The 139,157-nt window shown below is 42.3% G+C and overlaps 4 protein-coding genes, 1 long non-coding RNA gene, 20 other non-coding genes and 1 pseudogene across 26 annotated transcripts; 25 read left to right on the top strand and 1 right to left on the bottom strand.

Annotated features, from left to right (window-relative positions):
• Positions 1-17,080: 17,080 nt before the first annotated feature.
• rcor2 (REST corepressor 2) lies at positions 17,081-36,632 on the bottom strand. 2 transcript variants are annotated; one of them, XM_034105549.2, is made up of 15 exons: positions 36,376-36,632; positions 34,748-34,829; positions 27,697-27,822; positions 24,896-24,952; positions 23,803-23,883; positions 23,430-23,482; positions 23,151-23,312; positions 22,912-23,036; positions 22,593-22,659; positions 22,169-22,408; positions 21,384-21,461; positions 21,092-21,149; positions 19,911-19,978; positions 19,511-19,669; positions 17,081-18,984 (listed from the first exon to the last, which is right to left on the bottom strand). In XM_034105549.2, the coding sequence occupies exons 3-15, from the start codon at positions 27,818-27,820 to the stop codon at positions 18,628-18,630; spliced, it is 1,629 nt and encodes a 542-aa protein (XP_033961440.1). In that variant the 5' UTR covers positions 27,821-27,822; positions 34,748-34,829; positions 36,376-36,632; the 3' UTR covers positions 17,081-18,627. The 2 variants fall into 2 exon arrangements, with proteins under 2 accessions (XP_033961440.1, XP_033961441.1); XM_034105550.2 differs by lacking the exon at positions 34,748-34,829.
• A 5,365-nt stretch (positions 36,633-41,997) lies between these two features.
• Positions 41,998-42,079, top strand: trnal-aag (transfer RNA leucine (anticodon AAG)). Its single transcript has one exon. It is a non-coding gene; the product is annotated as a tRNA-Leu (tRNA).
• A 1,193-nt stretch (positions 42,080-43,272) lies between these two features.
• naa40 (N-alpha-acetyltransferase 40, NatD catalytic subunit) lies at positions 43,273-52,480 on the top strand. Its single transcript, XM_034106079.1, has 8 exons — positions 43,273-43,628; positions 45,375-45,470; positions 47,285-47,337; positions 47,512-47,607; positions 48,238-48,396; positions 48,490-48,573; positions 48,916-48,993; positions 49,377-52,480. Exons 1-8 carry the CDS (start codon positions 43,623-43,625, stop codon positions 49,522-49,524), a joined length of 720 nt encoding a protein of 239 aa, XP_033961970.1. The 5' UTR covers positions 43,273-43,622; the 3' UTR covers positions 49,525-52,480.
• Positions 52,481-53,047: 567 nt separating this feature from the next.
• b3gat3 (beta-1,3-glucuronyltransferase 3 (glucuronosyltransferase I)) lies at positions 53,048-58,225 on the top strand. The gene is made up of 8 exons (XM_034106300.1): positions 53,048-53,196; positions 53,726-53,833; positions 54,290-54,461; positions 54,572-54,755; positions 54,872-55,033; positions 55,379-55,465; positions 55,636-55,839; positions 56,308-58,225. Exons 2-8 carry the CDS (start codon positions 53,740-53,742, stop codon positions 56,404-56,406), a joined length of 1,002 nt encoding a protein of 333 aa, XP_033962191.1. The 5' UTR covers positions 53,048-53,196; positions 53,726-53,739; the 3' UTR covers positions 56,407-58,225.
• Positions 58,226-64,303: 6,078 nt separating this feature from the next.
• Positions 64,304-69,727, top strand: LOC117463395 (cilia- and flagella-associated protein 251). Its single transcript, XM_034105627.2, has 3 exons — positions 64,304-64,650; positions 66,226-66,867; positions 68,382-69,727. Exons 2-3 carry the CDS (start codon positions 66,271-66,273, stop codon positions 68,538-68,540), a joined length of 756 nt encoding a protein of 251 aa, XP_033961518.1. The 5' UTR covers positions 64,304-64,650; positions 66,226-66,270; the 3' UTR covers positions 68,541-69,727.
• A 2,569-nt stretch (positions 69,728-72,296) lies between these two features.
• On the top strand, positions 72,297-72,360 carry LOC117464157 (small nucleolar RNA SNORD29). The gene has a single exon (XR_004554047.1). It is a non-coding gene; the product is annotated as a small nucleolar RNA SNORD29 (small nucleolar RNA).
• Positions 72,361-72,786: 426 nt separating this feature from the next.
• LOC117464120 (small nucleolar RNA SNORD22) lies at positions 72,787-72,914 on the top strand. Its single transcript, XR_004554015.1, has one exon. It is a non-coding gene; the product is annotated as a small nucleolar RNA SNORD22 (small nucleolar RNA).
• A 455-nt stretch (positions 72,915-73,369) lies between these two features.
• Positions 73,370-73,444, top strand: LOC117464174 (small nucleolar RNA SNORD31). Its single transcript, XR_004554064.1, has one exon. It is a non-coding gene; the product is annotated as a small nucleolar RNA SNORD31 (small nucleolar RNA).
• Positions 73,445-73,608: 164 nt separating this feature from the next.
• LOC117464107 (small nucleolar RNA SNORD31) lies at positions 73,609-73,676 on the top strand (annotated as a pseudogene).
• A 164-nt stretch (positions 73,677-73,840) lies between these two features.
• On the top strand, positions 73,841-73,910 carry LOC117464116 (small nucleolar RNA SNORD31). Its single transcript, XR_004554011.1, has one exon. It is a non-coding gene; the product is annotated as a small nucleolar RNA SNORD31 (small nucleolar RNA).
• A 168-nt stretch (positions 73,911-74,078) lies between these two features.
• Positions 74,079-74,148, top strand: LOC117464108 (small nucleolar RNA SNORD31). Its single transcript, XR_004554004.1, has one exon. It is a non-coding gene; the product is annotated as a small nucleolar RNA SNORD31 (small nucleolar RNA).
• A 15,150-nt stretch (positions 74,149-89,298) lies between these two features.
• Positions 89,299-89,370, top strand: LOC117464169 (small nucleolar RNA SNORD26). The gene has a single exon (XR_004554059.1). It is a non-coding gene; the product is annotated as a small nucleolar RNA SNORD26 (small nucleolar RNA).
• A 748-nt stretch (positions 89,371-90,118) lies between these two features.
• LOC117464158 (small nucleolar RNA SNORD29) lies at positions 90,119-90,182 on the top strand. Its single transcript, XR_004554048.1, has one exon. It is a non-coding gene; the product is annotated as a small nucleolar RNA SNORD29 (small nucleolar RNA).
• A 640-nt stretch (positions 90,183-90,822) lies between these two features.
• LOC117464175 (small nucleolar RNA SNORD31) lies at positions 90,823-90,897 on the top strand. Its single transcript, XR_004554065.1, has one exon. It is a non-coding gene; the product is annotated as a small nucleolar RNA SNORD31 (small nucleolar RNA).
• Positions 90,898-91,075: 178 nt separating this feature from the next.
• On the top strand, positions 91,076-91,145 carry LOC117464110 (small nucleolar RNA SNORD31). The gene has a single exon (XR_004554006.1). It is a non-coding gene; the product is annotated as a small nucleolar RNA SNORD31 (small nucleolar RNA).
• Positions 91,146-91,314: 169 nt separating this feature from the next.
• Positions 91,315-91,387, top strand: LOC117464118 (small nucleolar RNA SNORD31). Its single transcript, XR_004554013.1, has one exon. It is a non-coding gene; the product is annotated as a small nucleolar RNA SNORD31 (small nucleolar RNA).
• Positions 91,388-92,163: 776 nt separating this feature from the next.
• LOC117464170 (small nucleolar RNA SNORD26) lies at positions 92,164-92,235 on the top strand. Its single transcript, XR_004554060.1, has one exon. It is a non-coding gene; the product is annotated as a small nucleolar RNA SNORD26 (small nucleolar RNA).
• A 761-nt stretch (positions 92,236-92,996) lies between these two features.
• Positions 92,997-93,060, top strand: LOC117464163 (small nucleolar RNA SNORD29). Its single transcript, XR_004554053.1, has one exon. It is a non-coding gene; the product is annotated as a small nucleolar RNA SNORD29 (small nucleolar RNA).
• Positions 93,061-93,259: 199 nt separating this feature from the next.
• Positions 93,260-93,323, top strand: LOC117464164 (small nucleolar RNA SNORD29). The gene has a single exon (XR_004554054.1). It is a non-coding gene; the product is annotated as a small nucleolar RNA SNORD29 (small nucleolar RNA).
• Positions 93,324-93,783: 460 nt separating this feature from the next.
• Positions 93,784-93,911, top strand: LOC117464121 (small nucleolar RNA SNORD22). The gene has a single exon (XR_004554016.1). It is a non-coding gene; the product is annotated as a small nucleolar RNA SNORD22 (small nucleolar RNA).
• Positions 93,912-94,314: 403 nt separating this feature from the next.
• Positions 94,315-94,389, top strand: LOC117464176 (small nucleolar RNA SNORD31). Its single transcript, XR_004554066.1, has one exon. It is a non-coding gene; the product is annotated as a small nucleolar RNA SNORD31 (small nucleolar RNA).
• Positions 94,390-94,553: 164 nt separating this feature from the next.
• On the top strand, positions 94,554-94,623 carry LOC117464111 (small nucleolar RNA SNORD31). The gene has a single exon (XR_004554007.1). It is a non-coding gene; the product is annotated as a small nucleolar RNA SNORD31 (small nucleolar RNA).
• Positions 94,624-94,793: 170 nt separating this feature from the next.
• LOC117464109 (small nucleolar RNA SNORD31) lies at positions 94,794-94,863 on the top strand. The gene has a single exon (XR_004554005.1). It is a non-coding gene; the product is annotated as a small nucleolar RNA SNORD31 (small nucleolar RNA).
• Positions 94,864-130,596: 35,733 nt separating this feature from the next.
• On the top strand, positions 130,597-131,592 carry LOC139435698 (uncharacterized). Its single transcript, XR_011644911.1, has 2 exons — positions 130,597-131,277; positions 131,498-131,592. It is a non-coding gene; the product is annotated as an uncharacterized lncRNA (long non-coding RNA).
• A 5,755-nt stretch (positions 131,593-137,347) lies between these two features.
• Positions 137,348-137,411, top strand: LOC117464159 (small nucleolar RNA SNORD29). The gene has a single exon (XR_004554049.1). It is a non-coding gene; the product is annotated as a small nucleolar RNA SNORD29 (small nucleolar RNA).
• Positions 137,412-137,615: 204 nt separating this feature from the next.
• Positions 137,616-137,679, top strand: LOC117464165 (small nucleolar RNA SNORD29). The gene has a single exon (XR_004554055.1). It is a non-coding gene; the product is annotated as a small nucleolar RNA SNORD29 (small nucleolar RNA).
• Positions 137,680-139,157: the final 1,478 nt, after the last annotated feature.

Here is a 139,157-nt window from a genome sequence, read left to right on the forward strand (position 1 = left end):
TTCCACTGAGGCCGCGTCCTTGGTTTGGGGAAAATTTCGAGGCTGCACATGGGTAGACTTCGCGTCCTTAAAATCCCCACAATGCTTTGCGCACGGACCAATTTCAAAAACCCTTGCAGAGAATTGCTGAACCGACGCAGCACACATTTAAATGTGTGTATGTATGGAGTCAGATTTGGGTCAATATTCTAGCGCGTAAAACAAGCTACTCACGAGCTGAAAATGTGCTTTTACACGCGCATAAAATGACCCTCGCGCGCAGATTAAACCCCCGCGAGCGGCTCTTCTATGGAACGCCCTTTGCGCCACAATTCGCGCGTAGTTTCGCGCGGATTTATGGAACGCCCTTTGCGTCACAATTCGCGCGTTTATTCGCGCGGATTACTACTAAGTTCATTAAAATATAAATTTCAAGTGGAATGTTTCTCCCCTCTCTTTCTATTTAACTATGTTACACCCACACAATGAAAGTACACTATTACTGTAATATTTACCTATCATCAAATGGATCCTTGTTGTTGTTGCTGTATTCTCCAGGTTCTGATGCTCCACCTCCACTGCTGCTAGTGCTACAAGTCCGCTGTGCAGAGCTGCATATTGCATTCCATGACTTTTCCAGGTTTTTAATGACCGTACGAACCCTGACAATATCAGAACTTTCTCAACCAACTATTCATTATAAATGTAAAGACAGGGTCTTTGTCTGTCTTCCAAGACAGTGGGTCTGGCTGCTGTGTAGGTGGGGGTGATGGTGCATGGCAGGGCTCGAGCATAAGGACGTCCCGTCGTAGAAAAATAGTGTCTGGGAGGATACAAAAATAATTTTGGGACGAGTTAAAATAAAAATACCCTGCTAACTCTATTACAAACGGCGATGAAAATGAAACCGACTGCACGTTTTGTGTAGCACAGTTATTAAACCTCCTTGTCAACATAAACACCATGATAAACACACACGCACAAAACATTCAGAAACCCTCGAAATACACATGTAGCTACAGCTGGCTGTGCCCGCAAATGTGTGGGTCTAGCTATGTTCTGTTCGCGGGTTGAGTGATGTACAATGGCATCCCGTGGAGGAATTCTGAAATGTTTTACCGTTAGATCACAAAAACGCACAGCAGAACCAGACCCTGGAGCGCCGGCCTCTTTATTTACTTACTCCTCTTCATCCCCTATGGGTGATAAGGCCGAGAAGAGAACCCTCCATTGTATTCAGTCCTGAGCAATATGCTGCCTCTCCCCATGTAGGGATGGGTACCGAGCCCCGGTGTTAAATGGGCCCCGGGCCAGAATTATTAAAGACAGGGCTGTGCAATTTAATCGATCTTGCGATATATATCGATATTTAATTTTCCGAGAAAGTATCGATATTTCAGCCGCGGGTATCGATACATTAAGTCTGATAACTGTGTTCGTTATCCTCGCGTCCAGGAGAGAAGCTTTAAAAAGGAGACTAATTGAGTCTCTGAGAATGTTCAAATGTATACTTTAATTAATAAAAAGCGCGGTAATGTTACAAGCAGAAGATGGTTCAGTCAGAAAACAGCTGTGTTCTGGCTCTCGTGAGCGAAGGGAAGAGAGCGAGCTCCACCTTTCCAGCTGTTAAATATCCTCTGCTGAATCCTCCCTGTGGGCCGGTTGGCGCTGCTGGGGGCTGGCCCTCCACATCTCCAATGTTCGTTGTTGCGCATTACAGAGGATTCAGACATTGCACATTACATATATAACTAAACACGCCTTTTCTCCTCCTTATCTCTTTCATGACTTTTCATTTAATACATTTTAAACGCTGTAATCAATACTCCAAAAATACCTTACGGCTGGTATCATTTCCGGTAGTTCCGAATGTTGTCTCATGCTACCCACGTCTGTAAACAAACTTATTCAAATAAACTGTACCTTCATTTAATATTCAGCAATAATAATATCTCGACGTCTATACAGTAGTTGTAGTGTTGAAATCAGTAGGTTTCGGTGTGCAACACTCCGTGTCATATCGCTACTAAATTCACCTCTATAGGAAATTGTGTATTAGCCACATGCTAAATGCTAACCGGAGATGAAGGATTTTCAGAATAAAAGCTCAACAACTGGTTGTGCACAACAACTTCTGGTTTTTCAGTATAAAACAGCATTTAAACTGACGGTATGTTTATGGTACTTTATGCCATCAAAACATTGATTTTAATTTCTAACAAGTCCCATTCAAATCCCCCGTGTTCCGCCACCTGCTGCACCTTTTCATTCTCCATTGTGATACTGCACCTTACAGCTAGAGTTTGCACTGTTTCAATAAATGAAACTAATTTTCTCACCACATCTTTTGATTCATTTTGTCCAGCATTTGCAAGCTGGAGACTCTCTGTCAGAGCCATATATTGTATAATGGATGCTTTCAGTTTTCAGTTGAATTAATTCAATCCAAGTCAATGGAACACTCACAAGATGTCACCAAAATCCCACTGTCCCTTTAAAATCTTTCAGAAAATGATATAAGTGTATCGAATCGTATCGTTGGCTGAATATCATGATATATATCGTATCGTTGGCTGAATATCGTGTATCGTATCGTATCGTGAGATTAGTGTATCGCCACAGCCCTAGGGGGGTGGGTGAGTGAGAGCAAGATGATTGACATTCATGAATGAAGATAGAAGATCAATTTATATTCCTATAGTACTACTATAACTGTAACTAGAACTGAAAACTGATACGTTTATTAAACTGTATTATGGAACTTCTGTTTTTTTATTGTCATTCATACCACTTGTATTGCCATATAGAGGGTTCCGATCATAAAACAGAGACCATACAGCCATACCATATTGAATTGAAAAATACAAAATCAGAATTCTTCAATGTTGACATGACAATGATACATTAGTCTGGATATTGAGAAACAATAGAAAAATATGTCTTAAAACAACTCTCTTCCCTTCTACTCTAGGAGAGGCAACAGATCAGTCTAATATTCATGTTTAAAAGAATAAGTATTTTAAACTTACATGGTGGACCAGAGTCTATGGTGTGATGATTAAGTGACAAAAAAGTATCAAATTATATGTATTCTGCATAATTGGGGGGGCGACGATACAAATTTAAATTTGGGACACTGCTGGTTATATCCGGGACAATACAAAGTAGAATTCGGGACAGTTGTGGGACACTGAGGAAAAAAGTTAATTTTGAGCCCTGATGGGGAGGTGGGACAGGAGTCTCTCTCTCTTTCTTACAAACTATTTAACTAAACCCACACAATGAAAGTACACTATTACTGTAATATTTACATTTACCTATCTTCAAATGGATCCTTGTTGTTGTTGCTGTATTCTCCAGGTTCTGATGCTCCATCTCCACTGCTGCTAGTGTTACAAGTCTGCTGTGCAGAGCTGGTAATCAGATAATAAGCCTGTTGAACAGGAGAAAAGAATGAAGCAGAGGGAAAGTTGCTGCCGTTTGTGTGGTTGTCCTAGCCAGAATTTATTAAACCCATTAATAAATACACTTACAAATTATATCCGTTTTCTCTATTTATGTATCTCTGCGTTGTGTTGTGTGGTCGAATGAATATGGCTTCCTTCTTGCCAACCAGCTTTATTATCTGTGCAAACAGAATATAAGGAAATGGCATCACCAGCGTATTACCTCAATACTTCTCCTCAGTGAGGCCTGAAGCTAACAGAATGTAAAAATACATTTAGCCAATCAAAATAACTGTGACATATTTCGTTTTCTATTAAAAAATGGACATAAATACACATGCCATATTATGACTTTCATGAGGGATTAAAGCCTTTTTCATTTACAGTATATAATACAGTGATAACAGATAACACACACAACCCGACTGTACTCACTTTAACATGGCTGTTGTACAGGCACAATATTAGCATAGCATTAGCGCTTTAAATAATATGAACAATTATGACCTTAGACCAACATTTCACATATTTATACAAACAGAATAAACTTGAAATGTAAGCCAGACTAGTGCACGGGACTCATACACATAGTAGAGCTACATTATCCAGGGAGCCTGTGTTAAAGAAGCTAGCGGACGCTATTAGCCATTAGCCACACGCTAGTGGCGTAGCTCACAGAATGACATTAAAGTTAACTACACATAAAACAGTTTCAAAGACACTTCTTAGATCGAAATATGACATAATCTGTGTACACACTACTAACCTGTTGAACAGGAGAAATGAATGAAGCAGAGGGAAAGTTGCTGCCATGTGTCTGTTGTCTGTGGTCTTCTTCTTCTTCTCTCAGACCGGAAGTGAGGCTAAGAACGGCGAACTTAAAGATAACAATACCATTATCACTCCTAGGGGTGACTTTATGAACTGCAAACAAATTATAACATTATAAAATGCCTTTAAGGCAGCACACTGTTTGAAGCGCTGCACATTATATAAACTAACGTTACACACGGCAACGACATTAACTGCAAACAGTCGTGACTTGTGTGAAGTGTAACATTAAACAATATATTAACATATTAAATACAACATTTATGACACCACTCGTTCCACTCTCAACCCTCTTTCCAGCGCTGAGATAGGCTACAGCCATACCAAGAAATGGCTTAGCCCCCACCATGAAAAATGATGTTAAAGTAAGCAAAATAAAGTCCGCCAACTCGCGGAGTAAATTGCACAGACAGCGGTTAGTCAGATTGGGTTCAGCAGCCACTTGTCTGGAAATACCGAAAACTAGAAACGGTTTTGAAAACTTTTAAAAATTGTAATCGTTTGACAGCCCTAATATATATATATGAAAACAAGAGGGACATAATATCACAAAACAATTAATGATGATGATTATTTCAGCCATATGTATAATAGTGTTAATATCTATGAGATTTAAAGTAATAATAATAATAATAATTACCTGCAAAAGCACTAATAACAATACAATAATGGCAAAAATAACAATTCGATATATAGTACAAATCAATCATTGTCATGTGAAGCAAGGAGTGGTTGGACCCAAATGCAGAGACTGGAGACAGCAGAAAACTTAACAAAAATGTATATTTAACAGGCAGAACAGGAACTCAAGTAACAACAATCAACATGGAAAAAACAGAACTTCATGACATAGACAAATAAGGAACCGACAAGAACAGGACAGAAAACCAGGACTTATATACAAACAGGGTGACGAGGGGATGAAGTGCAAGTGGACACACAACACAGTGTAGTTCCCAGTGTATGCCATGGCACACGTGTATGACATACATGGTCTTAGAACACCAAATGTATAACTTTATCAGTTTTAAAAAATAAATAAACGAACCTGAAAACGTGATCAATTCCCAATTATGCCCAGGTACTCACAAGAACATATCCTGGATGTCTGAGAACATCCAGAGATTACATTATAAACTTAATTTTAGCCTCTTCTCCTCATTGGAGTCAAGAATTACTGTCAAGCTCACCAAGAAACAGCATCGCGTATGAAAGCTGAATGAAAATGGATAGATACATGTTGAAAAGCATTGTAATTAGTAAAAGAAACAAGACCATTTTTTAAACTTCATGCAGATATTAATAGCATTTCAAGCTGTGCATGTTCTCAGGCAGCAATGCACTTTGTTGCTTTCCTACAGTATGTGCTTATGTTCCGTGGCACTAATGAACAATGTTAAACTCAGGGATATGTTTTGTAATATATCAATGTCAACACATTATGTTTTCTTTAAAAACACATTTCGTGGCTATTATTGAATGTCCCCATGAGGTCTGGACTGTTATTTGTCGAAAACACATCCCAATGGATGACTATATAAAGCCCAGTCACCGTGGCAACGTGCAGGCCACGAGCGGGGCTAGTAACTGCACACCATCAATGACAGAGACCATTGTTTAAACAAAGTAATTTATTTAAGGAAAATTCACTCGAATACTACAACATAAAAACTACACACATATATACACGGCACACTAGACAAATGTGCAAAGTAGTAGTTTTAAAAAAGGCAATTAGTGTGAGTTCAAAGGCCAAAGAACAGCCTGCGGGGAGCCGCTGGGAGATATGTGTCCGTGACAAAATCAGACAACATTCAATGTTGCCATGAATGACGGTATATTTTGGATGACGTCCAAGATCTCCTCTACGACCAGCAAGAGGTCAACCTGCGGTGAGTTGCTCCATGTCCTCATCGCTGAGCAGGTGCTGGTTTCAAGGTACGGTGACCCTCTCTGGCTCCTCCTGAGCATCCTCTCCTGCATCAGCTCTACCCTCTCTCTCTGGCTCCTCCTGAGCATCCTCTCCTGCATCAGCTCTACCCTCTCTCTCTGGCTCCTCCTGAGCATCCTCTCCTGCATCAACTCTACTCTCTCTCTCTGGCTCCTCCTGAGCATCCTCTCCTGCATCAGCTCTACCCTCTCTCTCTGGCTCCTCCTGAGCATCCTCTCCTGCATCAGCTCTACCCTCTCTCTCTGGCTCCTCCTGAGCATCCTCTCCTGCATCAGCTCTACCCTCTCTCTCTGGCTCCTCCTGAGCATCCTCTCCTGCATCAGCTCTACCCTCTCTCTCTGGCTCCTCCTGAGCAACATCTCCTGCATCAGCTCTACCCTCTCTCTCTGGCTCCTCCTGAGCATCCTCTCCTGCATCAGCTCTACCCTCTCTCTCTGGCTCCTCCTGAGCATCCTCTCCTGCATCAGCTCTACCCTCTCTCTCTGGCTCCTCCTGAGCATCCTCTCCTGCATCAGCTCTACCCTCTCTCTCTGGCTCCTCCTGAGCATCCTCTCCTGCATCAGCTCTACCCTCCCTCTCTGGCTCCTCCTGAGCATCCTCTCCTGCATCAGCTCTACCCTCTCTCTCTGGCTCCTCCTGAGCAACATCTCCTGCATCAGCTCTACCCTCTCTCTCTGGCTCCTCCTGAGCATCCTCTCCTGCATCAGCTCTACCCTCTCTCTCTGGCTCCTCCTGAGCATCCTCTCCTGCATCAGCTCTACCCTCTCTCTCTCTCTGTCTGGCTCCTCCTGAGAATCCTCTACTCTGCATCAGCTCTACTCTCTCTCTCTGGCTCCTCCTGAGCATCCTCTCCTCCATCAGCTCTACCCTCTCTCTCTGGCTCCTCCTGAGCATCCTCTCCTGCATCAGCTCTACCCTCTCTCTCTGGTTCCTCCTGAGCATCCTCTCCTGCATCAGCTCTACCCTCTCTCTCTGGCTCCTCCTGAGCATCCTCTCCTGCATCAGCTCTACCCTCTCTCTCTGGGTCCTCCTGAGCAACATCTCCTGCATCAGCTCTACCCTCTCTCTCTGGCTCCTCCTGAGCATCCTCTCCTGCATCAGCTCTACCCTCTCTCTCTGGCTCCTCCTGAGCAACATCTCCTGCATCAGCTCTACCCTCTCTCTCTGGCTCCTCCTGAGCATCCTCTCCTGCATCAGCTCTACCCTCTCTCTCTGGCTCCTCCTGAGCATCCTCTCCTGCATCAGCTCTACCCTCTCTCTCTCTGGCTCCTCCTGAGCATCATCTCCTGCATCAGCTCTACCCTCTCTCTCTGGCTCCTCCTGAGCATCCTCTCCTGCATCAGCTCTACCCTCTCTCTCTGGCTCCTCCTGAGCATCATCTCCTGCATCAGCTCTACCCTCTCTCTCTGGCTCCTCCTGAGCATCCTCTCCTGCATCAGCTCTACCCTCTCTCTCTCTCTGTCTGGCTCCTCCTGAGCATCCTCTACTCTGCATCAGCTCTACTCTCTCTCTCTGGCTCCTCCTGAGCATCCTCTCCTGCATCAGCTTTACCCTCTCTGTCTGGCTCCTCCTGAGCATCCTCTCCTGCATCAGCTCTACCCTCTCTGTCTGGCTCCTCCTGAGCATCCTCTCCTGCATCAGCTCTACTCTCTCTCTCTCTCTCTGGCTCCTCCTGAGCATCCTCTTCTGCATCAGCTCTACCCTCTCTGTCTGGCTCCTCCTGAGCATCTCCTTGTCCTCCACCAACGAGGCTCTGCATGGCAGAAGTGGTCTGGCCCTGCCGTTCCAGGCAACCTTGGACAAAAAGTTGTATGGGACTCTGGTATCTTTCGGTCCTCAACCCATGATTGTTCCACTGCTCCAAAAACCCTGTAGGTCATGGTTTATGCGCGGGAGATAGACATAATGCAGGGCCCACATGTGCATTTCATTGTCTATGTCTATTATGCCTTCACTCTCCAGGAAGTTGAAGAGGTCGTAATAGACATTGCTCACACCTCGCCACAGGTCACCCCAGAGCCGTTATATTCTCTGGTTGTGGGTGCTTCTTCCACGGAGAGCACTGCCTCTGTGAGAGCATCTGCAGATGCTCATCAATAGGCAGACAGAGTTGTTTTCGTCCCCATGGTCGGTTCTGACCCTCGAGGGCATGTTTATTCAATTAAATGTCAAACTGTATCACAAAATCCTCTCATAAGCTAAGGGTCTGACAGGCTTGTGGTGGGGGAGGGGTAGAACATGAACAAAATTGAAAAAAGGTGTGTGGCGCTCCGAGACTTTGAGAGTGTGTTGCTTAACTTGTGTGGAACCCGCGTGCAAAATGTGATGACCCTGCGACCTTCAACAAGGTCAAAATCGAGGTCAGAGGTCAAATTTGCATGTCGACAGTATCCTCAACGATGCAAAGGAATGTCCGACGGCTTTGAGCTTGGTCTTGTTGGATCCGGCTCGGAAAGTACATGCAGATTGATGCCTCTGGTCCAACTAAATGTCAAAGGTTACGCCTTAAAATGTAACAAAACCTTCCCTTAAGGCCTTTTGAGATGCAACTGCTGCATGAGTTTTTAAAGGACTTTGGAAAGGGCTAAAGAGATACTTTTTCACAGGGCATTGTTTTTGCCTTAATGATGGACAAAAAACAAGAATAGACCTGAATAGGGGGACACAATCATGTTTGGACCTCATACTTGTGACGGATAGTTTAGTTAAATCGTGTGAATGGTATGTAAAAAGTGACTGTCCCATAGGAAGTGATCATTACCCAGTAACATCACACTTGTGTAAATGGATGGAGAAGATGATAGTGTATAGACTATCACATGTCTTAGAACAAAGAGGGTTACTGAGTGGAACGAGTGGTGTCATAAATGTTGTATTTAATATGTTAATATATTGTTTAATGTTACACTTCACACACGTTTGCAGTTAATGTCGTTGCCGTGTGTAACGTTAGTTTATATAATGTGCAGCGCTTCAAACAGTGTGCTGCCTTAAAGGCATTTTATAATGTTATAATTTGTTTGCAGTTCATAAAGTCACCACTAGGAGTGATAATGGTATTGTTATCTTTAAATTCGCCGTTCTTAGCCTCACTTCCGGTTTAGCGTTAGAGAAACGGAATGGAGAAGAAGAAGAAGAAGAAGAAGAAGACCACAGACGACAGACACATGGCAGCAACTTTCCCTCTGCTTCATTCATTTCTCCTGTTCAACAGGTTAGTAGTGTGTACACAGATTATGTCATATTTCGATCTAAGAAGTGTCTTTGAAACTGTGTTATGTGTAGTTAACTTTAATGTCATGCTGTGAGCTACGCCACTAGCGTGTGGCTAATGGATAATAGCGTCCGCTAGCTTCTTTAACACATAAAACCTGGATAATGTAGCTCTACTATGTGTATGAGTCCCGTGCACTAGTCTGGCTTATATTTCAAGTGTTACAATTCTGTTTGTATAAATATGTGAAATGCTGGTCTAAGGTCATAATTGTTCATATTATTTAAAAGCTAAAGTGCTAAAGCTATGCTAATATTGTGCCTGTACAACAGCCATGTTAAAGTGAGTACAGTCGGGTTGTGTGTGTTATCTGTTATCACTGTATTATATACTGTAAATGAAAAAGGCTTTAATCCCTCATGAAAGTCATAATATGGCATGTGGATTTATGTCCATTTTTTAATAGAAAACGAAATATGTCAGACATAGTTATTTTGATTGGCTAAATGTATTTTTACATTCTCAGTTAGCTTCAGGCCTCACTGAGGAGAAGTATTGAGGTAGAACGCTGGTGAAGCCATTTCCTTATATTCTGTTTGCACAGATAATAAAGCTGGTTGGCAAGAAGGAAGTCATATTCATTCGACCACACAACACAACGCAGAGATACATAAATAGAGAAAACGGATATAATTTGTAAGTGTATTTATTAATGGGTTTAATAAATTCTGGCTAGGACAACCACACAAACGGCAGCAACTTTCCCTCTGCTTCATTCTTTTCTCCTGTTCAACAGGCTTATTATCTGATTACCAGCTCTGCACAGCAGACTTGTAGCACTAGCAGCAGTGGAGATGGAGCATCAGAACCTGGAGAATACAGCAACAACAACAAGGATCCATTTGAAGATAGGTAAATGTAAATATTTCAGTAATAGTGTACTTTCATTGTGTGGGTTTAGTTAAATAGTTTGTAAGAGAGAGAGAGAGACTCCTGTCCCACCTCCCCACCAGGGCTCAAAATTAACTTTTTTCCTCAGTGTCCCACAACTGTCCCGAATTCTACTTTGTATTGTCCCGGATATAACCAGCAGTGTCCCAAATTTAAATTTGTATCGTCGCCCCCCCAATTATGCAGAATACATATAATTTGATACTTTTTTGTCACTTAATCATCACACCATAGACTCTGGTCCACCATGTAAGTTTAAAATACTTATTCTTTTAAACATGAATATTAGTCTGATCTGTTGCCTCTCCTAGAGTAGAAGGGAAGAGAGTTGTTTTAAGACATGTTTTTCTATTGTTTCTCAATATCCAGACTAATTTATCATTGTCATGTCAACATTGAAGAATTCTGATTTGTATTTTTCAATTCAATATGGTATGGCTGTATGGTCTCTGTGTTTTATGATCGGAACCCTCTATCTGGCAATCAAAGTGGTATGAATGATAATAAAAAAACAGAAGTTCCATAATACAGTTTAATAAATGTATCTGTTTTCAGTTCTAATTACAAGTTATCCTCACAAGTCGTCAGTAGTACTATAGGAATATAAATTGATCTTCTACTAAAATTACCTTGCGACCCCCTTTCTAATCGTCACCCAATCTGACTGACGTTCTTGACCAAAAAAAAGTAAAACGCTAAATGATTAGCTAAATGCCTTACGTTTTTGCAGCTAAAGATTCTAGCCTGGTCACTGACTGGCTGACAAAGAAAATACAAAAATGATTATTATTATTATTCTGATCAACTGTATTTCATTACATTACATTGCATTTAGCTGACGCTTTTATCCAAAGCGACTTACAATAAGTACATTCGACCAGGAAGACACAACTTTGAAGAAAACAGAATCATATAAGTACATCAGGTTTCATAGAGCCAAACATTTCAAGTGCTACTCAACTGGCTATAGATAAGCCAGTCCTTTATTAGTATATAAGTGCTCTGTTAGCAGTTCTTTGTTAGTCATTCTATCGCTCGAAGTGGAGTCGAAAGAGATGAGTTTTCAGTCTGCGCCGGAAGGTGTGTAAGCTTTCTGCCGTCCTGATTTCAATGGGGAGCTCATTCCACCATTTGGGAGCCATTTCACATCATTTTCACAAACTTCAAAAGAACATGACACCGCGTTTTAGGACGTTTGTATGCATTGTAAGGCACACTTCAGTTGCTAGCATTAGTTAGCACTAACATTGGCACTTAAGACAACTAATTTACCACAATGGAAGATGGTGCATCATGACCAGGACTTGGGATATTTTCGTTTCGGGAGTCGGCAGAATTGGGGCTTGCAACAGGGGGCTGTTTATTCAACCACCTCAGAATTTCTTTCTTCTGTTTATAACTGTCGTGAGCGTTGCATTAGTGTGAGTCTAGCAGCAGTCAGCAGCAGAGTGGATGACGTAGAATTCATTCTATGATTTGACAGCCCAATGACTTTGCAAATAACACCCATTTTGAAGTTTACTTTAAAAAAAAAATGTCACTGTCCCGAAATAGTCCCAGACAAAATAGATTTGTGTCCCAGTAGGAATTTGTATGGGCATCGGGACATCGTTAATTGCGAGCCCTGCTCCCCATTTTATTTTGTGTTGTGCATTGTTATTTGTGCTTGAGAAACATTCCACTTGAACTTTATATTTTAATGAACTTAGTAATTATTGTCCTATATTTCTTTCCGATTTCACAGCTGCCTGGGCCTAGCAGCAAGAACCTCTACCTGTGCCTGCACCCAGGTCAAGATCTACCGTGGCTCAACGGCCTTCACCAGAGCCACCACCACCAAGGACCAGCAGCCTCCATCTGTGCCTGCCACAAGATTAAGATACACTTCGGTACAAAGGCCTCCACCACAGCCATCACGATCAATCCAGCCAGCAAAGAAGTCTCGTCTAGCACACTTCCCTCCCGCCGACACAGCCACCAGCAGCCACCAGCAGCCCATGCACCAGGGCTCTCGACTAACTTTTTTCCCCATCCTCCCGGAACCGTCCCGAAATACAATATAAGCCGTCCCGAAATTAATGTGGACCGTCCCGAATTTAAAATGTTAGTTTTTCTACATTATCATGAGTTAAAATCATTCAAAGTGACCTTTTAATATGAATAAAACATCATACAAATCATTAGATGATAATTCATCAACCTTTTTATTTGAGTAAATCATTCAATCACATAAACAAAGGCCAAATATATTTAAACAAACACACAAATGAGAAAATTCCGCATCCAATTAACAAAAAAATTCAACACTGTCCTGAAGACAGAACCCAGAGTAACCACTAACCAGGATGACAGTCTGTAACACAGTCAGGAGACCTTTACAAACGGCCCCGCCCCCTCGCACCCAGACGGGAGAGAGATCTCGTCTGGATTGGAAAGCTCAAAAATACATCATAGACGCATGTTGTAGTCTTATTGCATATTAGAAACGGAGTCGGTGAAACTAAAACTGCGATATAATGTGTATGTAGCAATAATACATATGACATATATTTTTTAAATGTCTCCAGTACCGATAAAAAGTCAGATAACGTCGGAGCTTAATGTTACCACTGTCTTTAATAATTCTGGCCCGGGGCCCGTTTAATACCGGGGCTCGGTACCCATCCCTACATGGGGAGAGGCAGCATATTGCTAAGGACTAAATACGATGGAGAGTTCTCTTCTCGGCCTTATTACCCATAGGGGATGAAGAGGAGTAAGTAAATAAAGAGGCCGGCGCTCCAGGGTCTGGTTCTGCTGTGCGTTTTTGTGATGTAACGGTAAAACATTTCAGAATTCCTCCACGGGATGCCATTGTACATCACTCAACCCGCGAACAGAACATAGCTAGACCCGCAAATTTGCGGGCACAGCCAGCTGTAGCTACATGTGTATTTCGAGGGTTTCTGAATGTTTTGTGCGTGTGTGTTTATCATGGTGTTTATGTTGACAAGGAGGTTTAATAACTGTGTGCTACACAAAACGTGCAGTCGGTTTCATTTTCATCGCCGTTTGTAGTAGAGTTAGCAGGGTATTTTTATTTTTATTTTAATTTTGTATCCTCCCCGACACTATTTTTCTACGACGGGACGTCCTTATGCTCGAGCCCTGCCATGCACCATCACCCCCACCTACACAGCAGCCAGACCCACTGTCTTGGAAGACAGACAAAGACCATGGCACTGCTCCCCGTGTCTTTACATTTATAATGAATAGTTGGTTGAGAAAGTTCTGATATTGTCAGGGTTCGTACAGTCATTAAAAACCTGGAAAAGTCATGGAATGCAATATGCAGCTCTGCACAGCGGACTTGTAGCACTAGCAGCAGTGGAGATGGAGCATCAGAACCTGGAGAATACAGCAACAACAACAAGGATCCATTTGAAGATAGGTAAATATTACAGTAATAGTGTACTTTCATTGTGTGGGTGTAACATAGTTAAATAGAGAGAGAGGGGAGAAACATTCCACTTGAACTTTATATTTTAATGAACTTAGTAATTATTGTCCTATATTTCTTTCCCATTTCACAGCTGCCTGGGCCTAGCAGCAAGAACCTCCATCTGTGCCTGCACCCAGGTCAAGATCTACCGTGGCTCAAGGGCCTTCACTAGAGCCATCACAACCGAGGACCAGCATCACTACAGCAGCCTCCACCTCCATCTGTGCCTGCCACAAGATTAAGATACACCTCGGTACAAAGGCCTCCACCACAGCCATCACGATCAACCCAGCCAGCAAAGAAGTCTCGCCTAGCACACTTCCCTCCCTCCGACACAGCCACCAGCAGCACATGCACCATCACCTACACAGTAGCCAGACCCACTGTCTTGGAAGACAGACAAAGACCATGGCACTGCTCCCCCTGTCTTTACATTTAGAATGAATAGTTGGTTGAGAAAGTTCCGATATTGTCAGGGTTCGTACGGTCATTAAAAACCTGGAAAAGTCATGGAATGTAATATTTTTCCCAATGTTTTGGAAAAGTCATGGAAATATAACTAAAGTTGCATCAAATATAATTGATATGTTATCTAATCGCCGAAATAGTAATACTATAATGATAATAAATACTGTATCGTATAATGAAATGTAAAATGGCAACTGTGGCAGTATTTCGCTGGTGAGAGATGTTTACAATCACGCCCTCTAGTCTATAGGAGCTACTATTTGATATAAAGATGCCAGGGAAGTGCAGTTTCAACAATGTATGGCTTCTAAAGAATAAGTACCAATTGTGGTTATCAAAAGACATTGACCCAAGACGTGCTAAATGCAAACTGTGTAGTAACATAACATATTCAATATTTAGAATATGGGCGAGGCAGCGCATGCTAGCCACATGAAAGAGTCATTTTTTTGGTCGTGGAAAAGTCATTTAAAATCATTGGTGAAAAAGTATGAACCCTGTATTGTAAATATTGAGATGTTACTGTTTCTTATGTTAACATAAATAGTTGGTTAAAAAAAAAAGTTGTAATGCTCAATTTGTATTTGTACACATCACATGAACCTCAGTATGGAGTATGAAGTCATGAATCAGTCCTGATGTAACTTTTCTGTGGTGAAAGTAGAGTGATGGAACTATTTTACTCCAAATTCTAATTTACACATTTTCATTTTAGACATGAACAACACATTTATATAGGCCTATAGTGTAATTCATATATTTCACTACTTTTGTGAACCAAAAACGTTGGTAAACCAAATCTGAAACACCAAAATAAAATGGATGACATGAGTACATCTGTGTTTTCACAAGTTTTTAAGTTTTCCAAAAATCTGATTTCTAAGCTAAGTATCTCATAAGACAGTGCTCTAAGGTGAGTGACATTGCATTTCTAGCAAGACCAGAGACTGAACATTTTGATATGTTACACCATGCCATGCTATAAGAAGTACATTTAAAAGGTGATTTAAGGAGACAAATACCCTTCACTTCAGTAAAATAAGGTAAGGCGATTTTATTTTAAAAGACAATGAAGGCAGGTTATAGATTGATTGATATATTTATTATATTGAAAGCCAAATTAATACATAGTCCCCTGAAGCTGGAATAACGTACAATTTCCAGCCTCACAATGTCAGGAACTTTTCATCTACAGATTGCTTTGGTCTGGTTTTGCTCTTCACTGATTGGTTACTGAGACTTTGAACTTAAACGGACCTCCCCGTTAATCCGCGCGAAACTACGCGCGAATAAACGCGTGAATTGTGACGCAAAGGGCGTTCCATATATCTCACGAGCGAGCGCAGAGCCGCTCGCGGGGGTTTAATCTGCGCGCGAGGGTCATTTTATGCGCGTGTAAAAGCACATTTTCCGCTCGTGAGTAGCTTGTTTTACGCGCTAGAATATTGACCCAAATCTAACTCCATAGTATGTAGTGGCGTAGAACATGTGTTGGTAAATATGTTACTTTGTTACATTTGTTATCACCAAAAATTGGTCACCTGTTCTGTTCCATTCTTCTTCGTTTTCCGAAGCCATGGCTTGGAAGCATACCAAGCCAGCATCCTCGCGATTGAGAAACACCCCAAGGGTCCTTCTCAGGTCGATTAAATGGAATCCTTGCGTCGTTTCCCTGTGTCTAGTCCCTCCCACCAGGGAAGCATGCAGGGAAATGAGTTTTAAGAGCAATGGGACGTCCTTTCCTCCGGAGCGTCATGTGAAGCGACGTCCGTTTGTGATGACGCCGCACAGCTGATCGTCTGACAGCAGCTCTCTCCCCGTTATTTTCACAAACACCCCTGCCACACATTTACTGACACAAACATTTGTATCATCTGTTGTAGACCCAAATAAATAAAATAAAATAAGAACTCATTCTCAAAAAAGAAATAAAATAATTGAGAGAAGAAATCTATCAAAACCCAGTTAGATTAACATTCATTGGATTGCACACTTTGTTTGTGTGGATATGTAGCACATCAACATTTTAAATAGCACTTAATGACTGACTGAATGGAAATGACAATAAATTAAAATGTAAAACGAAAAAAGCGATCATGAAAATGTTTCCAATAAATGAATAAAATGATTTTTGACCACTTTGTTTTTCAGATACATCACATATTTGTAACTAAATGATACATTAATTGAAACAAAACACAGTATAGACTGAGGAGGTTCATGTATTTTCTTCACTCCGCTGAGAAACTGCTCATGTCAAGAAGCATCAGATCAGTTCATGCGCTGCATCGTCCAATCAGTGAGCGATACACAGCAAGGGGGCGGGGCGAGTACCTGAGATTTCATCGGAGGATGGTCTGGTGGTTCCTCGATTATCGCTCCTCCGGCAGAAATAAGCGCCATGGGACGGTACTCAAGATGGCGCAGACAAATCCACTTCCGGTGATACAGAGGAGCGAGAAAATGAAAATAATCGATCTGAGAAGGACCCCAAGTGGTCATTTGTGCCACATTTAAAAGGAATGACCACCAGGTGTCACTGTAGCAGAGGTAGAATATTTTAAACTATTGTATGTCCAGAAGCCATGTAGTCAGTTATCTGCCTTCAGACTGGCCCCACAGAGCTGGCCCTGCTCAGGAATGTGAAGCCGCTGCAGGTGGCCCAACCTGTTGGAGCCACAGAGGTTTGACAACAGCTGATGAGAACACCAGGCTCTGACAGTTTCAGAGATGACATTAAGCTTTACTATTTGGTCATTTCTTTATTCTAAAAAAAGACATTTCTCAAACACAAACAGTTCATTTTCCACAATGTAAACAACTTCTCACATAGTTCATTCACGAGCAGTTTTTCGAGGAAGGGACGATTAAGAAAGTCAAAAGGCGAGCCACTTTAAAGCCAAACGACGAGATCCTTGTGATGGCCGCTATGATCCTGCTCAGTGCCGCGGGAAACCAAACGCTGAGTGGAGAAGCACTAAACGCAGTTTAAACCCAAACTCCACTGAGCCCAGATCTGTGTGGAGAGCACGGGAGAGCAGCATGAACATGCATACGTAGAAATACGTTTGTTTTGCATTTTGAGAATCAAACTTTCAGTATCATTGCCAGCAAAAAAAAGTGAATGCTTGTTTCCCAAAATTCCCGATGAACTCATTACCATCTTTCGTTTTGCTCCTTTACCGCGTTGAACATGCAGGAAGCAATAAGCTTTTAAAGCATTAGCAGACTTTGGCAGAACATTTTATATTTCAGGGTTTGATTATCTGTCAGAGGTCAGGCGTCCCCTTGACATTTGTAAACCTGCTTTAAAATCCTGTCCTCTACACATATTTACCTCAGAGGCTAATGTTTCTCTGCAGTGACCAGAGTTAGCGGTTAACTACTGGAACAATTCCTCCAGACAGAAAGCAGTGTGGCTTTAACACTGAGCATCGTGTTTCTCTTTAGTGCTCAGTCAATAATCATCATCATAATCTAGACTACTTACAATAACTAACTGCCTACCTAGAGCTCACTTTAAAAGTATAGTCAAAAAACATAAAACATCACTCCAGTTAATACTAGTAAGAGAGAGAGGAGGGAGATCTGCTGCTCCTTGAAATCGGTGACGGTAAAGTCACGGCCTCGAGTACAAAGCCGTTTCTTTGCAAAGTACCTTTTCCTCTCCTCTGAGGGTCCCGAGTTTTAAAGCACAGCTCGTTAGGGAAAGGCGTGTTTCTTCACATCCTCTCAATCACTTTCTTACCGAACATTTATTCATTATTTAAATTTCCTGAAGGTTGTTCTCGGAGGATCTAAAACCTGCCTAGTGGAACCTACAGTATAGATAGATATACATTACATATGTATGTGTGTGTCCGTGTTTGTGTTCAACCACACTCGTCCAGATGTTCAGCTGTTGCCATGGAAACGAGCAGGTGGGTTTCCTTCAGAAGCTCGATGATCCAGTGTCTCTTTTTTGTTTGTTTAGTGAGGTGTGTGTGCAGGTAGGTTTCAGTTCCTAGCTTGTGTGTGTGTGTATGCGCTAGTGAACGATGATCTGGAGGTAGGTGTTTGTTGGTACAGTAAAGGGGCTGCGGGGGGGGGGGGCACACACACACACTCTTCCTGCTTTTTAAGAGCTGTGATGTCGCCCGAGTGTGTTTGATGGATCCTGTGGCCATGTGATGGAGTTAAAGGGTGGAGGAAGTGTGTGTGTGTGTGTGTGTGTGTGTGTGTGTGTGTGTGTGTGTGTGTGTGTGTGTGTGTGTGTGTGTGTGTGTGTGTGTGTGTGTGTGTGTGTGTGTGTGTGTGTGTGTGTGTGTCAGTGCGAGTTGGGCTGCTCCACTTTGAGCCCGACGAGTGACGGGGGCATCTGGCCTGCAGCGGAGGACGAGGAGGAGCTGGGGGGTGAGGCCCTGTGGCTGGAGCTCCCGGTGGGGGGGGTGGAGGAGGAGGTCACCGCGGGCCGGATAAGGGGAGGGGGGGGGTGGTTGTGGGGTGCTCGGTTCTGGAGTGGGCGCGTCTGCAGGGGAGGGGGCTGGCGGAGGAGGCTGGGGGGGGCCGAGGGAGGAGCGGGGCGCAGCAGGGGGGGAGGCTGGGAGAGGGAGGAGGGGGTCTGGGTGGAGGAGGGCGGAGAGGAGCCGCCGGCCGAGTCAGAGGGAGAGTCCTCCATTTTCACCTGAGGGGGGGGAGCAGAAGATGATGTGAGGAAGAGGAGGCTCATTCAGATCTCAGGAGGAAACTCCATATTACACCACTTGCTCCTTCTGTTCACTTCATCCACTTCAGCACCGTCACTTTGAACTCAGATAAACGTGTGACTCAGCATTAAGTCCAGGCTCCTGATAGGAACGCACATTTTTTATCTTGCAAGTTTTTCTCCCTCTGTTTCTCTTTCTGTATTGAAAGTGAGTGAGAACTAAACAGCCATTGGGTATTTCTAGTATTCATTACCCGTCTTCCATTGTTTGGGACGCCACGCTTCGACTTTAACTTGTGACTGATTTATTGTGTGGTATAATAAGAACGATATGGATGACTTGGTAACGTAGACCGGATGATCACTGAGGCGATGATCAACTCGGATTCAAATCATTCAGAATTTCAAAATAGTTTGACATTTTGAGACATCTCTTCTTGATTATCTGAATGCTCTAAATAACTAACAGTGTTCTTTATATCATGTCTCTCCGGTCAGTGCTCACCTCGTCCTCCTCTGCCCCCCCCTCTGCTGGGGTCCCCTCCTCGCTGCTCCTGCGGGGGTCTCTCTGCTCTCGGTTGGTGGCCAACTGCTCGGCCGCCCACTCCCTCAGAACCTCGTCCAGGTTGAAGCGGCGCCGGTAGCTCACGAAGAACGAACTCACCTGAGGAGGGAAGGAGAAGAAAATGAAGGAAAGTTGTTCAAGGACACAGAGGAGGAGATTAAAGGTCAGCGGACAAATGAAAGGAGGGGTAATGGAGATCAAAGTGATCTATAAACACAAATGCTGATCTGTCAGAGGGGTGAGGAAGAAATGGGAGAGGAGATGAAAAGCTCGGTAAACTGCGGTATAGATGAAGGGTTACGCTGGGGTCACAATAAGAGGGGGGGGGCAAGAGGCTCACCTGAGCTGGAGTCTTGGTCCCGATCACCTCGGCGATGGCTGTGAAGTCTTTACCATAGCGACGGATAGCTGGAAAGGAGACGAGGAAGAAGGACTGGTTCATGTTGTGTCTGTAAATCGCTCACAACCAACGCCTCGCCATCAAAAGACTACAGAACAGTCTCTGCAGAGGGATGTGTGTGTGTGTGTGTGTGTGTGTGTGTGTGTGTGTGTGTGTGTGTGTGTGCGTGTGTTGAGGTGTGTTAACCATCATCGGATGCTGGCTGGCTGAGTGCACCTGCTTTAATATATCCACAGATTGACTCCGTTTACATGCACTAAATATTGCCCTTATGTGAAAGACAATCTTCCCACTAAGCTCTTAACCTGGCAGATGAAAGTTAATTTTCAAAATGACACGTAGCCGTGCATACGTTAATCAGCCTCGCTCTTCTGTTCCTTCAACCACCTCTCCTTGTGCGCACATCCAAAACCCTGTTAATGTCCAAGGCTTTCATAACGTTTTAGAGAAGGCTTTGTCCTCCTTCTGAACAGAAATGTTGACTGTGTTGCAATCGGCCGTAAAGAAATTAGAATATTCCAAATGCGCTGAATACATGTCCAACAAAAGCTCTTAAAACCTGAATAATAACCACATATCCCACATCTTATCATAAAAATGCTACATCTGGATTATCCCAACAGAAATAGGTTTTAAGCGCTTTGAGAGTCATTGATAAAGCGCTATAATAAATATAAGGATTATTATTATTATTATTATTAACATGAGCCACATTGGATGTAAACGAGTCACTGAAGGCTTCTGCTTTCTCTGCACAGCTGCAGTTTAACGCTTTGCTCAAAGGCACACTGGCTGACTGCAGCTGCTCAGCTAGTAATCCGTTTTTCTGACTAAATGCATCTCATTCAATCATTCAGAACTTTCCCCACGATTGATGCAGAGGGACGCCCCGGCGTGCACAGCTATGTGTCCGAGACAAACAATAATAAATGCCTCATCAGCTCCTCTGCTCATGAATGAGCCACTTTGAAGGCTCCTCTATGAGACAACTGTGTCTTTAATTGACTAAAAGCAATGAACACTGATTTGGAACAGTAGCTGCTTTACTTCTCCTTCAATTCACTTAAAGTACAGCTGGAATCTGAATGTCAGTATGGGGGGGTGCTGCAGCCTCTACTCACCCTGCACAGCCAGGAGCTGCTCCTCTGTGGTCCAACGGGAGTTCATCTTTGGGGCAGTCTGAGGGTGAGAGGAGAAGGGGGAGACATTAGAGAGTGAGGTGGTAAGACAAGAGAGGAGTGAAAGTGAGAGGAGAGGGCAGATTAGACTAATCTCAGTCCCACCAGGGGGGAAATCATATCTGGAGGGAGTCGAGGAAGGGCAGAGTGAATACATGAGAGAGAAGGAAGAGGCGATGGATGGATGTAAAGGAGGGACATGTAGAGAAAGAAAACTGTTCAAAAAGAAACTTACCTCAGACGGTTTTAAATTCGCCACACCTTCATTTAAACCCTGTTTCAAACAACTGTTGTTCTGTTTGATGGACTGGACCTATGGAGGAAAGAGAAGGGACGGGGTTTATTCATCAACGCTAAAAGGCTACTTTAAAACATGCAGTTGTACTTTAGGAATAGTCTACTGTCACGAGCAAATCAAAGTGACCCCTCACTGAGACTGAATTCATGATCATTTGACACAGAAAAAAGAGCTTATTAATAAACTGTTGCCCCATAAAGCCTTGGAGGAGGGGTTACATTTTCCTCTTTGCATGCAGGTGTGAGTTCCCTAAAACTTCCTCCACATGTACACAAATCTATTTGAGGTTTGAAGCTAAATGGCTGCACCAAGTGTTTGTTTTCACACACATTAATTTAGAGGCTTTCAAATGAAGCTTTGAAGTTGTGTCCTCACGTTTTAGGATGTCATCAATCTAATGGGAACATGTTTGATTTGCTGGTATTTCGGTATTATCATTTCATTTATGGTGCAGTTACATTTCTGCTAGACCGCCGTGTCAATACAGATACGTGCTCTGGACGCAAACTCATTTTGCGAACAAACTCCACAATTAGTATAAAACGTATAATATTTGTGTGTCATAATCTTTATCTGCAACTGTACAGAAATGCAATGAAGATTCACTTAAAAAAAGGGCTGTGCGACTGTTGATGAAGAATTTGAATGTTGCTTTAAAACATTCATACACACTGATGACATTAGATGCAACAGAAGGCAGGTTACTCAGACTCGGTGTATACCTGTCTCTTGAGCGACACCAGCTGTGTGTCCAGCTGCCGTATGGTCAGCACCCCGGCGTTGTGTGAGGCGGACACCGACATGATGTCCTCCTGCTCCAGGTACATGCCTTTGGGGGGCCGGCGGCGGGCTCTGAGCGGGTGGTAGCGGTACTGAGCCCCCAGGTTCTCCTTCTTCAGCGGCCCCGATCGGCTGGCGGCCGCCTTGTCTGCGTGGCTGTTGTTGGGGTTTGGTTTCACCGCCTGTGGAATCACACATGTTAAGAATCAGGCAATGCAGGAAGGCTGCTTTAGATTTATGTTTAATAAATGAAGTTGAAATTGCTGACAAGAGGCATTGATTTGCCTCAGGCAAGTCATGACTAATAAAAACAGAGAGATTGTTGACACACAGTCAATAACCTCTGTTAAGTTTTATATTGCTCACCTCTTTCTTGGTGTCAATCTCAAAGTCACTGTCACTGCCGGGGTCTGCCTCCTCAACCTCATCGTTACTACAAGAAGAAAGACAAACAACCAGCGGTTAAACCACATTTTAACTATGTCTGGTTTCATCACAAGTATTTCTAAAATGCTTGAGAATGTCGACCGAAAATGACAAGAAATAATATCAAAATCAGCATGTGATTAATATTCATGAGACTCTTGTTTTTCAGGACGCTCATTGTGTGTCTTTGTAAATGTCACTCCTCAGAGGACTTTCTGAACTTCTGTTTTCTCCATGCTTCGTGCATGGTGTGTCTCACCTGTCTTCTTTCTCTCTCTTGGTGACCAGCCTCCTGGCCGCTCGGTCCATGACGGAGGTCCTGGTCCTGGTCTTCTTCCAGCTGTAGTAGTATTTCACCAGGCTGGAGATCAGCTTGTCTGGAAGCTGCACACAAACACAGTAATCAAGATAATAAATAGAGAGCACAGTCTGTTTATTTTTTACATTCATTGAAGGAAAAAAAAAGACCTCTGAATAAAGTATGTTTCTGTCTCTCACCATCTGCTGGATGCGGTGGAAGCTCTTGCCGTGGAAGCTGAAGGCCTGCTCAAACAGAACTTTGTCCTCCACTGTCCACTCATCGGGGAACGGGGTGAAGTTGGCCAGGTCCGCAAGCGAGCGCTCCACATCGTGTTTGTGCCATAGCAACATGCCCAGAGCCTGAGGGGAGAGGCAAGACCGAGACAGGGTGAGGCAAGCAGAGACAGGAACAACAAGAGAGAGACACAAGCAGTGAGAGCAGAAAGAGACTTGCTGATGTTCCTCTGCCGTGCATACCTGCTCCATGTTGTATCCATGTTTCTCTTTAGCCATTAGGATGTACTCGTCCACTGGATTAAGATGAGAAAGAAACATAGGTTTAATAGAGAAAAAGAAGGACATGAGGAGATATAGTGCTAGGAAAAGAGATGGGGTAGAATGAAAATAAACCACAGTAGTATGGTGTCATTGCTAGATAAAAATATGAAATTAATGAAAGAGAGAAAGAAAGGGGAAGACAAAGAATTTGAAAGAAAAGAGCGCAAGAGACGGAGAAAACACAGAATGAGATTTGTAATTGCTATTCTTTGGTGAGCGAATAGCCATTCAAGTGAAGGTCACAGGCTTGCACTAGAGAAGGAGGTAAGGTGAGGGTGTGTCTGTAGCTTACACATTGCATCAGACAGCATGACACTGGGACACCAGACCAACATGCTCCTATGATCCTTCTCATTGAAGCGGTTGGGACTGTCTGTTAGAGAAACAACAAACAAGGACATTTTGTGGTTTTACAAAAAGTAGATCACATTTCGCATTTAAAGACGTGCATCTCTTTCCCTCCCTTCTCCATGCTTAAAGGAGAGGTTTGTTTTTTGAAGTTGACACCAACAGCGGTTTGAAGAAACTGCCATTTTAGAATGGTTTTACCAATCTACCTTGCCAACCTGGAATGACTTTCGTTCGTTTGGATTTTAAAATATACACCAACTGATAGTAGACCAACAACCAGAAAGATCATTTGTTACATGACTAAGACAAGTTTCTATCTGCTGTCTGCTTGTGTCAGTCCTAACCTTGTGGTTTGGGTCGGGTTCTGGTGGCTGATTATTTTTTCATGGTGGTTGGTGAGGATTGGCTCTTATAACAGGTGCACATCACTAATGAACACAGTCCACTTGACTCAAGAGTTGCAAAGACACGATGCACACTACTGATTGTCTACTAATCAACCCTTATATTAACTTTCTTTCTCCCTCTGCTTTGCATGCTTTCTCCTGTTTAGGCTCCATCTTCGTCAGGAAGAAAGAAGAGCACAAGACGGTGGCATGTCAGCCGCTTTGGGAATTCAACACCTGTGTCTTCCAAAAAGACTGGTTTGCTGCTTCTCCCTCGTCTGCTCTACTAATCATACAATGAATCAGGATGTGATAATAAGCCACATTTCCCTAGAGTTAATATCACTACAATGTTATATAAGTAAATCAAATAAAGGGTTTGAACACTGCAAAGCACACCCCTTCAAAGACGTTTGCATTATTGGGTTCAACCCTTCCTTACCCACCTTCTATGTTAACCTGTCAATCCACATTGAATTGCCATTACTGAGCAAGGGCAAACACATGCAAAAGGGGGACACTAACTGGTCATCTGACCTTCATTTCTCTCATCATCAGCATTCCCTTCATTCTTCACCTCTATGTCTCTTACTACTCAGCCCTGATTTCCTCCCTCCCTTTCTCTCATGCTTCCCTCTTTCAGCTTACCTGGTTTGAACTCTGGTATCTGAGCCTGGTAGTCTCCTCCCACTCGGATCATACTGTCTGCAGAGAGAGACACAAGAAGAATATAGTAGCAGATGGGGACAATTATTCCTGTAGATTTGTTAAGAAGTTGCAGAGCTAGATATACTCCATCATAAGAAAAACATTAACAGTATTAGTAATAGGAATGTCCTAACCATCGTTTTTGGCCCTGATCCCAGTCTGATGCCATTAATAATATGTACTCTAAACATTTGTGTTTCGATCAGTTTGGTTCAACCAGGATAGCAGTAACATTTTAAAGAGATCATATAATCTGTCTCTTTGAACAAGAAGTTCATATGGAAATAGTGCTAGCATATGTCTTGATAAATAGTTTAATGCATGATAATGTTCAATTTAAAGCAGGGGTATTCAACTAAAATTCAACGAGGTCCAGTTAAGAGAAAATGTCCCCATGCAAAGGTCCGGAACATCAAAGTGTATAACTTGCTTTATGAATTAGTGTGATATTGAAGTAGCTGCAGCTTTATCAACATCTGCATGTAATCAACAACTGACTGCCAATCAAATAAAGAAAGTACAATTCATAAACAACAATATTTATTGTCTATTAACATTGAACTATACAGATATACAGTACATACTGTGGATATGTGTAATGTTCCTCTCTCATTTACAAATAAAAGAGAAAATAAATAATAGCTTTTGAAAAAGTGCTTAATTTTAGATTTTAGATAAAAATAGAAAATAAAGTGTAGCAGCAGCTTGAGTTTCCCTTTTTCTTTGTTAACCGTTTCACATCATGACTTAACAGTTTCAGACGATTATAGAACAACATCAGTCTTTACATCATAACAATTGAACAGTTTTAAAGTTTCTCTTTCTTTCCCTCTTATATTGCAGTCCCTCACTCAGTTTTTTTATTCAGTGCGAGAATTGAGCTGGAGCTTGTCCTGTCAGTTTAGATCTGGGCTGAAATTGTGTCAGGGCCATTCTCATACACATGCAGGTGCTCATTGGTTAGCCTCGGTTAGCCTCGGTTAGCCTGCGCTGGAACGATATTTAGTTTTAATTTTGATCCTGGTGGACTGATCATATTGGGCTCTGAGACTGCTTCGTTTTTGTGACCTCAGTTCTGACTTGAGAGGGAATGTTTGGTCAAACACTTTGTGTTTTGTCTCATAGTGGCGTTTTGGCCCTTTTAATGAGCGCCACGGTCTCTGAACAAATGAGACACACTGGCTCTGTGCTCCCAGTGGGCAGGATGAACATGAAGGAGTCCACTCGGGGTTAAAAGCTCTGTTCTTCTCACTGTCCACTTTCCTCTTCTTGGAGAGCGCCATGTGTAATTATGTGTCTCTCCCCGTCTGCCGCTAACACGCCTGTTCACTCTCCTCTCCTCTCCCTGTATCGCTAATTATTCTCTTCACTCACTTTCCTCTTCGCTTCTCTCTGCCGCTGTCTCGTCTCTTCTTCTGTGTTTCTCTCCCTGTATTGCTCGCTCTTCTCTTTCGCGGCAGCGGTTAAAATAAAATCGCCCCGTCAAAATTTAAATCCCCTATTAATGTATTGATTATAGTTCGTATAGGTCGGCGTCTGGGTCCGGATCCGGACCACCTGTTGCCGACCCCTGATTTAAAGCATATTTACCAGTAAGTGACAGATAGGGGGGAAGAGAGAGGGATGAACGACAGCGGATGGCAGATATTAAGTCATTAGTGCTGTGGTAAAGAGGGTAAAGGCGAGGAGTGAAGAGAGACTATGAGAGAGGCAGGCTAGCAGCTGAGGAGGAGGAGGACAGATTACTGTTTCCTCAGGGAGAGAGGACAGGAAGGGAGGAGTGAGGGAAGATAGAAACTGGAGTACATGGTGAGGAGACGGGAAGGGCAAGAGTAAAGCAGATTGGATGGAAGGAAAGGAAGAAGGGGCATAAAAGGAGGCAAGAAATTAGGAAACATGTTATTAAGGATGGTGGCTTTTGATGCAAAGTCTCAGACCTACATCAACAGCAGAAAACTGGGAGCCTTTTAATCGCTCCCCAACTGCTCCAGTTTAACGGTTTGATCTATAAAGATATCTCGAGTACATGTCTCTAGTGAGATAACTGAACATGTAAAGAACATGAGCAGTCATTGTGTGAAGGAGGAATGAAAGATGGATGTGGGTAGATGATAGAAAAGTGTGGGAAGGGGTGGAGGAGAGGAGGACAGAGGAGAGCAGTGTGCAGGCACTGAAGAAGCTCTGCAGCAGTGCAACCCAACAGCTGACTTTATGTATCTGCACAATGGAAATGTCAACTGTTATACATATTACACAATAAACTTAATCGCAGTAATGGATGGGATAGCTCGGATTGGGGGTTGTATTCAGTACTTATCAGCCGTCAGTGTTTTAATTAAAGGAGATGGTGGTCGGCATTCGCCCAGTTTGGAAAGACACACAGAACTACCAGCACAAAAGCTAAGCTATGGAATCTGGCAGCACCCAAATGTAAATGTAAATCATTGTATGCTTTGTTTAAAATATTTTCTCCACTCTTCAGGTCTTGCCTGAAAGGGCTGTCTGACGGTAAATGAAAGTTCGGCTGCAGCACTTATCCACTACAGTTCATTGCTTCATATCTGCTCTAGTATTCTCGTCTGCTCTCTGAAAAAGGGGTGTCATCCACTAGGTAATACACTCACTATGGATACCTAATACAACAACATTTCATTTCAAACAATATGAAGTAACCCCCCCCCCATTAAATTCAGCTTAAAACAGTAGATTATAATTCTGTTTAGTGTTTCTGTGTGTTGTACCATGAGCATGCTCTTCGTCACTGCTCTCCTCTTCAGAGTGTGGTAGGCTGTTGCCATTGGTGACGGTCTTGGCTCTGCTCCTGGACAGGACCCCGGACCCCGAGCGCTCCATCACTGAGGGCATGGCTGCAACAAACACACACACACACCCTGAATATGGAATGACGGCACGTACAGAACACCGTTCATCAAACAAAACCCATTTCTGTCTTACATGTGATGCAATCTTATGGAAGCAAACAAGAGACAGATGTATTTGAATTTTATTAGACACCGAATTTATAGCATTGAAAATAATAATTACTTTGAAAATCATGTATCTGAATGTTTTTGCTCCGAATTTACCTATGTGAAATAAAAATGTAAAAATTCAAGTGAAAAAAATTCGAATGTTCAAATTCAGATCCCAAAAATTCAAGTGAAAAAAATTCGGTGTATAAAATTCGATGTCCAAAATTGCGATGCAGCATCATCCGGGCTACTCAGACAGGATAAGCAATCGAGCCCTAATGCAATCAAACCGACTTCTGGCCTATCAGAGCATGGCTTTGTCATGTGATCACAACAACCCGGGAGAAAAATGACGGAGAACAGCGGGGCTCGCCGCTCGGGTAAGTAGTCAGTTTGTGGTCTTTATTTTACAAGCAGTGAGGGCTCGACAGCATTTGTATCTTACATTAGCTAGCTAAATTAGTGAAGTAGCCTTGTGCCTTGCTGTTAGCAAGCTCCGTAGTTATCATTAATTGAAATACTCTCTTACAAAAGCCCTGCATTTAAACATGTTAATGTTACTTTAGTAAAAGTATGCTAGTATAATTAGGAAAGTGTTGTTAAAGTATTTAAAGTAGACACAAGTTATACTATTATATTATATCATTTGATTTATTGTTATTACCGATGCACGAATTGACTTAACTGTTGTAGTTGGAGCTCATTTTGAACAATGAGCTAACTAATTATTACTTTCATAATGGTTTAATGTGCTGACTATTTTCTACATTAATAGATCAAGGTCTGGTTTGTTCAAACTCTCAAAATAGTAGGACATGCTGTCATAATTACCCAGAGTCCGAAGTGACACCTTTACAATGTTAAAGCTGTTAGATAAATGTAGTGACGTAAAAACTAAAGTATTCAAGATAGTGTAGAGGAAAAGAGATAATGTTTTGTTTTTTTAAATGTTACCAAAACAAAATCTCTTGTTTTGGACTGACAGTAATGATTCAAGAAATAGTAGATAAATAAATACACACATCAATCTGTGTGCATTTGTTGTGGATGGAACACAACAAATGGTGCTCTTACCTGTGATGCCTCCTCCAAACATTATAACCAGACTGTATCATTCAAACTATAAGTAACAGTTCTAGCTACTTGACTTTAGACAAAGAATTAAAAAAGACAAAATCAACACAATTTATTGAAAGACCAATCTTTATTTTACGGTGCCTCTCCTTTTGTTTGCATTATTAAACCCTTTCAATCTAAAAAACTGAGCAACTCAACAGTTAACTTTATATTTCTTATTGTCCAAAGCATCCATTACACTATTTTTCCCCTCTCATATTCACAGGATGGATGATTAGAGACTTTGGGGGAAACCTCAGCTTTATGAACGTCCTGTCTGTTGGTTTGGCCAGAGAGGGCTGAGGGTCTTTCCCTGCGAGGAGTCCTCCTCGCAGGGAAAGACCCTGCAGGCCTGAGGGAGGAGGACCAGACCTGATGGAGGAGGACCTGCACTAGCTGCACCTACAGAACTTAGCCCATGCTGGGCATAGCTGCACAGGCCTAGCCTGTCAATTAACAGATTAACATTTAGTGTAACTTATGTATATTATTTCGTTTTTATTTAAAAAAAAATGGTGATGGTTCATGCTTGATAACTTTTAGTTCACATTTCAATACATTGTATTTGCACTCCTTTTGTCTGTTATTCTTACTGAAAATTTTAAATTACACATTCACATCTGACTGAAGATTGGCACCATTTATTTATGACGTTGCAAACTCGGCGGTATAAGGCACAAGTGATGTGAAGCTCATAAAGTGAGGCAAATGCATTTGATCAGCTGACTTTTTTTTTTGCCACACTTTATAGGCCTGACAATAATCACACTGTCTCTGAGGTGCAACGTAAAACACAAAACAACACACAAATGAAGTTCCTGTTAGACTACAAAACTAGTCAGTGTGCAGGTCTTTGTGTTACAATATAAGTGTCTCTTATGCGGCTTTCACACCAGCGCTTTTCAGTTTCTAGCTCCGAGCGGGAGCTTTTCTGCTTCAGCTCCGGTTTCCCTTTTCAGCTCCCGCTCTGTGCACACCGCCCACTGTCGCCCCAGAGCTGCCCTTGCTGCATCATGACGTCACCGTTTACATCGCTGATTTGCCATCCAACGGCAGCCATTACGGCAGCTCACAACAACTGCGTCGGGTCGATGATCGTGTTGCTTTTAATCACACGAAGCCAGAATAAATTGAATAACGACTTCTCCAACCTTATACTTTTCTCCAGAGTGCCGTGGTTCATTGTTTATTAATGTGTTTCTGCAGCATTTACCGACCGCTGCAGTGCTGCTCTTCCACGGAGTGTATTCTCCCGTTAGCTCCCGGTTAGCTCGCACTGCAGCGGCCGCTCTAAAGTATTCACTGTCCGACTCACACAAGCAGCTGATGCATATCCCCAGTTCCCTTAGCCTAAGTGAATGTGTGTCAGTCTGAATTGACGCTGTTTGGTATCACAACGCTGTTATGAAAGTTTCTCTGGTATAAAACGGGTGATGTTAGCATAGCAACCGAAGCTAAACTGACTACTTGCATCCGATAGCTGCAATAATACAAAACAACACGTCTGCCTCTCTCCACAATGATCGATAACTGTGAGCGGATGGTCAAAGTAAGGCACAAATAAACAGAATCACACGAAGCCTGGTTAGTGTTGCCTGACTTTATAAAGTGTGTTTATAGGCACTACTGCTTGTAGGCAGGCATGACAGTCGACCCATGGGAGGTGGGTTTAGTTTCCTGCACGCCTCGACGTAAGAGAGACGTAAGCGACGTCACCTCTTAGCTCCAAAGCTCTTGCCTCTGGACCGACAATTTTTTGGAGCTGGAAATGAAGCGGATTCCGGAGCTAAGAGCCGGCGCAGCTCCAGTGTGAACTGGAAAACCCGGCGCTTTTCAGGCTCTAGCTCCGAGCCGGAGCTGAAAAGGCGCTGGTGTGAAAGGGGCATGTGTGAATGTCCTGTACTGCTCTTAAATCTCATATCAGCTTTTCCTTTCCTTCTTGGATGTTCTTCTGGACCCTCAGAGAAAGAGAACATGGTGAAGCAGTCCTGTCTCTCAGGCCTGTCCTTTCCTAACAGAAATATCAAAAAACATATTATTGCAGAGCAAGTGTGTTATTTAAGATAGGTAGGTGTGTTTGTTTGTTTGTTTGTTTGTTCAGGGGCTATAAATATAATGATTGATTTTTTTATTTGAATGTGTTTTTTAAATCCAACAGTGTACTACAAAGATAATCAGATTATGAATAAACCGTTCTAAATTCATCAACATTGAAATAAATGTATTATTAAAATAATATTTAACTGTTATCAAAACTTAGTGCAACTGTAGAAGCTTGCTCTGTTCGGTTGTCTCACTGAAAGAATAACTTTTAACATGTTTTTTTACAGTCAATATGCAGAGACAAAGGGTCACAGTTCTCACTATGTTCAATCATATTTACATTGAAATGTGAAAGTTGAACAAAAAAGTGATGTTGCTTGGTAAAATGTAAATGTAACCTTTTGCTAAGAAAGTGCACTCAACATCACTGTGTAGGTGATCTAGTATTCAGTCATGTTTAATGGCATGTATATCTGTGTATTAGAGTCATTACTTTGTGCATTCTTTGTAAAGCATGAAAAAGGTGTACCTTGGAATCCGTGCTGAAGTTCTCTGCTGCTAGGAGTCCAGATCTGTCTCTCCTCCTCTGGTCCAGCCTGTCTGGATCACCTTAAGGACACTTTGAACAAACAGATGTAAAGTTACATGCGTGGCTTACAGACTTCTTTACATGCAAACAACTTTTTATCTTCTTTTAAAAACAGGTCATAATCTTATTGTTATACTTCAGAAATTGCTGGATATCACAGTCCTTATACTGTATCAGTTTGATTGAGTATTATTGTGTAGGTCCTTTTTATTTCACTGTTACTTTGGATGATGTTTTCATGAGTCAGTCAAATTAATTTGTTTTCATATGCCATATTCATATGCATCACACACGTAAGGGTAAGACACAAACCTATTTAACAAATGCAATGCAATGGATAAGCTTCATTCTGACTGAAGTCACAGATAACGTCATACTGTATCTAATATTTAAACAAATAATTTCCTTGTCACTAAAGCATTGACTACGCTATTCATCGTCCTTAAATGCAGGCATTAAGTTACATGTTCCGTTCTACAGCCACGATAAGGCTGTTTCTCAAGTGTGAGGATAATACAATTAAAAGAGGCATTGGTAATAATATTAAAAACAACAATGTTTGAGTCGGACTCGTTCGTCGGATAGCTGCAAAAAATAACTCCAGTTCAACAAACCATATTACAATATCTAAGGGAGCGTTATTTCTGGACCATCTTGAAATGTGACGTTCATATTTTAAAGATACACACATTTCATTGTGAGGTTGATTTAATATACACTAATCAACAATACGTTGACGTTAGCTAGTCTATTTTATGCTATAGTAGAGCATAGCGAATTTATATGAACCTTAACAATGCATACAGTAACCTAACTAGCAAACTAACTATCCAACGTACAAGGATGACCTTATTTTAGCAACCTCGCACAGAAGCCTTTTGGTATACAGTAGCATCCCACTTAATGTTTTACACTCTTGGATGCTACGCATAGCATCGTTAGCACAGATGGAGCTACGATTGCTCAAATGCTAACCCAACTCTAAACATTCATTAACGTTAGCTTAATAAAAACACCAGTAACATAAAGTACGCAGGGTTGACTTACCGAAGAAACTGCATTCATGGACGGTCTGTTTCAACCGCAGATAAATCCTATATTTGCATGACGAATAGTCCACCAGGAACCAACACAACAAACACGGCCGAGTTCAAGTAGTGTTCTCCTCATGAGCTGAGCCGCTGTAGCATCATGGAGCTAACGGAGCTAGCAGAGAGGAGCTAGGAGCAGCAGTCCCGTTGTCATGAAGGGGGAATCTAACTATATACAGAATATGTTTTTGTGGATCCAGGCTAGAAACATGTTCATTTTCTGATGTTAAGTTGGACATTTTAACATAGGGTCTACGGGAATTGCTCCCATCTGCATCCATCGCCTACAGTTTGCAGCATTGGGCTTCACCGCACTGTCCCGGGGTTTGCCGCTTGGCTCTGATTGGCCAGAAGTCGGGTTTGATTGCATTCGGACTCGATTGCTTATCCTGTGAGTAGCCCGGATGATGCTGCATCGCAATTTTTTACGTCAAATTGTATACACCTTATTTTTTTACATCGAATTTTAAACACCGAAATATTTGACCTCGAATTGTTTTCACTTGAATTTTTGGGATCTGAATTTGAACATTCGAATTTTTTTAACTTGAATCTTTACATTTTTATTTCACATCTAGTAAATTCGGAGCAAAATAAATTCAGATACATGATTTTCAAAGTAATTATTTTCAATGCTATACATTCGGTGTCTGATAAAATACTTCTGTCTCTTGTTTGCTTCCATACAATCTCCCATACAAATATCACTTGGCAGATATTTGGCTGTGATAGGATTTCACTTGAAACCCTGTAAAGCCTTAATCACTCTTGAAACGTAGATCAGCACCTTATGTTGCTACATTGGAAGCAATGCCATTATTTCCCCTTCAGCAGAGTTTATTTCCCAACATAACTTTACTGTATGAGAACATTCACACTCAACAACTCTCCCAGAAACCCTTGTTTTCATCAGTAGATAGAACTTGGTTGCCTGAAAACTAGGGCTGAACATTTCAAGTAATGCTCATTGGAAATAAAAAAATTAACAGAGAGGTTCCAGACTAATTAACATTTGTGGTTTGATCAGGCTCTTATCTTGGTGTCACACTAATCAAAAATGAGCTTACAGTGTGATTAGTTATATGGGACGTAAGGTGATGAATGGGCCATTGGTTTGTTGGCTACATTTCTGCTCTAATTCTGATCTTCTCTCACCATATTGACCTTCAAGGAACCTCAACACACAATCCAGAGGCCCTTGTTCTTGTTCAACACAGGACTCAAACTGATTAACTCACGTCCTCCTTTATTACTCCAGTTAATTAAGAAGATGTTGCTGCACCAGCCACTAACAGAACACAGGGCCATTTAGTGCCCCAGACCATTAAGAAACACTTGAGCTCACATTCCAGTGCTCTCTTTTACCAATGTAATGTCTGTATACCTGACCATGTGGAATCATTTTTATACAAGGTAACAGGATGTTAGGGTTTAGTGTGGCAATAAAATATGAGCAGGCAGACCACCGTAACCAAGTAAATAAAAACAGACTTGCCGAGAAGCTTTATTTAATGAGAATCAGTCCAGTATGGCCATTATCCAATCCACTTAAAAAGTCTGTGAGTAAGTACCAGTGATATTGATTTGGCAGATCTGTAGGGTGCATTACTGTAACCATCTGATGAACCAAATGATTAATTGAGAAAATAGTTAGTTGCAAATATTGTTAGTTTCAGCACTAACAAACACTGTTTTGACACATCACAAACCATGGTGATGCTCATATGTAGAGTTGCATCCAACAGTTATCTTCTTATACAACTGCAGAAATACAGTGGGAAATGTCCATCTCATGTCCCAGCTTCTCATAGTCGAGGAGTTACATTTCTTGTTTAAAAAAAAAATCCTATTCAGCTATATATAAGCAGAGAACATAAGAAAATGTATATATACAAGAGGCTTATTATAACAGAATGTTCCGATTATGTCTTGTATTAAGAATTAGTTGAACAATAAGTCCATTAACAAAATAGTTACATACTTTTTGCTGTTTATTTATCAACTACTTGATGGAGCTCCTCCTCATAGGCTGAGCAAACAGCACAACAGACAAGTAGAAGCATCTGCAAAACAAAGTGAAAGAGAAAACGAGCCATAAATAACATGAGCCCTCCAGTGTGGAGGGGACTCTTATTTTGAGTGTCACCCACAGTCAGTGCTATATTATTACGTGGCCAAGCCTCGTTTTTCTATGTATCTCCGGGCAGTGAGACTCACAGCAGCACAAAGACTAGACGGTCAACTCGGGACACAGAAAGTAACCCAACTAAACTCCCTCCCTCCTGGTACACAACACAGTGGTTACAAAACAATGAGCGTTATCACTCACAGATCGCAGCATAACGAGTCTTATGCTTGCTGTCCTCTATCCCATCAGCAACTCCTGTTTACCTAACTTCAACTAGAACAAAGCATGGGCATGCCATATGGGCGACATCATGAACTTATTCCCCCATTCTCCAGATAAAACATGAGTAGTTATGGCTCCTCTGCAGAGGGTGAGGGGCAGATTCATTCACATCTAGCAAACTCCGCTAGACAATACAAGTGTCTGAGGCTCTCTGGGAGTCTTTGTCTGTCGCGGCTGCCGGTGGCCCCCCGACACTACAACAGCTGTCCCCTTAACTTCACTGCAAACTCACGGCATCAAACATAAACATAGCCCTGTTTATTTACATCTAACTCGATGGATTTAAATTTGACGCATCGATTAAACTAAAGCAACAGAGGGTTCGAAGAGGAAGCTATAATCCCGCCTCTGTTCACTTTCAAAGAGTTACTTTCGGGGGGGGGGGGGGGCGGCGGCTGGTGGTAGCCTCGAACACTGCTACTATAGCCTCGACCTCTGACAACTGTTATGCGATATACATCTATAATACATAACAGTCAACCCCATCAGACAGGGTGTAGTCAATTATTGCTCAACCACCTGCTTATACTTAGTAAATAAAAAAACAAATGTTTTTATATACATCATAAATGTGTAAATGTTTAGTTCAACTATCTTATTGATGTATCATTTTGGACTCGTATTGACAATCTTGGCGCTTCTAACGTGACAATTAATATGCTCGTAGATATAATTAGTACGTCATCTAGTGTTGTTATTTGTTTTAAAGTGGGTAACACCAACATAATAGTATGGGGACTCCTTTATTAAGTATACATGTTGGTTAACTATAAATTAGTTAATGTGTTACTAAACCAAACATATGAGGTGGTGGGTTAGCACCTGGTGCTCTAATGGAGCCAGGTGTGCTAGCTGAAGACATTTCCCCATCTTAACAGAGCAGTCATGTGAAGTCCTTTTGTTTTCCGCACGCTTACGTTGCTGTTACTACTCCTGACGCTACTGTCTGCTGGAGTGAAAACTCGCTCTCCGTATTAGTCTCTTTCGGGACGTTTAGTAGTTTGAACGGTCCCGAGTCATTTTTGGAGGTCAAACAATAAAAACCAGGCGATATTTGCCTCCCTCTCTCTCTAAAGTGCAACCTGAAGTCTAGTTGGTCGTCGGGATGCTAACGTTAGCCGGTTAGCTTGCGGCTAGTACCCTCGCGTTACATTAGTAACGATAATAGTTGGAAGTCGAGATAGCAGTCGCTCTCCTACCTGTGTTTCGTTTCTCTCCGCTCTCCTCGCACTCAAAACTTATCTTCGCCTCTGTTCACAGTTTATATTCCTCTTCGACGCACTTAAAGACAATTATCGCATCTAAAAAGGCTTAATTCTCGCCTAATTGATGAGCGGAGCCAGTACAATGAAGTGAACTGCATGGATAGATGGAAGCAGCCGTGAGTGTGCGTCGGGGAGACGGACAACACCCGGGGAAAAGTAAGGTGGACATCCGCCTTGATGCGTTCGCCTCTCCCAACCACAACCAGCCGTTTGGATTGACAAAAAGTAGTCCTCCAAAACTATCAAATGTAGCCTATTCTCAATTTTAGATTGTGTTGCCATACATGTGTAAATTGACACGAAATATTAACCAACATGTCGTGCTGATAACAAATATCCTTTAAAACGGCATACAGTCCAACCCGTTTATATGATAATGATGCACAGTTTTAATTGTAGAACACATTTTATAATGCGTTATAAATCATCAGAAGTAGTTTTTGAACGATTCTTAATCTGCAATCTTTCAAAATCCCATAAATTAAGGACTACTTGCCAGTGTGTCGGCGGAGGGATTCGTCAGCTGTGCATCCGTGTGCTGAGGCAGGCTGTCCAGACTTGTACTGATGTATGCATGGTGGAGAGAAAAGGGGCAGGAGACCGGGGCACGATTGAACCTTGTGTGTTTAAGTATGTGAGAGACAGAGTCCTGACTATTACTCAGATGAATACACCTTAATACACAAATTCTTTATTTATATTGAAAATGTCGAACAATTCAAAATATTTCTTCATAGTGCTTCCCGTACGTGTGTGTACGTGCACAGGTGGATGTGCGTGTGTGAGTGAAATAGGGATTGTTTTACTGATATCTGTGCAGGATCTTTCACACCTGATGCTGCCAATCAAACACACACACACACACACACACACACACACACACACACACACACACACACATCCTGCTGCTGACATGTAACAGCCTGTTACACACTCCTCCAGCTTTCTCTATGCTCTCTCTTTGGCATCACCACCTCCTCCTCCACATCTCCCTCTTCTCTTTGTTTGCCTCCCCTGTCCCTGCTCCTTTCTTCACCTCCTCTATCTGTCTTCTTCTTCTCCCTTTACTTACTTATTCATTTCCCTCTGTCATCTCCTTCTTCAATACTTCCTCTCCTCTTCCTCCCTGAATATCTGCCCTCCTCCTCCTCCTCCTCCTCCTCCTCCTCCTCCTCCTCCTCCTCCTCGTGTTTCCTCTCTCTCACCCCATGCCCCTCTTCCTCTTCTCTTCCTCTCCCCTTGCCTCCCTGCTTTCTCCCCTTCCATTTAACTCCTGTGCTTTCTTCCCCCTCCCACCTCTGCTTTCCCTTATACTTTACTCTCCACATTGATGACTCCTCTCGTTCCCTCCCTCCCTCCTCTTCCTCTCCTTCCTCACCCCTCCTCCTCCTCCTCTTCCTCCTTCCTGCCTCCCTCTCTTGGAGTCTTCCTCTCATGTCGCTTTAGATTTCCACAGTGTGTGTGTGTGTGTGTGCGTACGTGCAGATCCTTCCCCTCCCCCATCCTCACCCAACAGTGGTAAAGCAGTTTCCCTCCGCTCACCTCCAGGCCCCCCCCTCTTCTCTCCTCTTACTCCCCCTTCCTCTTCTAGTCTCATTTTCACCCCTACCACCTCCTCTCCTCCTCCCCTCCTCTCCTCTCGCCTCCTTCCTTCCTTTCCTCTCATTAGCAGTGTCCATGAAACTCACCCTCACAGTCTCTCCTCTCTCTCAGTCCTCCCGTCCCTAACACATCCTCTCTAATTAACAACTGCTCTCCTTCTCTCCCCCTCCCCCTCCCTGCCTCCCTCCACCCCCCTCCTCTCCTCCTCTCTGTCCTCACCTCCTCCTCTGTCCTCCTTCTCCATTCGTCACTCTGTGTCCCTTTCCCTCCTCTCCTCGCTCGGTTTCTCTTCGATCGTCCCTCCCACTCTCCCTTAAGCTCACTCTTGTTTCCACTTCTTTCCTCCCCCCCTTCTCCACCTCCTTCCTCTCTCCACCTGTCTCATTCCTTCTTCTTGCCTGTCTATCCATCCTCTTCTCACTTTTTTCTGTCTTCCCTATTTCTCTCCACATGTCCACAGTTCTCTCCCTCCTTCCCTTACACCTCCCCCTGACTCCGATCCTCTGACTTTCTCTGTTATCTCAGGAGATGTAGAATCGGATGTGATAGAATCTTCCTGCTGCCGTCTCACAGTAGGACCACCACCATGTCTAAATGTTTAATACTCACCTGCACAGTGGATGATGCACTATGTCATTGCAGACTCATTATTACATGATGTCCATGCACTGACTGCCAAATCACAGCCTGCTGCACTATGACACACTCAATGACTCATTATAGTCTGACACAAGCATTTATGACATAACAGATCATATGTTGAGTCAAAATGAATTTATATAAGGATGTAAAACACAGTGTGGAACAGATTAGAAACTCCTCTTATCTCAAGGCCTACAAATGATCTTTAATATACACTGAAAACATTTAAACGTTCACTTTGTATTATGTCAACAGATTACACATAATGCAAGCTTAGTTGAAAGCAATAATATTAAATAAACATAAATAAATAGTTTCAAGTTAATATTATTGCTTCCAACTAACCTAATATGATACATTTAATTAAAGTCAATGTTTCATTTCTTTTTCAGTGTTCTACTTTAATTATTCTCTACCTTTTCAGCAGTATTACCCTTTGGTTTGGAGAGATCTAATGCCAGTCTTGTGTGTCATCTTTATGTTTTCACACTAAGAAATTGCAGTATAAATATCATTATGCATTCTGCATGAATGTACTTAGCAAATTCCATGACAATCTGCCAGTTAGCGTGTGAGCTATCTTGTCTGCAAAGCTGACATGATGCTTAAAGGGACAGTCCTAAAATCATGAATACAATTGTTTCTATAACTTGTATTTCTGTTTGTCTATACAGATTTGTTTTGTCCCTAATAAGGATATGGGCCGTAATGACATTCTCGATTATCCAACATTTACATTAAATTATAAAATGAGGCCAAAATGGTCAATCCAGAACAGCTGACTGTGGTTTTTAATAGGGTTGAAGCAGACTTGTCACTTGACTCATGTGCTGCTTCATAGCCGGACATAGATTAGTACAGCCCCCGCCCCCCCCCCCCCCCCCGCCATGAAACATACATCATGAGTAGAAAAGAGTGCACGACCCTTTCATCTCAGAAGAATAGCGGCCGCTTGTCCAGTCTATGTGTTGTAATTCTGTGCTGCAGGGCTCGCTGCTTTGAGAGAGGCCTCCTCATCCTCATCATCCTCATTCTCCCTCCTGTCCTTTCACACTATCCATCTATCCATCTATCTAGCCAATCCATCTATCCATCTATCTATGGTCTGCAATCCAACACACACTTTGCTGAGCTGATGAGAGGGATCTATTTGTGTGTGTGTATGTGTCATGTGAGTGTGTTATGTGTGTGTGCCATATATTTAGGTGGAGATGGGAGAGGGGCAGTTTGAATTTCATTATCCAGTCCTCCGTGCAAGCACACACCACAGAGAAGTATGAAATACTTATAAACTAATCTAAACTGCAGGATGAGTTGGTGTGTTTGTGTGTCAGTGATTCACCTCTGTATGCAAACACAGAGTCCTACAGCAGTCCTAGACTCTCAGAGCCTCATAGCGCCCCCTACTGTCAGGAAGAAGACAGTTTGTTTGCCGACAGCAGAGAGACAGATTCCATGAAGACAAAAGACTGTAGGCGGGGCTTAGACACTGCCATCTGCGAGCTGTGTGTGTGTGTGTGTGTGTGTGTGTGTGTGTGTGTGTGTGTGTGTGTGTGTGTGTGTGTGTGTGTGTGTGCGTGCGTGTGTGTGTGTGTGTGTGCGTGCGTGTGTGTGTGTGCGCGCGCGCGTGCGTACCCCTTTATTTGCATTATGGAAAAAGTGGGTAGGCTTTTGAGGGTGGCCATCTCATATCCCACCACACCAAGAACACACAGTCATAATCTGAGAAATATTTAACCCTTTTTTTGGGTTGTTTTACGAAAGAGGAATAACAACAACAATTGAAGAGCTATTGTTAAGAAACCCATAATCGTACAAAGAGAAACACAGTAAACAAATACACGAAGGAGCCAGTTTGAAATACATACGTGAAAATGGAAACTAATGGACGAGTTATTTAGCATTTTGTATCCTTATAAAAACTAAGATAATTAATTTGAGAGAATACTAATACTAGATGCTTGTTGGTTGCAGAAGTAATACAAGTCTCTTTGTTTCACTCTGATGGTCTTTGAACAGATTGTAATCCTGCTCAGCCTTTTTGTTTTCATCTGACCTTATTACAGTAAACCCCAAACTGTAAACGTACTAAGAAATAGGCCTACTGCACAATAGTGTTGCAGACAGCTGATCAAAGTGTACATAACATTCCAACTATACTCAAAGTGCCAATTAAAGATCATTATTATTAAGATTTAGGCTAATTTCCACCCCTCAGGAAAAATGTGCTGAATGTGTTTCTGTACTTAATGAGTTTAATTGAGTCTCTTCTGAAGTCCTTTAATAAGGGTCTTAGGGGTGACTTATGGTTCCTTACATTTTTGTGGTTGCTTCTTAGGCTTCACCAGCCAATAAGGCCTACAGTTGGAAAATGGAAACAGAGGTAGCTTAGTATTTATTTACTATTCTCTAGTCTTTTGTCTTGTCTGGAGCTTAGTTAATGAACCAAGTGATTTCCTACTAAACATCCCCACCTAGTGGCCAATGTGATACTCTGCATCTCAGAAGAATCTACTGGGGGTAAAATTCACCCTCTGGGTTTATTTATTCGTTAATTAAATACAAATGGGCAAAAGTCCAAGCAGCCCCTAGACCCTCTTCATATATATTGTTGCTTTATTCATGCATTTCTGAAAATGTACAGTGTATCAAACATTAGATTGCATTGCCTTGAAACTGAGAACACACACTTTGAAAGCTTCTAAATATGTCTCCACCAGGTGTCCCACCATAAATAGTGAGTCCATCTCATTGCCAACATCTGAGGACATGATCTCTGTCATTCATCCCTGAAAAATATCTATGGTATTTAAAAAACACAACTCAGTATTGGCAGACAAAGGATATATGACCATTATGCAAAACATAGTCTAAACAAAAGTAGTACATCTAAACAAATCATATCTCACAGCTTTAACATTTGCCCAGTGATAAGAAGCTGGCACATTCGTTTTACAAAAGGTAGAACCCTTGAAATAAATTATGATACAAAAATATGATAAAGACAATTGTGATTATAAAAATACCAGGGTGTACTGTAAGTGGTTTAAAAATCTGTACCTAAAATCACTTTTGTATGCCTAATTGTGTTACTTATAATGTGTAATTCCCTACATTTATGTGTGTCATTATGATGGGTTATTGTTACAATTAAAACATCTTGTTAAAATGTAAAACACAGGCTGGTTTATAAAGACCCTCTCTGTCCCTCTGAGGGTCTGTCGTCACTTTCTAAGAAACCATGTTCGCGCTAAAGCAGTGGTGCGTTCAAATGCGGTGGGATTTATTAGGCACAGAGAAATTTCCCTGCATGGTAGCGTGGCCGAGCGGTCTAAGGCGCTGGATTAAGGCTCCAGTCTCTTCGGAGGCGTGGGTTCAAATCCCACCGCTGCCAAGTTTTTCCTGTGTGTGTACTCTGTAGTAAAAATAAGTATTGTGTGCTCGTACATATCTTGAGAAAGGCATGGCCATGCTGATAATATACCAAAGCAAAGTATCTAATGTGAGGTGCAAGGTTAAAAAGGTTAAAGGTCATGCCCACATATAGGCTGAGATTGTAGCTACATTTCAGTATTCTTAATCTATTAACTTGGTTAAAAAAGTATATTTCTTCAGTTTTCAGGCTGTATTTGTTTAAAGATGGATGCATTTAATCAATCAGAGCATTTACTCAACTACACTCATTTTTTAAGGTAGGCCTACTTCTACCGACATTTTCGGCTCCTTTAAACTTTCACGTTTCTTCACAGTTTAATCATTTTGATACAAAATCTATAATTAACTGATCAAATAGGAATCATGATATGGGAAAAACTAGCCAAAACAGTTTCAACTATCTTTAATTGGACCAACATACACTAAAGTGCCTCTTGGACATTAATACAATTTGTTTTATTGTAAACAATGATCCAAAATAATATAATAATGAACTCACAGGGATTCGTTCTGCTGAATATAGAGAACTGTCACATGGGTCACACTGTGGATCTGTTTACCTTATTAAAGCAGCATGAATTACAAATATAAATAAAGAAACAGTAAATACATACATATTAACAATAGATATACATAGAGTATCTGACATAACAATACACAATATTTGCAGATATACAACATTTGCACATATATGCAGTGTAAGAATGTTTTTCGACTGTGGATGTGATCTGAAAATGTCAAAGCTGTTCTATAATGTTGTGAATGTTTCCTTATACTAAATGGTGTTTGGCAAGCTTAAATGATTAATTAATGTGTTTGTCGAAGATGCAGCAGGGTAGCTTGTGAATGTTATTCAAGGTTTAACTAAAGTCCTTTTTAAGTGTTGTTTATATTTTTACATTATTATTAATCAAAATCTGCAAATCAATATATATTCAATACATGTGGTGGAGTAAAATTACTCTGTTTAACCTTGAATTGTAGTGGGGTATAAATACAAAGTAGCACACATTGAAATACTTAAGTAAAGTACAAGTCTCTCAAAACTCTACTTAAGTAAATGTACTTAGTTCATTCACACCACTGCAAGCAATACATATCCAGTTCATATAGATAGATATCAGAAGGACTCAGAAGTAGGAGTTTGTGGTGAGCACGTGAACGCACCACCATTGGAGGCGACAGAAAGGAGAGGAAAGAAAAGGGCAAGGAAGGGACCTGTAATAAATTCTGCCTCGCACTATTGGCGCCAATCCGATTTAAAGAGAACAAAAATAGCAAATTTTTCATTGACGTTTTAATCAAATTTGCGCTTTGCCGCCGCCTCTCCCAAAGCCGCCGCTCGGTGCTAATAGCCAGCTAGCCTCGTTAGCACACTATCTATCATTGTCATATTAATCTGGCCCCTTCTCTGTGTCTGGCGATACTAATAACTCAGCAGCAGTGAACCACGGGGATAATATAGGTGTGTTTCTCCAGGGGATCGCACACACAGCTGCAAAATGGGGGTGAGTGTGTCGGTGTTGTGCTTCATTTGAGTTGCTACAATGAAAGGTGGATGTTTTGTGCTCGTAAATGCGTGATGGTGAGGAGAGAAAGAAAGGAGGGAGACCATGGTGGATGTGTGTAGCTGAAGGTGTTGGTTGGCAGCGGGGCTGCTTATATTGCTCTGTTAGCATGCTAGCTGCCTCAAGATAGCAACATTAGCCCAAGCCTAGACATAGCTTAATGTAGCATTTCAGAGTTATTACTGCATTGTCCTGGGCCTGGCAGCCATGCTCTGTTAACTTCTCCTAATGTGTTGCCATTGTTGGCGTGCTAGCTGTGTTAGCCACTTAGGAATGCCATGTTAATGACGAGGGCTTTGCTAGCTATTACTGCTAATAGCTTGAGTGTATGTGTTTTACACACAAGCCACAGTTTGCTGTCTTTAGCCCACCTGGGTATAATACATTCAGACATGTTGGGTGTGAATTATGTACTCCTCAGACCCAGCAAGGCCTGCACTCATGCCATACAGCTTAGTTGTATTAACTTGAGCTAGTCTCCTGAGTTTATCCTCTACTTTCTCTCCAGATAAACCAATCCACGTGTTTCATCAGTCTGCAGCCTGTCTGTGCTTGGTACAGAGACAGAGTTATGCTGTGAGCTAGAGTTGGCCATTCAGTGCATTCCTTCCCATAATTGTAACATTTTCTGTTCAAGTCTGCATCTAATGAAGGCTTTTAGTTTATTCCTACTGGTTTGTCAATTGCCATTGTTTGTCCATGATGTATCAATTAGACTTTATTGCACTGTAAACATGTCCCTGAAATGTTGATTATCACTGTGATGTTTCCCAAATCCATTTTAACATATAATACTGTGTAATTATTGAAGGGAAATAAAGTTTATTACAGATTTCAGCGTTTAAAATATGAATATCTGTCTTTGATTTGAAAGCATAGTTCTTGGCTTTGGGAAACACTGATCAACATTTCTCACCATTTATTGACTTTTAAAGACCAAACAACAAATCAATGAATTGCAGACTATTGACAATGAAAATGATTGTCAGTTGCATCCCTAATGTCTAGTAAAACGTATGTTGTTAGTGTGCCCTTTCTCTATAAAAAGCATGTGTCAATAACTGAAGAAGGCTAATAATCAGTATTTATGGTGATGCACCTGGTGGAGACATGTTTATAGCAGCTTTCAAAGCGTGTGTTCTCAGTTGCCAGGCATGGATGCAGTAATGTGTGTGAATTATGGCTGCACCATTGCTGATTCTAGCACTGGACATCAAGCCAAGAAGAGACGCTTAATTAAAGTATCAGAGAATTTCTCCAATACTATCATCCACATATACACTGGAATATGCAACCTCAGCAATATTTACACTCTACTGTTTCACACAGCTTTGACAACACTGTTCATACAAGCTACTGATACCAATGTGACTGAATAATGCTGTTTTTATAGACAGGAGGATCAATATAACAGTTATACATTTCAAACTAGAGTCCTATATAAGTGCTATAAAATACTGCTGCAAATGAGGTTTGCACACAAGGAATATAACATAACATCTGATCATAGGAGATGCAGAAGAAAAATGCAAAAAAAAGAATTTCATTCCCTTTTTTTTGTATATTCTCCTTTCAATCCTCCTCTCTTCCATATTATCTAACGTTCCTCTGTTGGTGCTTTTCTCTTCTACATGTCTGCCTACCACTTCAAAACAATTTATACCTTTTCCTTATTTCTGATTCCAGAGAAAGTCCAACAGAGCAAAGGAGAAGAAAGCCCGGCGCCAAGAAGAGAGGGCAGCTATGGATGCCGTGTGTGCCAAGGTGGAAGCAGCCAATAAGGTAAGTGTGGATGCAGATTAACCAGCGATTGTTGCCTCGGGAGTGGAACACAAGGAGGAGGGCTTTTAGGAAACCTTCGGGGTCGTCTAGTTAAAAAACAGAGGTTAAGCTGCTCACTGACTCACTAATGGCTTTGCGTGCTGCACTTTTTCAGCTAACTGCTTCACATAAAAGCGTCCACCATGTGGCACTGATTTTCTAACACACAGATTTCATCGAGCACCACACTTAAAGCTTGCGTTGTGATTTTGTTCATGTTTCGTTGAGTTTCAGCAACAGACACGGTTCCACGTAATGACAGCAAAAGATAAGAAGGCCCTTGTGCTCTGAATTCACCCCTAATTGATGTAAACCACAGGAAAAGCCAAACGCAGTGCCATATGTTTCTTAATGCATAATTAATCTGCATTATTAAATCCTGGCCTTGAAGTAGAACACTCAGCAGAGGAGGTGGCCTCGAGATAAACCTTATTGCAGCCCGGAGGGGAACAAAGCTCACACACTCCCCTCGAGCTGTGCTTCCTCAACAGGCTCTGTACAGGCGGGACAGCGCTTATTACTTTTTCTATGTCACTTTGTCCCAAAATGGGGCACGCTGTGTCGCATGCTGTTCTCTCGCCCGCCCCCTTTCCACTGTTGATGTGCCAACAGAGGAGGAATGCAACAAATTCTCCCAAAGTAACTTTTATTCTTGTTAGTTCTCCTGCCAACAGTGATGCATCTTAACTGTGTACTAAAAGAACAATTGGTGTATTCACTGTTTTACAAAACACATTTCTGGTGGGTTCAGATTCTGCTCAGTTTCTTTAGTCTTAAAAGTTCTCCACCATATGTAATACTTTCAACAATCCAAATGACACCAATCCAGGTAAAGTTAAATCCAATTATAAGTTAACTGATAATTAAACACAATACAGCGAACAAAGCTGTTCCAATTAAAAGTAAACTGATTTAACATTTCGAAAGTCCTTACTTATAAACCCTGTTGAACTCCTACTGTGGATACTACATTGCTTGCTAGTATAACCAATAGTTATAACTTTTTAATACACACTTGTATATTAGTGTGGCCTTAACACTCCTCTGAACCTCCTGTTACATTCCTGACTGCTGAGGTCAAGCGTTATATCTGGATGTCCGAGTTACAAAAATGTCATTGAAACGTACTGTTTTCTTAGAATGCTTTCATGATTATCATTAGCAAAATTAAAATAAACCGACTCTCCTTGGCATTAAACCAGATAAAAGGTATGACTGCATACTAAACGGGTTTTGTTTTCAATATTTAATCTCAATTAGCGCTTCTGTTGCAACCATTTCTCATTAGGAGAAATTAAATGGCTTATTCAACAGTAAGAATGTTCTAAATATAGCGATCTCAGTATCTTCTGATACTGAGCCTGAACAGATGTATTGTATGTTTTTATTTGTTTGCAAATGCAGCTGCATATTTCACATGTCTGCCCAGGGGCCAAATGTCTCATCATCTGTACAAGAAGAGGGGCATTATTAATGTAATACTATGTATACTCTCAGGGCTAAGAATAGATGACTTTGTGGACGGTTATTATTAGGGACCAACGCCATTTCATCGACATCGTTTTCGTTTTTGGATATCACAATAATTCTTGACTTTTTCTGGTTTTAAAGTAAAAAAAATGTAAAACACAAAAATCATTAAATATGTTCTGAAGGCACCAATAGTCATCCCTTACCGTATTGTCCTAAACTCAAAAAAGAGGGTGGTATTTAATTGTCTCCATATTTGTGTTTTTGAAAGTCTCTGAAGCTAATTCATCCTCCTCTTCTCACAGCTTGATGATCCACTGGCTGCCTTCCCAGCCTTCAAAAAATACGACAGAAACGGGTACGTAATACTTTGTACGCTACAAAGGACTTATTCAGTATTCCATGAAATATACATACTTGTTCCATTTGGTTGGTCTGCGGGTGGAATTTCTGTCTGTTCTTCGTCTCTCACACACACACACACACACACTTCTTGGTGTTATTGACTCTGTTTTCCTGTGCTCCTCAACAGGCTGAACCTGCAGATAGAGTGTAAGAGAGTGACCACCCTGAACCCGCTGTCTGTGGAGTGGGCCTTCGAACTCACCCGAGCCAACATGCAGACACTGTAAGAAGTCTGTTCTCGTAGTTCAAGGTGTAGCTCAGGAACAGAGGGACCCTCTTAAACATGGAGCACCATGCTTGTGTAGATGTTAGCTGTAGATTGCTGAAACTAGAAGAAGTGGAAACTACAGACTTTTTTCAATGTTGATTTCAAATTCTCTTGCACACAAATGCTTTGAAGTGGGGTTGTATGAGTGCTTGTTCATATTAAGTGTTTTATTAACAGTAGTTGGTGGTCAAAACACCCCCAGGATGGAGAAACTGACTTTGACTTTGGATAAGTACCTCATACAAGCCCACTTTTAAAACATCCAAACTGATGAGTGGTACATTACGGCTGAAAATAGATAGACATTTTAAAAAGTGTTCAGATTAAATGGAGGGTGACTTGTAACAACGAGAGCAGATGTAATGCCGACACATTTAAGATGGAGGCAGAGAAATGTAATTAATCTCTCTGTGCCAGAGCAGTATTCAATTTAGCAAATGGCACTCTGTAAGTCGAAACTAAATGTATTCCTTTTCGAAATCGTGTCCTTTCAGGGCAGCCTAATGATGGGGGGGAAATGCCAAATTACCGTTCCAGGTTACTTCATTTTGAGCTGACCCATTTTCTTTTGCTATACTTCTGCAGGTACGAGCAAAGCGAGTGGGGCTGGAAGGAGCGAGAAAAGAGGGATGAGATGAACGACGAGAGGGCGTGGTACCTCCTGGCCCGCGACGGAGACTCCGCCCCCGTGGCCTTCTCTCACTTCCGATTCGACGTGGAGTGTGGGGAGGAGGTTTTATATTGGTACGTTTCAAAGTGGATTTATTTTAACTTCTGGACTCTCACCTTTTTTACCATATGCTCACTGTGGTCTAACTTTTTGTGCCTCCTCTCCAGCTACGAGGTGCAGTTAGAGAGCAGAGTGCGGAGGAAAGGACTCGGAAAGTTCCTCATCCAGATACTACAGCTCATCGCTAACAGGTAAAATCAACTGCCGCCATTATAGTTAAAGTCATGATGTGTGAAATGCAGATGTTTTGTGTATTAAATCTGTATTAAATTAAGCATCTTTGAGTTTCCAGAAAAGCGCTATATAAGTCCCATGTATTATTATTATTAATAAATCTGTCTTAGTAGTTGTATTTTTAGCATTTTCAGTCAGGAGCTTTGCCAATGTTGTATGAGGAAGGAAATGCTTTAAAACATGTCGTTATACCTCTTAGTCATAGACGATGTGCGTTTGTGAGCAAAACTGAATGCAAACACAGCTTTAGTTAAGTTACACCAAAGGTAAATATGTTTCCTCTTTCTCTCTCCCTCCAGTACACAGATGAAGAAAGTGATGTTGACAGTTTTCAAACACAACCATGGAGCATACCAGTTCTTCAGAGAAGCTTTACAGTGAGTACACGGGCTTGTTTTTTAAAAGATGGAAATAATAGAAAGACCTGAATTGTTCTCCTTATTTAAAACATATTTGCCAACAGGGTAGGAGTGTTACTCAACAGCTCATTATTCTACAGGCTTCTTTAATCCCACTGTTAAAAGTTCAACATGAAGTCAGTCAATGTTATTTGTAGGTAGTAAGTGAGAATTAGTTGTAGTTAAAGGTATAATATCTCACTAATACCTAAATGTTTTAAAACTCGGGGAAATCTCTTATTTAAATGTATTTTGTTTGCAGATAATGGCGTTGTGTCCCCATTGTGTATGCTTCAGCTTTTTCTGCCATATGTGTTCATAAATGGACTTTTATGACCCCCTCTGTCACTCCACCCATTTAGGTTTGATATGGACGAGACTTCGCCGAGCATGTCCGGTTGCTGCGGCGACGACTGCTCTTACGAGATCCTCAGCCGGCGGACCAAACACGGCGAGGCCGTGGCGGGACACACCCACGGGGGAGGGCACTGCGGGGGCTGCTGCCACTGATCCCGCATCAGCTCCATCCTTCTCTCCGATTGGTTAAAAGCCAGCAACTTTCATTGGCTGTGTGTGAAAGCTCGAGCTGCTACTCTGCGAGCGTTTTCAGTTTGTTAAAAAGGAACCGATGGTGCAATGTCTGGCTTCAGATATTGTTGTCGCATTATGGATTGAGATGTTGTTGTTGTTGTTGTGTCTTCCTGCTACTAAAGGAGTATGCAGTGTGAGCTTTCACACATAGCTCCTTTCTCTCCTCCTTATTCTTGGTTTAAAGTCCAAGCTTTTCTCATTCTCTCCCAGTTAATGACAACTAGTAGTTCCAAATCACAAACAAATCTATGAATCCCATCCTCACCTCCTCACGTGCTGTACTGTCTTCAATCATTTTGCAGTGTTACTTAAACTCTGGCCTAAGTCTGTATTACAGAAACCGATCTTACAGTACATTTTTCTAAACAAATCATGTCCACACGCAAACAAACTTGAATTTCAAGCAGATACAGAGTTGGTCAGTTTCTGTTATACAGCCCAGGATTTATTTGGGACCCCGACAAGCGTCTTTCACTGAACCAGGGTCCAAGGATTAGGCTGGATGTGCTCTCATTTGAGTCCCAGAAAAACCGTCTGATCTAGAATGCTTTACTGTAAACCATCTGTTTAGGTAACAAAGCACTGCAGCTAGCAGCAACTGCCCACTATTACACCAGATACAAATACACTTTTAGCACCACTCAGCTTCTCCATTCAGTTAATGCTTTTAATGATTTTTTTAATTTATGCCACAATATCTCAGATTGCCCTTTCCTTCATTTTCATTCCATTCTACCCAATAATCCCAAATATCATCCCAGTATGCTCATTCAGATGTTCAACTTGCTTTGCTCAAGACATCGCTCTCATTTTGTTTTCTTTCTTTTATGTCCTGTGCTTCACTTCTGTAAATTCCATCCTTCTTTACGATGTTTCCGCCTCCGTTCTCGTTGCTTTAATCTCCACTTTGCATCACTCCAGCTCGCCCCTTCGTTCACTCTGTTTCCTAGAGGTGTTGATGATAAACAAGTTGATGTTGACGCTACCTTTTTAGCCGTATTAAAAAAATAATACTAAAACCGTCCTCCATCCCTTCTCTTAAATATTTTGTTAGCATGAGCAAATCATATTGATTTACATGGATGAGGATTGGTAGAAGTCACCGTTTCCTAACGTGGCCTCTGAAGCTGTTAGGGTCAAAGATTGGCTCATAGAATTCATTTCAGAACACTGAAAGAGTTTTTAACGGCCATTATTCCTCTTCTTCTCCTCAGTCATCACCGGTTTCCCAGCCCGCTGTCATCAGTATGTATGACGGCATTTAAAATAGTTAGTAATCATGATAAATCAACAGCCATGCTGCTTCTGTGTGTGTCGTTAGCATTTCTTTAATATTTCCTACAAATCTTCCATTCACATCAGTGCATGTTGGAAGAATGAGATTGGAGCAATTGTGTGAAATGTATAAAGTTAAGGCGTGGAATTGTTTCCATTATCGATCAATCTGACCATTACTTTCTAGATTCAACTCTAAAAATGTCCATGCTGGATTTGCAAATGAATGCTTTTGCTCAGATTCTTTATTGATTTCAGATATCAAATAGGCAGTTCATCGAGAAAGGCTTCTATCTGTTTGATTTCATATCTGTTTACAAAGCAGTCAGGGTATTTTTGGACAGTACTAGTCGGCTGAGTTTTAAGCCCCATCTAGAAACCATCACTAAACTATTTAATTCCATGACTAGTTAGATTTGACTTGTGGGCTGGAGGTGTACAAATGTACATCTTAACACTACTGTGGGTATAAAGATCTATCTAGTCCGGCTGTGAAGGGCTTCAAATGATATGTTTTTGAGAAGTTTTTTTAAAACGAGTCATATCAAGGCTCAACTTGAGATTTCTTATCGATTAATGCCTGGTGAAAGTTTGAAGCAGGGGAGACTGAAATGTGAAGTTAACGGACACTTTCTTAAATTTTAGATACTGAAATATTTTCCGTGACATGAACAAACGTGTTATTTATCACCAAAAAGTCCTGGGGTGAGAGTTTCGAGTTGTTCCCAGACTACGACATATTGGTGTGTCATGCTTGTTTTTATCATGAACAACAAAAATGATTAAACATCATATTGCTTGTTTTAGACTACCTTTTGCTTGTTTTAGACTACCTTCTGATAAAGTCATTTTTTTTACTGCATAGGTTACATAAAAGAGGATGGTGTACATAGTGCTAGTGAATCAACCGACTGACAGTCTCTCTCAGGTTAATCAAACGTAATGGAACCTCATCTGTTTTATTTAACAGCCGCAGATTCGCTGGATGTGATTTGCCACAGCTCTGATCTAGAGTCAGTTTTTCTTTGTGTTTCATGCCATAGTATTTAAAGAAACTGATCCGAAGAATGTGATAACACAATTTTAAGGAGTTTAATGATGTGTTACAGTGAAAGGAAAAAGCTGAAATGCCTTGGAAATGTGAAAGTGAATGACAAATAGTTTGACTGACTGTCGATCAGTGCTCAGGAACATTAAATCCAGATAGGCGGGCTGTCTTAAAAAAAAAAAAAGGCTCAACTAAAGTCAAAATATCTTAAGTAGGAAAATGAGCCTGAACTTAACCAGTTTATTTTAAGTCAGTGAGTATTTTTATTTTAGAAAATGATTACATACCCTCAAAATCTACAAAATCCCAGGTCCATGTCCGTTTTTTCTCTGTGTCTGTGTGTATATAAGCTGTTGTGGATCCATCTTCATATTCATTTCTTGCCTTTTACACGTAAAACACTTTTTAAACATGTTAAAAAGTAAGACTCCATGTTTGAGAGTGAGCGTTACAGTCCTGTCCATAAACGACAATGAAAGGGAAAACTAAGTCATTCTGCCTTGTCAGTGTTTTATTTGTATGTTACAAATAAAGGAAAGTTGTTTGACTTTTTACGAGATGCCCCTTTTGTTTTTTCGTTTTCTGTACACTTTCATCTTTATTCAAAACAAATGTATTTTCAGAAATATACTAACACAGTAACAACTTTTATTGTTTTCATGCATTATCCTAAGGAATTAGTAGCTTATTTTTACAAGAGACATGCTATTGGCTCCATGGACAACTTTTGCTCATTAAACAGGAGAAGAGCTATTAGAGTTAATTATTAACCGAAATGCAGAATATATCTGAAGGAGACATACAAAGCCATACTTTATGGATTACCCAAGATGTAATATGGTATCTGGTAAATTGAGCAACATGTAAATAGGGTCTGGAACATTAAGACTGGCAGCCATGACAAAACATGTTCGGGGCCTAGGGGTAAAAGCTTTCAGATTCTGGGCTATTGATTCAATATGTGTAGTCTTTATTAAACTATTTTTGTTTCGGAATAATTGGCAGCCACATAAAATAATAATTTAAGTCAAAATACATTTTTTTATTGCTATTTTGCAGGCTAAATGTGGAACTACTTGTGATTTTATGGGGGGACTCCTTACTGTGTTGCACTGAAACCGGAAGTTGTTGGTACATTGCTGATTGCTGCAATAGAAATGTCCGAGCTAATGTAGCTGTAGCCAAATGAGTGGATGCTCACCTCTCCAAGATGACATAAACTTTTAATCTCATAACTCAACTCTGTCTTCCACGTTTTCCCGCCTCTGGTAAGTGCGTAAACATGACAGTCGAGCTGTTTTCTGTCAAAGCAAAATGACAGGCTAACACTGGTTCACCATCAAGCATATTTTCGACCTTCTTAGAAACAGCGTATAAAAACCTCCTCAGCTTTTACATTTTAGAGCTGGACATTTTATATTTAAGGCTAATCATGGAGGGGAATGCTATCTGAAATTTGGAACGTTTTAAAACACCTGAACACCTTAAAATATTCAGTTACAATCTCCACTGCCTCGACGTAGTAATGTTTTTAATGTCTCATATACTTTATTTTGTATTTACTGTTTTTGTATTTCCATCTTTTGTTGTCTATTACATTTCAGCGTTTTCTCAATTCATATTTTTTTAATTGTATCTTATTCTTTTACTATCATAAAGTCTGTTTTATTTTCCATCACTGTTTTTAAGTTCATTCTATCTATGCCTATTTTCAGTTATTGTGAATTCTGCTGCTATAATTGTATGAAAGGTGCTTTACCAATAAAGTTGAGTATTATTGTATTGTCATCCTTTCAGCTGATCAGGGCACCATGGCAACAAGGATGAAGCTGAAGCTGAAGACAGTGTTTGTGCTCTACTTCATGGTCTCGCTGCTTGGCCTTGTCTATGCTCTGATGCAGCTTGGTAAGTGTTCAAAAGAAGTCTGACCTTTTTTTAACTTCATTTTTGAGATTGTCAAAACAGGAAATCACATGTAAAAAATGTTATGACATTAATGATGGATCACTACTATAAAGTGCCCTATAGCAGTATTCAAGCCAGTATGCACAACACCAGGGCATTAATTTGTATTAAAAACAGTAAAACACATTTGCTTTTCTTACAATAACATGTAAAAATGTCTGCTGTGAAATCAAGACTTTTAAAGGCTATGTCCAGGATTGATTTATAGATTTATTCCACATTAATAAAGGTTAAGAAGACTGTACCTTAATCATCACAAGTAACATATTTAGTAAAAAGGACCAAACAACTAAAATATAATGCAGCTAATCCATTACCAAGATGACAACGCAAAAACAAATCCTGTTTTACTTTTGTTCTTTAACTTTCTTTTCTGTTGTGACTGACTCTTTGCAGGTCAGCGCTGCGACTGCTCAGAGCACGACTTGCCTAAAGACCGTACCATATCACGGCTGCGGGGAGAGCTGCACCGTCTTCAGGAACAAATGAGGAACTCGGAGGCTACCAAGAAACCACAGAAACCTATAACTAATCCCACCATCTTTGTCATCACCCCAACATACGCAAGGTAGCCCGGGTGTCCTTACCTCCTCACCATTAAGGTCCTCGCCACCGTCTTCTATTACTGTCTGTTTCTCTTTTCCACACTAACACTCCTCTTCTCTGATTTCTGTGCAGGCTGGTGCAGAAGGCCGAGCTGACGCGCCTGTCGCAGACCTTCCTCCATGTTCCTCAGCTGCACTGGATCGTGGTGGAGGACTCGCCGCACAAGACGCCGCTGGTGTCCGACCTCCTGGTGAAGAGTGGCTTGACCTACACACACCTCCACATGCCCACCGCCAAGGACCGCAAACTGCAGGAGGTGGGTGGAGACGAAATCGCAACAGTGTGAATTAAAACACACATATTGGCAATTTGGTATTTTTTCCTGATTTAGGCATGATGAACAAACAAGTGTTTTGAATCCGTCCCTCTCAGAATGACCCCAGCTGGCTGAAGCCTCGTGGAGTGGAGCAGAGGAACGAGGGGCTACGGTGGCTCAGAGAGGACAGAAGGGCTCAACCGGGAGGAGACAACCAGCAGGGAGTGGTCTACTTCGCCGACGACGATAACACATACAGCCTGCAGATATTTGAAGAGGTGGGTGCTGGACCATGTTTAATTTGATGATCCTCAACTGATTTGGTTTGTTGCCAATGTTTAAAGAATCTGCTGGAGGGAGCGTCTGGTTTTTCAATATTTTTCATGTTGGCCATGAGGGGTAGTGCAATAGGTCGCCATTGTATGTGCGTCTGTGTATTGTGTTTGTTCAAACGGTGTATGACTGATGATATGTGTATGTCTCTTAATGTCCACTATGTTTGTATATGTACATGTATGCTGAACTGCAGGACGGAGTCCAGAACAAATTTCCTTACGGGGACAATAAAGTATATCGTATCGTATCAATGTGCCAGTATTAAAGTTCCTCTTGTGTTTCTTCAGATGAGGAGTACCGAGCGAGTGTCTGTGTGGCCGGTGGGGCTGGTTGGAGGGATGAAATATGAGAGGCCCGTGATCGAGGGAGGAAAGGTCGGTGCTTTTCATGTTGTGGATTCACACTAAGATAAATAATGATCACAATGTGTTCTGCTTCTTTAAAGAAAACCATGAATTTACTGGCAAATGTACAAAAAACAGTTTGTGTGAAAATGTCTACCTTCACAGAATATTATATTTGTGCTCTTGATGATTCTCTGAAGGTGGTGCGCTTCCACACCGGCTGGCGTCCCAGTCGTCCCTTCCCGATGGACATGGCGGGCTTCGCCGTGTCCCTCAAACTGGTCCTGGCCAATCCCGAGTCCTGTTTCGATGGAGAAGCACCTATGGGCTTCCTGGAGAGCAGCTTCCTGCAGGGACTGGTCACCATGGACGAGCTGGAGCCCAAAGCAGACAACTGCTCTAAAGTACGAGTGTGTTATGTGTGTGTTGGAGAGATAAGGATAGAGAGGGAGGAATAGAGAGCATCCGTGATGATGTGTGTGTGAATGCAAGGACTCTGATTGTTCACTTGTTCTTCTTCAATGTGTTTATGAGCTCAAGTCAGAATATAGAAACAACATGGACACGACAAAGAGGATGACATTTATTTCAATTGTATGTCCATCCGTATGTGCTGTAGCAGTTTGAGGCTTTATATTAGTGATCCGAGTACATCCCCTATAGCCACAAATATATTACTTTATCAGACTTTTGATCTAAAAAATAAAAATGTGTAGTGATCTAAATCACACTTCAAGGACAGCCACTAATGTTACCCTAACATTGACACAACTCAAGAAAATGCACGATTTTCCAATTATTCCTATATCAAATGAATGCACACATTTGAGTTATAAGTAGGATTTTGTATGAATTTCTTGTGTGTTTTGCAGGTGTTGGTGTGGCACACTCGGACAGAGAAGCCCAAGATGAAGAGGGAGGAGGCTCTGCAGGCTCAGGGTCTGGGCTCTGACCGTGCAGTGGAGGTCTGAGGAACACAAATAAACACACAAAAACACTCACACACACACTGTACTCCGCTGTATAATGCTGCATATGTAACTGCGTTGTAAATACTGTAAAACAGGAACAACTATCTGTTAGAGGTGTATTATCTGTTATCTTTTTTATGTCAGATAGTAAATGTATGTGTGTGAATATATTGAGTGGGTGTATGTGTGTTTTCACAACAGTGTATGTTACTGTATGTGTCAGGTTTTATTTTATTACAGTGAGTTAGTGTCTTTGTCTAGCAGTCCAGTGGAGGACGATTCTGGAGGTTGCCTGATGGGGGCGCCATTTTTAAATATTGCAAAGCCATGCTGTTACACCACCAGGACATTTGTCCTCTGAGCTCATTACAGAGAGCCATGCTTGCATCATTCACTTACTTGTGTTCAATGTAAATCCTGCAGTGTGACTCACTCCTGATGGTTGTTAGGTATTTAAATGGCTCTCTTTCCATTAGTGCAGCCTCACATCTTCACTGATTTCTGACCGGGGCACAGTTGCAAGTTTGCAACGGAGCACTTTATTCATGCATGGCTTCTATTACTCGTGATAGGTGTCTGTAAGTCTGTACTCAACCATATAGATGTGTAGTTACATCCACCAAGGAGGTCATTTTCTCAGTTGAGTTTGTTTTTTATACCAATGTTATGGATTAATTACTGGCCTGACTTCCATGAAACCTGTGGAAAGGGATATAGCGTGGGCAAAGGAAGAACCTATTCATTTTAGAGCAGATTATTTATCACTTGTAAACAGACCACATGAGCAGTCGGAAAGCACAGACCTCTGCTTATGTTGTTTCCATTGGAAACAATTATATGTGTTGTATCCATTTCAGGGTTTGTATCTACCTCTAAAATGTTACGGAATTACCTTTTTCCTTTGCTAATGTTTTCACCCTTCTATCAAGTTTCGCAAAAGTTTCCCTGACCCAGAAAAACAAACAAAACTGAAATCATAACCTCTTTGGCAGCAGTAAAAACCATCACCATCATAGGCATGATAATAATCTTTTATGCAACCTGCCTAATCAAAATGCATTTGCAATCAAAGTACAGTAATCGTATTGTGGATCAGTGGTGCATTTCTTTACAGATAAATATGCTATAATAATAGAAACATAGTTGTATTAATGATGTTCACACATGAGTGGTGCAACTTAGCAACAGTGTGGTGCAACAACAACACCACCACATAGTAGAATGATACGGTTCCACACCCGCTGTGGCTTCAGTGTTAATGCTGGTTTTCACAACAGCTTGTTCTAGCCTGCATTTTTATATGTATATTTTTAGTGATGCTTTTTAAAAACGTAGGGCTTGCGGAATCCATTTAAGAGCCCTGAATTAAGGGATCAACACTACTGAAACTCATATAAATTCCAATACAGTATCAATAAGCAGATAGAAAACATGTCGTCTGTGTTATATAATCGCTGATGACAAAAAAAATACTTGCATTTGCCTTTTCTAGGCAGGGAATCCCTGGTAATTTACACTAGCTGTGTAAACGCTCTAAATATACATTGAACTTCTCTATTTTGCTTGATTGTCTTCCATTACACCTTCAGAATTTAGAAGATAAAGATCAAAGAACATCCCAGCTCAAAGGAGTGCTGCTCAGCTACTGTTGTATGATAGTGTAAAAACAGCTAGTGCCTGCTTTAATGTAATTAGTGCCTGTATGTCATTTCTCTACTGGTGTATTATGTATTTATTATTGTAAGAATATTGTTCTACACATGGTACAATGTGATGATGTCTGTCATTGACGTTGAAAATAAACATTAATAATGTAAAATATGTTTTGTCATTGTTTTCTTTAAGGTTAAATGATTTATGCTCATGTTTAAATGTTGCTCTTTGGTGTTTGCAGGCAAAATGGATGGAAGAAATGTGAGTTCACCTGCTGATATGTGATTATTTTTTCGGAAAAAGTACGTCTGAAGGCTGACGACCTCTAATACAATGATTGTTCTCTTCAATGCAGATAAACATGGCAGACATTGCTTAGCTTCTGTTCCTCCAAACTAGAGGTCCATGACCCACCATAGTTTATACACTCACTCTAGCAACCCCACTTCCACACAGCCCTTTAAGTCTTTTTATTATGCAACACATTTTGGATTCTGACCCCAACTATTATAAGAAATGCTGACTTGAGCAAAGAATTCTAGAGCGCTTACTTAATGTGTTCTGATTTGCAGCCAAGAGCACATCTGTTGTGTGCCCCCCCCCCCTCCTACACATGAGCAAGACACAGACTGAAAGTTGTTTACCGCTTTTTAGTTGTTTTGGTCTTATTTGTAGTTCATTTTTGACTATTGTAGTTTTACCTCTGCCTTTTCTGTAGTCATTTTGTGTCACTCTACTCGTTTTGTCTCTTTTTGTCACCTTGAGGTTGTTTTGTGTTTCTGTCGTTGTTTGATGTCTTTTTATGCTCATTTTGTTTCTCTTTATATTTCTCTTTTCATTGTGTGTTTTTATGTTAATTTTGAGTATTTTTGTACATTACATTGCATTTAGCTGACGCTTTTATCCAAAGCGACTTACAATAAGTACATTCGATCAACAAGATACAACCTTGAAGAAAACAGAATCATATAAGTACATCAGGTTTCAAAAACAGCAAAAACATTTCAAGTACTCAACTGGCTTTAGATAAGCCAGCCCTTTATTACTATATAAGTGCTTTGTTGGCAATTCTTTGTTAGTAATTCTATCGCTCGAAGTGGAGTCGAAAGAGATGAGTTTTCAGTCTGCGCCGGAAGGTGTGTAGGCTATCTGCTGTCCTGATGTCAATGGGGAGCTCATTCCACCATTTTGGAGCCAGGATAGCAAACCCACGTGTTTTTGCAACACATCCTCACTCCCAGGTCGGCCTATGTTGACGTTATGTCAAGTCCCCTGCCGGCTTTTTCCAACGCAAGGGGGGGGGGGCCTTAGCGTCCATTTTCAGCTTTCCGGGATGTCCATGTGCTTCTATGGACGCTCATGGAAGCACGGCATTCGTTTGTGTCGACTGCCCTTAAAGGCAATGTGAGCGTCCATTCTCATTGGATAGCGGAGAATTGTACACCCGGAAGTAAATATTCCCCTTACTGACGATTGATTTTACAGTGATATCTGCACTACTCATCGACTAAAAAACACCAGATTATCCTTGTTAATTACACAACATTGATTGGTTTAAATTGTGTGCAATGCTTTTGTATTTTTCCCCTTCGATTCGGAGAAACAAATCTTTTTTCGGAGTAAAGGATGGCAGAAGACACTACACTACCCAGAATCCCCAGCTATCATTTCTCCCTGCAGAAAAAGAAAACATGGCCGAACTTCGTTTTATTCTGGGTGTAAAATGCCTATTTTAAAGTTAGTTTGGCCATTAAAATGCGTTTTGATGTCATTTGATGCGAGAAATATGAGTTGTTATTTCAGATTATGTGTGCAGTGGATGTACATGATCTTTAGTTTGCTAGTTATTACGAAGATTACTTCAGGAAATTGCGTCCAACGTTTGCATTGTTACCAAGGTGGTTGCTAGGGACGCTGCTATCGATATTATTTCTGTTATGTTGTGTAACTGTTTAATGGTGTTATCTTTATTGCTACCCCCTTCCCCGTCAATGTATAGTGTTGGTCCACAGCGCAAACATATTAGTTTAACAAAATCCGCATCTAAAGATACGTTATTTCCCCCTCTGCAATTCCAGTCTCACATCTCATTAACAAATACCGGAAACAGACCGAAAACATTTTAAAATAAAATAATACCTTATTCCGAGTGTGCTTGCTTTTCTCTTTGAAAGTCATCACATAACGGCATTGTAATACACGGTTCGGCTGCATTAAATATTACATATCTGCCGTAGTTCTGTATTTATAGCCCTGATGAGAAGACAAACATGAGGAACTGAAAACGTGACGTGGATCATAAATATATCAGCCATTAAACAACATCTTACATTTCTTTTCACACAATACGTCTCCTTGCCGTATCAACACTAATTCGGCTCACTTTTATATTTGATCCAATTGGTAGATAGGCTGTATTTACACCATAAAGGTGCACAGATGATATAAAGAGACACCTGGTGGTTAAAGCATGTTATTGAATTTCATTATTTTTATTATTAGATATTAATAGGATCCCTATAAAGTATATTCATTACTCGTTATTCTCTACTAATAGTTAATTAAAGACTGTATATAATGACTATTTTGCACATCCCGTTCAAGATTTCAAGATGTTCTAAGGTTTATTGACATATCATATAGGCCTACACAACTATGGTGTAGTTCTGCACTGAATGAAAAACTTGGGTCGCAGGTTCCTCAACAGTGCATTACAAGACATCTATCAATATGTGTGCATACCTCCAGCAATGTTAACTATGTTGAAGCACTTATTTTAACTGATATTATACATAATGTATTATACTCTTATGATGTATGCAGATATTTCATCTCCGGCCTTGTCAGGTATTGAACAATCAATAAATAAAGAACACAGAATTGTTAAATATAAAACACAGAATTTGTGTGATTATACTAAATGATTTTCAAATAAACACCACTGCATATTTAACTGTTACACATGCTGATGTAACGCAAATGTGACGCGGTGGACCCGTTCAAATCCAGTTTTGAACAGTCTGCCGTGGTTCCATTCCATTTCAAGTGCTGTTCGAGGCTCGGTAACCCTCGGAGCACACTCTCCAATCACAGAGCTTGAGGACTATCACGGGGTTTGTCAAACAGAGCACATGGTGTAGTCCAAACGATAGCTGGGGATTCTGGGTAGTGTAGTGTCTTCATTGCCTTTAAGGGCAGTTGACACAAACGAATGCCGTGCTTCCATGAGCGTCCATAGAAGCACATGGACATCCCGGAAAGCTGAAAATGGACGCTAAGGGCCCCCCCCTTGCGTTGAAAATGGACGCTAAGGCCCCCCCCCTTGCGTTGAAAATGGACGCTAAGGCCCCCCCCCCTTGCGTTGGAAAAAGCCGGCAGGGGACTTGACATAACGTCAACATAGGCCGACCTGGGAGTGAGGATGTGTTGGTTTTTGGGTCCCCTTCGCAGTGCGGGTGCAGCGAGCTGTTTGGCCGCTTCACCAGCACTGCGTTTGTACTTGTTATGTTTCGTAGTTTTTTGTGTCTGTTTGTATTGTCTTTTGAGTACCGTACTTTTCGGACTATAAGCCGCGACTTTTTTCCCCATTTTTTTTGTACAGCTAACGGCCACTAGGGATCCTCCTAAATCTATGGATTTTACAGGTAAAATTAACCACCTTTAACGCTATGGGCTCTATGACCGGTCCGCGGCCGCCACCTTTAAGCGGCGGGCTCCAGCAGGAAAAGCTGGAGGCCGGAAAAGAGCGAGACAGGTAGCGCGCCAAAGTAAAAGTGGAACCGAGAGACAGAACGAGAGCAAGACAGACGGACAATTTAGCTGCTGCGGCTTATATGCAGGTGCGCTTTATAGTCCGAAAAGTACGGTAATGTTAGGTCTTTGTAGATATTGTGGTAATTTAGTTTTAGTTTTGACATTTTGTGTCTCTTTGTATTTCATTTGTATGATAGATATGTGTGTCTCTTTGTGGTTTCTTTTTCATATCTGTTGTGTGTGTCTTTGTCGTCTATTTGCAGATGTTGTTCATCCCTCTATACATTTTATGGTCTCTTTGATTCTCTTACTCATTGGTACATGTCATCTTCTTCAGTGATCCATCCATGACTATGCTTGTGTCTTTTATCACTTTTGTCTGCCTCTTTATGTTCTAACATCTCTGTTTTAGGTCTTCCTGAACTGTCATCAAATACTGTGATTACAGTACCAAACCCTGACTTGTCCCTGCTTGACAGACGGTAACCATGGCAACCTGCTTCCAGCGTCCGCTCACCGTCAGCGATGACTCCGGTGGGCGAGGATACACAGCTGAGACTTTTAAAGGCCACTGTGATTGACAGCTGTTACACCCCCTGTGCCCACAAGCTGACCATATATGGAGGTGAGAGTCTACCTGAGTGCCACACACACACGCACACACGCACTCGATGAGGGTGAAGTTCCACAGTGATTCCCTCACACAGACTGCCTGTGACAGTAGAAAGTAGTTTCGTTACTGTAGACCTTCAACTATCATCATATACTCTGTCATGCTTTCACCCTTAAATAACACACATCTCATTTAATGTGTGTGCATCACTGCCGGTGTGTGTTTTCCCTCTGTTGGTGTGTCACGGTATGCATGTGTGTGCATGTTCAAGTAGGCGTGTGGGAGCTTTACATCCTCAAACTGACCTTAGAACAACATGTGGATAATTACTCAACACACACACACCCTGACACAGTGTTACCACACAAACAGTGAGATAACATTCAAGCTAATCTTACAAACACATACCTTTTATAAACAAATACCACCTTATCAGGAAAGAGAACCTTATAACATCATGTAAATGAAAGGAAGGCAAATAATGTCCTGTTAGAGGCAGCCATTTTGAACGTAGGTCACACGCCTCAAAACCAACATACGTTTTTTGATGTGAAGACATTTAAAAAGAAGCGCTGCTGGGTCTTTGAGGTGAAGCTATTGAATCCTTCATGTTCTGTGATTGTTCTATTTTGTGAAGGGATAATCGCATTGGTGGGAAATTGTCTTATCAAATTAATCACACTGTAGAGTTTGTGAAGAATAATAATGGCTTAATTTCCATGGGCAATATGGATTTTAAATTGATGTTGCAACCAATTTAGATCTCCATTTTTATTTATTTTTTAAATCAAGATTCAAAGGCTCGATTGTGATAAATCAATAGTTGGCTCTGAAATTCTTAATTACCAGGCTCCTCAAACTGTGCAACATATGAAATACAAGACATAAAGGAAATAAGTAAGAAAGAAAGTGCTATAAAATGGTGCAAGTTACACTATAGTGCAGGTAAAAGGGAATTAGACAAACAATGTGCATAGAATGAGATAAAACTAAATGTAATACTGTACAGTGAAATAAAATACTGCTTATTGTAAAATGATATTTAAACTATGGTCAGCTATAGCCTGCCCCTTTCACTTTATGTCATCCTTGTTATCAGATGTGTCACTTAATGATGATTCATCGTTCATGACTAAAGAATGAAGGATTAGAGAAAGTATCCATGGAAGGAGACGTAATAACAAAGACTTTATGTACTACTTATATTAGAAGAAGGTCTTGAAATTCATACAAAACCTACCTCAGTGAGATAAATAAACTTCAGGTCGAGATAAAACTGCCACCTGTTGTTTATACGAAAGGCTGGGCTCCTCACTAGAGGTGAGGTGTATTGCCTCATTAAGTTATACGTTTGCAAAATCAATCAAATGTAGGTCAAATATGCTTGATACTTCAATATGCTTATATCATAGCTCTCCATGGCAGCTCATTCCTTAAAACAGAAGCCTCAGATTGCTCATAATAAGGGGAAATAGGAAGGGTCTATTTCAAGATGGTTATGCAAATAAGTTATTTTTATCAACTAAGATTTGTTATAAAATGTACTTGAATTGAGTGAATTTATTTGAAATGTTGGTTTTATTAACAGATAAATACTACTGTGTAATATGAGTTTACATATACATTTTAATGTACAATATGGGGAAAGTACACATTTGAGGTGTGGGCCATATTCCATTATACAATATGGACAACGGGCTGCAGTTGGCCCCCGGGCCGTAGTTTGGACACCCCTGCTCCAATGAGTAATGTGCTGTATATTTGTATGAAAACCTTTAGAAGGTCACATCTCTGCTCTGCTTATCCGTAACGGCAGAGGACGTTCTGGTTAATGATTGATATGAGAGTAGGATGTTTTCTTCAGGTGTTAGGATGTTTTGTCAGTTGGAATATGTCATCAGTCGCTCACGAGGCCCGTATGTGAGTGAAGGTAGCTGAAGCTTTGAATCAGAACTTTATCTCCAAGTTAGCATGTGTTTAAGGACGTGAAGAGAAGGTGTGTGTGTGTGGTTACAGAAAGAGAGTGCTTTTCTGCATGTGTGTGTGTGTGCTCTTTGTGTGTGTGCGTTTGCTCTGCTGACGACAGAGCTGCAGGTCGGGGGGGTGTGTGACGCTGTGTGTTAGGGGAGTATCCTGAGTGAAACACACAGGACATTTAACTCTCACACACACACACACACACACACACACACAGAGGCAGAGACGAGACGACAGAGAGAGATCAGGTAAGACTTATTATATTATACTTGCATTGTGCTTATTGCTACACTATGACAACCTTCAAGATTAATGATCATGTGTCTATAAGTTAGTTTATGTAACATGTCACTTGTTGTTTTCATATCTGTACCCTCTTAGAAATTATTCTCGCAAAAGTCACTGAACTGACTTTAGCATTTGCTCTCCTGCTGAGAGACAGAAGGGGAGATTTAAATCGCTCTCGAACATGATTAATATTGATGTAACACTCGGCAAGAAACGTAATAAGAGTACTTCCCAAAACATCAAACTTTTTGTTGAACTGTCTTAGTGCTTTTGTTTACAATAGCTGCTGTTTAGAAATAGTCAGCATAAGGGCAAACTGTAACTACAAATATGTTTTCTTTAACCATCTTTTTGTGAAATGTAGATACTGGCAGGCACTGGTGTAATGCAATGAAGTACATTTACTAAAGTACTGTATACTTAAGTACGATTTTGGGGTACTTTTTTATGTTATGCTACTTTACATATTTAGATTCTAAGGTAATACAATATATAAATACATAAACTATGATATATAATTATAGGTTAAGATATCCAGCAGCAGTATATGAAGTAATTCATTCAGCTCCACCTTAAACAGCAGTGATGAACACTGAATAATAATCCAGTCATTTGATATATATGATTCTCAACTGGGACTTTACACACAATTCGTACTTTTACTTTTGGTACTTTAAGTTTATTTTGATGCTGATACTTTTGTACTTTTACTTGAGTAGGATTTTGTGTGCAGGACAGGAAATACTCTGTTACAGGACTACTTGTAACAGATAAACAAATATATATAACTGAAATAGAGCTTGTGACAATGTAGGGTTGGATTGTGAAACATTTAAAGGCAAGCTAATATTGAATCAAGATAAACAGTTTTCTATGCACAGAGATGGCCGACGCAAAATAACCTCTGTAGCGCTGAACTTTCTCATATTTCTCATTTTTTGTGGATTTGATCCTACATTCTTCTAACTCTAACTAAAAACAAGCCGCAGTCGGGCTGTCTTTGCCCGTCTTTAGACAGAGTCAATATGGAGTCATTGATTTGTACAGAATCCATCTGGTTAAATCAGTGACAAAGTCCGAATCTGTGTGTTTGTCTCTAGTTGATTACACTGACTGTGATCTACACACACACACACACACACACACACACACACACACACACACACACACACACACACACACACACACACACACACACACACACACACACACACACACACACACACACACACACACACACACACACACACACACACACACACACACACACACACACACACAGCACTGCTAGTACAACAGATTATAAGGCAGATACTACAGTATGTTATGTAGTTCAATGCATACCATTCATAGCATGCCAACAGCTACGCATACCCTAAGATTATTTTACGTCCTGGTCTCATTTCATGGCAATTTCTCGTATGAGATTCTCTGGCAGCTACTATGGAGTGATTGTGTGTAAAAAGACACCCAAAGAATGAGGTGAGGGTTATGTAACGGTGTTAATGTCTCATCTATTCCAAATGATCTTTCAGGTGACGAGAAAGGAGCTGTAAAGCAAGAAAACTAAAGACGCAAAGATGACAATTGGGAAGAACTCGAGGAAAAACTCTGCCCGGAGCTCCATCCGGGCCCCAAAGTTTCTGGACAAATCCAGTGGCTTCTACGGCCGCCTCGATGAGCCAGAGACCCCTGGAGAAGGGGAGGAGGTGAGGGGACAAGAAGTGGAGGAGACAAGGGACAGCAACAGAGAGGCAAGCAGCCCAAGTGTGGTGCATGTTTCTGAGAAAGAGGAAGTGGAGGCGTTTGACCACAACGAAGGGATGATGGAAGACGATGCGGAGACTCTCCTCCAGAGGAAACCCAGCCGCCGCAGCGGCAGGTGGAGCAGAAGCTCCAGGAGGAAGCAGAAGGAGGGGAGGGTGGAGCAGGACGCAGCCCAGGAGGAGAGGCCGAGCGCGGGCACAGAGAGTACAGACACCAGGGTGATGATCCAGGTGGAGACAGGAAAGGGGAAGGAGTCCACGATGGTTCACTTCCCTGTTCGAGAGGATGAGGACGACCAGGTCCTGATCAGAGACAAGAAGAGGGGGAGGGAGGAGCAGAGGAGGGTGAAGAAGGAGCAAGAGGAGGGGCTGAAGGAGGTGAAGAGGAGTACGGTGAAGAATTATCGCAAGGTGAGACATTTGAAAAAGAGCCTGATGATGTGTGAGAATGTATTTACTTTTATAAAGGATAGACACTACAGTTGAATATGATAAACTAATAGATATACCCCCAGTGTCTTGCTTACATTAACACAACTATCTAGCGCTTAGGAGGTGAAGGGAAAGATGTAATTCAGGAAGTTGGCCTTTGATAAAAACATATTGTAACTCCACCGACACAAGTTACAACATTAGTCAAATAAAGACCTACATTTATATTTGTTATGTTTTCTTTCCATTAGTCTGGAGGAAGACATGTTCTGGATGCTTAATAGCCCAGCGTCACCCCCCTGGTTAAATGTTAAGCCCCTCAGGGTTTGTCGAACAGAGGGGTAAAGTTCTCCCTCCACATGCTGGGCTATTAATCACCATGGTAACTATCACCCTTAAAAACCACCGGCGGGGTCAAGGTCCAGCAGCCATCGGTGCATGTCACAATCTCACTCCCTTCCTCTGGTAGGATTCTGTCCTTTACGTCACGTTTAATTACCAGCAGAAATGGAGCTGGAACAGGGGGGCGCTCACTAAAAGCCACGGAGCTGCGCGTCCCTCACCTGATTCACATGTTCCCAACCATGTTCTGCTTTCTTAGACACACACAGCGCAGAGGTGACATTCCTGTGGCTCCAGTATCGTGTTCTTTGATCAGTGGAACCAAGTCTGGCAGTGTTGACCCGCCTGCTAGGCTCACACCATAAAAACATTCCTCTGTTAACCAATCAGAGCCACCCTCACAGCCTGACCTCTGCACAATATTAGTTTTATAAAATGATAAAAAAAACACAATTATATAAAGTGTTCGACATTGACCAATCGATTATTAGATAAGGACAATAAATGTTAAGTTTAGCCCTAAACAACCCATGGAGACGAGACAGTCCATTTGTTTACTTTGACATGTTTTCTATTGCTTGTCTTAGTAAGTTCACAGCATGGCAGTTGACAAATAAAAATGTGAGTTTTATGAGATCCAGAAATCTTGAATTCGTCCCAAAGCAGTGCAATGTCAAAATAAAAAAATTCAAAAATAGGAATAAAGTAAAATAATACAATTTCAAAAAATATATGTCATACAATAAATGAGGTGGCAGCCAGTCATTGCAGTAGTAACTTGTAAAACATGTATATTCCACTGTGTTCTTTCACAACCGTGTGGTTACAGTATTAAGTAGTGCAACAAAGGAGCAGCGAGAGGGAGGAATGCAAACAATTCAAAACATGTATGCAGAATAACGTTTGCATCATAAATAAAGAGGAATTAACTGGGTTTAAACATTTGTAGGAAGGTACAGAATCACAAAGTCAAGGGAAAGACAGAAAGGTCAAAATGACAACAGCAAAGACACCACATCACTACGTCCACGTCACCCTAACAACCACATAATGAGTTATATTACCAACATTATTATCATGTAGTCATTTCCAGGTTGTTATTTTGGATTATTTGATTGCATTGCTAACCTTTACCCTCCTCTTTCCATCAGGCTTTGGACCGAGCGTTTCGCCGCGGCTGGGAGGCCTTCATCACCAACCTGTACAGCGTCACCCTCACTCCTGTGACATCATCCTCACCAACATCTGAATCCTCACCTTCATCCAAGAAGAAACATCAACACAACTCTGTGCTGGCCGAGTTTCAGTAGAACTTGGGAGAGACATGGACAATAAAACTTAATATTTAGTTATTGAAATTGTGATTATGCAGTTTATGATGGACAATCCTGCCTGTGACATTCACTTTATAGTCTCATGAGTCATACCAAACATGAATAAGTTATTATCAAGTTTTAATCACTTTAGTTTACTGCGGATCATTTTTTTTATGTCAATTTGAGGCCATTTTGAAGTGTCTCTTAGAGGGACATTTTCGAGATGAAGGCCCCTGATTGAGTTTTACTTCATGATGTGAGGAAGCCATACTGTTAATTTTACATTGAAGTCTATGGGACTGGCTTAAATGTAAAAAGCCTGTTTTTATGTGACTGAGTTAAGGTGGTTTTCCTCTTTGTTGCAAATTCAAATCACATCTTAGCCCCTTCATTTCGATCCACTATTAAGAGCTTGGAGCACTAATGACCCCTCCTTCATTTTGGTTTTGCACAATGAAACTACTAAAGTGTTGACGTGTAACCAAAGGGAAGGACATTTCCAACCGTGTAGCAATGACTGATAAGTGGAGATATTTACATTTCTGTTTGTTAATCATTGCCATTCAAGGCTGTTTGAGAGCTAATCATTAATGAAAGGAGAGACGAACACACACAGCTGATGATTATTTAGACATTTTGGTCGTGATTAACGCACATTTATGTTATTACTTTTGTAGAAATAGATTTTTTTCTCAAGGACTCACTGTTAAAATATCTAAACATAGGTTATTGAATTTCACAAATGAAATGCACATGTGTTTGACTTCCTCACTGTTTGTTCTGGTGAAGGTTATTAACCTGAAGGAGCAGGGCAGGGGAGTGTTTCAAAGAAAAGCGTATATAATTTATAGCCTGGTTATAAATCACCATAGCTTTTATTGTTAACATTGCACATACAGTTCGTTATACGTGTTTTAGTACCACTCATTTTTAATGTATTAATGATTTCCATTGTCACAATGAAATATAAAATGTGTACAATAGGCCCGTGTCAATTTCCTGTTGTCCAGTATGTGTCTGGATGTTATGTGTACTCTTGCAGACTAGACTGAAAAATACTTCTAAAAATGTTGTTAATTTTTTTATTTAAAAATCCTTTTGTATCCTAATCATTGCTTCTGCAGTCCGGAACCAGCAACAAGAAGCACTTTTCTGAGTAAATAAAGATTTAATTTATTATACTGGGTGTGTTTTCATGTTTAAATGAACAAGTTGTAAAACACAGCATCATGTAGCATCAAATAGTGACCAATGAAAATGCTCAAATCCATAAGCAGATCCATCTCGAACCTGCTGAACTTCGATAAGGAAGGTGAATATGTAGTTATCTAATCTTAAATATAACCTTTACAAGGGAACATATAACCCTTTAAACACCAATATGTTTCAGCTTGGCCTTCAAACCATGAGAGTTGCTAGAGTTTTGAGCGTTAAAAAACTTTAAATGATGAAATGTAATATGTCGTTTGAATTCTAACAGATATTCCTACAGGAAGAGAAAAATACATTAAACAAATATATATATATATTTCTAGTAAATATTGGAATAAAATAAAACAATAACATTTTATTAGTAATGTTAAAATAGTTCACATTAACTAATTAAATTCTCTTTTTCATCTTTCTTATTGAGCCGTTGTATCTAACATATATTTCATTTGAGCATTCAAGACTAATTTCCATGTTTATAGAAATTGTGCACGTAGCGTTTGAGTCTCAAGGCATAGAGGTGATATCCAAATAATTAAAACCTATTTGAAGAGATGTTTTTATGCAAACTTTTATCTTAAACTGGTTTACAGGAAATAATTTGTTGTTCAGCTGCAGAATTGTAGTAGTTTTGGTGTTTTGGTGTCTTTTCCGCCACCTTGTGGATGTAAAACATATTACTATCTATTAACGGAAATGACGCAGTCAATAAACTCTACTAGTGTTTAAATTATTGTTTAGCTTTATATACTAATGTCTACTACCTTAACCCGAAAGCAATCTTAAATACAAACATTGTGTATTTTTCTAAAGTTAAATTAGCTTGTGGAAAGACTTTAGCCGGTTTGGCGGGAAAGGGTTCCCGGTGGGCGGAGTCATGGCAGGACATAAATAGCGGACGGACCATCTCCTCGTTCACTTCCTCCTCTCTCCTGTTCAAGGTAAGATATCTTCATTGAGCAGTAATACTGGTTGAATTTATAACGTCGTAATTATAATATGTTAGTGTAGTGAGCTATTACTTTGACATTATACTTGATATGCAATTGAGCTTTTAAGCTTTCCTACCAATTTACCATCGACAGTGGGCTGTTAGCTTTTATCTCATCTGCAGCATTGAGCTCAGCTGTTCACAATCCTTCACCATCCTACACTATAACTCTTTCTGTTCATCTTGTGTTGGTGTCAACATGCATGAGACCATTTTTCCCAAATGCTGCATTTATTATTTAGTGAAAAACACAAGATGAACTCGTGTTTTAGACTCACATTATAAAAATGTCTGCCACTCGTTTGCTGTGGCCTCAGTGTCTCTCAATGATGATAATTACACAGACCTGTACTGAATGACTGTGACTGGACTTAATTATTCTGATGCGAGACACATAAAATATTTGCAAACTCGTGCAGTCCTGCACACGTGGAGTCGTCACGTGTTGACCTTTCAGAGGAAATTACATGCTAGCTACACCCTGCTAAAGTCATGAATGTATAAGGCTAAAGCATTTCTTTTTTTGTTTCTAGATGGGGAAGAAATATCCACAGACTGGTTGGTTGCTGCAAAGGTAATTTATCCACACCACGTGACTCGTCAACATCTATATCAGAGTTTCGTGCTACAGTGATGTTTCAATTGAACTCTCTCACTGAAATCTATTGTGGAAAACATTACTCAAACGCTGAGTAGCATGACTCTTTTACTGTCAGAGAGCACATGTGAAGTGGACTTTAAACCCATTACTTTTTTTTTCTACAGGTGTGAGAAGACTGGCGAGTCTTTCCTCATCAGGTAAATATAATGTTTAACCTTTGGGGGTAGATTAGCTATAACTTTGCTCAGTGCTGCAATGATGATGACTATAAGAACTCTCTCTTGCCGAATCAACTTTGAAGAATTTTCTTTACCAGATTCTGAGCAGCACATGGGCTCCACTTAATGAATTATATATGCAATACTTACATCTAACTGGCTTATGGTTTGTTAGCAAATACCATCCCGTTAAACTTCATGCAGTCTTTTCAGCCCAAAATTCAAATAATCTAATAAGAGGCTGAAATGTTAAGCTATGAACTTGCTTTTAATTATAAAACTGTCCATGTGATATAAAATGAATATGGAAACTGCTAGTTCAAAGGGTCATGTGCTAAAAGAAACCATTTTGTCCTTTTTAGAGTTTCAAGGCCATACAAGATTGAAGGCTCTTTCTTTTAAGTTCGCCTGAGCATTTCAAATCGGCTGCAAGTGCACTGAGGTAAGTGAAATGTGGCTTTTTAAGAGTTTATTCTGTCTTGTGGTATAAATATGATGATAATTAGACAAGCATATGTCTGATTTCAATGAAGTAAACCTTTTAATCTGATTACCTCTAAATTAACTGATAAAGAGTATTAATTTCCAAGCAGGTGGTTTAAACTTTTTGTTTCTCTGCTAGGTCCGAGTTTCTCAAGATGCTTTGTGCAAGGACTACGCATAAACATCTCGACATGTAAGTCTCAATGAATGAAGAAATCAAACATCTGGACTATTATTTCATAATGCAGTTCCAATGATGATGAACTTAGCTCACTTTGAACCGATGTGAAACGACATGAACGACTGAGAAACGGCATTATTTAAATTGTATAACTTGTGTTTGAAATGTAGATGCATAGTTAAAATGTACCTGTATTCTGCCAACAGATGAATTGACTGAAGGCCTAAAGCTGTGCTGCTGAGTTCAAAGGTAAGCTGTCCTGACTCTAAACACAGAACCAACAGCCATTATTCCAGGCTTGCTGAAAATGATGAGATATATCTATGGAATCTCGTTCGTCTGAACTCCTGTTGAGAAAATCTATATCTGACATCAGTACACGTCAACTTAAACTGTTCAAGACTGTTAACATTTTGTGCTGACACGTGACGTTTACCTCTTGCAGATGCCTCTCTCACATGCTGCTCACATGCTGCTCAACAACTAAAGTGTTTGCCCAGGTGAGTCTTCATGTATAAAGAAATGTCTGACTCAACATCTAGACACATTGCATAGTTTCCTTGTGATGACACCCGCACAAGTCTTACGCCTTGGTTCAATGCCAGAACCTGCAAAGGTGGACCCACTGGTGTTACCTTGGCAATAAGGTGAAGACCTGTTGGGGTTACCAACAGTCTGAATGGAAACGCTAAGATAAAATATAATTTTGTAATGGGGGCAATTTTAGTTTCTAGTGAGACTTGGTGTCAAATTGAAGAGAAATTATATTCTGATTGGCTCTTAGACAGATCTGTGCACCAGTATGCAGCTTGACTTTCTTTTCTTTCCCTTAAGGTTAACATCAATGCTGAACTGGGAACCCAAGTCATGAGGATGGCCAACGCTGATGTAAGTATCTTGTGATACTTAGTCAAATACTTATCAGCTACTCACCCTGACCTGGGAGATGCTTTGTGAACAGATGTGCTGTTAAGGTCCTAAAATGTATTCACTGTGGAGGAATGGAACTTTTATTATTTATTGCAGGTCACCCTTGAAAAAGAGATCTTTTGATCTCAAGGGGCTTTCACCTGGTTAAATAAAGGCTACAAACATTAACAGGGTGAATAATTGATATTAATAAATGATTAGTATTCCTTGCATCAAAGTGATGAGTTTCTAATTACCGCCCCAGTCTGATAATTCATGACTGATTGGTTACCCCTCTGATAAAACAAGATTTAAAGTACTTATGACTTCAGGAGAGTTCACTGGGATTGCTAACTCAGCCTTTTTATTTACCTGTTGCAGGTGTGACGCCATCTGATGCAATCTGACTCGTGGATCAGCGCCGCTGCAGGTAAATGGTAAACATGTTTGCTTTCAGAGCTGCTGCACATGTCTAAAGTGATGATCCTTATTACCGCCCCAGTCTGAAAATTCATGACTGATTGGTTACCGAACTGATTAAAGGAGAATTCAAATGGCCCTGATTCATGTGAGGTGGCTTTGAATAACTCGTCCTTCACTTGTTTCAGGTGTGGCGCCGTCTGACTGTAGTCGTGAGGGGAACAGGTGCAGGACTGCTGCAGGTAAATGATAAACATGTTTGCTTTCAGAGCTGCTGCACATGTCTAAAGTGATGATTTCCTTATTACCGCCCCAGTCTGAAAATTCATGACTGATTGGTTACCGAACTGATTAAAAAAGAAATCAAATGGCCCTGATTCATGTGAGGTGGCTTTGAATAACTCGTCCTTTACTTGTTGCAGGTGTGACGCCGTCTGACTGTAGTCGTGTGGGGAACCGGTGCAGGACTGCTGCAGGTACATTATAAAATAATGTCTTTCAGAGCTGCTGCAGTCTTAATTTCTAAAGTGATGATTTCCTTATTACCGCCCCAGTCTGAAAATTCATGACTGATTGGTTACCGAACTGATTTAAGATAGAGATTTAATTTAGTGTCTTGCTTTTCTTTACACGTTTTAATTTTGTATTTGTTATTTCAGACTCCAGCTGGATCTGCTGCTTCAGGTTTAAGGTAAGAATTTAACATCAAAATGTTAAAAGAGCATGTAGAAGTGATGTTTCTTATTACCTGCATATGCATGACTGATTGGTCAGATTGGCTCTGATCAGAACATAAACAAATGGTTGTTGAAACATTTTTTTTTTTGTGCTACCCGTCTAAAACGTGTTCTTCCTTTGCAGGAACCGGTTGTCATGAAGAGAGGTCCAAAGCCATCTTGTTCTGTAACTCAATCGTGCAGTTGGCCAAGCTGTGGTACAGCCTTTCCTGGACATGTTTGGTGGCCACAGTTGACTGCCTCCTGAATTAATGTGTATTTCCAGATCGCAATTTATTATCAAATAAAAAAAGTTGTACGACAACTCAATTTTGTGTGAAATACTTTGGGACGGCACCATGCAAGATAATTAACTGGGGAGCTAAAACTGCATGGTGTAAAAGTTTGCAACTGACTAAAGATTTAAAAACAATTAGCCTTTTTTCTAACCACAACAGGAAAGTATGGCTTGATATTAATATGAAATGCTTTTTCTTTGGAAGTTGGACACTGGTCATTTAAAAAATATGGAGATTTACTGTCAAAGGTACATTAAATAGTCATAACTCTTTTTCTAAATAGTTCAGAGGTCGAATGGAAGTGTGCCATGTGGCCTCACGCAAATCTGATCACAAGTTGCAGTGTAACAACCCGCATGCTTACACTTGGTTCATTAACTGACACTTGCTAGGCTAGTCTGGCCTTCAGATTCAAGTAACCTTGGAGTTGGTGCTCCCAAAGTTGTGGAAACAATTTTTCAGTCAAAACATCATGGGATATGTTAACCTTAACATTTGAGAAATTACTTGAGAAACTGCTTCTAACTGCTAATTGGGTTCTCTCCCAAATGTTCACCCCTTGATCTCGTTATTGTGCATGGTATCTACAACTGTCCAAAACAAATAGGTGTTATGCATACAGATTAATGCACAGTGCAATAATGACACTGAAGTCATGTTGCACCTTAAACATGAGGCAGCTGTGTATACATTCATATACATACAACATTCTTTCTTGTTACTGCAACCAATGATGCACCAGTGATGGCTTTTGATGTCATCCAGGGCCAGAGCCTGCAGGGAAACACAGCAACAACAGGCATCAGACAGGAGGAATTTGATGCAGCAACAATGAAAATACATGTATCAGTTATCAGGGTATATGCAGGAATCCTGAAGTCAAATGTAATACATTTTAAGACCTTTTTTTAAATGAAAATACATTTATCAGTTATTACTTAAAGTGAAAGCATTCATCTGGAATAAGTCTCACCTCTTGTATTGCCTCTTTTGACAGGGCTCCTGGTAAGTCCTGTTTGTTGGCAAACACTAGCAGCGTTGCACCAGCTAACCTCTGCATGGATAGGACACACAATTAATAGATTAATATAATATTGATACAGAAGTTAAACAGCAACGTAGTTTTCAGCTACAAACTGCAAGAATAAAAAGACAGCTATTTACTGTCATGCCTCATAGTTTGGGGCTGTGCTTGCCAAAATGCTGACTCATTTCCAGGTTTTAGGACTCTTGCCGTTTCTTTTGAAACTGAAACACACTATATACAGTATTGATTGTCCTTCCTCCTTATCTTCCAACCATTTGGACGCAAACTTGCATTTCCCCATAACGATGTTGTTTAACAACCGGTGTAAACTGTCCTTTGCGCGCTATCAAGCAGTGAGCGTGCGATGTCCTGTTCAGATGATGTCAAATCCAATGGGATGCCATAAATAAACTACACAGAATCACACTACACACCTACGCAATGATTACATTCAGGCACACTGTAGAATACAACCTCTTTGGACAATTTATATACTTATTGAAAACAAGCTACAAAATGTAATACCTTGGAAAATGCCATTTAATAGCCTTAATTTTCGCTATTTTCTACTTTTTAAGACCCCGCGGACACCCTGGTTATTACTTGAAGTGAAAACATTCATCTGGAATAAGTCTCACCTCTTGCATTGCCTCTTTTGACAGGGCTCCTGGTAAGTCCTGTTTGTTGGCAAACACTAGCAGCATTGCACCAGCTAACCTCTGCATGGATAGGAGTCACACAATTAAACAGATTCATATAATATTGATACAGAAATTCAACAGCATCATGGTTTTTTAGCTGCAAACTGTGAAATAATAATAATGTATTATCTGTCATTCCTCAGAATGTGTGGCTGCAATAATAATCACTAATTTCCAAGTTTTTGGACTTCTGCAGCTATTTATAAAAAAATTAAGAAAACACTAACATTGTTTCTCATCAAATGTCTTCTATATTAATGTTTTTTTACACTGCCCTGTGCTATTTGCGATTCTCAACTGACTTGATATGAGTTCATAGATAACCCGAAGTTTTATTAGTGCTCCTTGTAGTTTCTGAGATACAGACATTTGTTATCATAATGTATTTTCCCAGCGTTTCAATACCAACACTACCATACTAGTTTTAGTATGCCTGAAACCCTTATAGTATAGCATGGTCCTAGCAGGTCGAATGCAATAGCCCAGTGGTTCTCAAACTTTTTCTGTCAGGCCCCCCCTTTGGAGAAAAAAATAAGTCGGGGCCCCCCCAACACAAATAGTCAGGCTCAGTGGCGGCGCCAGATATTTATTTTGGGGTACTGTGGGGTAGATAATTCAGGGCTGGACTCGGACAATAAGTCAGGCCGGGAATTATACACCCAGCCAGGCCACTACCAGTTTTCTTTTGTGCCATTTTTCTGGATTTACATTGAAACTTGTTTATTTATTTGTTTTTGGTTCATTTACAGTTGTGAGTGTGTGCTCCTGAACCAGCCAACATTTTCAGAGTGGCCTTTTATTGTGGCCAGCCTAAGGCACACCTGTGCAATAATCATGCTGTCTAATCAGCATCTTGATATGCCACACCTGTGAGGTGGGATGGATTATCTCGGCAAAGCAGAAGTGCTCACTATCACAGATTTTTTCAGATTTGTGAACAATATTTGAGAGAAATGGTTATTTTGTGTATATAGAAAATGTTTTAGATCTTTGAGTTCATCTCATGAAAAATGGGAGCAAAAACAAACTCGCCTCAAACAATATTTCTTTCTGTTTTTTCTCGTTAGAATTAACTAAATATTATTTGTTTTATCCAAACAAAAATGTATACATTTTGTTAAACTATAATTTTCTCATTTAAACTAATCCAAAAAATATAGATTACATCAATAATTCTCATTACACATTGTGATATTTAATAACGGGTTTATTACTTATAAAACAAACATATTTACAGGGTATCTGCATTGTTCAAATAAAATGTAACAATTTAAAATAATACATAGAAAAATGCACCGCGGTTGTATGCCTAAGGGCATAAAAATGAAAAATAATTCTTGCCAGAAAACAGTCAAGTTTCTCAAGGGTAAGATTGGAACTTTGAAGAGCTGGCAGCCAAACATATTATTGACCTTTGAAACCAAATGCGTACGCAAAACAGTTGCATACTCTACCAGCCAGAGTAGCCAGAGACTGCCCATCAGTGCCACAGGGTAATTGCTATGACAGTTTTTATATTTTCAAACAGTTGAACTTCAGAATGACGAACCATGACTAGTCACACAACAGGTGTGTAACCTTTTCATTCTCCAGGACAGTCACATACGTTTTCTGTGACTTGTTATTGTCTTTATCATTTTCCATGACTGGAAAACTTGGACGTGTAGGAAACCTGAACTAAGCTCTATTGTAGAGCTGTTCATAGAGCTTCATAGAAAGGCCATGCCTTTCGGGTCCAGCTCCATGAAGACTTTCTGGATATATTCAAATGTCAATTTTAATGTCTTGGGATATTCCAGATTGAGAGCATAAAGGAAGCCCAGGAGAATGGCGACAGCATTTGCAACAGACGCCAACTTATTCACAACCTCTTGTCCCTCAAGAATGATGCCAATGTCTTCGGTTGCGGCTTGTGCATCTCTGATGATGAAGATTGCGATAGTTTCCCGCTGAAGAATTTGTCCAGCCTCATCCTTCTCCGACACCTGGAAAATAATTTAGGAAAAAAGAATCTGAAATCAATATAGCTCGGGTTTCCCCCCAGATTAATAGCTGTTAAGACATATCGTGGACGTCCTGGAAGGCCATAATTGGCTGTAAGAAGGAATTGTATCGTGATGCATAGCTTTGGCTCTTGTCTGTAGCTATTGTCTGAGCACGTCTTTAAACACTACTAGGACTGCCTATTGGTTACTCGCTGTGTTGGTGACATTTGAATTTGACTTGTACTCCTATTACACTTGTTGTTAGTGACTCTGGATAAGAGCACCTGCTAAATAACTAAAATGTAACACACATTATATAAAGTGGACAGCCATAGCTAGAATTGTAACACCTCAACAGTAATCTTGCCTTACCAGGAATTCTTTGATCAGGTCCTCCACCGATTCTCCCATGTTGAGGATGAGACATTTGAGAGCAATCTCCCTCTTTGTCGTGGTGTCAGTATCCTGCATGAAGACAGTCACAATAATTAATGTTAATTGTTCAGTTCGTCCATTCAATCAGTGTGAGTGTGCCACAGTTTGTTAATGTGGGATTGAGAGCTAGTGTATGTAGGAATGAATGCATGGGAATGGTCATATATGCAGATGAGCTTTGGGTGATAAATGAGTAAGGATGCATTTTAGACAGTAGAGACATGAAAAAAGAGCATAGTTTGGCGTGAAGGTAGGGCTGGACACTTTTTCATATCAGTCGATAAAATAATGATTACAATATCAGTCAATTAGTGTGTCAACCATATTAAGGCCATGAAAAAACAGCCAAGAATTCCCATTACGCCAAAATGGATGTCTAAACATGTAGAAAAACATGAACATGAAGAATGAATGTGCCAAGTCTATGAAACCCAATGTATTCCACTAGCTCTAAGAATAAAGTCACACTGGGTACTACATTAATAACTTTCAAAGTGGCAAGATCCTTGAGTTCTGAAGTTGAAGTTAAGTTAACCCAAGTGCCAAAATCAGCATCTTTGTATTGAAGCCGTATTTCATTAGTTAGACCACAGAAATTCGTTATTTCTTGGATGACTTCGTCAACCGAGGAGGGGATGCCATTAGGAAGCTCCAGCTTGATGCGACTGTCCTCTTCTAAAATCACCAGGAGCCGCGTGACGCCCGCCATGTTTGGAGATCCTCTGAGTGGGAGGGAAAGAAAGAAGGGTGGGGTTTAGAGAGAGAGAGATTAGAGATGTGCTTTTTTTCATGGTTGACTAATGATTGTGTGCTATGAACAAATAGTTTTACGTGCAACATTAGCTCTGTTGAATTTAAATGATATGATCATTCATGTTAATTACAATGAAAACAAAATTAACCTGCATAATTCATCACATCCACTTTGATTCTGACCCACCCCAAACAGATTATGCTAACCTTAACCTTGAATATATCACTTGAGTGTAATAAGCCGCATGGCCCCAACTGTGTAGTTTGCCAGGGGTTAAGGATCGGTCAGTTGAGATGCCTCAAAAACTTCAATCTCCTTGAATCTCATTTATATATGCTTCCGTAAGGAATCATTCTGTAAACCTTCATTGTTATGCGGATGATACTGAACTATATTTATCAATCAAGCCTGATGAAATTAATCATCTAAATAAAATTCAAGACTGCCTTAAGGACTTAAAAACGTGGATGACCTTAAACTTTTTGATGTTAAACACGACCAAAACTGAAGTTATTGTACTTGGCCCGAAGAATCTACGAAACAAATTATCTAAAGATATACTAACTATGGATGGCATTAATTTGGCCTCCAGTGAGACTGTAAGGAATCTTGGTGTTATATTTGATCAGGATTTATCCTTGAACGCCCACATAAAATCAATTTCAAGGACCGCCTACTTCCATCTACGTAACATTGCAAAAATCAGGCATATCTTGCCTCAAAACGATGCAGAGAAACTAGTCCATGCATTTGTTACTTCTAGGCTGGATTATTGTAACTCTTTATTATCAGGGAGTACCAAGAAGTCAGTCAAGTCGCTTCAGCTGATTCAAAATGCTGCAGCTCGTGTACTAACCAGAGTTAGGAAAAGGGACCACATTACTCCTGTTCTGGCTGCCTTACACTGGCTCCCTATAGAACACAGGATAGAATTTAAAATTCTTCTTCTCGCCTACGAAGCCCTTAATGGGCAGGCGCCATCTTACCTTAAAGAACTCATTATACCCTACTGTCCTACTAGGGCATTGCGTTCCAAGAATGCAGGGTTGTTGGTTGTTCCTAGAATCTCTAAAAGTACAATGGGAGCCAGAGCCTTTTCTTATCAAGCTCCACATTTATGGAATCGGCTTCCAGTTTGTGTTCGGGCGGCAGACACCCTATCCGTTTTTACGAGTGCGCTTAAGACCTTCCTTTTTGATAAAGCTTATAGTTAGGGCTGATTAGATTCAGCCCCTAGTTTTGCTGATATAGGCTTAGTTTGTCGGGGGACATCTTACTTCTTCCTTCTCTCTGTCTATACCTGTGTACTCTCATGTTCCGATTAACCCAGTTTCCCCAAATGTCTTTCTTGTTGGTGTCTATATACGCCGGGATCCGGAGTCATGGATGATCCTGCGGTCCTGTGTCCTGGATCGCAAGCCCTGGATCTTGAGTCGTGGCTGTGGTCCTGGATCATCGGTCCTGGATGGATATCCTCGTGGATTCATCTTCCTATTATACACACATGCATTTCCAAACATTTGGACTACCTATGTTGCAAATGTATTATCTTTTCAATTTACACACGGCATCTATTGCACGTCTGTCCGTCCTGGGAGAGGGATCCCTCCTCTGTTGCTCTCCCCGAGGTTTCTCCCATTTTTCCCTTTAAACTGGGTTTTCTTTGGAAGTTTTTCCTTGTACGATGTGAGGGTCTAAGGACAGAGGGTGTCGTATTGTCATACTGATATTCTGTACACACTGTGAAGACCACTGAGACAAATGTAACATTTGTGATATTGGGCTATATAAATAAACATTGATTGATTGATTGATTGATTGATTGATTGATTGATTGATTGATTGATTGATTGATTGATTGATTGATTGATTGATTGATTGATTGAAGGCGAGATTTCGAGTTGATAGGCTCTGTAGTGTTCCAAGAACTTAGTTTCCGAAAAATTAAGACCAATTCCTTTTTGAGAACCACCATCTGGATGATTTTAGTGAATGCAGGCATCCCTCCGATTGATCCATGAGCAAGGATCATTCCAAGTCTGTAGTTAAATCCGTTATAGATAACATTTTTGGCCAAAGAAACTTCCTTCACATTTGGGTTCTTGTGTTTGACAGCCTGTGCAATATCATCTTTCAGGACGTCAATGCTAACAGTTGAGAACTTTTTCACTTCCAGTAGAGGCTTAGGAAAGCTACATGAGTAGAGCTGGTGTGCCATGGATAACTGGTGTCTCTCTGCCAAGGACAACAACACGTTTTTAAAGCAGCTAGTGTGTCGTACAACTCACTTAAAAAAGCTATGATTGGCTTCAAATCTTAAAGTCCAGAGAGAAACTAGAGGACCAAACTGATAGATTAGCTGTGGGTAGTGTTCCAAGAATTGATGCTTAGGAAGCAAGTTGGAATCTGGGAAAACCTCCTTAAACCGTACTCTATGCTCAGAGATTTTGAAATTCAAATAAGCTATCGTTTCGTCAGTGTGCACCGGTGTGACAACAAGGTCAACTATGTCCTTCAAGTCAGTGAGGAGATTCCAGGCAGGTTCATCAGCAGGCACTTTCTGTCCCAGGAGGAGCGGCAAAAACCTGATCAAACTCCAATTCTCGTGAGAATTGCCACCAACTGTTCTCCTTGTTGAATAGGTAAGAGGCACAGGATGGGGACAGTTTGTTTTATCTGTCCACTTGAAGGGGAAAGTTTTTATAGAGTCATTCAAAAATTCCAAAGTGAAGTACTTCTTCGAGGTGAACACAGAAAGACAAAGAGCTATTTCACGAGGAACAATTCCTTCAAATAGATCATGAACGATGTCTGGTGGAAAGCCAGTTGTGACATTAAAATGAGCAAGTATTTCCGACAAAACACACCTCCTCTTAACACCAAAACAATAGGCCAATGATTCTTCCTCAAGTGTTTTAAGATGTCTTGCGTGACCTTCCTCTGTCCTCAAAGAGAATGCTCCACTTCCTACGTCCCTCGTTTGAAAATCTAATTTCCGAGCTGTACAAAACCTACAAACATAAGCACTCGAAAAACTCTCCACAAAACCAGCAAGACTAGCACCTAGGTTGTCAGCAACAACACATTGCACTGTTCCCTTTACACATTTTCCTAACTTGGCCACAAATATTCCATGTTGCTCTAAAATAATGATATCATTAATCAAAGGTTCAAGAACTGCCTTGTATCCATACAACTTTACATCATCACTTTTGATCAATGCAGCCAAGTAGATGACAATGAAGAGTGTGAACCAGGTGGAAGATTGCCTAACATCCAGTATATGGCACAGATTTCATGTATTTTGCGCGAAGTCCCAAGGGGATTACAAACCTCAAAATCATCTATGTACAGAATTAATGAAACTGCACACTCATTTGATAAAAGACTGTTTTCTTTAAAGTTCGCACCATCCCAGAGACATCTGTATTCCTGCCTCTCACTTGACACTGATTGAAATTTCTCCTTTAAATTAACTGCATTGCTGAGGATAGTCTCACAATTCAAAACCTGCTGCAACGTTTTTAGTACAGGAATATATTGAAAGGACCTTCTGTTCTTTCGGTCAATTACATATTCTACTGGTTCCACTACACAGAACTTCCTTCTATAATATTTGTTGCGCCTCCATGCAGTAGATAATGGGCCTTCTTTTCCAATAACAAGTTGAATAGGATGTGAGGTACAGAGTTCTGTCGCTAACTCTTAGACAAGTGATTCATCTATCCAACAGTTATGATCCACAAAAAACTGAGTGATAGTCTCCTGAGCGACTGGCACAGACACAGTCCCAATGAGATATTGCCGTTTCTCAAGGAGTATATTTACAGCTGCACTTGACACCAGGTAGCTATGTTCCAATTGCAGTAAAACTGAGGCTAATTTTAGCTCAACATCTTTTCTCAAATCTCTAGGTTCTTCAAAAGTTGGTTCTTCAAATTGTAAATCCTCATTTAACTCAGTGTCACTGTTAACTGAATCCAAAGCAGAAGGATTGAAGAGTGATCTGTGAACTATTCCAGGTTTTAAATCTCTAACTGTACACACTTTGTGTTTTCTCCATTTATGAGTGTGGAAACTTCCATATATGTTGGTTTGATATGAACAATCAACATAAATACAAGGAACTAATTCATTATTTTTCAAATGTTGGCCAATGTGGTGAAAAAAGTCTGTTTCAGTAGCAAGTTGATTTTCGTCACAAAGATGGCACTTAAAATGTGAGATATCTGCTCTTGAGGATTGCTGAGAAGGGTGTTGTGCACAAAGATGCTTCAGTAGTGCATTCCATGTTTTACATGAAAATGGGCAGTTTTCATATAGGCAGGGATAAGAATGGTGCCTTCCATAATGTTGATGATCTAGTCTATAATGGTTTAGCAATTCAGATCTTCTGGTACATGAATAGCCACAGTCCTTACATCTCCACATCCATCAAATAACCAATAACTCCCCCCCCAACCATTGAAAAATGAAATCCCCAAAAAAGCAAAAATCCCCCAAAAGTTTCTACTGTATGTCCAACCGTAACAGCAGCGATGAGAGGGTTGAGGCTGAAGATATAGATGTTTCCACTCGAGGAAACCAATATCCTAGATAGGAGTGAGAGGAGTCTGAAAGAGGGAGAAAAAAAGAGAGATTAACTCATAGTCTTCAAAAACATCACCAATAGAAATGCTCAAATCAATGGCAGAATATGATTTAAATGTAATGCAATCAAAATAGTTGTTGAAGACCTTTGTGTGCGTTCAGGCTTAGTTTAGAATTAAGTCATCTAGCTATATTTTTTATCTACGATTGTACACACCTATAGTAAGGTTAACAGTGTTTTTCGATTGGAAATTTCATATCTTGTTTGTCAAATTGACATTACATTACAAATGTCTGGGTGCGCCATTGTCTTTATCATTTTTAGATCAGATCAGAGCAGACTCTTCTCACCTCCCATCTTAGTTGTTAATATTATTAACAGGGTGGGTAATTATTTTTCCTGGGGGGCAAAATGAGAAACCCAGATTGTTGCAGGGTGCCAAACAAATGAAGCCTTCCGAGTAAATCGCCAGAACGCCGACACCTCCTCATCTCCATCGCTCCCATGTTTTCTTTTGTGTTGCCATAAGTTAGTCTCTCTGCGTTTGTGTGCTGTGCGAATGCTAATGCTAATAATGCTAATGCGAGGATAATAAAATGGCGGCTCTACAAAACATTTCAGAGTTTTACGGGGCGTGGTTTGCAATCGCCCAGCCAATCAGAACTGTGGTACGCCAGGAAAGTACCTGCTCTCAGCAGGCGCTAAAAATGGGGTGAAAAGTTCCCGGCACTTAGTTATTTTTTTGGTGTGAACGCGACATCAGGGGTACTAACAGAACTAAACGCGAAAAGTACGGGTGAAAAGTACTCAGTGTGAACGCGGCTATTCAATCGGCGCCCTTTTGGCCTTTTTGTTTGTTCAGGCTGCGTGCCTTCCATTTTGTTTCACCTTGCTTTATAATAAAACTACTTATAACTATTACCAATTCCATTCTGGTGTATGTTGCTTTCCTCTTCCCCTAGTTGGGACGTAACATACATGGGGGCTCGTCCGGGATAAATAACTTAATTCCTGGGGTTATAAGTGGTTTTGTATTGCTAAAAACAATTTGGTGGACTTTGTGTGCAGTTTCTGAATATGGCACTTTTCGATTTTGAGTCTTTCTTGGTCTGTCCGTCGTATGAGCAGCTGTACCTGTGTCGACTCGTAAGGGCGACTTATTTGAGATAGCGCAACATTTCAGTCTCCCAGTGGCAAAACAATTATTAAAAAAAGAGTTACAGGTTCTGGTGGTTGATGAGTTGGTGGAAAGGGGTTTTCTGGTGCTGCCTGCACAAGCTGAGATCACTGTGCCTAATGTCCTGCCTAAAGGAGAAGGTGGTGACGGCGAGGGCGGCGGGCAGTTTGAAGCACCGTCCACGCCGCCTCGTTACAATCCACTGTCTCCTGGCAGCTCAGACTCTCGGGAGGGAGTAAACTGAAGGTCCGTCTCACCCGTCTTCAGTTGGAGGCGGCAGATAAGGAGAGGCAGATACAGTTCCAGCTAGAGGTGCGGAGGCTAGAAATTGGGGCAGACAAGGAAGTCAGGATGCGTCAGCTGGAGCTAGACTCCCAACTGCGCGCATCCGGTGCTTCTGATCCTGCCGGAAGAAACTTGCCATTTCCACCTCATTCACCTGCCTTTGACATGAGTAACAATATTTCGCTAGTGCCAACCTTCTGTGAGACTGAGGTGGATGCCTATTTTGGTGCCTTCGAGCGCATTGTTACCGCGTTGCGGTGGCCGGCTGAAGTTTGGGCTCTGATGGTAACGTGTAAATTATATGGAAAAGCTCAGGAAGCAGTTGCGGCTCTCACGTTAGAGGACAGCCTACAGTATGACTCAGTGAAGGTTGCCATCCTCAGAGTGTATGAGTCCCTGAAGCTTACCGGCAAAAGTTTAGACACCATAAAAGGGTCCTGATAGAGCACGTAGAGTTCGCTAGGAAAAAGGGAATGTTGTTCGCTAAGTGGATTGCCTCATGTAATGCTACAGATTATTCTTCTCTGAAGGAATTGATTATGTTGGAGGAGAAAAATAAAAGTTTGCCTGATCGCATTGTTATGTACGTGAATGAACAAAAGGTAAACTCTCTGCTGCTGTGTTAGCCGATGAATATGTGTTGACGCATAAATCTTTGTTTTCCCCTGTCGCTACTGAGAGGTCACGCCGTGTGTCTGCCGCACCATCTACTGAGCCGTTGAATGTGTATAATGTAACCAGAGAGGAGAGAGAGTGCTTTTACTCTCACCAACCTGGACATGTCATCGCCAACTGTGCAGCGCTGAAGCGTAAAGAACAGCGGCAGAATATGGCCCAGCCAAAAGGCATTGGCCTGGTTACACACACAAGTGCACAGGCAAGTAAAAGTGACTCTGATATCTCATTGCCTGAGCCTGTGTTTGTGCCGGTGCTTCCAGATAAAGCTGTGTTCGAGGAGAAGCCAGAAATTGTGGCTTCCCCTCGTGAGGATGTCGTGAGACGGCATCACGCCGGCCCAGACAAGCCTCTCGACTTTTCGACTCTCCCGGTAACCCGAGAGCGTCAGCTCGTTTATCGGATCCTTGTTGGTGTTAGCTCTACAACATTTTAAGATTTATGTTGGACCCAGCCTTTGGCCAATTGTGGTGTTTACCTGTTACGATCCCTCCATATTCTGCCCTAGCATGTCCAAGCACAGTCAGCGTCTCATGCAATGGGCTCTGATTGTGCGGGACTACAACATTAGACACTTGTCATTAAAGGGCTCAGAGAATGTGTTGGCCGATGCTTTGTCCAGGTTGAGTTTGTGATGTTAGTGTGTGTTATTAGGCAGGTTGAGTTTGTGATGTTAGTGTGTGTTATTAGGTAGGGTTGTTTAGTGATGTTAGAATGTGTATTATTAGGAGTTTCGTTAGTGTGCTAGGTTCACAAAACCTGTGGGTTTGTGTCTTAAGGGGGGGAGTGTTACGGCTGCTGCCTTTCTGGTCGTCTCCTGTCTTATATGTAAATGAGCTGTGCGGGTGCCCTGACGTCATTGGCTGCAATCTCCTGGTCCGCCTCCCGAAGATTGTGATTGGAGCACGCCGGGCCCGACGCACTCCAATCGCAGCACACAGCCGGCGCGCACCTGCTGGAGGTGACTTCAAAGCCTGTGACTGACAATCACTCTGGAGGCTCTGCTGTGTGAGCGGAGGCCTCTCGCTAGTTGTTAGTTTGTGTGCGAATTTGTTGACAGTAGGTTAACTTGTGTGGTCCGTGTTGATCCGTGTTATTGTGATTAGATGTGTCTCGATTAGTTTAGTGTTGTGTGACTGTTGTAATCTAATTCAGCTGTGTTTTTTTACAGCTTCCTGTATTTATACTGTACCAGTCTGTACCACTTTGACAGTGAGGGTTTTAGTTGATATTTAGTTCGTTATTATCTATTCCTTTGTATGTAAACAGGCTCCCTTTTTTAGAGTCCTCCTTTTGTTTGTTCATTAGTTAAGTCGGCACCCTTTTGGCCCTTTTGTTTGTTCAGGCTGCGTGCCTTCCATTTTGTTTCACCTTGCTTTATAATAAAACTACTTATAACTATTACCAATTCCATTCTGGTGTATGTTGCTTTCCTCTTCCCCTAGTCGGGACGTAACAATAGCATATGCTAATGGGGATGCAGTTATTTCCAGCATTCTTTATTTACCATTCATTCAAGTATGTGATGTATTTTATCTGCTAATGTACAGGAGGAATAGTGATAAACTGTCTGTCTAGTTGGCTTACATAACAGTTAAAGTTTACAGCCTAAAAAACATGGAGCATTTTCCCCCTTTTATTCATTTTTATGTCAATTTGTACATGGTGATGCTCAGCCTCTCCCCTTAACTCCTAACAGTCATCATCATGTCAACCACAACACAGAGAAATACTGATATAAATGTGTGTGTAGTTGTTGATACATTGCTGACAGAGGGAACTACATTTGAATACAGATTTAAGAAATATCATTTTTTGAGCATGTAATAAGCATGTTTTGTCTTGACTATATTACAACTATATTATAATAAAAATAATATAGTATTTATATTATTGAATTGATTATGATTATTAGTAGAAGTAGTTTATTTGCATTAATTATATTTTAATCTTTATGAGGCTAGTATTTGGCAGGAAATGCAGACGTATTCACCTGTTAAAGCATACTGAATGACATCCATGCATATTTACCATTTACCTCACTGTATAAAAAAGTAACTGTGTTGATAATAATAATAAACAGGAATTATATTTGCAAAGTAGCCTACTTTGTTACCAAAACAATTTTTTTCACTCCTGTCGGTTGGGGGGGGGGCCCTCATCTCACAATGTCGCTTGGGGCCCCAAGTTGGCCAGGGGCGGCCCTGTGTGTGTGTGTGTGTGTGTGTGTGTGTGTGTGTGTGTGTGTGTGTGTGTGTGTGCGTGCGTGTGTGTGTGTGTGTGTGTGTGTGTGTACGCTCGGCCCTATAAATGCGCGCTCCAGTGCTTGGATGTTGAAGCCCAGCGTCGGGGGAGATGGTGCTCGCTGACTACTTCGCCATTACACTTCATCAGGATTTCAGGATGGTCGTCTTCCTAGCGTTATCCAGACTTCTGCACCCACCAGGTTAAAGAAACAACCCTATCACACCTGATTGTTAAATAGTACGTGTTTATTATAATATGTAAGATTAGTAACCTACTGCTGTGACATTACAATTCATATGCAATTGAACTTTTCTACCAATTTACACTCCCCAGTGGTGTGTTAGCTTGTATCTTATGCTCAGCACCGAGCTAGCTGTTCACTATCCTGCCGTATGTTCTCTAAATGCTGTCTGTAGTATTTAGTGAAATGTATTTAGTGAAACTCGTTTTTAGACTCTTATTATAAATGGCTGCCGCTCGTTTGCTGTGACCGCAGTGTCTCTCAATGATGATAATTACACAGACCTGTACTGAATGACTGTGACTGGACTTAATTATTCTGATGTGAGACACTTAAAAGTGATATTTGCTGACTCGTGTCGTTCTGCAACATGGATGTATAATAAGAAGTCCTGCACACGTGGAGCGGTCACGTGGTGACCTACAGAGGAAATGACATGCTAGCTACACCCTGCTAAAGCATTCTTCCTTTTTGTTTCTAGATGGGGAAGAACGATCCACAGACTGCTTGCTGCAAAGGTAAATTATCCACACCATGTGGCTCGTTAACATATGGTCAGATGTTCTTTAAATGGCTGTGAAAGCAGGGTGTAACATGGAGTCTGGTGCTACAGTGATGTTTCAATTGAACTCTCTCACTGAAATCTTTTGTGGAAAGCATAACTCAAACTCTGAGTAGCATAACTCTCCTGCCGAATTAGCTTTGAATAAACGTCGTTACTAGATTCTGAGCAGCACATGGGCTCCACCTAATGCATCGTATAATGCGATAATCAAACTGATTTTTTGGTTTGTCAGCAAATGTCTTGCCTTTAATCTCATTCGCCCTTTAGTGTGTAGGGGCCTTACACTTCACATCCCAATACATGGCTAACCTCCGATCTTTCTTTAGGTTGGCCTGCGCTCTTCTCATCGGCTGCAAGTGCAATGAGGTGAGTGAAATGTGGCTTTTGGGAGTTTATTCTGTTTTGTGATAAATATGATGATAATTAGACAAGCATATGTCTGATTTCAGTGATGTCAACCTTTAATCTGATTACCCTTCAGTTAACTGTTAAAAATGATTCAATTTTTAAGCAAGGTTTAAACTCTTTGTTTCTCTGCTAGGTCTGAGTTTCTCAAGATGCTTTTGGCAAGGATGACACATGTACGGCTAATGAACATCTCAACATGTAAGTTTAAATGCCATTTGAAATTGGGTAAAATCCATTAAACATCTGGACGATAATGTCACATGGCAGTTTCTCACCAAAGCCCTAATCCAATATTTCAATTGTGATTTGCCACAAAAGTAATATTTTGACCTCTACTAAAGTCCCAATTTCTTATTCAGTGCCTCGTACCGGTGGATGTGTGAAGCTGAGAAAAGTTGAACGGTGGGTCTCCTTTACTCTTTATTTTTATTCTTCATGTCATTTCATAATGCAGTTCCAATGATGATTAACTTAGCTCACTTTGAACCGATGTGAAACGACACGAACAACTGAGAAACTGCATTATTTAATTGTTTTGCTTTATCTTGCCTCCTGGTCGATGTAGCTAACTTGTTTAAAATGTACCTGTATTCTGCCAACAGATGAACTGACTGAAGGCCTAAAGCTGTGCTGCTGAGTTCAAAGGTAAGCTGTCCTGACTCTAAACACAGAACCAACAGCCATTATTCCAGGCTTGCTGAAAATGATGAGAGATATCTATGGAATCTCGTTCGTCTGAACTCCTGTTGAGAAAATCTATATCTGACATCAGTACACGTCAACTTAAACTGTTCAAGACTGTTAACATTTTGTGCTGACACGTGACGTTTACCTCTTGCAGATGCCCCGCTGGAACATGATGCTCACTTCTCCTCTAAAGGTCAGCATCAATGCTGAACTGGGAACCCAAGTTATCAGGATGGCCCAAGCGAATGTAAGTATCTTGTGATTAGTTAAATACTTATAATCAGTTACTCACCCTGGCTTGCCTTGACGCCTTGAAAAAACATGCATCTCATACACTTCCCCAAGTCGTGAGATGCTTTGTCAACAGATATGCTGTTAAGGTTGTAAAATGAATTCACTGGAGGAATGGAATACATGTTTTGAAAGTAGCAGGGTGAATAATTGATATTAATAAGTGATTAGTATTCCTTGCATCAAAGTGATGAGTTTCTAATTACCGCCCCAGTCTGATAATTCATGACTGATTGGTTACCCCTCTGATAAAACAAGAATTAAAGTACTTATGACTTCAGGAGAGTTCACTGGGATTGCTAACTCAGACTTATTTTTATTTACCTGTTGCAGGTGTGACGCCATCTGATGCAATCTGACTCGTGGATCAGCACCGCTGCAGGACTGCTGCAGGTAAATGATAAACATGTTTGCTTTCAGAGCTGCTGCACATGTCTAAAGTGATGATTTCCTTATTACCGCCCCAGTCTGAAAATTCATGACTGATTGGTTACCGAACTGATTAAAGGAGAAATCAAATGGCTCTGATTCATGTGAGGTGGCTTTGAATAACTCGTCCTTTACTTGTTGCAGGTGTGACGCCGTCTGACTGTAGTCGTGAGGGGAACCGGTGCAGGACTGCTGCAGGTACATTATAAAATGTTGTCTTTCAGAGCTGCTGCAGTCTTAATTTCTAAAGTGGTGATTTCCTTATTACAGCCCCAGTCTGAAATGTCATGACTGATTGGTACTTCTCTGATTTAAAGATTAAATACTTTAGTGTCTGTATTTCCTTTACACGTTTTAACGACAGTGCTTTAATGTTAAAGCTCCTCGTCGGCGAGATGGTGCTCACGTCCCCTCCATTAAACTTCTTCAGACTGTTATCAGACCTCTGCACACAGGTTAAAGAAACAATCATCTCGCCCACCTGATTGTTAAATAGTACGTGTTTATTTTAATATGTAAGATTAGTAAAATACTGCTGTGACATTACAATTCATATGCAATTGAACTTTTCAACCAATTTACACTCCCCAGTGGTGTGTTAGCTTGTATCTTATGCTCAGCACCGAGCTAGCTGTTCACTATCCTGCCGTATGTTCTCTAAATGCTGTCTGTAGTATTTAGTGAAACTCGTTTTTAGACTCTTATTAAAAATGGCTGCCGCTCGTTTGCTGTGACCGCAGTGTCTCTCAATGATGATAATTACACAGACCTGTACTGAATGACTGTGACTGGACTTAATTATTCTGATGTGAGACACTTAAAAGTGATATTTGCTGACTCGTGTCGTTCTGCAACATGGATGTATAATAAGAAGTCCTGCACACGTGGAGCGGTCACGTGGTGGCCTACAGAGGAAATGACATGCTAGCTACACCCTGCTAAAGCATTCTTCCTTTTTGTTTCTAGATGGGGAAGAACGATCCACAGACTGCTTGCTGCAAAGGTAAATTATCCACACCATGTGGCTCGTTAACATATGGTCAGATGTTCTTTAAATGGCTGTGAAAGCAGGGTGTAACATGGAGTCTGGTGCTACAGTGATGTTTCAATTGAACTCTCTCACTGAAATCTTTTGTGGAAAGCATAACTCAAACTCTGAGTAGCATAACTCTCCTGCCGAATTAGCTTTGAATAAACTTCGTTACTAGATTCTGAGCAGCACATGGGCTCCACCTAATGCATCGTGTAATGCGATAATCAAACTGATTTTTTGGTTTGTCAGCAAATGTCTTGCCTTTAATCTCATTCGCCCTTTAGTGTGTAGGGGCCTTACACTTCACATCCCAATACATGGCTAACCTCCGATCTTTCTTTAGGTTGGCCTGCGCTCTTCTCATCGGCTGCAAGTGCAATGAGGTGAGTGAAATGTGGCTTTTGGGAGTTTATTCTGTTTTGTGATAAATATGATGATAATTAGACAAGCATATGTCTGATTTCAGTGATGGCAACCTTTAATCTGATTACCCTTCAGTTAACTGTTAAAAATGATTCAATTTTTAAGCAAGGTTTAAACTCTTTGTTTCTCTGCTAGGTCTGAGTTTCTCAAGATGCTTTTGGCAAGGATGACACATGTACGGCTAATGAACATCTCAACATGTAAGTGTAAATGATTTGAAGAAATACTGTTTGAAAGCATGAAATTGTGTAAATCCATTAAACATCTGGCCGATAATGTCACATGGCAGTTTCTCACCAAAGCCCTAATCCAATATTTCAATTGTGATTTGCCACAAAAGTAATATTTTGACCTCTACTAAAGTCCCAATTTCTTATTCAGTACCAGTGGATGTGTGAAGCTGAGAAAAGTTGAACGGTGAGTCTCCTTTACTCTTTATTTTTATTCTTCATGTCATTTCATAATGCAGTTCCAATGATGATGAACTTAGCTCACTTTGAACCGATGTGAAACGACACGAACAACTGAGAAACTGCATTATTTAAAATCCGTTTAATTTTGGAGCTCCTGAGCTATGTAGCTAACTTGTGTTTACAATTGTAGATGCATAGTTAAAATGTACCTGTATTCTGCCAACAGATGAATTGACTGAAGGAATCTTTTGTGAAGCTGAGAAAATGTTTAGGGTGAGTCTCCTTTACTCCTTATTCTACATGTCATTTCATAATGCAGTTCCAATGATGATGAACTTAGCTCACTTTGAACCGATGTGAAACGACACGAACAACTGAGAAACTGCATTATTTAACATTGTTTAATTTGGGCTTTATCTTGCCTTCTGGTCGATGTAGCTAACTTGTTTGAAATGTACCTGTATAGTTAAAATGTACCTGTATTCTGCCAACAGATGAATTGACTGAAGGCCTAAAGCTGTGCTGCTGAGTTCAAAGGTAAGCTGTCCTGACTCTAAACACAGAACCAACAGCCATTATTCCAGGCTTGCTGAAAATGATGAGATATATCTATGGAATCTCGTTCGTCTGAACTCCTGTTGAGAAAATCTATATCTGACATCAGTACACGTCAACTTAAACTGTTCAAGACTGTTAACATTTTGTGCTGACACGTGACGTTTACCTCTTGCAGATGCCTCTCTGGAACATGCTGCTCACTGCTCAACAACTAAAGTGTTTGCCCAGGTGAGTCTTCATGTATAAAGAAATGTCTGACTCAACATCTAGACACATTGCATAGTTTCCTTGTGATGACACCCGCACAAGTCTTACGCCTTGGTTCAATGCCAGAACCTGCAAAGGTGGACCCACTGGTGTTACCTTGGCAATAAGGTGAAGACCTGTTGGGGTTACCAACAGTCTGAATGGAAATGCTAAGATAAAATATAATTTTGTAATGCAATTTTGTCAAATTGAAGAGAAATTATATTCTGATTGGCTCTTAGACAGATCTGTGCACCAGTATGCAGCTTGACTTTCTTTTCTTTCCCTTAAGGTTAACATCAATGCTGAACTGGGAACCCAAGTCATGAGGATGGCCAACGCTGATGTAAGTATCTTGTGATTAGTCAAATACTTATCAGTTACTCACCCTGGCTTGCGAGATGCTTTGTGAACGGATGTGCTGTTAAAGAATGGAACTTTTATTATTTATTGCAGGTCACCCTTGAAAAAGAGATCTTTTGATCTCAAGGGGCTTTCACCTGGTTAAATAAAGGCTACAAACATTAGCAGGGTGAATAATTGATATTAATAAATGATTAGTATTCCTTGCATCAAAGTGATGAGTTTCTAATTACCGCCCCAGTCTGATAATTCATGACTGATTGGTTACCCCTCTGATAAAACAAGATTTAAAGTACTTATGACTTCAGGAGAGTTCACTGGGATTGCTAACTCGGCGTTTTTATTTACCTGTTGCAGGTGTGATGCCATCTGATGCAATCTGACTCGTGGATCCGCACCGCTGCAGGTAAATGATAAACATGTTTGCTTTCAGAGCTGCTGCACATGTCTAAAGTGATGATTTCCTTATTACCGCCCCAGTCTGAAAATTCATGACTGATTGGTTACCGAACTGATTAAAGGAGAATTCAAATGGCCCTGATTCATGTGAGGTGGCTTTGAATAACTCGTCCTTTACTTGTTGCAGGTGTGACGCCGTCTGACTGTAGTCGTGTGGGGAACCGGTGCAGGACTGCTGCAGGTACATTATAAAATAATGTCTTTCAGAGCTGCTGCACAGTCTTAATTTCTAAAGTGATGATTTCCTTATTACCGCCCCAGTCTGAAAATTCATGACTGATTGGTTACCGAACTGATTTAAGATAGAGATTTAATTTAGTGTCTTGCTTTTCTTTACACGTTTTAATTTTGTATTTGTTATTTCAGACTCCAGCTGGATCTGCTGCTTCAGGTTTAAGGTAAGAATTTAACATCAAAATGTTAAAAGAGCATGTAGAAGTGATGTTTCTTATTACCGCCCCAGTCTGAAAATGCATGAAGGATTGGTTACCCCTCTGATCAGAACATAAACAAATGGTGGTTAAAAAAAAAAATGTGTGCTACCCGTCTAAAACGTGTTCTTCCTTTGCAGGAACCGGTTGTCATGAAGAGAGGTCCAAAGCCATCTTGTTCTGTAACGCAATCGTGCAGTTTGCCAAGCTGTGGTACAGCCTTTCCTGGACATGTTTGGTGGCCACAGTTGACTGCCTCCTGAATTAATGTGTATTTCCAGATTGCAATTTATTATCAAATAAAAAAATTGTACGACAACTCAATTTTGTGTGAAATACTTTGGGACGGCACCATGCAAGATAATTAACTGGGGAGCTAAAACTGCATGGTGTAAAAGTTTGCAACTGACTAAAGATTTAAAAACAATTAGCCTTTTTTCTAACCACAACAGGAAAGTATGGCTTGATATTAATATGAAATGCTTTTTCTTTGAAAGTTGGACACTGGTCATTTAAAAAATATGGAGATTTACTGTCAAAGGTACATTAAATAGTCATAACTCTTTTTATAAATAGTTCAGAGGTCGAATAGAAGTGTGCCATGCGGCCTCAAGCAAATCTGATCACAAGTTGCAGTGTAACAACCCGCATGCTTACACTTGGTTCATTAACTGACACTTGCTAGGCTAGTCTGGCCTTCAGATTCAAGTAACCTTGGAGTTGGTGCTCCCAAAGTTGTGGAAACAATTTTTCAGTCAAAACATCATGGGATATGTTAACCTTAACATTTGAGAAATTACTTGAGAAACTGCTTCTAACTGCTAATTGGGTTCTCTCCCAAATGTTCACCCCTTGATCTCGTTATTGTGCATGGTATCTACAACTGTCCAAAACAAATAGGTGTTATGCATACAGATTAATGCACAGTGCAATAATGACACTGAAGTCATGTTGCACCTTAAACATGAGGCAGCTGTGTATACATTCATATACATACAACATTCTTTCTTGTTACTGCAACCAATGATGCACCAGTGATGGCTTTTGATGTCATCCAGGGCCAGAGCCTGCAGGGAAACACAGCAACAACAGGCATCAGACAGGAGGAATTTGATGCAGCAACAATGAAAATACATGTATCAGTGTATATGCAGGAATCCTGAAGTCAAATGTAATACATTTTAAGACCTTTTATTAAATGAAAATACATTTATCAGTTATTACTTAAAGTATTCATCTGGAATAAGTCTCACCTCTTGTATTGCCTCTTTTGACAGGGCTCCTGGTAAGTCCTGTTTGTTGGCAAACACTAGCAGCGTTGCACCAGCTAACCTCTGCATGGATAGGACACACAATTAATAGATTAATATAATATTGATACAGAAGTTAAACAGCAATGTAGTTCTCATTCATAACACTCTGTTTGATGTCTCACTATGGGATGCGCCTCATCGCGGAGCAAACAGAATCATCAATCTCATTACGCCAATCCTGATTGGCTGGTGATCTTGACGTCAACGTCAGGGAATTCACCCCCTATAAGTAGCTTGCGCCACAACGCATGCGTCATTCAAACACCTCTTCTCGCTTCAGTGCACAGTAGCCGGACAAGCTTAACAGTCCACAGACTGAACCCAAATACCCATTTCGGTCGACGGGCGCTCACCGGCTACTCCTTCTGCTTCGCAGGAAGACGGTAGTACTAACACAGTTAGTATTAAAAATCGACTTCGCCCTTCTCTCCCCGAGAAAGTAAGGTAGGTCTGATTTTTTTAAGCGAGCAGCACACCTGTTGCTAGCTCGCTCCCTCTCTATCGACACCACGGTAGCGAGGACGTTTTTTCTTTTCTCTTCTCCACGGAGGAAGAAAGGATTAAAAGAGCATACTGTCACACCAGTCAGTATTCTCCAGGAATAAAAGACCCACACCGTCCTTTTCTCCGGATTAAGGACAAGGTGGTAACATATTTTTCTCCCATCCTACCTGTCGAGAGCGGGCCCTCTCCACGCCACGAGGTGAACAAGATGAACGCCCCTCTCCCTCACACCAGAGGACTCAGGGACTCGGTGGCTCGACTCTGCGGCTGCGGGTTGAAGATCTCGGGCACAGACACACACCAGGTCTGTTCGCCGGCCGGCAGTCAAGACACGGGGGCGTCCGCCACAGAGAGTGAACCCCTCTCCGTGTCGGTCTGGGGCTCATTATCTGCGATGGCTACAGAACCGGAATCCCGCGCCCTGGCAGGCCGGGACCCGGTGACGGCAAGACACCGCTACGAGGGAAAACATCTTCCCCAAGCAGCGGGGAAAAAGAGGCAACTCCTTCCGGTCTTCCCGGAGATGTTGGATGAGGTGTCGGTCTCGTGGAGAGACCGGCCCTTCAGTAACAAGGTCCCAATCCAGGGTGCCTCCTCCCTAGACTGCGACGGAATGGAGAAGCTCGGCCTGCTCCGAAGGTGGGCCCGTCACCGAGCAGGAACCCCACGCTGCCAGCAAAGTCGGACCGTTTTCAGTCAACAATGACTGAAAAGTCCTACAAAGCTGCAGCGTTGTCCGCCAGGGCCCTGAATGTGTCCTCGCTGCTAACCGCTAACCAAGTGGAGCTCTGCGAGGACCTGTCGGGTAACCCGGGGGCAGCCACTCTGGACGAGATGGCAGCGGTCACGGACATTTGTCTCCGTGTCCAACGCTGCACCGTCCAGGCCACGGGCAAGGTAATGGGGATCATGGTGGTGCAGGAAAGAGCGAGATGGCTCAACCTCACCAACCTCCCAGACCGGGAAAAGGAGGATGTGCTGGAAATGCCCATCGTTCCCAAGGGAATTTTCGGCTCCGCTCTCGCCTCCATGCAAAGGAGGTGTGAGACGAAGAAGAAGGAGGACGAGGCACTCCACCTCTGCCTCCCTCGAAGGGTCCAGCCGCTGCCTTCGCAGCAGCAGTCCTTCACAGCAGCAGTCCTTCGCCCAAGCTGCCTCGAACTCTGCTCGGTTTAAAGCACCGCAGACGCAGAGGTCGCAGCCCGCCCCAGGTCCCCAGCCCAGGCTGGAGACAAGGGCAAGCTGGCCTAGAAAATCTCCGGTTCCGGCTGCAGCTCAGGCTCAGCCAACCCAGAATTTTGGCCAGCAGTCGAGGAACAAGAAGTGAGCGGCGTGACAGCCCCTCCTTCTCCCCTCTGTGACAGAGCTGGAAGTTCATTCCCCAGCTCTGAATGTGTTCCCGCCGCCTCAAGAGATGCCTCAACACCATCCTCAAGTCCGCACAAACACATTGGTTGATTCTTTTGTTATAAAACATTTGCCGCTGACGCATCCAGGCTTCAGGCCGAGGGCGCAGCTCAAAAAAATGAAAAGAAAATCAATAAAACCAATAAACAGCCCGTCAATTGTTCCCCTTCTGAGAGCAGCTACGGCATCTCTCAAAATGCGGATTACTGACGGTCTGTGAAGGCACCACCGCCACGCGCATGCGCAGTGCCGGCTGGGGCTTTAAAGGCACCACCGTCACGCGCATGCGCAGTGCCGGCTGGAGCCGTAGGGGCACCACCGCCACACGCATGTGCTGTGTCGGTGGGGATTGTCGAAATAGGGCACCACAGTGCTCAGACACTGGAGGGCCCCATAACACAACAAATAGAGACTCAGACATCTCAGTTGGCTCTAAGGAGCATACAGCGGGAGATGCTCAACCCATATTCTGGAGAGAGAGGTTCTCTCTCTCCTAGAAAGGAGGGTTTTATCTATAATACCCGCCGAGCAGAGTCAGATTACGCAGACAAATGTCCTCGTAAAGCACCTGCTCAACATGCGTCTCATAATAAAACTAAACCCCGCGCGCCTCGGCGTGCGGAGAGTATTGGTTATTATGAAATGCGTAGTGGCACTACGCCACTGGCCGCACCCGACTTTTCTAGTACGGGGCACGCCTACGGGTGCTGTCCTTTCACGGAAGGTGGTCACCACGGACGCATGTCTGACAGACTGATAGGGTATTTAGGAAGGTCGCCCGGTGAGAGGTTTTGCATACATAAAAAGTGTATCTTACAGTTCCTTTGTGAGAGAATTACACACAAATCTGCAGTGTCACTAAAAAGTTTTACGCAGTGACTGACATTCTGTATGGGAGTTCACACCCGAGCTGCTGCATCGGTTGAGTATGTTTTGGCTCTCGGGGGATGGTGGGTTAAGAGACAGATTCTTAACGAAATCTTTACACATAAATCTGCCGAGTGTCTGTAAAAAAGTCTTTAAATCAAAAAACTTGCCTTTTTAGAGTCAGAATCCTAACGAAATCTCATCCAACAGAGTACTTTTATGGTAATGATCCGCTTTTATACACAAAAGTGTATCTTTTCAGTAACTTTCTCAGAGAATTTAAGCATAAATCTGTCAAATGTTCAAAACAGCCTTGTTTTCACTGAAATAGCCTCAAAATCACAAACTGACATTAAGAGTCAGATGCTCGACGAAATCTAATAAAACAAAGTACTTTATTATCTACCTTTTCAGCTTTTATACACAAAAGTGCAGGGGTATGCTGATTTAGAACACTATCTGTGCGATGAGAAAGAAGTGGGACGAGGGAGGAAAATTCAGAGGATGAAGAAGCAGAAAACAGCCATTATTCTTCACTCTTTTGTAAAACGGACAGTTTCAAGAAAGATGAAACCGTGTTTATGCAGACATGCAAAATATCTGAAGCCCTATAAAAAAGTTACAAGTATATTGTGTTGCCAATATCTCAAAAAGTCGTAATATTGTATAATGTGATACCTGAGGATATTCTCTTTTTTAATTGTAACGACTGTGAACTAATGTGTAATTACTTTTTACTAACTATAAGAAAAGTCTCTCCGAAGAGGGGAAATAATAAAACAATTTAAAAAACATAATCTTTGTCTTTTTATAAGTACTTTACACCACTATAAGGAAACCCAATATTAAGTTTTGTGTGAGGTTGTACTAGGGATAATATTAGAATTTTGCTGTACCCATAAAGAATGTGTTTCTGCTCCATTTCACTCCATGAAGCCTCCAGTTTGTACAAGGCTCCGCCTCCACTCGACATAACATGTCCCGCCCTCCTCACCAGAACATTTAAAAGTAAGGGGATGGAAATAGATGAAAATAAATACGCTCAAACTAAATAACAGGCCAGTCATTTCCACTCACCAAGTCACTTTTCAAAAAAGAAAAATGGTCAAGAGAAGCATAGATATGGGTTTAATCTGCGAGACGCCTGTGACAACGTACCGCCACCCGTTAGGAGCTCCAATTAAGAAACGAATGCAGTATCTGGGGCGGGTTCAGACACCTCCAGCCGAAGAACTTCATGAAGAATGGACTCTGAAGAATGGCGATGTTTTGGGTTATGTATTCAACTATATGGCGAATGGACTGCATTTATACAATCTGAAGAATGGAGAAACGTATGGACCCCGTAGTGTTAAAGCGACACTGACCTCAACAGATTGGGCTGTGTTAACTCTGGTGTCTTCCAGAGATCTCCACGCAACCACGGTATCGGAAGAAGTAGTGCATCAAGAAACCATAGTGGAACCAGCGGTGTACAAGATATTTGCAAAGAAAAGCAAAGAAACACAGACAGCATGCGAGATCAAAGAAGAATTTTCACCGCCGCCCCTCAATGTGGAGGATTGGCTGAAAATGATTGATGAAAATCTACAAAGCTTAAAGAACTTTTTAAACAGAGTCAGACATCGATGGACATTATACTGGTGAAAAAGAATCTCACCTTTACAGAGGACTCCGCCTCCCACTCAACATAACAAGTCACACCCTCCTCACCAGATCATTTTAAACTAAGGACCCCTCAAAGAAAAACATTGTGTATTCTACCTATGTAAAAAGAGTGTCGGGGTTGTCTTACGGAAATGTGTTATCTCTGTATCAAGATGATGTGTTTAAAAATGAATTTTGTGAAAAATACCAACTGTGTGAGAGACGTCATAAAGACACTCATTTTAACCACAGTGTTAATAATAATAATAATAATAATAATGAGTTCCATTTATAAAGCACTTCATATTTGAATGCAAATCCCGAAGTGCTACAAGTAGTGAGCATGAACAGTATAAATAAACATTACACAACACGGTAGAATTAATTAAAAAGCAATAAAAAAAATAAAATAAAAATAAATAAAAATAAAAGGGTGATAAAAATCTCTAGGCAAAGGCTCTTTTGAAGAGATGGGTTTTGAGGCCTTTTTTAAAAGCCTCCACGGTCTGTGGTGCTCTCATTTGGTCGGGGAGAGCATTCCACAGGCTGGGAGCAGCCGAGCAAAAGGCCCGGTCTCCCATAGTACGGAGCTTAGTCCTGGGGGGTTTGAGGAAATTGGAGTTGCTGGAACGGGTGGTCCACAAGGAGGTAAGGGGGGTGAGGAGTTCCTTGAGGTAGGGAGGGGCAGTTCCATGGACACACTGGTGGGTGAGGATGGAGACCTTGAATTCGATCCTCAGTTCCACGGGTAGCCAGTGTAGTGCTTTAAGGATGGGGGTGATGTGATCATATTTGCGCACCCTCATCAGGATCCTAGCAGCGCTGTTCTGGATGTATTGGAGCTTCTGGATGCTTTTGTTAGGGATCCCGATGAAGAGTGCAGTAATCCAGCCTGGAGGAGACAAAGGCGTGGACCAGCTTTTCGGCATCAGACAGAGTGAGTTGTGGGGCGGAGTTTGGCGATGTTCCTGAGGTGGTAAAAGGAGTTCTTGCACAGCTGTTTAATGTGGGCCTCAAAGGTCAGATGGGCGTCCATTTTCACACCCAGGTTGGTGACTATTGAGGAGAGGGTAATGTCCTGGCCGGAGAAGGTGATGGTGGTGATGGTGGATGACCGAACCTGGTGTGGGGTGCCAACTATAATGGCTTCGGTCTTGGAGCTGTTGAGTTTCAGGAAGTTTTGCTTCATCCACGCCTGTATCTCCTCCAGGCAGGCAGTGAGTGTGGGTGAAGGCAGGGCTGCAGAGGAGGTAGGGTTGATCCTGAGGTACAGTTGGGTGTCATCAGCGTAACAATGGAATGATACTCCATGTCGGCTGATGATAGAGCCAAGGGGGAGCATGTAGAGTGTGAAGAGGGTGGGGCCGAGAACTGATCCTTGAGGGACACCACAGGTGATGTTGTGGGTACCCGACTCTGCCTCGCCCAAGGAGACGTACTCTGTTCTCCCGGTGAGGTAAGATCTGAACCAGTCAAGGGGAGAGTCAGAGAGTCCGATGGTGGAGTGCTGACGATGGAGGAGGATGCCGTGATCGACGGTGTCGAAAGCTGCAGTGAGATCGAGGAGGATGAGGAGAGAGGGAGAGCCAGCATCAGCCGTCATCAGCAGGTCGTTGGTGACCCTGACCAGGGCAGTTTCTGTGCTGTGGCCTGAGCGGAAACCAGACTGGAACTTCTCAAATAAGTTGTTGGAGTTTAGGTGGTCCTGGAGCTGAGCAGCAACTAGTTTTTCCAGCACTTTAGATAGAAAAGGAAGGTTGGAAATGGGTCTGTAGTTGGCCAGGACTCCCGGGTCAAGGGAGGGTTTTTTGAGATGAGGTTTGATGACAGCGGTTTTTAGGGCAGAGGGGACATGGCCAGCCTGGAGTGAGAGGTTTACAATCTTAGTGATCATGGGGCTCATGGAACAGATGTACGATTTTACAAGAGCTGACGGAAGGGGGTCCAGGACACAGGTGGAGGGCTTCATCCTCCTAACGATGCCCTCAACCTCTCGCTGAGAGATGTCCGTGAAACAGCGAAGAGGCTGGGTTGTCTCAGGCTGTGGGTCAGCAGTCGTAACTGGAGGTGCAGAGGGGCTAGAGAGGATGGAGCGGATGGTGTCAACTTTGTTAGTGAAGAAGGCGGCAAAGTTGCCACACTGCTTCTCATTGGAGTCGGAGTGTAGAGGACTTTGGGGTTTGAGGAGGTGGTTTATGGTGGAGAAGAGTTGCTTGGAGTTTCCAGTACTGTTGTTGATGAGGGAGGAGTAGTACTGGGACCGTGCATCTCTGAGGGACTGTGCATAGGCCTTCTGGTGTTCATGATAGGCTAACCGGTGAACAGTGAGTCCTGAGGCCTTGAGCCGCCGCTCAAGGACACGCCCAGCTGTCTTCATTCTCCGCAGTTCGCCGGTGTACCAAGGGGCTGAGCGCGAGAAGGTGACCATCCTGGTTTTGAGGGGGGCGTGCAGATCAAGGAGACTCTTAAGGGACTGGTTGTAGTATGCAACTGACTCACTTACTGATGAGAAGTTGGCGGAAGAAAGATGCTGGAGGTCCAGGGTCATGGTGACCGGGTTGATGTTCCTCAGGTTCCTGAAGCGGATTTGGCGTTTGGGCTTGCTGAGTGGGGATTGGAAAGAGAGCTCGATAGAGATGGTCTTGTGGTCAGACACCCCCAGGTCATACACTAGCAGATTGCTGATGGGGGCGGAGTTTATGATGACCAGGTCGAGCGTGTGGCCCTTGGCGTGTGTGGGGACATTAACATGCTGTGTCAGATTGAGGCAGTCCAGAAGTAGCAGAAACTCAGTGCCAAAGTGGCAGGAGGGGGAGTCGACGTGAATATTAAAATCTCCAAGTATGATAATATTGCCAGAGGTTGTGCATAGCGTAGTGAGAAGGTCTTGTATCTCTGGGATGAAGGCTGAGTTGGGTTTGGGTGGCCGGTAGATCAGAAGTATTGTCAGGGCAAAGGGGGGTTTACATTTAAATGCAAGGCATTCAAAAGAGGACAATACAGGCAGGGCCAGGAGTGACAGTTCCAATTCCTTTCGGTAGATGACAGCTAGGCCTCCACCACGACCAGTGCTGCGGGCTTTCTCCAAGTAGCTGTAGCCAGGAGGGCAAGCTTCATTGAGGGTGGAGTAAACCTCTGGCTGATGCCAGGTTTCCGTGAGGCACATGAAGTCCATTTTCTCATCAGAGATGTGGTCGTGAATGAAGGATGCTTTATTACTGAGGGATTGTGTATTCAGAAGTTCTATTTTGGCTTTGGAAGATGTGGTGAATCTCTGTAGGGGACGGAGCAGGCTGTAATCCACTCCACGTTTTCCAGACTCCTTCGTGTGTGGCGATCTCGCGATGCTCTCCGTGTATTCATGCAGCGGTCTCGCGATGTTTCTGGCGCGATTTGACCCCGCCATGAACGGGCTCTGATGACGCGTCAGATGTGCGACACGACGGCAGACAGAGTGGATGGATGGAATATCTGCAACTCCGTGCTGGGAATATACAGTTTGTCTTCTTCTTGGGCTTCGGTGGATATAGCGAGGCCGACGAAGAAGTCCAAGTTGTTTAATGACTGAGGTGCCGGTTGGAGCGTTGGAGTGGTTGAAGCTCAGGAGTTGGGGAATAGAAAACCTCAACATGTCAACAGGTCGGGCGCCGAAGAAGTTTGGTAGCGGTGCTTAGCAACGAGACAGCTGGAAGGCTATCCCGATAGTATACCTCGCGTCTGGGAATGAACAGAGGATTGGGAGTCCGCCTGCTGTCACAGTAGTAGCGGGAGAGAGGCAAGCAGTCAGCCGGAGATAGTCGGCGAATTTGGGCGATACAGCAGGTGAGTCCCGACAGTGTCAGGTCCAAAACCGTCAATAATCACGAGGTTTAAGATATAAAAGCACTTGTTAAACAGACTCAAGTTTAGCCATATGGCTTAAAAGCAGGTAAAATAGCTTAAAAGCAGATAAAAACTCTGAGGCGTAGGAGAAGCGGCGAACAAACAAGCGCCAGCGTCCTCTCCAGATCAATGCATCAGTCAACGTCTACCCAGTGTTTGTTCTCTACAAATGTTTTAAGATTGTTACAAAATGTAAAAAATAAAAGGTATGGAGACAAAATTAATTCAGGTGACTATGGCTTTATTAGGAAAACAAACATATAATACAAATGGGTTAGGGGTTAAATGTAACCATCGTGGACTTAATAGTCTAACAAAATACTTTATCTGAATACATTTGTTCTTTTTAAGAGCACTTTTTGAAATTATTTATTTATTATTTCAGTGGAACAATCCAGTTTTTGTTAACATCAACGTTTTCTTCTCTTTTTTCTTGTGTTACTAAGATACTTTTAGACACACTTTGGTGTATGCAACACTTGTTCAGATAAACAAGGTTTTTTCTTTTCTGATAAACTTACATATTTTAGTTATTTTCTGTTACCAAGATACTTTAAGATACACCTTGATGTACGCAACACTTAACAAAGGGTATAATATGAAGTACTTGGTAAGGAAGGGGTTTTTCTTTAAGGGGGTGCACAACTTTAGAACAGGGTAAAATATTCATTAATTTGTATTGAATTGAGTTTTCTTTTCCTTTTTTTGATTTTCAACATACTATTTCAGCAAATCATCTAAAACGAAGGACCTCACTAAGACGACCGTTGTAAACTAGCCATGGAGCAGAGAAAAGCCAAGACTCCCCCCGCGAGTTGCAGCCAGGAACAGACTACTGGACTACCATCATCACCACCATTTGGGAAACCCGAATCTTGCAATACTAATGCTGCTGATGCTACTCCTCGGGTCAAGAAGTCTCGGTTTAGGGACACAGTGAAATCAGAATTGTTTTATATTCTGGAGATGGTGATGTATCGGTACAGAAAAGAAATCTGCAAAGAATGCCGACGCAGTAAACCCGACCAGAGGCAACACAATTTTCTGAATGACATGTCCGATTTTTACTTCAGAAACAATTACAACGCGTTAATGAAAAGACTATGGCTCACCGACTTTATTACTGAGATCGACCAGACTCTTATTGATAAAGACATTTTCACGGATGATTGGAGGATCCAAGGCGTTTCGGAGGCTTTTCTTCACAATCTCAAAAATTGCAGACGCCTCAAGGAGAGACTTGAAAAGATCCATGCCGAGTTGGATGGAGAAGAAGAAGACTAATAACCAGCAGTTGGATGGAGAAGAAGCCAGGGACTTGTTCGATACATTGACTTTTTTCTTTAAGTAAAATAAAAATGGGAAACTACTATGCAAAACTATCTGTATATATTGATCAGAATGTAGTCATTACCCTTTTAATAAGTGTGGTGATGGGGACGATTGAAAACAGAACGAGTAGTGACCCCTGTGTAAAAAGAATGGCTGAAATTTGTAAACTGGAAGACATTTTGGATATAGTTCGTTCTGGCAGTACTATTCCAGGTCATTGGGAAACGATTGTAAACTAAACATTTAAAGTGGTCCTGGAATCTTCATTTTCCGAAACATTCTGTAACATTACCTCAGAAATGAAACAAACATCAAAAGTGTATCATGTGCTCTCATTGTATGCTCTGTTTGTAGATGTAATGCATCTTTGTGTCGAAAACAGCATACACGTGAATATTTTGACTGAAGTGAAAAAACTCCATCACGATATCTCCACTAATATGGGGAATTCTAAGCTGGAGACGGTCCTGGGGATGCTACAATCAGTATAACTATTGATTTTGTGTGAAAAAATTAAAAAAAGTGTTTTTTTACATTTAAAAAACTGTTGTCATCATTATAGCAAGGGGAGCGTGTCTGATACATGTGTATTACAGTCCTTCTTGTTGTGTTTTTCAGTGTTTTCTGTGTGTCTGTACACACAAAGCACAAATCATTTAAAACAAACCCTGAATCAAATTTAGAGAGGACCATTAAGAGTCAGAATCCTAACGAAATCTCCTCAAACAGAGTACTTTCATGGTAGTGGTCAGCTTTTTTAAAAAGAAAAGTGTATCTTTCGGTAACCTTCTTGAGAGAATTAAGCATACATCTGTCAAATGTTCAAAACAGCCTTTTGTTTCACTGACATAGCCTCAAAATCACAAACTGCCATTAATTATATCAGATAAATGCATTAACATCACATGCAAATTCTCTATCCTTTCACCCGCAACGATTATAATCTGCTTTGCTTCTTCTTCGGTTTCTCCATTATTAGCTCTGAATGTAATCCTTTCTGGGGCTTATTGTGCTTCTTGTGGTCTGTTGAATACCTGGCGTAGGATTTGTTTAGCTGTAAGGACAGGTACCATATAATTGTCTTCAAAAGCTTTGTCTATGTCGTCACACGTTTGGGCGTATCCTTCGCTGTAATGACAACCGACACTAGAATAGAGATCCTCCAACAGTTTTTTAATACATATTCTGGCACTGTCGCCAATTTGGGCAATTCCACAGTATCGAGCTTTTTCTCTCATTATACTGAAGCAAAGCTCTGCCATTGCTTTTGGTATTTGTTCAACACATTCGCAGCAGTCGGTTAGCGGGAGATGATCTATAAGATTATTATGATCCGGTAATGGCTCTACAACACCATCCTCTAGTTTAAATGTCTTCACTTTGTTTCTTTTTCTTTTCACCTTCCTTCTTTTTGTCTATAATACCATCTTTTAAAGAAAGATATTCTTCATATGTCATGTTATCATGGTCCTCTTTTGTCCTAAAGACCTTACATGGATATGATATAGAGGAGAGCTCTTCTTCGGGAACAACCTCTCCCCTACTTTGTAAAATCCAGTCATTAAGCCCATATCCGTTATCCTGGTGATAATAAGGGTAGGCTACATCAGACTTGGTTTTTCTCAGATCCATGGCTAGTTTTCAACGGTCGTCCTTAGTTTTATATGATTTGCTGAGTGGGTGGGACTTATTGCGTTGAGTGGGAGGCCTCATCTGTAGAAAGTACTCTGTTTTATTAGTTTTCATAAAGCATCTGACTCTTAATGGCAGTTTGTGATTTTGAGGCTATTTCATTGAAAACAAGGCTGTTTTGAACATTTGACAGATTTATGCTTAATTCTCTCAGAAAGTTACTGAAAAGATACACTTTTGTGTTTAAAAAGCTGAAAAAGTAGATAATGAAGTACTTTGTGTCCGTAGATTTCGTTAAGATTCTGACTCTTAATGGCAGTTTGTGATTTTGAGGCTATGTCAGTGAAACAAAAGGCTGTTTTGAACATTTGATAGATGTATGCTTAATTCTCTCAAGAAGGTTACCGAAAGATACACTTTTCTTTTAAAAAAAGCTGACCACTACCATGAAAGTACTCTGTTTGAGGAGATTTCGTTAGGATGCTGACTCTTAATGGCAGTTTGTCATTTTGAGGGTATTTCAGTGAAACAAGGCTGTTTTGAACATTTGACAGATGTATGCTTAAATTCTCTGAGAAAGTTACTGAAAAGATACACTTTTGTGTATAAAAGCTGAAAAGTAGATAATGAAGTACTTTGTTTGAGGAGATTTCGTTAGGATTCTGACTCTTAATGGTCCTCTCTAAATTTGATTCAGGGTTTGTTTTAAATGATTTGTGCTTTGTGCTGGTTATTAGTCTTCTTCTTCTCCATCCAACTCGGGATGGATCTTTTCAAGTCTCTCCTTGAGGCGTCTGCAATTTTTGAGATTGTGAAGAAAAGCCTCCGAAGCGCCTTGGATCCTCCAATCATCCGTGAAAATGTCTTTATCAATAAGAGTCTGGTCGATCTCAGTAATGAAGTCGGTGAGCCAGAGTCTTTTCATTAACGCGTTGTAATTGTTTCTGAAGTAAAAATCGGACATGTCATTCAGAAAATTGTGTTGCCTCTGGCCGGGGTGACTGACTCGGCACCCGTTGCATATTTCTTCTCTGTACCGATGTATCACCCTCTCCACAATATCAACCAACACCGCTTTCACTGTGTCCAATAAACAGAGACGTTTTGGCCCAAGGAGCAAAATCAGCAGCATTAGTATTGCAAGATTCGGGTTTCCCAAATGGTGGTGATGATGGTAGTCCAGTAGTCTGTTCCTGGCTGCAACTCGCGGGGGGAGTCTTGGCTTTTCTCTGCTCCATGGCTAGTTTACAACGGTCGTCTTAGTGAGGTCCTTCGTTTTAGATGATTTGCTGAGTGGAGGGTGGGGCTTATTGCGTTGAATGGGGGTAGTCAATTATAGAATTGAGAGTTTTTAGAAAAAAGTTCTTTAAGCGTTGTAGCTTTTTCATCTCATCTCCAGATTCTGACTCTAAAAAGGCAAGTTTTTTGATTTAAAGACTTTTTTATTTATTTTTTATTACTTTCTTTTATTGATTTATGAGGTACAATTACACACAACAAATATTACATTTCAGAGAGAACAGTGCCTGTACGGAGACGATCTACATAGTTATCAAATATTACTTGTTTTTTTTTTATGACTCATTTGTTATGTACCTTAACCATTTTTCCCAGCCCTTAAGAAATTTGTCTTCCATTACTTTCAACTTGTATGTGATTTTCTCCATTATTAGGATATCACCAATAATATTAACCCATTGTCTGTAGCTTGGTGTTTCCGCCTTTAGCCAGTTTTTAGTGATAGCCTTCTTTCCTGCAGCTAGGAGGATCTTGATCAGGTATTGATCTCCGACATGTACAGATCCTTCCATATGTCCCAGGTATAATACCACACATGTTCGAGGGATTCTATAGCCTAATACCTTGCATATAACAGAGTGTACACAGTCCCAGAAAGGTTGTATTTTACTGCAGCTCCAAAACACATGTGTATGGTGAGGTTCCTGATGTTTACAAAGTCTCCAGCATGATTGTTGAGTGTTAGTTTGTTTACTAGTGATTTTGGGTGTGTAAAAGAAACGAATTTGGTTTTTCCACAGAAATTCTCTCCAGCCGTGTGACTGTGTAGTGGTCTGGTGCATTTTACACATATCATACCACATCTCATCTGAGATTCTTTCGTTTAGTTATTTTTCCCATTTAGTTTTTACATAGAGTGTTGAATCTTTTTTGGCTTCCATCAAGCACGAATACAGGGTTGACACAACTTTGCGAACATCATCATGGTAAGCTTGTGCAATAATCTTTACAATAGGTTGTATGTCATCTTAATTTTTCTTAACCTTTTTTGTATAGTAGTCCCTCATTTGCATATATCTGAATAAGTCTTTGTTCTCTAGGTCAAAGAGGTTTTTCAGGTCTTGAAAGCTTCTCATTTCTCCCTTCTGGATAACCGTGCATATGGCTGTTAAACCCTGTTCTGTCCATTGCTTGAATCTACAGTCATAGCTTCCTGGTTTGAATCCTTTGTCATAGGCTATCCAGTTTAATAGTCCAAGTTCCCTTCCCAATTTCAATTGTTTAATAATAGAATACCATTTTTCTAGTGTAAATGTTGTTATTGGGTCTAGGTCTCCCTTTTCTTTAACATGGGGAGGTATTTCTCTCTGCCCTATGAGTGGTTGAATTGGGGACTCATATGTAAGTATTTCAATGTCTTTCCAGCGGGCTGATTTAAAGACTTTTTTACAGACACTCTGCAGATTTATGTGTAAAGATTTCGTTAAGAATCTGTCTCTTAACCCACCATCCCCCGAGAGCCAAAACATACTCAACCCCTGCAGCAGCTCGGGTGTGAACTCCCATACAGAATGTCAGTCACTGCGTAAAACTTTTTAGTGACTCTGCAGATTTGTGTGTAATTCTCTCACAAAAGAACTGTAAGATACACTTTTTATGTATGCAAAACCTGTCATTTTGGAGAAACCATCTCGAGTGAGCTTTAATTTGAAAGTACACAACCGGGGGGAAAATATGCCCCTTCCTTCAGACTTCCTTACAGAGCCCCTCCTCCAACACACATGAACGCTCACATGACCAAAAAAGAGGGCACGAGATAAGTTTGTGCACAGATCTTTCGGCTGTAGGCGTCTGAACCCCGCACTGCTGCTGCATTCGTTTCTTGACTGGCGCTCCGGACGGGTTGTCACAGGCTGATTAAACCCAATTCGAGGCGTCTCTTGCCATTTTTCTTTTTTTTTGAAAGGTGACTTGGTAAGTGTAAATGACTGTCTTTTTTAATTTAGTTTGAGTGTATTTCTATCTTCATCTAATTCCACCCCCACTATCTGCTGGCGTCATAGCCATAAGGAAGGGGTGGAGAAAAGGGGGGAGGCTGGGAGGGGGCGGGTAGACAGTCTCACGCATAACTTCAAAGAGACACCTAGATTAACATCAAAGGCTTTCACCAGTGTGAAATCACACCTGCCTGTTATAGCACCTCACATCAAAGGGCAAACCTCAAAGGCTAATTAGATTAGACAACAAAGGCCAGACAACAGACAACAGACAACATAACTTCAAAGAGTCTGCCTTAATCAACACATTAAAGAATTAGACAACAAAAGGCACTACACAGGGGGGCTTTTCACACCTACCTGTTATAACACACATCAAAGGACTAGACTACAAAGGGGTGTGAGGGGACAGGGGCCAGACAACATAACTTCAAAGAGACTGCCCTAATCAACACATCAAAGAACTAAACAACAAAGGCACTACACAGGGGGGCATTTCACACCTACCTGATAACACACATCAAAGAATGGGAGGCGGGACATGGGAGTCGGGACTTAGCTCATTGACCAATGGGAGACGGACTTAGCTCATTTGCATAATTGGGGGCGTGTCACCTGTCACTTTTTCATGCATACTAATGTGATTGAAACAGTATCATTATAACTACTCACATCTCCTTTCAATGTCCTGTGATTTTATCATTTCTACAGGACTTGATCGAAAAACACAGAGCTTTCTCCACGATCAAGGTGTACCTGGCTGCTATTGCTGCATGCCATGTGGGCTTTGAGGGTAAGACGGCTAGCCAACATCCTTTGGTCTGCCGTTTTATGAAGGGAGCTCGCAGGCTCCTCCCTGTCTCCAGGTCACTGGTGCCCTTATGGGACTTGACAGTGGTTTTAAATGGGCTCAGAATGACCTCATTTGAACCCCTGGAAGGAGCTGACATGAAACATCTGTCACTCAAGACAGTGCTGTTACTGGCCCTGGCATCCGCCAAGCGGGTCAGTGATATTCATGCGCTGTCTGTACATCCTTCATGCACTCAGTTCGCCCCAGGGCAAACGAGAGTGTTGTTGAAGCCCAACCCTGTCTTTACATCAAAGGTGGTTGGTTCGTGTACCCCAATTAACATTGAGGCATTTCCTCCGCCGCTGGTTTCCTCCGGGAAGCAGCAGCAGGATCTGTTGTGTCCAGTCCGGGCTTTACGCACATATATGGACAGATCAAAAGAGCCTCGTCTTAATGACCAACTCTTTGTGTCCTGTGCTAACCCTCACAAGGGCAAGCCTGTTACTAAGCAACGGCTCTCCCACTGGATTGTGGAGGCAATTGCTTTGGCCTATACGAGTCAGAGTTTGCAAGCACCGTCGGGTCTGCGGGCTCACTCGACTCGGGGCCTCACTACATCCTGGGCTTTGTTCAAAGGTGTTTCCATCCAAAACATCTGTGCAGCGGCGAGCTGGTCCTCGCCGCTCACTTTTGTCCGCTTTTACAGGCTAGACGTCTCCGCTCCAAGCGTGGCCCGAGCAGTGCTGGGCACCTTGTTGAGTCGGGACTCTACCTGTTAAGTTCTGGTTGGTCGGTGACTTTCGAGATAAGCTCGTCTGGCAATACGGGAGCTACAATTTCCCATAGTGAGACATCGAACGGAGTGTTATGAATGAGAACTATAGGTTACTTACGTAACCCCAGGGCTCAGAGTAACATGAAGTGAGATGTCTCACCAGACGGCCCTCCTTGCTATGGTGAAGTGAGAAGAGGTGCTTATTTGGAATGACGCATGCGTTGTGGCGCAAGCTACTTATAGGGGGTGAATTCCCTGACGCTGACATCAAGATCACCAGCCAATCAGGATTGGCGTAATGAGATTGATGCTTCTGTTTGCTCCGCGATGAGGCGCATCCCATAGTGAGACATCTCACTTCATGTTACTCTGAGTCTGTTACGTAAGTAACCTATAGTTTTCAGCTACAAACTGCAAGAATAAAAAGACAGCTATTGACTGTCATGCCTCATAGTTTGGGGCTGTGCTTGCCAAAATGCTGACTCATTTCCAGGTTTTAGGACTCTTGTCGTTTCTTTTGAAACTGTTGTAGGCCTATGTGTGTTGGTCTGTACCTCCTCCAGCCAGTAGCGTGGCGTGGGGAAAAAATTAGGGGAAGCCAATAATACGTCCTTTCTTTTGGGTCGGGGGTGTGGTGGTCAATGTAATAACGTTGTTACCGAACAAATTGTGGCCCGAACAACTGGTGATATTCTATTATTTTCGACAGATGTATTGGGGCGTGTACCTTGAGGACCCATTGTTGTCTCACCGGGAAAGAAAGATCTCGATTGCTTCGCGTGTTGTTCAAATTCATCTTTTGGTATATCTAACTGAATCGGAACACTTTGATGCACGTTCAGTACGCATATGTGAGGTTGTGGGTGAGAAGCTGATATCGTGAAGCTTACAGTGACAACTAGAACATGACAAAGTAGGTGACTGTGGGGATGCCTGTGCAAAACATTTAATAAATAATTTTAACAATATATTTTTGTCAGAGTTTCAGTTGTACATCGTTCTTAATGTGATGTATAGTAGCTTTGATAGCTGTCCATACCTTCAGACCGCCTCTATGTGAAACACAAGTTGTTTACTCACAGCCCGAAAGCAGCCTGGAGATGGCAAGCTGTGATCTGCTCCGAATAAATGGTGATACAACTTCTCCAGCCATTCTCAAGCGATCAATGTTTTTATTAAATACCTGTATCCCTCTCATCACAACACAACTCTACACTGTGCAGAAAAAAATAACTTACATGAAATAACATGTGTTATTTACTTACATGAAATAACATGTGTTATTTCATGTATGTTATATGTTAAAACAATATTCCATGGCTAATCCGGTAAACCACAGAAAAGTAAGTCCAGAATGAATATACGGTACAATAGTTATTGTGTATATATATATATATATATAGTTGAAATGTGTTAGCTCTATGATTGAAACCTGATGTACTTATATGATTCTGTTTTCTTCACGTTTGTATCTTCTTGGTCGAATGCACTTATTAGTCGCTTTGGATAAAAGCGTCAGCTAAATACAATGTCATGTAATGACAATAAATGTTTGAATGTTGAAAAAACGTTTCCAATAAAGTTGTTTCTGAAATATCAATGATAGGTTGGCAGGGGCATGACGTGCGCCTCATCTGATTGGTCAATCCCTCCATTTTTTTTCACCAAGGGAAGCCAATTTCGGCTGGCCTCCTCTCGTAACAGAGAGTGCCATCTACTGTTTCACCATAACATCGACAGGGGCACTGTTTCACTCTTTGTAAAATACTCAATGAGAATGGGGGAGAGACGGGCCGGCAGCAACACACAACAAAGAATTTCCGAAACTAAACGAAGTGTTTTTATTTATTTATTAAAATTATAACTACAATCCAAAAAAACAGTGGAAGCCTGGCTTCCCTTGGCCTCCAGGAGAAAACGCCACTGATTGCTATGACAGTTTTTATATTTTCAAACAGTTGAACTTCAGAATGACAAACCATAACTATAGTCACACAACAGGTGTGTAACATTTTCATTCTCCAGGACAGTGACATACGTTTTCTGTGACTTGTTATTGTCTTTATCATTTTCCATGACTGGAAAACTTGGACGTGTAGGAAACCTGAACTAAGCTCTATTGTAGAGCTGTTCATAGAGCTTCATAGAAAGGCCATGCCTTTCGGGTCCAGCTCCATGAAGACTTTCTGGATATATTCAAATGTCAATTTTAATGTCTTGGGATATTCCAGATTGAGAGCATAAAGGAAGCCCAGGAGAATGGCGACAGCATTTGCAACAGACGCCAACTTATTCACAACCTCTTGTCCCTCAAGAATGATACCAATGTCTTTGGTTGCGGCTTGTGCATCTCTGATGACGAAGATTGCGATAGTTTCCCGCTGAAGAATTTGTCCAGCCTCATCCTTCTCCGACACCTGGAAAATAATTTAGGAAAAAAGAATCTGAAATCAATATAGCTCGGGTTTCCCCCCAGATTAATAGCTGTTAAGACATATCGTGGACGTCCTGGAAGGCCATAATTGGCTGTAAGAAGGAATTGTATCGTGATGCATAGCTTTGGCTCTTGTCTGTAGCTATTGTCTGGGCACGTCTTTAAACACTACTAGGACTGCCTATTGGTTACTCGCTGTATTGGTGACATTTGAATTTGACTTGTACTCCTATTACACTTGTTGTTAGTCACTCTGGATAAGAGCACCTGCTAAATAACTAAAATGTAACACACATCATATAAAGTGGACAGCCATAGCTAGAATTGTAACACCTCAACAGTAATCTTGCCTTACCAGGAATTCTTTGATCAGGTCCTCCACCGATTCTCCCATGTTGAGGATGAGACATTTGAGAGCAATCTCCCTCTTTGTCGTGTTGTCAGTATCCTGCATGAAGACAGTCACAATAATTAATGTTAATTGTTCAGTTCGTCCATTCAATCAGTGTGAGTGTGCCACAGTTTGTTAATGTGGGATTGAGAGCTAGTGTATGTAGGAATGAATGCATGGGAATGGTCATATATGCAGATGAGCTTTGGGTGATAAATGAGTAAGGATGCATTTAGACAGTAGAGACATGAAAAAAGAGCCTAGTTTGGCGTGAAGGTAGGGCTGGACACTTTTTATATATCAGTCGATAAAATAATGATTACAATATCAGTCAATTAGTGTGTCAACCATATTAAGGCCATGAAAAAACAGCCAAGAATTCCCATTACGGCAAAATGGATGTCTAAACATGTAGAAAAACATGAAGAATGAATGTGCCAAGTCTATAGCCGCGTTCACACTGCGGTACTTTTCCCACAAAAGGTTCATGCGAACTCTTTAGTTCGCATGAACTAAGTACAGATCGCGTTCACACCAGAAAAAGTCCCTGGGGGTGGATTAGGCAAATGAAGCCGCTGACGTCACTTCTTCTTCTTCTGCTTTGGGTTTACTGGCAGGCCGCAACCCACTTCACGGCGTATACTGCCGCCCAAAGTCCCCGGCCGGAAGTCCCCGGAGTTGGGGACTGGCTTCAGTAGAAGCTGCTGGGAGTCCCAGCAGCTTCTCCTGAAGCCTTCCGAGTAAATCGCCAGAACGCCGACACCTCCTCATCTCCCATGTTTTATTTTGTGTTGCCATAAGTTAGTCTCTCTGCGTTTCTGCGCTGGGCTAATGCTAATAATGCTAATGCGAGGATAATAAAATGGCGGCTTCACAAAGCTTTTTGGGAGTTTTACGGGGCGTGGTTTGCAATCCGCCCAGCCAATCAGGAATATAGCTCTTTTCTCAAAAAAGAGCCGCCCGAAAGTCCCTGCTCTCTAGCAGGGACTTTCGAGGGGGTAAAAAGGTTCGCATGAACTACTTTTAGTACCGGCTCTTTTTGGTGCGAACGCAATCATGAACTAAGTTCGCATGAACCTTTGTGGGAAAAGTACCGCAGTGTGAACGCGGCTTATGAAACATCTGGCTAAAAGGTTGCTGTGTCGGATCAGTGACCAATGCTATAAATAATTGATTATGTATTGAAACTTTGATATATCTATTTTTATTGAGGCATATATGTAAGTGAGCAGTAAAGTAAAAAACATCTGTCCATACCGTTTCCACAAATGGCAGGAGCTTTGTCTTCTCCCGGATAGCTCCTCCCTCTCGGGAGGGAGTAAACTGAAGGTCCGTCTCACCCGTCTTCAGTTGGAGGCGGCAGATAAGGAGAGGCAGATACAGTTCCAGCTAGAGGTGCGGAGGCTAAAAATTGGGGCAGACAAGGAAGTCAGGATGCGTCAGCTGGAGCTAGACTCCCAACTGCGCGAATCCGGTGCTTCTGATACTGCCGGAAGAAACTTGCCATTTCCACCTCATTCACCTGCCTTTGACATGAGTAACAATATTTCGCTAGTGCCAACCTTCTGTGAGACTGAGGTGGATGCCTATTTTGGTGCCTTCGAGCGCATTGCTACCGCGTTGCGGTGGCCGGCTGAAGTTTGGGCTCTGATGGTAACATGTACATTATATGGAAAAGCTCAGGAAGAAGTTGCGGCTCTCACGTTAGAGGACAGCCTACAGTATGACTCAGTGAAGGTTGCCATCCTCAGAGTGTATGAGTTAGTCCCTGAAGCTTACCGGCAAAAGTTTAGACACCATAAAAGGGTCCTGATAGAGCACGTAGAGTTCGCTAGGAAAAAGGGAATGTTGTTCGCTAAGTGGATTGCCTCATGTAATGCTACAGATTATTCTTCTCTGAAGGAATTGATTATGTTGGAGGAGAAAAATAAAAGTTTGCCTGATCGCATTGTTATGTACGTGAATGAACAAAAGGTAAACTCTCTGCTGCTGTGTTAGCCGATGAATATGTGTTGACGCATACATCTGTGTTTTCCCCTGTCGCTACTGAGAGGTCACGCCGTGTGTCTGCCGCACCATCTACTGAGCCGTTGAATGTGTATAATGTAACCAGAGAGGAGAGAGAGTGCTTTTACTGTCACCAACCTGGACATGTCATCGCCAACTGTGCAGCGCTGAAGCGTAAAGAACAGCGGCAGAATATGGCCCAGCCAAAAGGCATTGGCCTGGTTACACACACAAGTGCACAGGCAAGTAAAAGTGACTCTGATGTCTCATTGCCTGAGCCTGTGTTTGTGCCGGTGCTTCCAGATAAAGCTGTGTTCGAGGAGAAGCCAGAGATGGTGGCTTCCCCTCGTGAGGATGTCGTGAGACCAGCGCATCACGCCGGCCCAGACAAGCCTCTCGACTTTTCGACTCTCCCGGTAACCCGAGAGCGTCAGCTCGTTTATCGGATCCTTGTTGGTGTTAGCTCTACAACATTTTAAGATTTATGTTGGACCCAGCCTTTGGCCAATTGTGGTGTTTACCTGTTACGATCCCTCCATATTCTGCCCTAGCATGTCCAAGCACAGTCAGCGTCTCATGCAATGGGCTCTGATTGTGCGGGACTACAACATTAGACACCCGTCATTAAAGGGCTCAGAGAATGTGTTGGCCGATGCTTTGTCCAGGTTGAGTTTGTGATGTTAGTGTGTGTTATTAGGCAGGTTGAGTTTGTGATGTTAGTGTGTGTTATTAGGTAGGGTTGTTTAGTGATGTTAGAATGTGTATTATTAGGAGTTTCGTTAGTGTGCTAGGTTCACAAAACCTGTGGGTTTGTGTCTTAAGGGGGGGAGTGTTACGGCTGCTGCCTTTCTGGTCGTCTCCTGTCTTATATGTAAATGAGCTGTGCGGGTGCCCTGGCGTCATTGGCTGCAATCTCCTGGTCCGCCTCCCGAAGATTGTGATTGGAGCACGCCGGGCCCGACGCACTCCAATCGCAGCACACAGCCGGTGCCCACCTGCTGGAGGTGACTTCAAAGCCTGTGACTGACGATCACTCTGGAGGCTCTGCTGTGTGAGCGGAGGCCTCTCGCTAGTTGTTAGTTTGTGTGCGAATTTGTTGACAGTAGGTTAACTTGTGTGGTCCGTGTTGATCCGTGTTATTGCGATTAGATGTGTCTCGATTAGTTTAGTGTTGTGTGACTGTTGTAATCTAATTCAGCTGTGTTTTTTTACAGCTTCCTGTATTTATACTGTACCAGTCTGTATCACTTTGACAGTGAGGGTTTTAGTTCGTTATTATCTATTCCTTTGTATGTAAACAGGCTCCCTTTGTTTGAGTTCTCCTTTTGTTTGTTCATTAGTTAAGTCGGCACCCTTTTCGCCCTTTTGTTTGTTCAGGCTGCGTGCCTTCCATTTTGTTTCACCTTGCTTTATAATAAAACTACTTATAACTATTACCAATTCCATTCTGGTGTATGTTGCTTTCCTCTTCCCCTAGTCGGGACGTAACAATAGCATATGCTAATGGAGATGCAGTTATTTCCAGCATTCTTTATTTACCATTCATTCAAGTATGTGATGTCTTTTATCTGCTAATGTACAGGATGAAGAGTGATAAACTGTCTGTCTAGTTGGCTTACATAACAGTTAAAGTTTACAGTCTAAAAAACATGGAGCATTTTCCCCCTTTTATTCATTTTTATGTCAATTTGCACATTTCATGGTGATGCTCAGCCTCTCCCCTTAACTCCTAACAGTCATCATCATTTCAACCACAACACAGAGAAATACTGATATAAATGTGTGTGTAGTTGTTGATACATTGCTGATAGAGGGAACTACATTTGAATACAGATTTAAGAAATGTCATTTTTTGAGCATGTAATAAGCATGTTTTGTCTTGACTATATTACAACTATATTATAATAAAAATAATATAGTATTTATATTATTGAATTGATTATGATTATTAGTAGAAGTAGTTTATTTGCATTAATTATATTGTAATCTTTTTGAGGCTAGTATTTGGCAGGAAATGCAGACGTGTTCACCTGTTAAAGCATACTGAATGACATCCATGCACATTTACCATTTACCTCACTGTATAAAAAAGTAACTGTGTTGATAATAATAATAATAATAATAATAAACAGGAATTATATTTGCAAAGTAGCCTACTTTGTTTCCAACATTTTTGTTTTCACTCCTGTCGGTTGGGGGGGGGCCTCATCTCACAATGTCGCTTGGGGCCCCAAGTTGGCCAGGGGCGGCCCTGTGTGTGTGTGTGCGCGCGCGCGCTCTCGGCCGTATAAATCAAGATGGGTCTGTCTGCAGACCGCAGCAAGGAGGCGTTTCCTATAGGGGCGTTTCCTATAGGGGCGTTTCCTAACTTTTTTTATCCAGCTGCTTTTATAAATCCTCGCAGAAGAAGTCATTGTTCTAGTGATGGGAATTCCGGCTCTTCTTGCTGAGCCGATCATTTGGCTCACCAAGAAGAGCCGGCTCTTTCGGCTCCCAAAGCAGTAGGGCCTGGCTCATTTCGTGGCATCTGCAGGCAGTGGCAAGTCCTTCCGGCATATGCCACAGAGGCCGCTACTCTGTGGTAGCTGTGGCAAGTACTTCCGGCATATGCCACAGAGGCGGTTACTCTGTGGTAGCTGTGGCAAGTACTTCCGGCATATGCCACAGAGGCCGCTACTCTGTGGTAGCTGTGGCAAGTACTTCCGGCATTTGCCACAGATGCCACAACTTGCCGAGACATCTGCCGCTGCTCAACGGGAGTTGCCACAAGATGCCAGAGTAAGAGAAGGTTTACTGTAGCTGCCACTCGCCTTCCGTGGCAAATGCTGCTATTTAAACCCGTATTTATCGTGTAAAATGTCGCTGTTTTGGCATGACTTTATCGAACTGATCTGTACACAGGACTGATGATCTGTACACAGGGTTGGGTTGTAACGGAATACATGTAACGGCGTTACGTAATCAGAATACAAAAAACAAGTAGCGTAACTGTATTCAGCTCGCGTTACATTTGATAAACAACTAATCCGAATACAGTTACTTTCGTAAACCTGAAGTGAATACATTTTGGAATACTTATTGGAATTATTGGTGGAAAAGTTTCCTCACAAAATGTATCCTAATATTCATTTCCGGCAGAACTGTGTGCACACGTGGATGTATAATAAGAGTGTGCACAGCGCAGCAGCATGTATGTGAGGCCCCGCCCCGCACGCAGATGAGAGAGAGATCTCTTTTTAAATATTGTAACGTTCACAGGAAGGAGTCGAGAGGCAAGCTTCCAGTTACTAGGCTTTAATAACTGACTTCTACACAGATGATTACGGAGGGGTATAGCTTGAGGCTCAACCTCACACACATTGACACTGACTTCTAACACAGCACCTATATGACACATTGTACACGTCACACTTCCCGCCCTCCCCCGTCTGCTCACCCAACCACAGGCCCGCACCTCAGACAGCAGCCCGTGCAGCTCCATGATTGGCAGAGAGACGGGGGATTCCTGAGTGACACCCTCAACAGCCTATACCAGGGTCGCTACACTACCCCCCCACTACAAAATTCCTCGCCCACGAGGAACAAAAAAAAAACTCAGCACAACACTATAATTACTCCCTTACATTGACTAGGAAGGTCTGGGTGGACTACCATCCCTTCCAATGAGACCAGGGCGCATTCTTGCCCTCTACAGGAACCGAGGGGTCTCACTCTACTTTACTACCAAACAAAGTCTCTGAAACGACCCGGGGGTCGTACCTGCCTTCTCGGCAGGGGAACTGGGGTCAGGAGGACAGGGGTGGCCGGTTCTGGCCCAGGCGGCGAAACAATGAGGGGACACTCAGTCCCTGATGGGGGACTGCTACTCTGTTCGCCGGGGGACCTGAGTGGGAGTGTCGAGGGAACGGCTGTGGGCCCCGATGTTCCTTGGGGTTCAGCCTGTGGAGAAGCGAATCCTCTGTACGGAGCCAACCTGTCTCTGTGGAGCACCACTTTTCTCCCCTTTGGGGGCAGCTGCACCCTGTAGACCACTTCCCCCACCCTCTCCAGTACTCTGCAGGGACCAACCCACTGACTGTCCAGTTTTGGGCACCGCCCTTTCTTCCGTTGTGGGCTGTAGACCCAAACCAACTCCCCGGCCCTGAAATGCTGCCCTCTTGTCCTGGTGTCGTAGTTCCGCTTCTGTCTCACCCCAGCACTTTTCTGCTGATCGTAGACAAAAGCGTGAGCGGAATCAAGGCGGTCCTGAAGTCTCCTGGCGTACTCAGGCCCTGGAGGCGTGTCCAGGGAATCCGGTGGCTGACCAAACGCCAAAACAGCAGGGGTTCGAAGCTCTCTCCCCAACATGAGGAGGGCAGGAGAACAGGCTGAGGACTCCTGAACTGCAGAACGACATGCCATGAGCACGAGGGGCAGATGCTCGTCCCAGTCGCGCTGATGCTGAGACGTGAGGATGGCCAGCTGCTGTCCCATGGTGCGGTGAAATCTCTCGACTAGTCCGTCGCTCTGAGGTCGCAAGGGGGAGGTGCGTGTTTTGTGCATGCCCAGCTATGAGCACATGGAGGCGAACACCCGGGACTCGAAATTTCTCCCCTGATCACTGTGCAGGGTCTCCGGCACTCCAAAACGGCTGAACATGCCGGCCACCAAAGCATCTGCGACTGTCTCTGCTTCTTGGTCAGGGAGAGCATACGCCTCTGGCCACTTTGTGAAATAGTCTATGGCCGTGAGAACGTAGCGGTTCCCCCTGTTTGACAAGGGTAGAGGCCCCACCACATCAACCGCTACTCTCTCCATCGGAGCCCCCACGGAAAACTGTTGTAGCGGAGCATGGGAACGACCAGGTGGGCCCTTCCGCGCCATACACGAATCACAGCGGCGACAAAAGTCTTCGACATCCCTCCGACACTGCCCCCAGTAGCAGCCCTGACGAAGGCGCCGGAGAGTCTTAGTGACGCCAAAGTGCCCAGAGCCTGCCGTTCCATGCATGGCCTTGAGTACGACCTCTTGCAGACCCCTCGGGACCACCACTTGCCACCTCTTCTCCCCCGTTGCTGGCTCCTTCCACGCCCGCTGTAGTACGCCCTGACACAGACGTAGAGCCTCAAACTGAGACCACAGCCCCTTGGTTGCTTTGGAGAGCACTGCCACTTCCTCCCACTGTGGCCGATGCTGCGACTCAACCCACTGCAGTACAGGCTGTAGAACGGCGTCCAGCTCCTGCTGTTGCTTCCACTCGGCCACGTCCACTGTCTGGAGCTCCCGGCAGATAACCTCTTCCACTTTCCGCGCTGCCGCACAGACGATGTCCTCCTCCAGCAGCTCCTTTTCCCGAGTCTCTCTCTTCTCGCAGTAGTGGCATCCGCCGGCGGCATCCGCCGGCGGCACACGGGCGGCGGGAGAGAGCGTCTGCATTGGTGTGCCGCACCCCAGCCCGGTGCTCCACCCTAAAGTCGAAAGCTTGGAGCTCTTCTAGCCACCTGGCGACCTGCCCTTCTGGCTCTTTGAACGTCATGAGCCACTGTAATGCAGAGTGATCCGTCCTCACCATGAACGCCTGCCCACATAGGTAGTACTTAAAGTGCCTGATGGACAGCACCACTGCCAAAAGTTCCCTGCGGGTGACGCAGTATCGTCGCTCTGCTTTGTTGAACGCCCGGCTGAAGTATGCCACCACCCGCTCCCCCTCTGGTGTAGTCTGGGAGAGCACTCCGCCTACCCCAACGCCGCTAGCGTCTGTGTCCAGGGTGAACGGCAGCCCGGGGTTGGCTGGGGCGAGAACCGGGGCTTCACTCAAGGCACGCCGAAGGCTGTCAAACGCTGCTTGACATTGCTCAGACCACAGGAAAGCTCTGTCCTTCTGCAGCAGCTGGAACAGGGGTGCAGCAGTGCAAGCAAAACCCCGTACAAACTTTCTGTAGTACGAGGCCAGGCCCAGGAAACTCTTCAGCTGTTTCTGGTTGCGAGGATTTGGCCAGCCTGCGACCGCCTGCACTTTCTCTTGTAGGGTGCCGATGCCCTCACCCCCCACTTTGTGGCCCAGGAAAGTGACCTCTCTCTGCAGGAAATGACACTTGTCTGGATGTAGCTTCAAACCAGCGGCTCTGATCCTCTCCAGCACCACTCTTAGAGATCCCAGGGCCGCCTCAAACGAGCTGCCATGCACCAGGATGTCGTCCAGGTAGACCAAACACTGCTGGCGGGGAATCCCAGACAGCACCCTGTCCATCAACCGCACAAAGGTGGCCGGGGCATTACACAGCCCAAAACTGAGGACCTTGAACTGCCATAGTCCCCGGCCGGTGCAGAAAGCCGTTTTTGGTCTGGCCTCTGGGGCCAGAGGAACTTGGTAATACCCGCTGCGGAGATCCAAGGAAGAGAACCACGACGACCCTGCGACCAGGTCTAGGGACTCATCGATGCGGGGAAGGGGGTATGAGTCCTTCTTGGTGACCCCGTTCACCGGTCTGTAGTCTGAGCACAGCCGCCAGCCACCTGTCTTCTTCGGGACCATGACTACAGGTGCTGCTTGATGGGCTGTCGGAGGGCTCGATGATGTCTGCCTGCAGCATGCTCTGCACTGCCTCGTCGCAAGCCTGCTGACGAGCAAGGGGGAGTCGCCGCGGGCGACACTTGATGGGACGCGAGTCCCCGGTATCGATCTCGTGTTCTACCAGGTGCGTTCGGCCCACCTCCTCCTCCTTCATGGCGAAACTGCCCTGGAACTCTAGCAGAAGCTGCCCCAATTGCTCCTGCTGCTCGGGATTCAGGCCCCCACAGTTCTTCCTCCACACCTCCAATACTGCAGACTGAGCCTCTTCCACCTCCGCCTGGGGTACCTGAGGGGGGGCTGTTATCTGGTGGCACAGTCCGGGATCCCACTTCTGACACCAATGTAACGTTCACAGGAAGGAGTCGAGAGGCAAGCTTCCAGTTACTAGGCTTTAATAACTGACTTCTACACAGATGATTACGGAGGGGTATAGCTTGAGGCTCAACCTCACACACATTGACACTGACTTCTAACACAGCACCTATATGACACATTGTACACGTCACACTTCCCGCCCTCCCCCGTCTGCTCACCCAACCACAGGCCCGCACCTCAGACAGCAGCCCGTGCAGCTCCATGATTGGCAGAGAGACGGGGGATTCCTGAGTGACACCCTCAACAGCCTATACCAGGGTCGCTACAATATATTGAAAGTTAGAAACGGAGATGGTTCGATAAAACGTGCAAGATTATAGCATTTCTTTATTGTCGAAATGATGACATTTCATAACGGGATAACATCAAAGTGTATGGCCTGCTGCTGCTGAAGGCATGGGGCAATATATATATAAGTCCTTTGGCTAATTTATAAAGTAAACCTTAGCATCTCACTAGCAGTGGCAACTGCAATCAGTTACAGCTGCCCTAAGTCTGTAGCCAAGTCTAATAACACCAGTGTACACGTTGCTGTGTCAATACAGATATTTATTTGTTAATTATTTGTCTTTACTAGTCATAGGCTACACCTGGTTTATCGTAGCAAGCAGTGGAAACTCCCCTCAAGAAGCGACAATTGCCAAGGGCGTTGCAACCCTCACTTGCCAATATTTCATCATAAATATAGCACGTGTAGTGCCGAGAGATATGGAGTCAGAGGCGGTGCATCGAAGGGGCAAAAGGGAACTTTAATGAGGAGCAGAAAAGGACATGTTGTCGGGTCGCAGCCCGGGTCGACAAGAGAGAGAGCCAAGAGGGCACACCTATTTATAGGTAACTCATAACATGTCCGTGTGGGAACAATAACCGCAACTGTAGTTCCAAGTATGAATTATGTCCCAGTGGTTAAATAGGTGGTCACCACACAAGCCCCCCCAGAATTCAAACATGGCAAAAAAATATATCCCCACGTCCGTGGAGGAAACATCACAAGGGCCGAGGAGGGTGGGGCCGCAGGTGAGGACCGGGCCATGGAACGGGCCACGAAAGGGGGCCGCAGGAGAGGGCAGGGGCCCTAACGAGGGCGAGGGCACCCACACCGGGGGCGGGCCGTCGTAAGGGGGCCGCACTAGGTGTTGCGGAGAACCCAGCAGGAAAGAGGGCAACCCGGCTGCAGGCAGACGCACAACGGCGGCGGGCATGAAGTCCTCGGCAGGCATCGAGGTATCCCCGGAAGAGAGGGCAACCCGGCCGCAGGCAGACGCACAACGGCGGCGGGCATGAAGTCCTCGGCAGGCGTCGAGGTATCCCCGGAAGAGAGGGCAACCCGGCCGCAGGCAGACGCACAACGGCGGCGGGCATGAAGTCCTCTATGGGCTCAGAACAGTCTCATAATACACACATGCGCACAGAAGGATTCACACTTGTATTTCATGATCCGCAAAAGGATTCAAACTTGTATTTCCGGATCCACACTTGTGTTTTTCAATGCACACACAAATGTATTCCGTTTCATATTCATGTAAATAAAATCCAAATACAGAAAAAAGTTTTACATGTGTATTTTTGATCCTCACATATTTGTTTTCCGTTTAAATCCTCTGAACCTGCAAACACAAACAGCTTTCTGTGCACGGATCGCTGTGCATTCGTGTGTGGGTTTTTTGAGACTCCCCTGACCGTCAGCCGATTCGTACTTGTAATTATTTCTATCTATAGCCAATCAGATGTCTCCTCAATTCTAAGCCAATCACATGAGCGCGCCCCCACGAGGGTAGATTTCTTGCGTTCATGACGTAGTGCTTCATGTACGCATTTTGCGCAGTCCGGAGCTCACAGGTCCATGGAGCCTAATCTCAGGACACCTCCACTCTCAGTACAGCGCCACTTTCCGAACAGAAAATGCACGAAAATACAAGCCTTTATATTATTAAGGCACCGCGCCACTTCCCGAACCATTGATGAATGCTTGTGTACACAAAAACATCAGGCAAAACCGTTTTAAATGTGTGTTTCCTGTATGGCGAATACAGCTGCTTTATTTATGTCTGTATGAAGTTGTTGTGAGTGTGGAGGGAGCAGCTACAGGTTAGCTTAGCCTAATCGATCAGTGCACTACGAAGCCAGTGATAGTGAATCCTTCTGTGTGCATGTGTGTATTATGAGACTGTTCTGAGCCCATAGACATAGGGAGATTCTTGGACTGTTAACGGGGGGAGCCCCGCTGGTCATTATCGGCCGATATTCACTCTTAATAGTTTGATCGGTGCTCTCTATAGAGGCCGATCAGGAGAGCTGGATCTGATCGATATGGACAGAAACGCGAGTGAAGTGTAACCGGACGCGAGAGAGAGATCAGATCAGCTGCTGAGTCTGATGGAGACACGCTGCTCTGCATGAGCCTGATGCTCCTGCCTCTGTTTAGCGAGCTGACCGGACTGCGCAAAATGCGTATATGAAGTAATCTTACCCTCGTGGGGGCGCGCTCGTGTGATTGGTTTAGAATGAAGGAGACATCTGATTGGCTATAGATAGAAAACATTACAAGTACGAATCGGCTGACCGTCAGGGGAGTCTCAAAAAACCCACACACGAATGCAAAGCGATCCGTGCACAGAACGCTGTTTGTGTTTGCAGGTGCAGCGGTTTTAAACGGAAAATAAATATGCGAGGATCAAAAATACACATGTAAAACTTTTTTCTGTATTTGGATTTTATTTACATGTATATGAAACGGAACACATTTGTGTGTGCATTGAAAAACACAAGTGTGGATCCGGAAATACAAGTTTGAAACCTTTTGCAGATCATGACATACAAGTGTGAATCCTTCTGTGTGCATGTGTGTATTATGAGACTGTTCTGAGCCCATAGTCCTCGGCAGGCGTCGAGGTATCCCCGGAAGAGAGGGCAACCCGGCCGCAGGCAGACGCACAACGGCGGCGGGCATGAAGTCCTCGGCAGGCGTCGAGGTATCCCCGGAAGAGAGGAGCAGTCCCCCCGGGAGGAAGGAGCACAACCCGGCCGCAGGCAGACGTGCCGCGGCGGCGGGCATGAAGTCCTCAGCAGGTGCTGAGGCATCACCGGGAAGCAGGAGAGGCCAGACAGGGTCCCGGAGCGCGCCACCCATGGGCCGATGGAGCATGGGCGACGTCCGGAACTGTCGAGGCGAGAGGGGGTCCAGGAGTGCGCCACCCAGGCGTCGATGAACGTGAGTGGCGTCTGGATATCCCCGGAAGGCAGGAGAGGCCAAACAGGCTCCGGAGCGCGCCACCCACGGGCCGATGGCAGCATGGGCGACGTCCAAAACCGTTGAGGCGAGACGGGGTCCAGGAGTGCACCACCCAGGCGTCGATGATACCGTGAGTGGCGCCTGGAACCGCCGTCAAGGTGGTGAAAAAAATGAGAGTGTCCACATGAGGTCAACCGGCTGGTCGAACCTCCTCTCCGGCACCGGAAAAAAAATTGTTAACAGTCAGATGTCAACACGTCGTTAGTTGCTAGCCGTTAGCTGCCGCTGCTAGTTGTCGTTAGCTGTTAGCCGTTGTTAGCTGTTAGCTGTCGTTGTTAGCCGTCGGTAGCTGTTAGCCGTTGTTAGCTGTCGTTGTTAGCCGTCGGTAGCTGCTAGCCGTTAGCTGTAGTGGTTAGCTGTTAGCTGGTGTCGACGGCCGCTAGCCGGAAGCCGTTAGCTGGCTGCCATGGGTAGCTGCTAGCCGTCGTTAGCCCCTCGTGGTTAGCCGCTAGTCGTCGTCAGCCCGCGCAGCCAGGACGTGCAGCCGCACGCCCCGAAGAAACAAGCCCACGAGGTAGCAATCGGTTTGCTGGTCGACCCAGCAGGTCGTGCATCGTCCCCCTGCTGGTTGGAAAGCCGATGCAGGAACGGCGAGCAACGTCCCCAGCTCTTCTGCGGGGCGCGCACCGAGCCTCAGTCCGCGTGCCGGTGGCAGCCACGGACGATTCCAAAAATCCCCGGCATTTCGAGAACGAAACATGAGTTCCTTTTGCCGTGTTCGGGTCCGTCCCGGAAACTTCTCGAGACTTGTCGGGGTCACCAGTGTAGTGCCGAGAGATATGGAGTCAGAGGCGGTGCATCGAAGGTGCAAGAATAGTTATTTATTCACAAGCTGCAAAGGACATGTTGTCGGGTCGCAGCCCGGGTCGACAAGAGAGAGAGCCAAGAGGGCACACCTATTTATAGGTAACCCATAACATGTCCGTGTGGGAACAATAACCGCAACTGTAGTTCCAAGTATGAATTATGTCCCAGTGGTTAAATAGGTGGTCACCACACACGTTTGTTTATTTTAGCAAACCATGCTCCAAGTAAAATTGAATAGAAATGATAATGTATACTCTTTTTGAAAAACAGAGATCGCACATCAGTCCTGTGTACAGATCAGTTCGATAAAGTCATGCCTAAACAGCGACATTTTACACGATAAATACGGGTTTAAATAGCAGCATTTGCCACGGAAGGCGAGTGGCAGCTACAGTAAACCTTCTCTTACTCTGGCATCTTGTGGCAACTCCCGTTGAGCAGCGGCAGATGCCTCGGCAAGTTGTGGCATCTGTGGCATATGCCGGAAGGACTTGCCACAGCTACCACAGAGTAGCGGCCTCTGTGGCATATGCCGGAAGGACTTGCCACTGCCTGCAGATGCCATGAAATGCGCTTGCTGTCTCTCTCCCAAAGGGCTCTTCAGTTTACCACATATTATACCTTTTAATTAAATCAAATGTAGCGCTGTTTTGACTAATGATTTATATGTGTACACATATATCACTTAAATTATTCAAGACATCCTTTGTACTAAAGTATTCAAAAGTAAAAATTACATGTTTAATATAAATTATTTGCTGTGGCCAATTGTTTTCATTGCATTTACAGACCCGTGTAACTCTCTGATACCACCCAATGAATGCATTGACTTGCTTGTAGAACCACGCTACACAAAACAGATGGCAACACCTATAAAAACTATTTAAAAAAAGGGGCTACTGTATCAACCTATATAAAGTATATAAATATAGTTTTTCTCCCTGCAGGAGAGGGGAGCGTGCTTTGAAATCAACTGCTAGGCTGCAGCGGGGAGAAGAGGGATCTCCGTCCTCCGTGTTTTATTCTTATAGAAGTAAGAAGAGAAGTAATGGGTCAGAAACCCTCCTTTTTACGCAGCGGTCCAGACATAGACATCATAGCTACGGCGACATATATTCAGTTGCCAGGTACTTTTGGCATTAGGGCAGGGATATCTTTCAAGGTTTGACATAATGAATTGTGCTACTTTTAAAGCAAGCAACGATGTTTTCAAATCTGTAATCAAAAAGCTCCTCAAAAACACGATAGAAGCAGTTCCTGCCGTTGTTACGTTAGTTCAAACAGTAACAACGGACTACTTTTCTTAGCGGATGCATGTCAATTTAAATCAATACAAAAAACTATTTTTTAAATCAATACAATCTTTTTCTAAATCCATAAAAGCATTTCCATTATTATTGGGAGTCATGTCGTTACTTTGTTGAGAATGTGGCCATGTGTAATAAGCGGGATAATGTCCACATTGCACATTGCATACTGTGCCTTCATGCCGATCTAGATCCCTCCGCAAAAACAAAACAAAAAACGTCTCGTTCGCGAGCCGGCTCCCGTCGTTCCCTATAGGAAACCCTATAGAGAGGCGAAGTACCTCCCTTTCCGGGAGCCTCCATGGGACCCCGGAAGCGTAAAATTATACATTGAAGTCAATGGAGAGAGAAAGGTTATCTTTTGATCCCGTTTGAATTGTGCCACGAATGATAATGATGTTAATGATGTTAATTTTTCGCTTCCGGGGTCCCATGGGCCGGAAGTAGATGGGCGTGACTTCGCCTCTCTATAGGAAACGCCCCTATAGGAAACGCCTCCTTGCTGCGGTCTGCAGACAGGCCCTATAGAGAGGCGAAGTCACGCCCATCTACTTCCGGCCCATGGAACCCCGGAAGCGAAAAATTAACATTGAATTCAATGGAGAGAGAAAACGTATCTTTTGATCCCGTTTGAATTGTGCCACGAACTACACATATGATGTTTGTCAATCTTAAACAATAAGTTCCATGTCAAAAAAGTCACATTTTGTCGTAAAACTGTTGAAATATAAGACTATGAAAAATACGCGACTACAAAGACTACAAATCCCAAATCCCATTCTGGCTCGCGTAAGTGATGTCACAGGCGATAATGCTCCAAGTGGTTGCGACTCGTAATTAAAGCGAAGAAGAAGATCTCATAACTGATTATTCCCTCCAATAAATAAGAGATTGCTAAAAATAAGTTCACTTTTACAAGATGCCTGTGTGCTTTGTACCAGGTTGTAATCACATAAGTGATCATACTTATAGATCATAGCTCGTTCTATCGCTTCCCGTCTGATGAAAGGACCAGGAGTCGCTGGATCAGAGATCTCAGGTAATACACATGTTGTGCATGGAACACAGTCAAGCTAGCTACATAGCTAGTAGCGAGCACGTTAGTTAGCATCACATTACTTAGCCTTGTCATTTGTATTAGCCTTAACATGAAGTGAACCCACATGTTAAACAGTAAGAGTAGTCATGATGTTAAGTATTTTGTGAAACATTTGAAGAGGAGCCTATCGCCAGGTGCTAAGGGGGCGGGAGGTAGGCTAACGGCAGATTAGCATCTGCGATCTTTTCTACTTAATGCTATCTGCTCAAATGGTTAACATTGAACATTAAAAGATCAGGCAGTTCAGGGAGAGTCGAAGGCAGGCAGGCAGCTTTGCATGACATGTATTTATTTATAGAAGGACCATGCATACAAAAACATTAATCTCAGCAAAGAGAAGAGATGCAATATGCCAGATTATAGCTAATAGCTAATTTCCATCTGTGGTCAATTCTTCTGGACGTGTTTCATTGTGATGATAGTGAGTCAATCTGGTTGTTGGAAAGACAGTAGTTGAGTGATTACTGAGAGAACATTATTAAAAGAGATAATTATTCAAAGTGTTGTTACTTTAAAGTGTTGTTACTGACCTTTTTCTCTTTTATTTCCTTTCCCTCACCTGTAACTGCTGAGACCCTGAGGAACATGCACACTGGACTGACCTGCTCTGGCAACCTGATTTCCACTGTACGTAATAGTATTTGGTTATGGTATATTATTTATATACATCAAAGGCACAATGCACCCCCCAGAGACACACATGTATTGAGTGTGATATTGTGCATAGGTCAAGTGAAATCATCTTTACACACGAGGAAACTGTAGGAGCGGCAACTTGTTTTGAAATTGAATTTTTAATATCCGAAAATGAAGTTGATATGTTTTCTTTATTCTTCTCTCTTCCCAGCTCCATCCATCACCGTGCTCTGTTCCTGAGGGTCCTGCTTGCTAATCAATGCTCATATGTTTTCACACAATTACAAATAAAGTCAATGTATTGTATGACATGAAGTTGTGCTTCATTCGGAGTCAATAATAAATCCATTCTGCCTTCAACTGCACACTGACTGTGGACTGCACCGACATCCATGTAGCTGCCCCCCAGTAAGATGAACCAAGCAAAGAGGGTCAACATCATGCCCAAGGACATCCAGCTGGCCCGCTGCATCCGCGAGAGGGCTTAGACTGACCTGAGACCAGCACACCCAAACACAACGGCTCTTTTAAGAGCCACCTACAGTTTCAAAGAGTTGCAATCCTACGTTATTATAATGATTAAACCGGTTCATGTATCACTTAGTTTACTGAACCGTGATGAATGAAAGAAATGAGTGAGGTAGTGATTTAAAGAAGTTACAAAGACATTAATATATGAGTAACAGGTCAGTGTAAACACAAGCTTCTGTCAATTATGGATCACTCAAACTATTTATATAAAAATATGTAATAAAGTTCTAAAACAAGTATTCGGTATATTCCTTGATAGCTTTTGGAGAAGGTTGTTTTTAAGTTTACTAAAATCTATCGTTTCAACTGTTTCACTTTATAAAAAGGAACAGGTGAGTAGAGCATCATTGAGTTTCTTATTCTGTCAGTAAATTATCCAAATGAAATGTTTATCATTATTTTATTCAACCCTAAACAAATTGATTGTACCTTTTTAATAATGACCTTACATGGTCGCCAAAGTTAAATTAACTTCAGAAAATCAAATCTGTTGAGAAAAAACTACTAAATGTTTAAAGATAGCAACTTGCCATCCCACTGAAGAACAGTCCATAGAGATTTAAAGGCGTTGTAGTTCAGTCCAACGTTTCATTTGGATTCATTTCTCCAACAGTCAACTATTTTCATAAAGAATATATATATTTTTCAAAGTCAACTTTATTGTCAATCTTACTCAGTTTGTGTTTATAGACAGAGATCAAAAATACTTTTAAATCAAATAAAATTATACAATTTACAGATATGTATACAAATATATATATATATATATCCTATATAATGATGGTGGACACTTCACCTCCAGCAGGGCAGATGGCTGCACAAGTCCATCGGGGGATGCTCCCAAAACACAGACTCACTCACAAAGAGACCAGACTCGAACACTGTCTCCTGAGAGGCCTGCACAAAAGCCTTCGGCCTCGTTTAAAACCCCCCAGTTGACAGCCATGACTTCGTCCAAGTTGTACCCCCCGAGCACCCTCTTCATGAGGGACGTGCATGGAGTGGATGAAAGTCCCGACCGCAGCACAGAACCAAACTTGCTGGCTGTCAACCTGCCCCGCCTGTGTAACTGCCACTTTGTCCGCTGTCCTCCGGTGGCTGTCTGGATGGCAGCTTGCTGGTCTCTGCTCAGTCGCATTGAGGCAAGAATTGCCTCAAGCCCCCGACCCCCTTCACCAGCTCCGGCACGGTGACAATGGCCTGATGTTGAGGCCGCGGCTCTGGCTCAGGTGACAAAAGCCATGCCATGCCACACTGTGCGCCCCTCAGTGCAGACCTGAACCAGTCTACATCCTGAGTGGCGATGTCTCTGGCCAGTGGGTTGTATGTCTCCTCTCACTGTTGGTAGAGTTGAGACACCGGCTGGACTACTTTGGAAGTGCCAGGCTTCCTCCACTGGCACTCAACATCTGTGGAGCTGATCTGCCACATGGCACATATTGCCAATGCTGCAGCGTGGCTGCATTTGTACATCCCCCGTGCACAATCACAGACAGCGCTCTGCATCGCGCCATCGTCTCCCATGCAGATCTGTACAAATAAAGAAAGTACCATGTTTGTTAGCATGCTATAATAGATTGAATGAGCAATAATACAAGGATGGTCCGGATCTGGGGTGGGAGGGGTTATTTTTCCATAGTTTTGTCCTCTTGTCTGATTGTTGTTGTTGTTTGTTTTTTCTGTATTTTTTGTAATGTGTGTTGTACTGGTTGTGATTGTACATTGTATTTTTCTAAATGTGTATGAATACATTTTTGAAAAACATTTGATCAACAATAAAAAAGGATTTGGTCAGGATCTAGACTCAGTGTGTAGTTTATTAATTAATCAATGCTCTCTACATTAGGAAAACACATACCAGTGTACCCGAGGGAGTCACGCACAGCTGTGCCTGGATAACCAAACAAATTGACAAGATAACCAAAACCCTTGAATCTACACACAGCAAATAAACTCAAATGACACAACGAGATGTAAAGGAAATCACACATACAGTCTAGTCGATATAAAACTGTCCGCTTCAATCTGAAGAGCAACTAAAACAAAACACGGGAGTGTACCTTGTTCTTGTGAACACTAATGTTATCCACAGCACACACAGACCACGAAGTTCTAAAGGAGAACACTAGTTACTGAAACAAAACACGTTAGTGTACCTTGTTAGCTAATGTTAGCTAGCTGACATTAACGTTACACATTGCACTCATATTACTCACCAACACCTTGTAAAGCCGGTCCCGCTGCTCTTACAGAACCGAATAACTCCCCTTTCGTGTATGTACAGCTCTCAACGTGTCCAGTCTTGTAGTCACCTCGTTTTATACTTTTATTCTCATTCTGAAAGAAACAGGTGACATTTGCTAACGTGACGGCCATCTTTGTGATGGTGACGCGTATTGTGCGAGACCAAAGAGGCTTCTCAATACTCAAATTTCCCCTCCTCGACTCCCCTCCTCGAGACTTAGTCCCGCCCACAGGAGATGCGAGCGGAGGACCGAGGAGGGGAACCGGGGAAAGAGGAGGGGAAGCAGCAGACGTTTAAAGAAATGAGAACTCCTCTCCTCTGAGCGGTCATATTAAAGCGACGTCCGTTCATTATTACGTGGCAACAGCTGCATCAGCTGTCGAGTGTTTTGTCATATTTTATAATCTCTGTTAGATCAGCTGAACATTGTTCCCCCCACATATTTACCTTGAATTCATTGAGAGTGCGGTATAATGAGACAATAACAGGCTACAGATGCGGACACACACACACAAATATATTTATATAAATATATGCAATTTAAAGTATGAGAGCACTCTCATAATAACGTAACACAATCAGAGACTGGATATATCCCCCCCCCCCCCCCTCTCTCTCTGGTCGCTGAAATGGGGAATTGAAATTACGGGCCAAAAGTTGTATTTGCAAGTATTAAAAGTAAGCAGAGGACACCAAACCAACTGAGACCTGTCTGTCCGCCGCATCTGCGCACACACTGTACCACACACACACCTACACACTGTACAGGACATACCTACACACTGTACCACACACACACACACACACACACACACACACACACACACACACACACACCACACACACACACACACACACACACACACACAAACACACACACACACACACACACACACACACACACACACACACACACACACACACACACACACACACACACACACACACACACACACACACACACACACACACACACTGTACCATACACACCTAAGCTCCTAAAGCATAATCAGGCTACAGCCGTTGTGTATTTTAGTATGTGAAGCACTAAATGTTCTTAGAAAAATATCGACTCTTTGTTTGTATATATCTACTAAACTAAAGCAAATAAAGAGAGTAGGTCTGTTATACTGAGTGATATTTATTTTACACACTGCTCTGCTTTCTGCAGGACCTCACAGCTGTTCTCACTGTAAACATCGCGTTGCGATGAGAGCAGTTTCTAAAATAATATCCAGGGGATGCATGCAGAGCTGTCATTGGCTGAGATAAGTCCGGCCGTGTGTCACGCCTCCACCGTTCCCGGAAATGCATCCGCGGAGGAGCCGTGGAGGAACCATCAGTGTATCCTCGGTTATAGCTCCTCCAGAGAGCCTCCTCGACGCTCGATCCTCGGTCCTCGGTGTGCATTTAGAGAAATGAGACGTCCTTCAAAATGGCGCGCTGAAATTCATTTCCGGGTCACTACCGGAGGACCGAGGAGTCGAGGAGTCGAGGAGGGGAAATTTGAGTATTGAGAAGCCTCTCAAGAGACCTGTAGTTCACTCAGCGGTTTCACACAAACAAATGTGTAACTTCACAGTTTTACGACACATTTTAATTTTTTTGACTTGCAAAATATTCTTTTAAAATTGACAAACATCATATGTGTCATTCGTGGCACAATTCAAACGGGATCAAAAGATAACCTTTCTCTCTCCATTGACTTCAATGTATAATTTTACGCTTCCGGGGTCCCATGGAGCCTCCGGAAAGGGAGGGACTTCGCCTCTCTATAGTATAAATCCGCGTGCTCCAGTGCTTGGATGTTGAAGCCCTGCGTCGGGTGCTCACTGACTACTTTCGCCATTACACTTCATCAGGATTTCAGGATGGTCGTCTTCCTAGCGTTATCCAGACTTCTGCACCCACCAGGTTAAAGAAACAACCCTATCACCCTGATTGTTAAATAGTACGTGTTTATTATAATATGTAAGATTAGTAACCTACTGCTGTGACATTACAATTCATATGCAATTGAACTTTTCTACCAATTTACACTCCCCAGTGTTGTGTTAGCTTTTATCTTATGCTCAGCACCGAGCTAGCTGTTCACTATCCTGCCGTATGTTCTCTAAATGCTGTATGTAGTATTTTGTGAAATGTAACTCTTAACTCGTTTTTAGACTCTTATTAAAAATGGCTACCGCTCGTCGTTGCTGTGACCGCAGTGTCTCTCAATGATGATAATTACACAGACCTGTACTGAATGACTGTGACTGGACTTAATTATTCTGATGTGAGACACTTAAAAGTGATATTGCCGACTCATGTCGTTCTGCAACATGGATGTATAATAAGAAGTCCTGCACACGTGGAGCGGTCACGTGGTGGCCTACAGAGGAAATGACATGCTAGCTACACCCTGCTAAAGCATTCTTCCTTTTTGTTTCTAGATGGGGAAGAACGATCCACAGACTGGTTGCTGCAAAGGTAAATTATCCACACCATGTGGCTCGTTAACATATGGTCAGATGTTCTTTAAATGGCTGTGAAAGCAGGGTGTAACATGGAGTCTGGTGCTACAGTGATGTTTCAATTGAACTCTCTCCCTGAAATCTTTTGTGGAAAGCATAACTCAAACTCTGAGTAGCATAACTCTCCTGCCGAATTAGCTTTGAATAAACTTCGTTACTAGATTCTGAGCAGCACATGGGCTCCGCCTAATGCATCGTGTAATGCGATAATCAAACAGATTATTTTCTTTTCTTTAGGTTGGCCTGCGCTCTTCTAATCGGCTGCAAGTGCACTGAGGTGAGTGAAATATGGCTTTTAAGAGTTTATTCTGTCTTGGAGTATAAATATGATGATCATTTGACAAGCATATGTCTGATTTCAGTGATGTCAACATTTAATCTGATTACCGCTAAATGAACTGATAGAAATAATAAAAAATGTAAGCAGGTGGTTTAAACTCTCTTTGTTTCTCAAGATGCTTTGGGAAAGGACAACACAGGAATATTTCAACATGTAAGTGTAAATGATTTGAAGAAATACTGTTTGAAAGCATGAAATTGTGTAAATCCATTAAACATCTGGACGATAATGTCACATGGCAGTTTCTCACCAAAGCCCTGATCTAATATTTCAATTGTGATTTGCCACAAAAGTAATATTTTGACCTCTACTAAAGTCCCAATTTCTTATTCAGTGCCTCGTACTGGTGGATGTGTGAAGCTGAGAAAAGTTGAACGGTGAGTCTCCTTTACTCTTTATTTTTATTCTTCATGTCATTTCATAATGCAGTTCCAATGATGATTAACTTAGCTCACTTTGAACCGATGTGAAACGACACGAACAACTGAGAAACTGCATTATTTAACTGTTTAATTTTGGAGCTCCTGAGCTGTGTAGCTAACTTGTGTTTACAATTGTAGAAATGTAGATGCATAGTTAAAATGTACCTGTATTCTGCCAACAGATGAATTGACTGAAGGAATCTTTTGTGAAGCTGAGAAAATGTTTAGGGTGAGTCTCCTTTACTCCTTATTCTTCATGTCATTTCATAATGCAGTTCCAATGATGATGAACTTAGCTCACTTTGAACCGATGTGAAACGACACGAACAACTGAGAAACTGCATTATTTAATTTTGGAGCTTTATCTTGCCTCCTGGTCGATGTAGCTAACTTGTTTAAAATGTACCTGTATAGTTAAAATGTACCTGTATTCTGCCAACAGATGAACTGACTGAAGGCCTAAAGCTGTGCTGCTGAGTTCAAAGGTAAGCTGTCCTGACTCTAAACACAGAACCAACAGCCATTATTCCAGGCTTGCTGAAAATGATGAGATATATCTATGGAATCTCGTTCGTCTGAATTCCTGTTGAGAAAATCTATATCTGACATCAGTACACGTCAACTTAAACTGTTCAAGACTGTTAACATTTTGTGCTGACACGTGACGTTTACCTCTTGCAGATGCCCCTCTGGAACATGATGCTCACTTCTCCTCTAAAGGTCAGCATCAATGCTGAACTGGGAACCCAAGTTATCAGGATGGCCCAAGCGAATGTAAGTATCTTGTGATTAGTCAAATACTTATAATTAGTTACTCACCCTGGCTTGACTTGACACCTTGAAAAAACATGCATCTCATACACTTCCCCAAGTCGTGAGATGCTTTGTCAACAGATATGCTGTTAACCCTCTGAGACCCACATAGGACATTTCTGTTTTTGTATATTTTTGTGTTTTGCCTAATAAATTGTCATTTCTTTGCAGTAAAATCAAGTTTTACACATCCCAGAAATCAACACAACCTCAGCTAATGATATGTGTCACTCATTAGAGACTTATATACACTATAATAGGGGATATTTGCCCATAAATAAAAAATAAATAAAAAACGGAGCTTGAATGTTTTACTTATTTCATTAAAAAGAACTGCTAACCATAACATTGAAAGAAATTCAACACAGAAAATTGCACACATTTATTATCATTGTATCATAACTGATTAGAAGATTCTAACGTATTCTGTTCAATAGTTATGCCCATTCTTTTGGGCAGTGTCCATGGGCGTTTTTTTGCGAAGAATTGTCATTTTCTGTCCTGCCAATTTTGAAGAGTACACATGATATATCATGTCCTCAATCACACATGGCATGCTGAGCAGATTCGTCTGAATTTTCATCAACATTGTCCCCTTGAAAAATCTGCTCCAAAGCCTCAGCTGTAGTAAACGTCTTTGCCGTCCTTGTTTACTTTCAAAACACTAAAAGAACGTATTCCAACTTTTATTTATTTATTTCGCGCGTGGAATTATACCGGCTCTCATTTCAGTAAACATAACATCAGAACAGACAGGCAACCCTCTGAATCAGACTCCGATTGGCTGTGACTGCATCCACTCAGAGTGTCCGATTCAGAAACGTGACTCTTTCACTCTTTACGTCAGAAACAAAGATGGTGGATGAGAATAGATCTATAAATGATGAGCGATGCGCCAGAATCAAGGTGAGACCATCCGCAGCATATACAACTTTATGCATTAATTTCACCGAAATAAGTAAACGCCTCTCAATGAAAACTGAATAGAGTTGTTTAGTGCCGTT

The sequence above is a fragment of the Pseudochaenichthys georgianus genome, chromosome 18 (genome assembly GCF_902827115.2).
Source record: "Pseudochaenichthys georgianus chromosome 18, fPseGeo1.2, whole genome shotgun sequence".
Taxonomy (NCBI): domain Eukaryota; kingdom Metazoa; phylum Chordata; class Actinopteri; order Perciformes; family Channichthyidae; genus Pseudochaenichthys; species Pseudochaenichthys georgianus.

Excerpts from the sequence above, each read along its gene's own strand:
- rcor2 (XM_034105550.2), bottom strand. The coding sequence starts at position 27,820 with ATGCCCTCAGTGATGGAGCGCTCGGGGTCCGGGGTCCTGTCCAGGAGC. Across the intron at positions 21,150-21,383 it reads CGAATTTAAAACCGTCTGAG|ACTGCCCCAAAGATGAACTC; the intron begins GTAAGTTTCTTT and ends TCTCACCCTCAG. Across the intron at positions 18,985-19,510 it reads GGGGGGCAGAGGAGGACGAG|GTGAAAATGGAGGACTCTCC; the intron begins GTGAGCACTGAC and ends CCCCCCCCTCAG.
- naa40 (XM_034106079.1), top strand. Across the intron at positions 45,471-47,284 it reads AGGTGGAAGCAGCCAATAAG|CTTGATGATCCACTGGCTGC; the intron begins GTAAGTGTGGAT and ends CTCTTCTCACAG. Across the intron at positions 48,574-48,915 it reads CTACAGCTCATCGCTAACAG|TACACAGATGAAGAAAGTGA; the intron begins GTAAAATCAACT and ends CTCTCCCTCCAG.
- b3gat3 (XM_034106300.1), top strand. The coding sequence starts at position 53,740 with ATGGCAACAAGGATGAAGCTGAAGCTGAAGACAGTGTTTGTGCTCTAC. Across the intron at positions 54,462-54,571 it reads ATCACCCCAACATACGCAAG|GCTGGTGCAGAAGGCCGAGC; the intron begins GTAGCCCGGGTG and ends ATTTCTGTGCAG. Across the intron at positions 55,466-55,635 it reads CCGTGATCGAGGGAGGAAAG|GTGGTGCGCTTCCACACCGG; the intron begins GTCGGTGCTTTT and ends GATTCTCTGAAG.
- LOC117463395 (XM_034105627.2), top strand. The coding sequence starts at position 66,271 with ATGACAATTGGGAAGAACTCGAGGAAAAACTCTGCCCGGAGCTCCATC. Across the intron at positions 66,868-68,381 it reads CGGTGAAGAATTATCGCAAG|GCTTTGGACCGAGCGTTTCG; the intron begins GTGAGACATTTG and ends TCTTTCCATCAG.